Source organism: Salmo salar, chromosome ssa16 (genome assembly GCF_905237065.1).
Source record: "Salmo salar chromosome ssa16, Ssal_v3.1, whole genome shotgun sequence".
NCBI classification, from domain to species: domain Eukaryota; kingdom Metazoa; phylum Chordata; class Actinopteri; order Salmoniformes; family Salmonidae; genus Salmo; species Salmo salar.
Genome location: NC_059457.1, coordinates 47,087,174 through 47,231,352, shown reverse-complemented (window position 1 = coordinate 47,231,352; position 144,179 = coordinate 47,087,174). Strand labels below are relative to the sequence as shown.

At 43.6% G+C, this 144,179-nt stretch overlaps 5 protein-coding genes across 7 annotated transcripts; 1 reads left to right on the top strand and 4 right to left on the bottom strand.

The window, feature by feature from the left end:
- Nucleotides 1-54,386: 54,386 nt before the first annotated feature.
- Nucleotides 54,387-60,882, top strand: LOC106574030 (diencephalon/mesencephalon homeobox protein 1-B-like). Its single transcript, XM_014149541.1, has 5 exons — nt 54,387-54,629; nt 57,642-57,806; nt 58,061-58,239; nt 59,503-59,902; nt 60,130-60,882. The coding sequence occupies exons 2-5, from the start codon at nt 57,653-57,655 to the stop codon at nt 60,582-60,584; spliced, it is 1,188 nt and encodes a 395-aa protein (XP_014005016.1). The 5' UTR covers nt 54,387-54,629; nt 57,642-57,652; the 3' UTR covers nt 60,585-60,882.
- Nucleotides 60,883-74,543: 13,661 nt separating this feature from the next.
- On the bottom strand, nt 74,544-105,697 carry LOC106574031 (fatty-acid amide hydrolase 1). Its single transcript, XM_014149543.2, has 15 exons — nt 104,732-105,697; nt 104,221-104,334; nt 102,764-102,904; nt 101,296-101,429; nt 100,781-100,987; nt 100,151-100,191; nt 99,727-99,851; nt 81,787-81,912; nt 81,440-81,537; nt 80,838-80,937; nt 80,413-80,456; nt 80,270-80,309; nt 76,383-76,491; nt 75,683-75,828; nt 74,544-75,239 (listed from the first exon to the last, which is right to left on the bottom strand). Exons 1-15 carry the CDS (start codon nt 104,936-104,938, stop codon nt 75,117-75,119), a joined length of 1,755 nt encoding a protein of 584 aa, XP_014005018.1. The 5' UTR covers nt 104,939-105,697; the 3' UTR covers nt 74,544-75,116.
- Nucleotides 105,698-112,966: 7,269 nt separating this feature from the next.
- Nucleotides 112,967-120,242, bottom strand: LOC106574032 (cytochrome b-c1 complex subunit 6, mitochondrial). 2 transcript variants are annotated; one of them, XM_014149544.2, is made up of 5 exons: nt 119,891-120,242; nt 119,582-119,617; nt 119,157-119,318; nt 117,740-117,851; nt 112,967-113,169 (listed from the first exon to the last, which is right to left on the bottom strand). In XM_014149544.2, exons 1-5 carry the CDS (start codon nt 119,933-119,935, stop codon nt 113,087-113,089), a joined length of 438 nt encoding a protein of 145 aa, XP_014005019.1. In that variant the 5' UTR covers nt 119,936-120,242; the 3' UTR covers nt 112,967-113,086. The 2 variants fall into 2 exon arrangements, with proteins under 2 accessions (XP_014005019.1, XP_014005020.1); XM_014149545.1 differs by lacking the exon at nt 117,740-117,851 and having other exon boundaries at nt 119,891-120,241.
- A 4,694-nt stretch (nt 120,243-124,936) lies between these two features.
- Nucleotides 124,937-133,416, bottom strand: cyp2ae1 (cytochrome P450, family 2, subfamily AE, polypeptide 1). Of its 2 annotated transcripts, XM_014149546.2 has the most exons (10): nt 133,264-133,416; nt 132,775-133,014; nt 132,172-132,337; nt 131,069-131,218; nt 130,263-130,423; nt 129,931-130,107; nt 129,545-129,683; nt 129,058-129,245; nt 128,754-128,895; nt 124,937-125,804 (listed from the first exon to the last, which is right to left on the bottom strand). In XM_014149546.2, exons 1-10 carry the CDS (start codon nt 133,342-133,344, stop codon nt 125,629-125,631), a joined length of 1,620 nt encoding a protein of 539 aa, XP_014005021.2. In that variant the 5' UTR covers nt 133,345-133,416; the 3' UTR covers nt 124,937-125,628. The 2 variants fall into 2 exon arrangements, with proteins under 2 accessions (XP_014005021.2, XP_045553289.1); XM_045697333.1 differs by lacking the exon at nt 133,264-133,416 and having other exon boundaries at nt 132,775-133,257.
- A 400-nt stretch (nt 133,417-133,816) lies between these two features.
- Nucleotides 133,817-143,521, bottom strand: LOC106574034 (leukocyte elastase inhibitor). The gene is made up of 7 exons (XM_014149547.2): nt 143,271-143,521; nt 142,903-143,137; nt 142,487-142,624; nt 142,149-142,266; nt 141,887-142,029; nt 141,469-141,633; nt 133,817-134,724 (listed from the first exon to the last, which is right to left on the bottom strand). Exons 2-7 carry the CDS (start codon nt 143,128-143,130, stop codon nt 134,311-134,313), a joined length of 1,206 nt encoding a protein of 401 aa, XP_014005022.1. The 5' UTR covers nt 143,131-143,137; nt 143,271-143,521; the 3' UTR covers nt 133,817-134,310.
- Between the last annotated feature and the right edge of the window lie 658 nt (nt 143,522-144,179).

Sequence of the window (144,179 nt, the reverse complement as noted above, 5' to 3'; positions counted from 1 at the left end):
TGTTCTATTCTCCTCAGCGAATGAGCCCAGGGAAGAAACCTCTGTCACCCCTCTGACAGTATTATTTTAGAATGGGACTTAAGACTACATTTCAACAGGGAAAACAGGAGAGAAGGAGGGGTCAGTAATTCAGAATTTTATTCAGCCATTCATCCCTCTGTGGAATCGCCTTTATTGGAATTAAATGTTGTTGTGTGTGTGCATGCGTGAGTGTTTGTGTGTGGATGTATGTGTGAGTGAGGATGGTTGGAGGGGGGAACATTGGACCCCCTTTTATAAATTCCCTCGCCTCTCTTGCCTGCCTGATAGGCTCACGAATACATTCCTCTTGAGCCTGGAGCAGACTTAGAAACTTTTGTTATATAATCAAATGTGAAATACAAAGTAGTCTATGGTGAAAGGGGCCAGGAACTTTATTTGAGAAGGGGGGAAATAATTTACTTTTTCTCTCTTCCAGCAGCTCTAACCAGCCTCTTACTGCTTTCAAGTTGTTTAGATGAGGGGTTAATAAGGTAGAGCGTTGAAGGGATTATGATCCGGTTGGGCAACTCAAGGAGGGGTAAGAGGGGTGGGGTTTAATGCTTCTGAGAAAGGGTCAAAGGGTGAAAAAAGGGTGGTGTTGTGAGGTGCATAACACTAGGCCGGTGGGGTGTATAACACTAGTCTGGTGGGGTGTATAACACTAGCCTGGTGGGGTGTATAACACTAGTCTGGTGGGGTGTATAACACTAGGCCGAGGGGTGTATAACACTAGAATGGTTGGGCGTATAACACTAGGCCGGTGGGGTGTATTACACTAGGCCGGTGGGGCGTATAACACTAGGCCGAGGGGTGTTTAACACTAGCCTGGTGGGGTGTATAACACTAGCCTGGTGAGGTGTATAACATTAGCCTGGTGGGGTGTATAACACTAGCCTGGTGGGGTGTATAACACTAGCCTGGTGAGGTGTATAACACTAGCCTGGTGGGGTGTATAACACTAGCCTGGTGAGGTGTATAACATTAGCCTGGTGGGGTGTATAACACTAGCCTGGTGGGTGTATAACACTAGCCTGGTGGGGTGTATAACACTAGGCCGAGGGGTGTTTAACACTAGCCTGGTGGGGTGTATAACACTAGCCTGGTGGGGTGTATAACACTAGCCTGGTGGGGTGTATAACACTAGCCTGGTGGGGTGTATAACACTAGCCTGGTGGGGTGTATAACACTAGCCTGGTGGGGTGTATAACACTAGCCTGGTGGGGTGTATAACACTAGCCTGGTGGGGTGTATAACACTAGCCTGGTGGGGTGTATAACACTAGGCTAGTGGGGTGTATAACACTAGCCTGGTGGGGTGTATAACACTAGCCTGGTGGTGTGTATAACACTAGCCTGGTGGTGTGTATAACGCTAGCCTGGTGGGGTGTATAACACTAGCCTGGTGGGGTGTATAACACTAGCCTGGTGGGGTGTATAACGCTAGGCTGGTGGGGTGTATAACACTAGCCTGGTGAGGTGTATAACACTAGGCTGGTGGGGTGTATAACACTAGGCTGGTGAGGTGTACAGCATTGGGCTGGTGGGGTGTATAACACTAGCCTGGTGAGGTGTATAACAGTAGCCTGGTGGGGTGTATAACGCTAGCCTGGTGGGGTGTATAACGCTAGCCTGGTGAGGTGTATAACACTAGCCTGGTGAGGTGTATAACACTAGCCTGGTGGGGTGTATAACGCTAGCCTGGTGAGGTGTATAACGCTAGCCTGGTGAGGTGTATAACACTAGGCTGGTGAGGTGTATAACACTAGGCTGGTATGGTGTACAGCATTGGGCTGGTGGGGTGGTGGTGGAGCGAGGGTTATGGGGGTACGATGGATGTGCAGGAGGAGAGCGCATCCTCCTCACTGTCCCATTTAGTCAGACCTAAGCGCTACAGTAGTGCCTGAACTTCAAATCAAATATTTTTTGTCACCTTCGCCGAATACAACAGGTGTTGTAGCCCTAACCAACAACAAGGTTTAAAAAAATACAATTAAAAAATATAAGTAACAAATAATTAAAGAGCAGCAGTAAAATAACAATAGCAAGGCTATATACAGGGGGTATTGGTACTGGTACAGAGTCAATGTGAGGGGGCACCGGTTAGTCGAGGTAATTGAGGTAATATGGATATGTAGCTAGAGTTATTAAAGTGACTATGCATAGTTAGTAACAGAGGGTAGCAGCAGTGTAAAAGAGGCGGGGGAGGGGGGGGGGGCAATGCAAATTGTCTGGGTAGCCCTTTTATTAGATGTTCAGGAGTCTTATGGCTTGGGGGTAGAAGCTCTCCGGTACCGCTTGGCTCTCCGGTACCGCTTGCCATGCGATAGCAGAGAGAACAGTCTATGACTAGGGTGGGTGGAGTCTTTGGCAATTTTTAGGGTTTTCTTCTGACACCGCCTGGTATAGAGGTCCTGGATGGCAGGAAGCTTGGCCCCAGTGATGTACTGGGCCATACGCACTACCTTCTGTAGTATCTTGCGGTCGGAGGCCGAGCAGTTGCCATACCAGGCGGTGATGCAACCAGTCAGGATGCTCTCGATGGTGCAGCTGTAGAACCTTTTGAGGATCTGAGGACACATGCCAAATCTTTTCAGTCTACTGAGGGGAAATAGGTTTTGTTGTGCCCTCTTCACGACTGTCTTGGTGTGCTTGGACCATGTTAGTTAATTGGTGATGTGGACGCCAAGGTACTTGACGCTCTCAACCAGCTCTACTACAGCCCCATCGATGAGAACGGGGCGTGCTCAGTCCTCCTTTTCCTATAGTCCACAATCATCTCCTTTGTCTTGATCAAGTTGAGGGAGAGTTTGTTTTCCTGGCACCACACAGTCAGGTCTCTGACCTCCTTCCTATAGGCTGTCGTTGTCGGTGATCAGGCCTACCACCGTTGTGTCATTGGCAAACTTATCCTATTTAATCCCGTCAGTCACAATAGCGACCGGAAAAAAAACGTTTTCAGCTACAAGGCTCTAAAAATGTTCCGGAATTATGTATTAATGCATTTCCAGCAAATATTGAAATAATAAAGGGTCTCAATGAAAGATGTGCAGTGTCACATGTTTAGTGTAAATTGTCTCATGACCAGAGCTGTTCACTTCCTGGTTGCACCATGAGAAGAGGATGGCGGCATCAAAGCTCCCAAACAAGAGGTTAGTAAAGTATGTTAACATAAAGATAGGACAAAGATTTTTGGTACACACCATCTTTAAGGTGTCTATTATTGATATATACATTTGCAATTATTCAACTTTGTTCAGTGTGGTCATAGAATGAGTAAACATGTTGACGTCAACAATAGTGACCGACGGGATAACACAGTGCATCTAGGTATACACATACTGAAACACATACATAGTTCCTGTTCTTCCTAACTTTCTACTCTGTTCTTTCTTTTAGTTTCACTTTGAGTCAAATTCTGGAAATGTTCGATCTAGGTGACCGCCCAGACAAGGCATGCAACATTGCAGTTATCCCTCAAAATGATAAAGATGCTGTTCTCAGTGATTGTGATAGCGTTGGGTCAGATATGGCCTATGAGGGGGAGACAGGCCATTTGCCAGCCAGGCTGTTGAATGCATATGCTGAACCTATGCAAATAGATCATGACAGGGACAATGTTATCAGTGATGATGACCAAACCCCCCACCCCCCACCCCCCCACCCCCTCCCACTCACCACCCGCCTCCACTGTTGATAATGAAGAGCCAAGGGCCTCTACCTGCTAGAGGATCCAGTCAGAAGAGCCAAGGGAAAAGCTGCAGGTGGTCAAAAATAAAGATGGAGTGTTCAAACGATCGCAGAGGCTTGCCACTGCTGTGATTCCAAAACACATAGTGTACAGCCCAAATGCTGCAGAATGTGTAATACAAAGCTTCCCCAACCCAATGGATGTTTTCCTACTAATGTATCCACCCACCCTAAGAGAGGTCACCATTGAAATGTCCAACCTCTACTCCACCCAGACCAAGGACAAGCAACTGTATGACAGTAGGTCTGGCTGATCGTAGTTCAAAATAGTGATGCACAAACTAATCGTGCACTTGGTTCTGAAGCCCACCTCTATGATATGTTCAGTGTAGGCCTCAACTTCAATGCATATTTTACAGGCTACCTCTATCCTAAATGTTACCTTTCTGTTCAATGTGAATGAATCACATGACTACTATACAGTTGTTAGTGAATGTTGCACTAAAATGCCACAATGACAATGTTACAATGAATATTTGAATAAGTTCAAATGTTACAATATTATTAATGTTTCAATACAAGTTGCAATAAAGTAACAATGTTACAATGTATGTTACAATAAAGTAACAATGTTGAAATACGTTGATGGTTGTTTTTTTTTTTGTCTTTGATCTCAGTAATCCAGTGGTTCTTAACCTGGGTTCGATCGAACCCCAGGGGTTCGGTGAGTCAGTCTCAGGGGTTTGGCGGAGGTCAAGACACACACCCGACTCATATGATTCGTGATGACACGCCCCGCTTGGCCATCATTGACTGCAGGTGATCACGCAACATCGCTTGGCCTATCTGTGCTGCAGGGAATTTGGCGCGCTCAGTAGTCGAATTGTGACTGTCGTGATGGTACGTCGTGTGATTTCTTTCTTAATATTTTAATCCCTTCATACTAACTATGTCGAGCAAAAAAAGAAAGTGGTCGGACGAATATGTACAATATGGATTCACATGTATAACGGAACGTGATGAGAGTCAGCGTCCTAACTGCATGATTTGCAATGCCAAGTTGAGCAATTCTAGTCTAGCACCGGCAAAACTAAGAGAACACTTCCTTAAGCTGCATGGAGATGGACAATACAAGAACACAACGCTCGCTGAATTCAAGGTGAAGAGAGCCAGATTCGATGAAAAGGCTACTCTGCCTGTTCTCGGCTTTGTACCCATCAACAAACCGATCCTCACAGCATCGTACGAAGTTGCTTACCTGATCGCAAAGCAGGGCAAACCACACACCATTGGTGAAACACTCATAAAACCAGCTGTGTTGAAGATGGCGAATATCATGCTGGGAAAAGCGGCTGAAGTTAAGTTATCCCAAATTCCTCTTTCAAATGACACCATTAGCGACAGAATAGAGGACATGAGCAAAGACATCTTGGCTCAAGTAGTTGCAGATCTGATTTCAAGCCCGGCAAAATTCAGCCTTCAACTCGACGAGACCACAGACGTTTCCAATCTAAGCCAGCTTGCTGTATTTGTGCGCTATGTGAAAGACGACGTGATAAAGGAAGATTTTTTATTTTGTAAGCCTCTTACGACAACAACTAAGGCAGCCGATGTGAAGAAACTTGTGGATGACTTCTTCAAAGACAACAATCTTTCGTGGGATATGGTTTCTGCAGTTTGTTCGGACGGAGCTCCAGTCATGCTGGGAAGAAAGTCTGGTTTTGGTGCGCTAGTGAAAGCCGATGCACCACACATCATTGTTACGCATTGTATTCTGCACAGGCATGCGTTGGCAACAAAAACCTTGCCTCCAAAACTGGCAGAAGTATTAAAAATTGTAGTGGAATGCGTGAACTATGTGCGAAATAGTGCTCTGAGGCATCGCATCTTCAGTGAGCTGTGTAAAGAAATGGGCTCTGAATTCGAGGTACTTCTGTACCATTCTAACGTTCGGTGGTTATCCCGGGGACAGGTGCTGAATCGTGTTTTTGTCGTGCGTGTGGAATTAGCCCTGTTTTTGCAAGAGCACCAACATCGTCATGCAGATTGCTTAAAAAATTCTGAGTTCATTCTCATTTTAGCGTACATGGCTGATATCTTCGCAGCTCTCAATCATCTCAATCAACAGATGCAGGGTGGTGGAGTCAACATCATCGAAGCAGAAGAAAACCTGAAGGCTTTTCAAAAAAAGCTACCGTTATGGAAACGACGAACAGAGAACAATAACTTCGCAAACTTTCCCCTGCTGGACGACTGTGTAAGTAAGATCGAAGATGTATCTGGAATCGGAGACATTTCTGTACCCGCGGAACTGAAGCAAGCAATTGCCACGCACTTAGATGAGCTTGCAAAGTCTCTCGACGGATACTTCCCTACAAGAGAGTCATATCCAGCATGGGTGAGACAGCCGTTCACGTTTAGTGTTGAGACAACAGATGTCAATGATGAATACCTCGATGAAATCATTGAAATTCAGCAGAGCCAGGTTCAACAGCAACTCTTCAGAACAACAACGCTCTCAACGTTTTGGTGTCAACAAATGGTAACGTACCCTGTTATTGCTAAGAAAGCTCTGGAGATTTTCATACCGTTTGTTACAACATATCTTTGCGAGCAATCCTTTTCGAGGATGCTGGACATAAAAACGAAGAAAAGGAACAGACTTTGTTGCGAAAATGACACGAGAGTGGCACTTGCCAAGGTGAAGCCTCGCATTTCTGAACTGGTCTCTGAAAGGCAACAGCAGAAATCACACTGATTTGCAGTAAATATTCATTATTATGTTTTTGTTTTTGTGTGAAAATCATGTTTTAATGGTTTTGTTCTTTGAACACTGATGTTGATGCACGGTTCATTTTGTGCACCAGTAAAATATATACCTATGTTTTGAATTTTATTTTTCCAATTAAGAAGGGTTCGGTGAATGCGCATATGAAACTGGTGGGGGTCAGTACCTCCAACAAGGTTAAGAACCACTGCAGTAATCATTTCGGTGTTGTATAAAGGGTTTTTGATATGTAAAATAGTCACACTAGAATGTGATGGGGCATTCTAGTGGAAATGCTGGGGACTGCCAGTGACAGAGTTTTAAATGTGTTAATAATTGGGCTGGGATATATTAGAATTTTGATGACTGCATAGGAGAAATATGTTAATTCAGTGTGCATCACATTATCCCATAAAACATACTTTTTCACCTACTTTTCCATGAAAATGTAAAAAAAGAATGATTATTTCAAAGGGTTAATAATAACACATGATTTGGATATTTTCATGTCTGGGAAGAATTTGGGATTAAATGGGTTAATGATGGTGTTGGAGATTTGCCTGGCCGTGCAGTCATGAGTGAACAGGCAGTACAGGAGGGGACTGAGCACGCACCCCTGACGGGCCCCCGTGTTGAGGATCAGTGTGGCAGATGTGTTGTTATTTACCCTTACCACCTGGGGGGCGGCCCGTCAGGAAGCCCAGGATCCAGTTGCAGAGGGAGGTGTTTAGTCCCAGGGTCCTTAGCTTAGTGATGAGCTTTGAGGGCACTATGGTGTTGAATGCTGAGCTGTAGTTAATGAATATCATTGTCACATAGGTGTTTGTTTTGTCCAGGCGGGAAAGGGCAGTGTGGAGTGCAATAGAGATTGCATCATCTGTGGATCTGTTGGGACGGTATGCAAATTGGAGTGGCTCTAGGGTTTCTGGGATAATGGTGTTGATGTGAGCCATGACAAGCCTATCAAAGCACTTCATGGCTACAGACGTGAGTGCTACGGGTCGGTAGCCATTTCGGCAGGTTACCTTAGTGTTCTTGGGCACAGGGACTATGGTGGTCTGCTTGAAACATGTTGGTATTACAGACTCAGACAGGGAGAGGTTGCGGAGAACGTGATCACACAGTCGTCTGGAACAGCTGATGCTCCCATGCATGTTTCAGTGTTACTTGCCTCGAAGCGAGCATAGAAGTAATTTAGCTTGTGTGGTAGGTTCGTGTCTCTGGGCAGCTCTCGTCTGTGCTTCCCTTTGTAATCTGTAATGGTTTCAAGCCCTGCCACATCCGGTGAGTGTCGGAGCTGGTGCAGTACGATTCAATCTTAGTCCTGTTTTGGCACTTTGCCTGTTTGATGGTTCGTCGGAGGGCATAACGGGTTTTCTAATAAGCTTCCCTGGTTAAAGTCCCGCTCCTTGAAAGCGGCAGCTCTACCCTTTAGCTCAGTGCGGATGTTGCCTGTAATCCACGGCTTCTGGTTGGGGTATGTAGGTACAGTCACACCTCCAGTTATAGGAAATATCCAATATCTCCTCTCCTCCGTGTTTTGTGATGAAGACCCCCCCAAAAGGCAAATCTGTGCTACATATTGAGTGGTCTTGGCAGGGGAGTCCTCAGGGTTCGGGGTTTGGATTGGGATTTGCAGGGGGGAAAAGGGAGGAGGAATCTTTGGGCTCCAAATCTTCCACCCTGGCTCTGTAAATTATTCCGGGTCTCTGTGCTGGAAATCCAGAGACAAAGATTAAGAAATGTGAGGCTCCTGAAAACTTAGCATTGTTACACTTAATGACAATACATTGTAGTTTCACAGTGAAAAGTAAGTGAGATATCAAAGGCTTGATATGGAAAGAGGCTCTTACAGATATGTTTCACCAGAGACGACCTGTCACCATCCAGAGTCTCTCAGAGGTGTCAGAAAGTCACCTAGTATGTGGCTAAGGAAGAGGAAAGGGTTAAGTTAAAGCAAACTTCTCTCTGAAGCATCTTAATGTGAGAAAAACTGATTCTCAGTCACCACGGCTGGTTGCTCCAACACCTTCCTACTTCATGCGAGCCACTTCTATGCGAGAGCCTATTTTCCGTAAACTGCGTGGATCAGCTCCCTTTCACTCCTAGCTCTCTCTGTCAAGAACCAAGAAGACACAAGCCTCCTACTTTCTTTCTCTGTAACGATGTGCGCTGACAGTCTTGAAGCAAGTTCAGGGAGTGAGTGTATTAATAAATAAACACAACGTAATACAAAACAAGAAACACTAACAGCACACAGACATGAAACAGAAACAATGACTCCTGGGGAAGGAACCAAAGGGAGTGCCAGATATAGGGAAGGGATTCAGGGAGGTGATGGAATCCAGGTGAGTCTGATGACGCGCAGGTGCGCGTAACGATGGTGACAGGTGTCCGCCATAATGAGCAGCCTGGTGATCTAGAGGCCGGAGAGGGAGCACACGTAACAGACGCGTGACCCCAGCCGCCGGACACCGACCAATAAGACGATCCCGGGGATCAGTAGTGGATCGGTCACCTCTGCTGAGACGCGGGAAACCTGTCAGTCCGGCTGAGACGCGGGAGCATGGCAACCTAGAGAGCTGGAGAGAGAGCATACGTGACAGTACCCCCTCCCCGGCGCGTTCGGCTCCAGCCGCAGGACGCCAACCAAAGGGACGATCCCGGGGATCAGGAGCAGACCGGTCACCCCGGCTGATGCGCGGGAACCTGTTGCCGGCTGGGGAGCGGGAACCTGTCAGACCGGCTGAGGCAGGGGAGCCTGGCGATCCGGTGGAAGCAGGGAGCCTGGCAATCCGGTGAAGTCATGAAAGCCTGATGAACTGGCGGAGTGTCACGTCCTGACCATAGTAAGATGTTATTATCTATGGTAGAGTAGGTCAGGGTGTGACAGGGGGTGGTTTGGGTTTTTCTATTTTTTTCTATTTCTATGTTTAGTTCTAGTTTTTCTATTTCTATGTTGTTGTTTTTTGGGATGATCTCCAATTAGAGGAAGCTGGTTCTCGTTGTCTCTAATTGGAGATCATATTTAAGTAGGGTTTTTTTCCAACTGTTTTTGTGGGTAGTTGTATTCTGTTTAGTCTTCAGTACCTGACAGAACTGTGAGCTGATCGTTTTCGCTTTTGTTATTTTCTTTAGTGTTCTGTGTTAAAATAAAAAGTCATTATGAACACTGAACACACTGCACTTTGGTCCCCTTTCTACGACAGCCATGACAGAACTACCCACCACAAAAGGACCAAGCAGCGTGGAGAGAAATGGACCAGGGAAGAAATTCTGGATGGAAAAGGACCCTGGAGGCAGGCTGGGGAGTATCGCCGTCCGAGGGAGGAGATTGAGGCAGCTAAAGAGGAGCGGCGTTATTATGAGGCGCTGTACCAACCACGAGGCAAGTGCGAGAGACAGCCCCCAAACATTTTGGGGGGGCACACGCGGGGCACACGGGGAGCCCGTGCTTACCGTGGGGGGCGAGTGATCGAGCATGCACCATGTTATGCGGGGATGCGCACTGTGTCGCCAGTGCGCAGCTACAGCCCGGTGCGCTCGGTGCAAGCTCCCCACAGTTGCCGTGCTAGAGTTGGCATTCAGCCAGGAAGGAGTGTGCCTGCTCAACGTTCCTGGTCTCCGGTGCGTCTTTTCGGCCCAGGTTATCCTGTGCCAGCTCTACGCACGGTACCCCCAGTTCGCCAACACAAACCTGTGCGACCTGTCACAACGCCTCGCCGGGCTACGGGGGTTATCCAGCCAGGACGGGTTGTGCCAGCCATAAGCTCCAGACCTCCAGTGCGCCTCCACGGCCCAGTATACCCTGTGCCTGCTCTGCGCACCCGGCCTCCAGCGATGTTCCCTAGTCCAGAAGTCCCAGGGATGTTCCCTAGTCCGGTGAGACCTATTCCAGCTCCACCAAAGAAGCCTCCAGTGATCTATGGTCCAAAGCCTGTAGAGATGATCCATGGCACGAAGCCTCCAGTGATGATCCATGGCCCAGAGCCTGTAGGGATGCTCCATGGCACGAAGCCTCCAGAGATAGTCCATGGCCCGGAGCCTGTAGGGATAATCCATGGCAAGAAGCCTGTAGGGATGATCCATGGCCCGGAACCTGTAGGGATGATCCATGGCCCGGAACCTGTAGGGATGATCCATGGCCTGGAGCCTGTAGAGATGATCCATGGCACAAAGCCTCCAGTGATAACCCATGGCCCAGAGCCTCCAGCGATGATCCATGGCACAAAGCCTCCGTCCAGTGATGATCCATGGTGCAAAACCTGTAGTGATGATCCATGGAATGGAGCCTGCAGCGATGGTCCCCAGTCTGGAATCTACAGCGACGCTCCCTAGTCCGGAGTCTCCAGTGACACTTCCCAGTCCGGAGCCTCCAGCGATGCTCCCCAGTCTGGAGCCTCCAGCAACGCTCCCCAGTCCCGAGCCTCCAGCGACGCTCCCCAGTACAGAACCTCCTGAGTCGGCCTGCAGCCTAGAGTCTTCAGCGGCGGCCTGTAGCCCAGAGTCTTCAGCGGCGGCCTGCAGCCCAGAGTCTTCAGCGTCGGCCTGCAGCCCAGAGTCTTCAGCGGCGGCCTGCAGCCCAGAACCTCCAGCGGCGGCCTGCAGCCCAGAACCTTCAGCGGCGGCCTGCAGCCCAGAACCTCCAGCGGCGGCCTGCAGCCCAGAACCTCCAGCGGCGGCCTGCAGTCTAGAACCTCCAGCGATGATCTACAGTCTGGTTCCTTCGACGACGATGATCCACGGTCCGGTGGTACTAAAGCAGAGGGATCAGCGGGTGGAGCGGGGGTTACGCCCCGAACCGGAGCCGCCTCCGCTGCTGGAGGATAAGGTTATGTGGACTGCAATAGAGCCACCATAAACAGTAGTTACCCACCCTACCCTCCCTTTTTTGTTTTTGTTTAGTAGGAGCATTCGGAGTCTGCACCTTTGGGGGGGGGGTACTGTCACGTCCTGACCATATTTTCTATGGTAGAGTAGGTCAGGGCGTGACAGGGGGTGGTTTGGGCTTTCCATTTTTTCTTTTCTATGTTTAGTTCAAATTTTTCTATTTCTATGTTGTTCTTTGGGATGATCTCCAATTAGCTGGTTCTCGTTGTCTCTAATTGTAGATCATATTTAAGTAGGGGCTTTTTCCAACTGTTTTTGTGGGTAGTTGTATTCTGTTTAGTCTTCCGTACCTGACAGAACTGTGAGCTGATCCTTTTCGCTTTTGTTATTTTCTTTAGTGTTCTGTGTTAATATATAAAGTCATTATGAGCACTCAACATGCTGGGCTTTGGTCCCCTTTCTACGACAGCCGTGACACGGAGGCAGGGGAGCCTGGCGATCTGTCTGAGGCATGAGAGCCTGTAGTGGCTCCCGAACCCGACATCATTCCCACCGAAACAAAAAACACTCCCTGATGATTCCCTTAGGTGAGGCGTCATTCTGTAACGATGTGCGCTGAGAGTCGGGAAGCAAGTTCAGGAAGGGAGTGTTTTAATAAAGTAACACAACATAATACAAAAACAAGAAACACTAACAGCACACAGACATGAAACAGAAACAGAAACAATGACTCCTGGGGAAAGAACCAAAGGGAGTGACAGATATAGGGTAGGTAATCAGGGAGGTGAGGGAGTCCAGGTGAGTCTGATGACGCGCAGGTGCGCGTTACAATGGTGACAGGTGTGCGCCAAAACGAGCAGCCTGGAGACCTAGAGGCCGGAGAGGGAGCACAGTGACATTCTCTCTGTTCCACACCACTCCCCCCACAACCTCGCCAGCACTCCTCCTGACTCACAGTGCCGGGCACACAGCTCCTCCTCCTGACTCACAGTGCCGGGTACACAGCTCCTCCTCCTCCTCCTCCTGACTCACAGTGCCGGGCACACAGCTCCTCCTCCTGACTCACAGTGCCGGGTACACAGCTCCTCCTCCTCCTCCTCCTCCTCCTGACTCACAGTGCCGGGCACACAGCTCCTCCTCCTGACTCACAGTGCCGGGCACACAGCTCCTCCTCCTGACTCACAGTGCCGGGCACACAGCTCCTCCTCCTGACTCACAGTGCCGGGTACACAGCTCCTCCTCCTCCTCCTGACTCACAGTGCCGGGTACACAGCTCCTCCTCCTCCTCCTCCTGACTCACAGTGCCGGGTACACAGCTCCTCCTCCTCCTCCTGACTCACAGTGCCGGGTACACAGCTCCTCCTCCTGAATCACAGTGCCGGGTACACAGCTCCTCCTCCTCCTCCTCCTCCTCCTGACTCACAGTGCCGGGTACACAGCTCCTCCTCCTCCTCCTGACTCACAGTGCCGGGTACACAGCTCCTCCTCCTGACTCACAGTGCCGGGTACACAGCTCCTCCTCCTCCTCCTGACTCACAGTGCCGGGTACACAGCTCCTCCTCCTGACTCGCAGTGCCGGGTACACAGCTCCTCCTCCTCCTCCTGACTCATAGTGCCGGGTACACAGCTCCTCCTCCTCCTCCTGACTCACAGTGCCGGGTACACAGCTCCTCCTCCTCCTCCTGACTCACAGTGCCGGGTACACTCCTTCTCCTCCTTCTTAAACGCCTCTTTAATTTACACCACTTTGAAGTGACACTGCAGCAAATGCACTCAATCAATTATAAATGAAATAATCTCCTTAAGATATTAGAGATTTTGAAAAGTCTAAGAAATACCGGGAGACTAGGGATTCCAAATCAGTTTTAGCGGTATCTAAAGTGACAGCAGGAGAATCATTGGAAGGAGCGAATAGAAACTTAAAATGATTATGTAGATCTGTGTCACTGCCAAATGTTTCTGCAAATCCCTGCTGGATCTACCACGACGGAGGAACCAGATTATTCCCTGGCCTTATTTAAAAGGGCTGCATCGCTTAAATGCCTTTTCAAAAGGAAACATTTTTGTATATTTACAGCTATGACTACTCTCCCTCTCTTGACTATGGCTCCTACGACTTCTAGCATCCCTTAACTGTCATATTTTACCCCTTGGAGACATGAGCATTTATTGTACTGTGTTATAGAAATATTGTTATATTATGTAGCAGTGTGTCACGTTCGTCATAATAATGATCGGACCAAGGTGCAGCGTGAGTAGCGTTCCACATAATTTATTACAAAGTGAAACTTTAGAAAAATATAAAACAAATAAAGAACAAACGAACCGTGACTAACAATGCAACTACACAAACAATATCCCATAACCCCCAAGTGCAAAACAAGCTACTTAAGTATGATCCCCAATTAGAGACAACGATTACCAGATGCCTCTAATTGGGAATCATACAAATCACCAACATAGAAAATAAAACCTAGAACCCCACATAGACATAAATAAACTAGATCAACCCCCAGTCACGCCCTGACCTACTCTATCATAGAAAATAAGAGCTTTCTATGGTCAGGACATGACACAGTGCACCTTAATGAGACATAAAATCGAGTTAAAGTTCATGCCAAACAGGAAATATCACTTCATTTCAACAGGGTCTCATTAGAAGAATGTCAAAACTGTAGTTATAATGTATGTCACATAAACTGGCATATTAGTTCATTTAGGGTTATTTTTTAGGTAAGGATGTAACCAGGAAGTGACACGTCATCAAAAAGTTTGAATCAGCTGACAAGTCTGGACCAATGAAATTACTTTCAGAGGATCTTGGGGTCAAAGCGCAATGGTTACATGGCAACCAGGACAAGCCTCAACATAGGGAGAATCATTGGGAGAATCTGTTTTTGCTCAACTCCTGCATCCTCTCTTGGTTATTTTGAAAAAGGTCAAAAGTAATCGAGGAGAGGCAGTGAGGAGAGGGACCATGGACGAAAATGCGCTTGTATGAAATGAGACTCTCTTCCACTCGCGCATCTTCAGGAAAATTACGTTTACAGGGATGGAATCCCCAAATAAATGTGTGAAGGGATAAAAACCAAATGTATCTAGTTGTGGGAGACATTTTACAGATAAAAGGATAAGAAACATATCGTTTTTAAATGTTTAAATGCTTTTCTCTTTTGAGAAAAAAACAGCTGATTCCAAGGGGGTGTGGTGGACATTAAAACATTAAAACACATCGCTTTCCACCGCGAGGCTACTCCTGTGCTTCATCTGCCGAAGGAGGTATTGTAATGCTCAACCACTTTGACTTTTTTGTCAAAATGAGTCTCCCATACAATCCAGTACAGAAAGTTAAACTAGTCTCAGTCTTAGCTGAACGTATCCTCCACAACCATTACTCACAATGGTACAACATGTAATTATGTCCCTGTCATTTCTGTCATGCTGTGGTTCATTCATCTTTAATTACACTTTTCAGACAATAACATGGATTCAGCTCTGTGTTCCAAGACTATTCCACTCAGCAAAAGCCCCCGTTTCTCATTTCTGCTGTGTAGCCGTACATACTAAATCTTAAGTAAACTACGCTGACGGTCTTATGAGGATAAGGATGTCCTAAAATCTACACAGTACTAATCTCTTGAGTGACTTATTTTTGCATCTATCTACTATATCACACAATTTGCAGTACAGTTACTCTGTGTAGTACATGTTACTCCAGTTCCTCTAGTCAGTCTGAGAGTTGAACCCTTAGAATCACAGATCCTTCATCCTTCATGCCTTATAAACTTCATTCTTCCCTATGGATCACTGCTATAGTCTGAGGGGTTCTTTCATGCTGTGAGCCTAGGTTTAGATCCTTCAAATCAAATGAAAGTTTGGTCAAGTAAACAGTTCAGCAGGTGTTACAGCAGGTGCAGCGAAACGCGTATGTTGCTAGCTCCTAACAATGCAGTAACACATCAAACAATTAAAATGTTACAGGGAAATAAATACAGAAAATACAAGAAATCAAGAACGTTCGGACGAATCAAATTAACAATCCAAATACATAATAAACAGTGCCTTCGGAAAGTATTCAGACCACTTGACAATTTCTACATTTTGTTACATCACAGCCTAATTCTAACATTGATTAAATCGTTTTTTCCCCCCCTCGTCAATCTACCCCATAATGACAAAGCAAAAACTGTTTTTTTACATTTTTGCAAAGGTATTAAAAAATAAAAAACTGTAATATCACATTTACATAAGTATTCAGACTCTTTACTCAGTACTTTGTTGAACACCAATGTCTTCTTGTCTTCTTGGGTATGACGCTACAAGCTTGGCACACCTGTATTTGGGGAATTTCTCCCATTCTTCTCTGCAGATCCTCTCAAGCTCTGTCAGGTTGAATGGTCAGCGTCGCTGCACAGCTATTTTCAGGTCTCCCCAGAGAAGTTCGATCAGGTTCAAGTCCAGGCTCTGGCTGGGCCTCAAAGAAATTCAGAGACTTGTCCCGAAGCCACTCCTGCATTGCTTTGGCTGTGTGTGTAGGGTTGTTGTCCTGTTTGAAGGTGAACCTTAGCCCCAGTCTAAGGTTGTGTGCGCTCTGGAGCAGGTTTTCATCAAGGATCTCTCTGTACTTTGCTCCGTTGTTCTTTCCCTCGATCCTGACTAGTCTCACAGTACCTGCCGCTGAAAAACATCCCCAAAGCATGATACTGCCACCACCATGCTTCACTGTAGGGATGGTGCCAGTTTCCTCTAGATGAGATGCTTGGCATTCATGCCAAAGAGTTCAATCTTGGTTTCATCAGACCAGAGAATCTTGTTTCTCATGGTGTGAGAGTCTTTAGGTGCATTTTGGCATACTCCAAGCGGGCTGTCATGTGCCTTTTACTGAAGAGTGGCTTCCGTCTGGCCACTCTACCATAAAGGCCTGTTTGGTGGAGTGCTGCAGAGATGGTTGTCCTTCTGGAAGTGTCTCCCATTTCCACAGAGGAACTATAGAGCTCTGTCAGAGTGACCATAGGGTTATTGGTCACCTCCCTGACCAAGGCCCTTCTCCCCCGATTGCTCAGTTTGGTCGGGCGGCCAGCGCTAGGTAGAGTCTTGGTGGATCTAAACTTCTTCCATTTAAGAATGACGGAGGTTTCTATGTTCTTGGGGACCTTCAATGCTGCAGAAATGTTTTGGTACCCTTTCCCAGATCTGTGTCTCGACAGTCTAGGAGCTCTACGGACAATTCCTTCGACCTCATGGCTTGGTTTTTGCTCTGACATGCACTGTCGCCTGTGGGACTTTATATAGACAGGTGTGTGCCTTTCCAAATCATGTCCAATCAATTTAATTTACCACAGGTGAACTCCAATCAAGTTGTAGAAACAGCCCAAGGATGATCAATGGAAACAGGACAAACTTGAGCTCAATTTCAAGTCTCATAGCAAAGGGTCTGAATTCTTATGTAAATAAGGTATCTGTTTTTTGTAAAAAATAAAAACCATAAAATGTAATTGTTTTTGCTTTGTCATTATGGGGTATTGTGTGTTGTCACGTCCTGACCAGTAGAGGGTGTAGTTGGGTCAGGACGTGGCAGAAGGGAGTGAGTGTTTTATTGTTTCATTTAATTTGGCCGTGTGACTTCCAATCAAGCACAGCTGTAGAGGGTTGTGGTTGATTGGGAGTCACACATAAGTTGCCTACGTTTCCGTTGTGTGGTGGTGGGTAATTGTTCTTGTCACTGTTGTTGCACATGACAGGACTGTGTTGGCTGTCAGCTTTGTTGTTTTGTGAATTGTATGGTGTTCGTAACATTAAAAATGACGAACCCTAACTCCGCCGCATTTTGGTCCACTTCTTCCTCAGACAGTCGTTACATGTGTAGATTGCTGAGGATGTGTTTGTACTTAATCCATTTTAGAATAAGTGTAGAAAAAATGTAGAAAAACTCCAGGGGTCTGAAAACTTTCCGAAGGCACCATATACAAAAAGTATGTGGAAACCCCTTCAAATGCGTATGGCAACGTCAGTACAAGAACTGTTTGTCGGGAACTTCATGAAAGGGGTTTCCATGGTTTAGCAGCCGCACACAAGCCTAAGATCACCATGCGCAATGCCAAGTGTTGGCTGGAGTGATGTAAATTTGATGGATGCCAGGAGAATGCTACCTGTCCGAATGCATAGTGCCAACTGTAAAGTTTGGTGGAGGAGGAATAATGGTCTGGAGCTGTTTTCATGGTTCGGGCTAGGCTCCTTAGTTCCAAGTAAAGGTAAATCTTAATGCTACAGCATACAATGACATTCTAGATGATTCTATGCTTCCAACTTTGTGGCAACAGTTTTGGGGAAGGCCCTTTCCTGTTTCAGCATGACAATGCCCCCGTGCACAAAGTGAGGTCTATACAAAAATGGTTTGTCGAGATCAGTGTGGAAGAACTTGACTGGCCTGCACAGAGCCTTGACCTCAACCCCATCGAACACCTTTGGGATGAATTGGAACACCGACTGTGAGCCAGGCCGAATCGCCTTAACATCAGTGCCCGACCTCACTAATGCTCTTGTGGCTGAATGGAAGCAAGTCTGCGTAGCAATGTTCCAACATCGAGAGGAAAACCTTCCCAGAAGATTGGAGGCTGTTATAGCATCAAAGGGGGGACCAACTCCATATTAATGCCCATGATTTTTTTAATGAGATGTTCGAAGAGCAAGTTTCCACATACTTTTGGTCAAGTAGTGTAGCACTGTAGCAGTAATAAATGCAATCTAGACTTATGTACACCAGGAGAATTTACACAAGATCAGCTAAGAATGATATGTACAGCAGTAGACATATTAGTGTAAGCAATGTCAATAATCCAGTGTATAAATAAATATGCGGTGTGTATAAACAGTGTAACTAAAATACAATGTACAGTAGAAATATTATGATGAGCTACGTCGGGGATACAGTTTTTAAATACACAGTGTGAAACGGGAAGTGACCAGTGGTTCAATGTCTCTATAGCATGGGACAGCAGTGTTGGCTATATGTGTGTGTGTGTGTGTGTGTGTGTGTGTGAATGTGTACGTGAGTGTTTGTGTGAGTGGTCGGTGGCTAGTGATGGCTGTTCAACTGTCATGCCCTGACCTTAGAGAGACTTTTCATTTCTCTATTTGGTTAGGTCAGGGTGTGATTTGGGTGGGCATTCTAGTTTTTCTATTTCTTTGTTGGCCGGGTATGGTTCCCAATCAGAGGCAGCTGTCTATCGTTGTCTCCGATTGGGGATCATAGTTAGGCAGCATTTTTCCCCACCTTAGTTTGTGGGATCTTGTTTTTGGTACTGTGCTTATTGCCCTACTGAACGTTACGTTTTTGTTTGTATTTGTTTTGTTTTCGGTGTTCATTTTAATAAATTGAAATGTACGCCTACCACGCTGCACCTTGGTCCGATCCTTCCATCGACGAACGTAACATCAACAGTCCGATGGTCTGGTAATAGAAGCTGTTCAACAGTCTGATGGTCTGGTAATAGAAGCTGTTCATCAGTCTGATGGTCTGGTAATAGAAGCTGTTCAACAGTCTGATGGTCTGGTAATAGAAGTTGTTCAACAGTCTGATGGTCTGGTAATAGAAGCTGTTCATCAGTCTGATGGTCTGGTAATAGAAGCTGTTCATCAGTCTGATGGTCTGGTAATAGAAGTTGTTCAACAGTCTGATGGTCTGGTAATAGAAGCTGTTCAACAGTCTGATGATCTGGTAATAGAAGTTGTTCAACAGTCTGATGGTCTGGTAATAGAAGCTGTTCAACAGTCTGATGGTCTGGTAATAGAAGCTGTTCAACAGTCTGATGGTCTGGTAATAGAAGCTGTTCAACAGTCTGATGGTAATAGATGATGTACAACAGTCTGATGGTCTGGTAATAGAAGCTGTTCAACAGTCTGATGGTAATAGAAGCTGTTCAACAGTCTCATGGCCTGGTAATAGAAGCTGTTTTTTAGTCTCTCTGTCTGCACCTGTACTGTCTCCGTCTGTCGGACAGTAGCCAAGTGAACAATCCGTGGCTCGAGTGGCTGAGGTCCTTAATGATCTTGGCCTTCATTTGACACTGGGTGCTGTAGATGTCCTGGAGGGATGACAGTGTGCCCCTGGTGATGCATTGGGCTGCCCGCACCACCCTTTGGAGAGCCATACGGTTTGAGGGCGTAGCAGTTACAATACCAGGTAGTGATACAGCCCTACAGAATGCCCTCAATGGTGCATCTGTAGAAGTTTGTGAGGGTCATAGGGGCCAAGCCAAATTTCTTCAGCCTCCTAAGGTTGAAGAGGCGCTGTTGCACCTTCTTCACCATGCTGTTTGTGTGAAGGGACCATTTCAAGTTGTCAGTGATGTGCACGCCGAGGAACTTGAAGCTTTTGACCCTCTCCACTGCGGCCCCGTCGATGAGGATGGTGGGCGTGCTCTCTCTTCTGTCTCCTGTAGTCCACAATAAGCTCCTTCATTTTGTTGAGGGAGAGGCTATTGTCCTGGCACCACTCTGCCAGAGCTCTAACCTCCTCCCTGTAGACGGTCTCGTTGTTGTTAGTAATCGGACCTACCACTGTTGTGCCGTCAGCAAAGTTGATGATTGAGTTGGAGTCGTGCGTTGCCACGCGGTCATGGGTGAACAGGGAGTACAGGAGGGGAGGCTGAGCACACACCCCTGGGGGGCCCCGTTGTTGAGGTTCAGCGTGGCAGAATTGTTGTTGCCTACCCTCACCACCTGTGATCGGCCCATCAGGAAATCTAGGATCCAGTTGCACAGGGAGGAGTTCAGGCACAAGGCCCACAGCTTAGTGAAGAGGTTAGAGGGCACTATGGTGGTAAAAGCTGAGCTGTAGCCGATGAACAGCATTCTCACAGTGCAACGGTGCAGTCAAATGAAATTGTATTTGTCATCAAATTTTATTTGCCTCGTAAACATCAGGTATAGACTAATAGTGAAATGCTTACTTCCAACAATGCAGAGAGAAAGAAAATAGAAAAATAATAGAAAAGTAAAATACGTAAAAATTACACTAATAATATATACACAATGAGTAATAATAACTTGCTATAGCTTGTAGCTACATACACGGGGTAACAGTACTGAGTCGATATGTGCAGGGGTACGAGGTAGTTGAGCTAGATATGTACATATAACTTGGAATAAAGTGACAGATAATAAAACAGTAGCAGCGTATGTGATGAGTCGTAAAGGCTCAATGCAGATAGTTAATTAGTTAACCAAATACCTACCTGGACTAACTAATTAGCAGTCTTATGGCTTGGGTGTAGAAGCTGTTCAGGACATTTTTGGTCCCAGCAGAGAGAACAGTCTATGACTTGGGTGGCTGGAGTCTTTGACACTTTTGAGGGCCTTCCTCTGACACCGCCTGGTATAGAGGTCCTGGATGGCATGGAGCTTGGCCCCAGTTCGGTCAGTGATCAGGCCTACCACCGTAGTGTTGGCGGAAAACCTAATGATGGTGTTGAAGTCGTACACAGCCACACAGTCGTGGGTAAACAGGGAGTACAGGATGGGACTAAGCACCTACCCCTGAGTGTACCCGTGTTGAGGGCCAGCGTGGCGGATGTGTTGTTGCCTACCCTTACCACCTGGGGGCGGCCCATCAGGAAGTCCAGGATTCAGTTGCAGAGGGACGTGTTCAGTCACAGGGTCCTTAGCTTAGTGATGAGCTTTGAGGGCACTATGGTGTTGAAAGCTGAGCTGTAGTCAATGAACAGCATTTTCACGTAGGTGTTTGTTTTGTCCAGGTGGGTAAGGGCAGTGTGGAGTGCAATAGAGATTGCGTTATCTGTGGATCTGTTGGGGCGGTATGCAAATTGGTGTGGGTCCAGCGTGTCTGGAATGATAGTGTGGATGTGAGCTATGACCAGCCTTTCAAAGCATTTCATGGGCTACAGGTGTGAGTGCTATGGGGCAGTAGTCATTTAGACAGGTTACCTTGGCGTTCCTGAGCACAGGGACCATGGTGGTCTGCTTAAAACATGTAGGTATTACAGACGGTCAGGGAGAGGTTGAAAATGTCAGTGAAGAAACTTGCCAGCTGAATATGCGTCCTGGTAATCTGTCTGGCTCTGCGCCTTGTGAATGTTGACCTGTTAAAAGGTCTTATTCACATCGGCCACAGAGAGTGTGATCATACGGTCGTCTGGAACAGCTGGTGCTTTTGCGCATGGTTCAGTGTTGCTTGTCTCGAAGCAGGTGTAGAAGGCTTTTAGCTAGTGTGGTACACGGTCGTCTGGGATTTTTGCCCATTCTTCAAGACAAAACTGCTCCAGCCCCTTCAAGTTGGATGGATTCCGCTGTTGTACAGCAATCTTTAAGTCATACCACAGATTCTCAATTGGATTGAGGTCTGGGCTTTAACTAGGCCATTCCAAGACATTTAAATGTTTCCCCTTAAACCACTCGAGTGTTGCTTTAGCAGTATGCTTAGGGTCATTGTCCTGCTGGAAGGTGAACCTCCGTCCCAGTCTCAAATCTCTGGAAGACTGAAACAGGTTTCCCCCAAGAATTTCCCTGTATTTAGCGTCATCCATCATTCCTTCAATTCTGACCAGTTTTCCAGTCCCTGCCGATGAAAAACATACCCACAGCCTGATGCTGCCACCACCATGCTTCACTATGGGGATGGTGTTCTCGGGGTGATAAGAGGTGTTGGGTTTGTGCCAGATATACCGTTTTCCTTGATGGCCTAAAAGCTCAATTTTAGTCTCATCTAACCAGAGTACCTTCTTCCATATGTTTGGGGAGTCTCCCAAACGTGTTTGCTTATTTTTTTCTTTAAAGCAATGGCTTTTTTCTGGCCACTCTTCCGTAAAGCCCAGCTCTGTGGACTGTATGGCTTAAAGGCGTCCAATGGACAGATACTCCAATCTCCACTGTGGAGCTTTGCAGCTCCTTCAGGGTTATCTTTGGTCTCTTTGTTACCTCTCTGATTAATACCCTCCTTGCCTGGTCTGTGAGTTTTGGTGGGCGTCCCTCTCTTGGCAGGTTTGTTGTGGTGCCATATTCTTTCCATTTTTTACTAATGGATTTAATGGTGCTCCGTGGGATGTTCAAAGATTCTGATATTTTTTTATAACCCAACCCTGATCTGTACTTCTCCACAACTTTGTCCCTGACCTGTTTGTAGAGCTCCTTGGTCTTCATGGTGCCACTTGCTTGGTGGTGCCCCTTGCTTAGTGGTGTTGCAGACTCTGGGGCCTTTCGGAACAGGTGTATATATACTGAGATCATGTGACAGATCATGTGACATTTAGATTGCACACAGGTGGATTTTATTTAGCTACTTAAGTGACTTCTGAAGGTAATTGGTCGCACCAGATCTTATTTAGGGGCTTCATAGTAAAGGGGGTGAATACATATGCACGCACCACTTTTCTGTTAGTAATGTTTTGGAATTTTTGTTTTAGAATTTATTTTTATTTTTTAATTTCACTTCACCAATTTGGACTATTTTGTGTATGCCCATTACATGCAATCCAAATATAAATCCATTTAAATTACAGGTGGTAATGCAACAAAATAGGAAAAATGCCAAGGGGGTGAATAATTTTGCAAGGCACTGTACCTACCATGCTCTAGCTCTGTGGGAAGCTAATCAACTGATCATTAATTAATACATAAGTAAACAAAGATATCAATTATTCATTAGCTCTGCCTACCCCTACTAGACACCGTGTGTGTGTGTGTGTGTGTGTGTGTGTGTGTGTGTGTGTGTGTGTGTGTGTGTGTGTGTGTGTGTGTGTGTTGGAAGCACTATCTAAGGAGGGGGTCCCAGTGCAGTGATGATCTGACAGGCCAACACAGTCCCTTTACAAGGCCAGTTGGGCCCAGCAAGACTCCTTTCAGTCTCGAGCCAGGCAAAGTGTGGGTGTGGTTTAAGTGGTTCGATTGGGGGTGGAGAGCAGTTGGGTACAGCCAGAGATTGGTGCAATGGGGGTAGCTACAGTAGCTTTAGCTGAGCTGACAATATCAGCAAATGCCTAATGATCCTAGCTGCTATCTTATGCTGGACGAGGTTTATGCACAGAAGCATACATGATTGATAGAGTTTCCAGATTGTGGTGCTATAGAATTGCATATTGAAGAATTGTAGGATCTCTGTATACTGCAAACCTACACATACAGTAGAATCGTTCTTGCAATCAACTTGAATCCACACATTACAATGGATGTAGACTACATTTCCAAGGTTACATTTGTCCCTGTTTCTGGTGATCCATAACAATGAATGTAGAGTACATTTCCTAGGTTACGTTTGTCCTTGTTTCTGGTGATCCATAACAATGAATGTAGACTACATTCCCTAGGCTACCTTAGTCCCTGTTTCTGGTGATCCATTACAATGAATGTAGATTGCATTTCCTAGGTTACATTTGTACCTGTTTCTGGTGATCCAATTGAGCAGGTATCCAGGTTAAGTGTCTGGTCTAGAGGTCCCTGTGGAGAGACTGCTGCCATCAGGCTAACTCGGCTATTCCCCAGGGGTACGCACAATGCTGTCGGAGGTATGCTAAATAAAAATGTGATTGACATTTTTAAACAGTCCATTTAGATTTTCCAACGGGGCTGTACATTTGGGTGATGTTTTTTTCACACCTGAGTAGCCTCATTTCACTGCCAAAAATAAAATTAAACCATCTAGTGTTCAGCGAAATAACAACACAATGTCAAATACAGGTAGCCTAGTCAAATAATTAACATCCAATCACATTAACCGTTACTTTCTCGCGGGAATTCCACTAACGGTCTGTATGTAGCCAAACGTACAGTAGATGCTCATTCCGTTTGCTCGAAAATTGATAAATGGTTAAAAAAAAGTAAGGCCAGCGTCCATAGAGACACATACCAGCTCTGCTACTACCAGCAGTACTACACCTGCACCTGTTGACGTCACAAGTTGTTCTGCTTCCACGAGCACATCCAATGCTAGCATCAGTAATTCTACATTTGTTGCTATTTGATGCATGAGAAATGTGCTGAAGGCCATCTTTTACAGTCTAAATGTAATTTTAATGGAAAAATTCTTGAATGGAAAATTCTCTTAACATTAATGAATAACTTAAAATAAATATAACTTAATTATACATTAACCTCTTTAATTTTAAATAAATTAACATTATCATCTATAGATGATTTTACAAACAGAATAATAAAATCAGCAGCAGATTGTTGAACTAAGTATACATACCAACTAGAAAATAAGCAGCTGTAAAAGTGGAAATGGAAAATGGAAAACAAAATGGAAATGAAAAGGCCTGATTGTGACGCTAGAGGAAAGGTCAAGTGGTCACCAAATCAATAGATTTCCTCCACTTGGGGTCATGATTGTGCACAACAAATTGTATGGCAATCCAGGCATTACTTTGAGATATATATTTTTCTCAGTCTGTTCTCAGTCTTGTTCTTAGCCTGTGGGCATCATGTGTGTAGTGATCCAATATCCATAGCCATGCCATAAATATACGTAAAGCAATGCACACTTCTCCAGAAATGCTTTGCAGCTGCGTCTTACACATTTCATTCAGGAGACCAAGAGGGGACAAGTTAGGGGGGAAAGTGGCAGCAAATACAGTGTTCAGGTGTCTTACTTCATTATGAAACTCAGGTGTAAGATCTCTGGAATACTTCATGATCAGTGGTTGGCACCCAGAAGGGACTTTATCCTCACTAATCTGCCCAACTTTCAGAACAGCAGAACATTCTTCTACAATTTTTGCAGTGGTGTGGAACCTAGTGTCCAAGTCACTTATGATGTTGTCCATAGCAGTAAAAAACACTGTGTTCCGAATCCCCATTGCTGCACTGTCCTGAGCTGTCTCCTTTTGAAGGGTCTCATCATGGAATCTCTTCCTTTTCCTCTGGCGGCTGTGTTCCTTGCTAAATTAAGGTGCAACATCCACTACAGCCTGGGATTCAATCCCAGGCTGTGTCACAACTGGCCAAGACCAGGAGTCCCATATGGTGGCGCACAATTGGCCCAGCATCGTCCGGGTTAGGGGAGGGTTTGGCCGGGGAGAATTTACTTGGCTCATCAAAAAAACCCTTGTGGCGGGCCAGGTGTCTGCAGGCTGACTTCAGTCGTCAGTTGAACGGTGTTTCCTCCGACACATTGTTGCAGCTGGCTTCCCGGGTTCAGCAAGTGCGTGTTAAGAAACATGGCTTTGGCGGGTCATGTTTCGGGGGACTCGACCAGTGCCTCTCCTGAGCCCGTTGGGGAGTTGCAGCGATGAGACAACATCGTAATCACGAAATTAGAGAGAAAAAAGGGGTAACAATTACAACAACCCCCCCCAAAAAAATGTTTTAATAATAATATATCCCTTATGTTCCTTCCATAATACACTGTACAGTGAAGCTTATAGTGGTTTTGACAGCTTCAAATAGCTATGTTCTGTGGCTGATTGTAGGCAGTGTCGATTTTAACATGTACATTTTGGTGTGAAAAAAACTAAACAAGTGGGATGCATGTCAGCAAAACCACTACACAACACTAAACAATACATTAATTGCACTAAAACGGTGACTAACTGTGCCCACAAACGGTGCCTACAAACTGGGCCTACATAAAGCTGTCCCAACAGCAGTCCCAACATCTTACCACTGCTACACCTGGCTATCAGCGAAGCCTTGTCTGGCAGTGAAACAGTTCATTCAGCCTCATTTACTGCCTTTTCAGAAAACATAGCTGATATGGCTGATTTGCTTAAACAAATGTGGATTCTAATGACAATTAAGATGTACAAACTATGGCATAAGGGGACGAGAAGAGGATAAGAGGCAATCCGTAATTTCGATGAAGACTTTAATGAGCGAGCTGACGGTCGTAGTCAATATAACTATTTGTTGAGCACTTTTGAAATGTACAGTGACAGAATTCAGAACAAGAGCTGTTTTTTACAGTGTTCTCCCTGTACACCAAGTCAGAACCGTAGGATAAATAAAGGTGGCATATAAGCAGACAATGAAAGCTCTTACAATATTCGATGATTACATTTCTTTAAAACAGGTTAAAGGCTACATGTGCACCTCTAAGTCAGAACAGTAGGCGAAATTAAGAGGGGTAAATAGACCAAATTATTAGGGTGAGGCACATGGGCTACTAACATCTTACTACACAACATACAATTAATATTAATTTATTAGCTACAGTATACATATCTCCCTGGCATAATACATAATTTATGTAGCAGCATACAATACATTTTTGGACTCACCCTCTTGTGCTGTGCTCACTTGAACAGGAACGTGGCGCGGCGGTCCTTTGTGGGCAAATTTTGTCATCAAATTCTCTTATGGTGTTTTCAAAACAACTGTGAATCTTCAGGTCGTAGCTCTAGAAAGAGGCCGGATTTACAATTCCGAGTTGGATGATCGTTCAAAACTTATTTTCCCAGTCGGAGCTCGTTTATTCCTGACTTCCCACTTAACTTGACTTCAGTGAGTTCAAGATGTCACAGTTCCGAGATAACAGTTGTTTTGAGCGTGGCACAAATCATGCTTCATTGACAGCATGGCCAATGTTTAATATCTATCATTTTAAAATTGGAAAAGAGCCCCTTAATCCCAGATTTGGGACCACACAGCCACTGATTCCTTCCAAACCACTCATTGTTGAATTTGCGATTTCCAACTTGTTGTGTAATCTTTATGTCCAATGGCCGTTGAGCATCGATACCTTTTATCTATAATTTCTCTTCATTATTTATTTTCATGTGACAAGGATTGAAAAGGATTTGCCAGTAGATTGTTGACTTGATTCATGATGATGACTGCTAGCTAAGATTTTGAAAGTATGATGTAGACATGATCAGTCCAATCAAAGCTACTGTACCTACAGTATAACGTGATTTGACATCATTTTATCTGTGGCCAATGACCTTGAGGCTTCTTGGATGGACACTTCTAATGTAACTCTATGGCAGCACCCAAAGCGCAAACATTTTTGAGGTCTACCCTTAGACTTGACAGTGACATAGTCTCGCCTTACTCAATAAATAAAAAAAGAGACCATGTTTTTATGCTGCTTTATTAAGTCAATGATATGTACGATATTTTTTTACATTGTTTGCAAACTGATATGTGACACGTATTAATGCCAAAATAACATGCAAAACAGGGACTGTGAAGAGACCTCGGGTGGCATGTCTTGTGGCATGTCTGTGAAGAGACCTCGGGTGGCCAAGAAGTTGTGCCAGTAGTTCAAATAGACAGCTCAGTGCATTTAACATGTCAATACCTCTCAGAAATATAAGTAGTGATGAAGTCAATCTCTCCTCCACTTTGAGCCAGGAGAGATTGACATGCATAGCATTAATGTTAGCTCTCTGTGTACATCCAAGGGCCAGCCGTGCTGCCCTGTTCTGAGCCAATTTGTGGCACCTGACCACACGACTGAACAGTAGTCCAGGTGCAACAAAACTACGGTCTGTAGGACCTGCCTTGTTGAAAGTGCTGTTAAGATGGTGGAGTAACGCTTTATTATGGACAGACTTCTCCCCATCTTAGCTACTGTTGTATCAATATGTTTTGACCATGACAGTTTACAATCCAGGGTTACTCCAAGCAGTTTAGTCACCTCAATTTGCTCAATTTCCACATTGTTTATTACAATATTTAGTTGAGGTTTAGGGTTTAGTGAATGATTTGTCCCAAATATAATGCTTTTCGTTTTTGAAATATTTAGGACTAACTTATTCCTTGCCACCCATTCTGAAACTAACTGCAGCTCTTTGTTAAGTGTTGCAGCCATTTCAGTCTCTGTAGTCACTGACGTAGACACACTGGCTTTACTCAAAGCCATGTCGTTAGTAAAGATTGACAGAAGTAAGGGTCCTAGACAGCTGCCCTAGGGAATTCCTGATTCTACCTGGATTATGTTGGAGAGGCTTCTATTAAAGAACACCCTATGTGCTCTGTCATACAGGTAACTCTTTATCCACAATATAGCAGGGGGTGTAAAGCCTATAACACATACGTTTTTCCAGCAGCAGACTATGATCAATAATATCAAAAGCCGGACTGAAGTTGAACAAAACAGTCCACACAATTTTTTTATCCTCAATTTCTCTCAGCCAATCATTAGTAATTTGTGTAAGTGCTGTGCTTGTTGAATGTCCTTCCCCAGAAGCGTGTTGAAAGTCTGTAAAATAACATTGTATCAGGTCAAACACAATGTTTTCCAAAACCTTACTAAGGGTTGGTAACAGGCTGATTGGATGGCTATTTGAGTCAGTAAAGGGGGCTTTACTATTCTTAGGTAGTGGAAGGACTTTTGCTTCCCTCCAGGCCTGAGGGTATACACTTTCTAGTAGACTTAAATTGAAGGTGTAGCAATATCATCTGCTATTATCCGCAGTAATTTTCCATCCAAGTTGTCAGACCCCCATGTCTTGTCGTTGTTGATAGACAACAATGATTCTTTTGCCTCTTCCACACTCACTTCCACACTCACTTCACGGATTATAAATTACAACGCTTGTCTTTCATAATTTGGTCAGATATACTTGGATGTGTAGTGTCAGCGTTTGTTGCTGGCATGTCATGCCTAAATTTGCTAATCTTGCCAATGAAAAAAATCATTAAAGTAATTGGCAATATCAGTCGGTTTTGTGATGAATGAGCCATCTGATTCAATGAATGATGGAGCTGATGGAGCTGAGATGAGGTTCAATTCTCTTAAAATGTCTTGGGCAAGATGACCCACTGATGCTGTAAAGCACTTTTGATCAGATTTAGCAACAATAGACAGATTTTGAGGGCTGAGAGGTAGTTGGGTAGGGGGTATTATATTATTATCACACCGTCAGCTTTCTCCCATTCCTTCAATTTAGAAAATACTTTCCAAGTGCTCCTAAATCAGATAAAACAGTAGGAGAAAATCAACTTCTCCACGTAAATATTCTCAGCGTTATGACACTGACATGCTCCCAGAAAGGATAATGTCCTGGTGGCTTTGGAGAGACTTTGTGGGAGTTGGAGGTGTAAACTCACCCTTAACATTTTTGGAATAGTCTACTGCATAGTTAGCCTGATCCAACATCATGACCGGATGGCTGCGAAGTGAAAATGCAGTCCAATAGGTATAACCAATGTTCCCTCAAATTTTTTGGGGCACTGAGCAAATGTTTGGTCTTGTGAGCGGAAACTTGAACGTTGTGAGAATTTTGTGTAACTTCCGGTGCGCGTTTACAGTAAACACTGAGGTTGTACTCTTACAGTTTTAGACAGTAGCCAATAGGCTATTGTAGCTATTTGAACATAATCTAAGCCTACCAACAAAACCAATGGAGCAAATCCCATAACATTTTCACATGGAAATAGCTTTTCTATGATATAGCCTACAGTAGCCTATATGTAGTGTTCAGTGCAGGCCTACATTGCATGAGGCTTGACATCAATTCATAATTTTTTACTTGGTCTAACACCATGAGCCAAATTGGTGCCGTAAATTGCATTGTATTGTGTTGTATAATGCAAGAAACCACTTAACAAAATACAATTAATTATTATTACCATACAGAGAATTAGACAATGTAGGCTACCCCTCTGCCTATTGGCTTATTTGCATATTCAAGCCTGTCTTAAAATACAACACTTCCCCTTAAATTAAGACGTAAGCTTTTTACCTGACTGGTTTTTCAAAGACAGCTTGAAATGAAGCCTGTTGATGTAGATGGGAATGTGCTCTCTCTGCTGTCTCCTGTAGTCTATGATCAGCTCCTTCATTCTGTTGACATTGAGGGAGAGGTTGTTTTCCTGGCACCACTCCGCCAGGGCCCTCACCTCCTCCCTGTAGGCTGTCTCGTCATTGTTGATAATCAGGTCTTACAATGTTGTGTTGTCAGCAAACTTGATGATTGAGTTGGAGACGTGTGTGGCTACGCAGTCATGGGTTTATTTTGGCAATACCAAAATAAACGATCTATTGATTCTGTCTCTTCGCAACAAACTCTACAGAGCTGAGATTGTTGTATGCCACATATACAGTTGAAATCGGAAGTTTAAATACACTTAGGTTGGAGTCATTAAAACTCGTTTTTCAACCACTCAACAAATTTCTTGTTAACAAACTATAGTTTTGGCATGTCGCTTAGGACATCTACTTTGTGCATGACACAAGTAATTTTTCCAACAATTGTTTACAGACAGATTATTTCACTTATATTTCACTGTATCAAAATTCCAGTGGGTCAGAGGTTTACATACACTAAGTTGACTGTGCCTTTAAACAGCTTGGAAAATTCCAGAAATGATGTCATGGCTTTAGAAGCTGATAGGCTAATTGACATCATTTGAGTCAATTGGAGGTGTACCTGTGGATGTATTTCAAGGCCTACCTTCAAACGCAGTGCCTCTTTGCTTGACATCATGGGAAAATCAAAAGAAATCAGCCAAGACCTCAGAAAAAAAACTGTAGACCTCCACAAGTCTGGTTCATCCTTGGGAGCAATTTCCAAATGCCTGAAGGTACCACGTTCATCTATACAAACAACAGTACGCAAGTATAAACACCATGGGACCATGCAGCCGTCATACCGCTCAGAGATGAACATACTTTGGTGCGAAAAGTGCAAATCAAACCCAGAAAAACAGCAAAGGACTTTGTGAAAATGCTGGAGGATACAGGGACAAAAGTATCTATATCCACAGTAAAACGAGTCCTATATCGACATAACCTGAAAGGCCGCTCAGCAAGGAAGAAGCCACTGTTCCAAAACCGCCATAAAAAAGCCAGACTACGGTTTGCAACTGCACATGGGGACAAAGATCGTACTCTTTGGAGAAATGTCCTCTGGTCTGATGAAACAAAAATAGAACTGTTTGGCCATAATGACCATCTTTATATTTGGTGGAAAAAGGGGGAGGCTTGCAAGCCGAAGAACACCATCCGAACCGTGATGCATGGGGTGGCAGCATCATGTTGTGGGGGTGCTTGGCTGCAGGAGGGACTGGTGCACTTCACAAAATAGATGGCATCATGAGAATGTAAAAGTATGTGGATATATTGAAGCAACATCTCAAGACATCAGTCAGGAAGTTAAAGCTTGGTCGCAAATGGGTCTTCCAAATGAACAATGACTCCAAACATACTTCCAAAGTTGTGGCAAAATGGCTTAAGGACAACAAAGTCAAGGTATTGGAGTGGCCATCACAAAGCCCTGTCCTCAATCCTATAGAAAATGTGTGGGCAGAAATGAAAAAGCGTGTGCGAGCAAGGAGGCCTACAAACCTGACTCAGTTACACCAGCTCTGTCAGGAGGAATGGGCCAGAATTCACCCAATTTATTGTGGGAAGCTTGTGGAAGGCTACCCAAAATGTTTTACCCAAGTTAAACAATTTAAAGGCAATGCTACCAAATACTAATTGAGTGTATGTAAACTTCTGACGCACTGGGAATGTGATGAAAGAAATAAAATCTGAAATAAATCATTGTAATATACTCAGATTCCAGAAACCCTCCATAAATAATTCTCTCTACTATTATTCTGACATTTCACATTCTTAAAATAGAGTGGTGATCCTAACTGACCTAAGACAGAGAATTTTTACTAGGATTAAATGTCAGGAATTGTGAAAAACTGAGTTTAAATATGTTTGGCTAAGGTGTATGTACATTTCCGACTTCAACTGTATATGGCATTCTGGTGGTGGCAAGAATTTTACATAATAATTTAAGTTGAAAAACTCAAAGTGTTGAATCAAGTGTAGTTTTTTGTACCAGTTCATGAACCATGTGCCATGGAATTGGTACATCGAAAAACTCCTCCCGTTTATTTTGCAACCTGTATGGCGCAGCTGTCAATATTTGTGTCCTCAGATGAAACTGGTATATTTTTCTATTCATGCAAGTTCCTTTCAGACAATTTGTATCTTTAATATACAGCAGGCAAACAAGTTCCCTACCTTCTCCCTTTTCTACTTGCCTCCTTCATTTTTGTGGTGGTGCTGCAAGTTTGGATTGAGCAGATATTCCCTTATATTTTTGATAACTGCATATGTGACATAACTCCTCTGTTTCTATTTATAATATCATTAATAAATATAATACCATTTTAAAACATTTTTTACCATAAATAATGTTTTTTTATTAATCAGTATATTTGAGTTTAACCATAACATTTGTTGTAATAGTTGTTCTATCTTTTCTGGAGGATAAAACTGAAATTGTAGCCAGCTTTGTATGGCTTGTTTAAGAAAGTGCGGTACTTTAAATAAAATTACATTTTCAATTAGTCGGAAATGAGAACTTGTAATCTGAATGAAGGCAAAAAGGCAATTTTTTTAACAAAGGTTGAGCCTTTCTTAATAATCTACTGTAGCACCATTTTGGGTTTAAGTATAATTTATGTATGAGTGAAGCTTGTAGTGAGAGTTTTAAAGCTTTAATATTTAATAATTTTTGCCCCAAAACTCATATTCATTATATAAATAGACACGTTTAATTTTGTCTGGCTTAGCACTCCAAATAAAATGAAATATTGTTTGCTGATATGATTTTTTTTAAATGAGTCATCTGGAGTAGGCAGTGCCTAAGTAAGTAAACTGTGATAGGACCAAAAAGTTAATCAGTGTGATTTTCCATAAATAGACAAGTATTTACCTCTCCATGGTTGCAGAATCTATTTTTGCTAACTTTCTATTGAAATTAATTGTGGTAAATTCATTAATATTTTTTGAGATGTGAATACCAAGTATGTCTACTTTATCATCCGCCCATTTTATTGGTAAACTACAAGGTAGTGTAACACTGTATTTTTTAACAATCCAATATGTGATATGGTACACTTGTCATAATTAGGTTTTAATCCAGAGAGGCTAGAAAAGTGATCAAGATCTTCAATGAGACTATGCAGGAATCCAGATTGCAGGCTTAAGAAAAAACTAGAGTCATCGGCATACATTGACACTTTTGTTTTTATCCCCTGGATTTCTAACCCTTTGATATTTTTGTTGGATCTAATTTTAATAGCTAGCATTTCAATGGCCATAATAAATAGATATGGAGACAACAGACAGCCTTGTTTTAATCCTTTTAAAAGCTCAATACTTTCTGAGAAGTAACCATTATTTACTATTTTACATCTGGGGTTGCTGTACATAACTTTAACCCGTTGTATAAGAGATTCACCAAAATTAAAGTAATCCAGGCATTTATATATAATTCTAGTCGTACTTTATCAAATGCCTTTTCAAAATCTGCTATGAAGACCAGACCTGGTATCTTCGGTGTTTCGTAATGTTCAATTGTTTCAAGTAATTGTCGTATATTATATCCAATATATCGTCCATGTAAAAAACCTGTCTGATGAACAATATCTGGTAAAACCTTTTTATTCTATGTGCTATGCATTTCGCCAGGATTTTTACATCACAACAAGTGTTAGAGGCCTCCAGTTTTTTAAATGGACTGGATCTTTAAACTTACCACCTGGGTGCAATTTTAGTAGTAATGAAATCAGACCTTCTTGTTGAGTACCTAAAAGTCTACCATTTGTATAAGAGTAATTAAAACATCCTGATAATAGATCTTTGAGTACATAAAAAAAAGTCTGATATACCTCTACTGGTATACCGTCAAGCCCTGTTTTTTTTCCATCTTGAAAATATTTTATTGCCTCAAAAGGTTTGTCTTCTATAAGTTGGTCTTCACACTGGTCTTTCTGTAAATTTGTTCATTTTACATTATTATTATTATTAGGATAGAAATCCTTACAGTTTACATCATTCAGTGGAAATGGAGGAGACTGAAAAGAAAACATATGCTTCAAATCTCTTACAAAATATACTTTGGTGAATCATGGATAATTCCATTTGTAACAAGTTTCTGTAAATTATTTTTGGTAGAATTTCTATGTTCAAGATTCAAGAAAAATGTGGGGCATTTTTCACAATTTTCCATCCAATTCACTTTATTTTTGTAATATATTATACTTGATCGTTCTTGAATAAGTACCTCCATTTCTTTTTGTTTTTCCTCTAACCTATTTTGTTCCTCTATAGTACAGTTTCCATTACCATCTATCTGTGCTGTTACTTCCTCTATTTCCTTTATTAGCCTAATCTCTTTTGACCTAAACTGCTTTTGTTTTAATGATGAGTATTGTATTGAATGGCCTCTAAATGTACATTTGAAAGTGTCCCATTCAATAAGAGGATCTGCTGTACCTACGTTGTACAAAAAAAGTCAATTATGAATTATTTTGTCTTAGTTAAGAACAAATTGTCATCCAATAGGCTTTGATAAAATGTCCAATATCCCCATCCACGTGGAAATTCTGTAAGAGTTATATAGAGGCCAATTAGATGGTGGCCCGATCCCATTCTGTCTCCTATTAATATTTTTTTTTACTTTTGATGCCAGCAAGAACGAGACTAGGAAGTAGTCAAGACGGCTAGCTTGATTAAGCATGTATATCTCACTAGGTCAGGGTTTTTCAACCTCCATATATCCACTAGTTGTAATGTATCCATGATCTTTGTGATCTCCCTAAGTGCTTGAGGGTGATAGTTTGTAGATTGATTTCCTTTACGATCCATTGAGGTACTTTAAGCCGTATTATAATCTCCCACCATAATAATAGATTATTTCGTTGCTTGTGAGCTCAATAGATTATTATATATATATTTTCAAAAAAGTGTGGATCATCATTATTTGGCCCATATAGATTAATTAGCCAGATCTGTTTTTGGTCCAATAGTATCTTTAAAATAATCCATCTTCCTTGTGGATCTGTTTGCACAGTTTGCACAATCAGATCAAAATATGTATTAATTAGTATAATCACACCTTTTGAGTTTCTTTGCCCATGACAAAAATATATTTCTCCCTCCCAGTCCTTTTTCCACCCAACCTCATCTATATTTGTAGAATGAGTTTCCAGTAAACAATAGATATTATATTCTTTCTTTTTTAGCAATGTAAAAATGTATCTTTTATTATGATCTGCTAAGCCATTACAATTATAACTTGCTATACTTATTTCCCCACTTACCATAATGATACCCAAGTTTCAATTATACTTACCGCAACCAATGTTTGTAAACTTACCATTAAAAAGCACCATGATGATGAAGTGTCCATATAGCTGTACCATAAAATTTGCACTGTTAAGCATACTGTAGCTGCAACTTTGTAAACCTACAATTATCCTAATATTCCACACACTAAAACCTCCCCCCATATTTCACATTTACATGTACGTCATTTAGCAGACGCTCTTATGCAGAGCGACTTACAAATTGGTGCATTCACCTTATATCCAGTGGAACAACCACTTTACAATAGTACATCTATATCTTTTTTTTTGGGGGGGGGGGGTGGTTTAGAAGGATTACTATATCCTATCCCAGGTATTCCTTAAAGAGGTGGGGTTTCAGGTGTCTACGGAAGGTGGTGATTGACTCCGCTGTCCTGGCGTCGTGAGGGAGCTTGTTCCACCATTGGGGTGCCAGAGCAGCGAACAGTTTTGACTGGGCTGAGCGGGAACTGTGCTTCTGCAGAGGTAGGGAGGCGAGCAGGCCAGAGGTGGATGAACGCAGTGCCCTTCTTTGGGTGTAGGGCCTGATCAGAGCCTGACGGTACGGAGGTGCCGTTCCCCTCACTGCTCCGTAGGCAAGCACCATGGTCTTGTAGCAGATGTGAGCTTCAACTGGAAGCCAGTGGAGTGTGTGGAGGAGCGGGGTGACGTGAGAGAACGTGGGAAGGTTGAACACCATACGGGCTGCAGCGTTCTGGATGAGTTGTAGGGGTTTAATGGCACAGGCAGGGATCCCCGCCAACAGCGAGTTGCAGTAATCCAGACGGGAGATGACAAGTGCCTGGATTAGGACCTGCGCCGCTTCCTGTGTAACGCAGGGTCGTACTCTGCGAATGTTGTATAGCATGAACCTACAGGATCGGGTCACCGCCTTGATGTTAGCAGAGAACGACAGGGTGTTGTCCAGGGTCACGCCGAGGCTCTTAGCACTCTGGGAGGAGGACACAATGGAGTTGTCCACCATGATGGCGAGATCATGGAAAGGGCAGTCCTTCCCCGGGAGGAAGAGCAGGTCCGTCTTGCCGAGGTTCAGCTTGAGGTGGTGATCTGTCATCCACACTGATATGTCTGTTGTCACTAAGACCATCAGACCATCTCCCTGACTCATGATGCACCTTTGCGTCCTAAGGCAAACCCTTGGCCGCCAATTGTCGTTGGCCAGAGGGAAATATGGGCAGTCCCATGATAACATAAATATCTATGAGGATGCTTAAGAGAACTAACCAAATAACATGGAAAACAGTCAGAAAAAAATAAATAGTAACAATAATAGATAATATTAATAGAAATAATAACAGCACAATCTTATAAATGCCTGCTCATGTTTGAAAGTCCTAGCAAGGCTATAAGCATGTCAGCCCAGCGTGCTCAGTTCATTGGATTCAATTGTTCAAAAGAAATTTGAAAAAATGAAGAGAAAACAACCTAAATATATCGCAAGACCAGTCCTTTTTTTTTATGTCCATTACGTTTATGTAAGACATATTTAATGTAGTCCTCATTATGTCCTGTTGTATTCCGACAAAAAAAAGAAGAAGAAGAAAAAGGAACATAGATTCTAACGGCCACTGGGTACTGCAAGTAAAAATGTGTCTTAGGCATCACATTATATCCTGTTGTATTCATTTTGTACCGTGCCATGGTTGTGCCTATCTATCCACGGTTTTTGGTTTGGATAAGTTCTAGTATAGGTTTCCTTACCGTAAGCAGTCTAAGGACAAATTAATACAGGTAAGGAAACCATTATGTTGAATGTTGGGTGAATTTTCCTTTCAAAGAGGTGTACACTAATTATGATAAACACAGAGCCCAAATGACACACATAATCTGTTATGTCTAGCCTGACATAACATAATCTGTTGGTGGTCTGCCTATCCCTTTCCCCTCTTCCTCCTCCCTTTTCTGTGGTGACTGTGACTGACTCTTGGGTACAGCTAGTCTCTCTCACGTCTCTCTCCCCTGGTTGATAGTTTAATTACCCCAGATAAATCCATTGGCAATTTGTCATGCTGTGTCAGTGTCTCTTCCCTCCTTCTGCTCCCCCTCCCTGGTTCTAACTAAGCCCCTGTAATAAATCACTGATCACCCGGTCTATGAAGAGAATCTCCAGCACATTATCCCCTAATTACCCCACACTAGTAAAGGCTGATTCTGGCCAGCAGGGGGCACTCTGGGAAGTGGAGTCCTCACATAGTTGAAGTAAATCTAAACAAGTGTAGGCCAATTTTTGTTATATGTGTTCTGAATGTTTTTATGGGATAAAATGTTTGCTGCCTTGTCTGGCTATTTTTTCTGTCAGATGTTCAGTCCAATGGATCCAAAATGGAGAGGTAGTTTGAAAGCCTGCTGGCTGGGGCAAGGATCAAATAGAAGCTGTCTTGTTCTCCATCTCTACCTCCTGTTTGGCAGAGAAGCCATCTTGTTTTCCATCTCTTCCTCATGTTTGGCAGAGTAGGGTCTAAATGGTTCTCCTGTAGAGTGTTTGGGCCACGGCAGAAAATGGAGGCCTAACTCCCTATCTCACTCCCAGAGTAATTTGCAGATGCTATTCGGGGGCGTGTCACCGCGGACCAAAGATGAAAATTGGAATTGGCAGCCGACATGGAACAGGGTCAGGGGATTTGGTCTCGACACACACAGATTGTGTGATGGGGGCACATCTGGTTGACAAGGAGGTCTGTTAAAACAATGGAATTAGGGGTGTATAATAGTTGAGGAATGTGATTCCGGTCTTTGCAACATGATACAGAACTCTGCTAGATGTGTTAATGTTTTTAACATTTTTTGGAACATCTCCCTCCACTGATTTCACTCTGATATAGAATGAACTGATCCAAATATAAAGGTGGATTTGTGGGAGGGTTTAGTCACAGGTCAGAGTGTTTTGGGGATTCAGAGTGATGAAGCAGATTTACTAAACAGTGTGTGTGCTGGGACAGAAAAGTTCCCGTAGTGCTTGGTCTCAAACTGAGAAAAGAGCAATGAAAAGGGTCTCTAGATCTCACAGCATCGGCCATTTATAACATATGCCTAGATATCGCTTTCTCACAAATGTGCGAGATCTCATCACTTATTTATTAACCTTTTTAGTATAGCCTAAATAATGTTTTCTAGAATACCTTTTTAATGTTTAACCGACTTTATCTGTGGTACTAAATCTTATGCTTGAACAAAATCCTCTATGGTAGTTTTGGGATCCTGGTGTCCGTTTTTTGTCAGTGTGGAGGTGAAAGCCTGTCAGAAATGGTTAGCTTCTCCAGTGAAACTACTTCTTTGCATCTTAAAGCTCCAGGTCTTGCCCTGTGTCTGCACAATTTCTTTCTATCCTCTTGTTTCTCTCCTTTTGTTTAGATAAAGCAAAGGATTAGGGAAGATTTGCCCCCATAAAGTAGTGGTTTGATAGGCTTTTATCCCTCCATGTTGCTAAAGCTGCGTCTCCCCTGGATTAGGCTGCCACAATAGAAACCCTTGTGCTAGGCCGCAGCCCGAGGGTGGACAACCAAACACTGGCTTTGGGAGAAAGGGAGGAAACAAACCTGCCAACTTCGATATGTCAAGTTGGCCAGAGGAACCGTTCGCCAGAGTGGCTGCGGAGCATGTATGGTGGTGTGTAGGATATGTGATACGGGTGTATCTTGATCAGGGCTTCCCCATTCCAGTCCTGGAGGGCCGAAACACTTCTGGTTTTTATACTCTCCTTCTTATCAGGAATTAATTCAAACCTGGAACACCAGGTGGGTGTAATTAACTACCAGGTAGAAACAAAAACCAGAAGTGTTTCAGCCCTCCAGGCAGATCTAGATTCTACAGGGTCCATTGGAGTCAAACCCTTCAAGGGTGCTACTGACATAGAATATCCAATACTCATTACTAGTACCCAATATGACTTAAAATCAACGTATCCCTACCTTTCTGGTTACACTATACATTACAGAGCTAATAGGGGCATCAGGGTCCTATTTATGTCAGTTATTATGAGTATTAACACCAATGATTCTCAACCTACGCACCTGTTGAGATGAGTTGCTATGAGGTCTGTGGTTACCCTAAGAGTTGTGCTGCCCAGGAATCCTATGGCAAAATGATGCTTTATATCTTTCATATTTAAAATAATCAACAGGGCAACGTACGCTAGGAGCTAACCGAATCCCATTGTGATGCAGGGAGGGACAGTATTTGGTAGGCAGACACTATTTGTCATGAAAGGCCCATATTTAGAAAGTGCCTCAAGGAGTGCTGATCTAGGATCAGTTATATATTTTAGATCATGATGAATATGATTATTATAGACAGGGAGGACCTGATCCTAGATCAGCACTAGATCAGCACTGCTTGATAAACACATGCCCAGACTTTCTATGGTTTGACATCTTTTGTATGCAAGCATGCAGTGTCACGTGTCTCTTAAAGGTCAAATGCAGCCATTTTATCTCAATATTAAATCATTTCTGGGTAACAATTAAGTACATTACTGTGATTGTTTTCAATTAGAATCGTCAAACATAAACAAAAAAAGCTTCTTAGCAAAAAGCAATTTCTCTCAAGTAATAATTTTGCTAGAACTGTCTGGGAATGGTCTGAGTGGGGAGGGGGAAATGTTTTTGGCAGAGTAACCTGACGTAGCAGGCGTAAAATAAACTATATACCCTACATACTGGTCATGACGAAAATCAAAATAACTGTCAGGAGGTTCTCTTCTGCACTGTTCGACCAGTCCAAGACTCAGTGTCGCCTTGTTAAGATCCAAGAGTGGAAGTCGTGTCACAGGCTCTCTTTACATTTCCCCTGAAAACTGGAACATCCGGTTGTTGGGGACTCAGCTGAGGCTATTGGTAGAGAGATTTTAAACTCTTTCTTATTCGTCTATGAACTGATTTACCGCCTGTTGATGTCACCAGCAGAGGAGACTGGTGGGAGGAACTATAGGAGGACAGGCTCATTGTGATGGCTGGAATGGAATGAATGGAACGGAGTCAAACGTGATTTCCATACGGTTGATGTGTTTGATACCGTTTCCTCCCACCAGTCTCCTCTGGTCACGAGGCGGGCCAAAACTCCCTCCCACCAAAATAGGCAAACATTTCAAGCAGTCTTTTCTAACAGTTCTTACACCTAAAGGACTATATCATAATTTTCACATTTTCACATTATTATTCCAACCTCATAATGTGGAAATACACTGCTCAAAAAAATAAAGGGAATCAAATCAAATCAAATGTATTTATATAGCCCTTCTTAAATCAGCTGATATCACAAAGTGCTGTACAGAAACCCAGCCTAAAACCCCAAACAGCAAGCAATGTAGGTGTAGAAGCACGGTGGTTAGGAAAAACTCCCTAGAAAGGCCAAAACCTAGGAAGAAACCTAGAGAGGAACCAGGCTATGAGGGGTGGCCAGTCCTCTTCTGGCTGTGCCGGGTGGAGATGATAACAGCACATGGCCTAGATGTTCAAATGTTCATAAATGACCAGCATTGTCAAATAATAATAATCATAGTAGTTGTCGAGGGTGCAACAAGTCAGTAACACAAGAGTAAGTGTCAGTTGGCTTTTTCATAGCCGATCTTTGAGAGTATCTCTACCGCTCCTGCTGTCTCTAGAGAGTTGAAAACAGCAGTTCTGGGACAGGTAGCACGTCCGGTGAATAGGTCAGGGTTCCAGCAGGTCTGGGACAACAGGTCTGGGACAGGTAGAACGTCCAGTGAACAGGTCAGGGTTCCATAGCTGCAGGCAGAACAGTTGGAACTGGAGCAGCAGCACGGCCAGGTGAACTGGGGACAGCAAGGAGTCATCAAGCCAGGTAGTCCTGAGGCATGGTCCTAGGGCTCAGGTCCTCCGAGAGAGAGAAAGAAAGAAAGAGAAAGAGAGAATTAGAGAGAGCATATTTAAATTCACACAGGACACCGGAAAAGACAAAGAAATACTCCAGATGTGACAGACTGACACTAGCCCCCCGACACATAAACTACTGCAGCATAAATACTGGAGGCTGAGACAGGAGGGGTCAGGAGACACTGTGGCCCCATCCGATGAAACCACCGGACAGGGCCAAACAGGTAGGACATAACCCCACCCACTTTGCCAAAGCACAGCCTCCACACCACTGGAGGGATATCTCCAACCACCAACATACCATCCCGGGACAAGGCCGAGTATAGCCCACAAAGATCTCCGCCACTGCACAGCCCAAGGGGGGGAGCCAACCCAGACAGGAAGACCACGTCAGTGACTCAACCCACTCAAGTGACGCACCCCTCCCAGGGACGGCATGGAAGAACACCAGTAAGCCAGTGACTCAGCCCCCGTTATAGGGGTAGAGGCAGAGAATCCCAGTGGAAAGAGGGGAAACCGGCCAGGCAGAGACAGCAAGGGCGGTTCGTTGCTCCAGCCTTTCCGTTCACCTTCACACCCCTGGGCCAGACTACACTTAATCATAGGACCTACTGAAGAGATATGTCTTCAGTAAAGACTTAAAGGTTGAGACTGAGTCTGCGTCTCTCACATGGGTAGGCAGACTATTCCATAAAAATGGAGCTCTATAGGAGAAAGCCCTGCCTCCAGCTGTTTGCTTAGAAATTCTAGGAACAATTAGGAGGCCCGCGTCTTGTGACCGTAGCGTACGTGTAGGTATGTACGGCAGTACCAAATCGGAAAGATAGGTAGGAGCAAGCCCATGTAATGCTTTGTAGGTTAGCAGTAAAACCTTGAAATCAGCCCTTGCCTTAACAGGAAGCCAGTGTAGGGAGGCTAGCACTGGAGTAATATGATCAAATTTGTTGGTTCTAGTCAGGATTCTAGCAGCCGTATTTAGCACTAACTGAAGTTTATTTAGTGCTTTATCCGGGTAGCCGGAAAGTAGAGCATTGCAGTAGTCCAACCTAGAAGTAACAAAGGCATGGATTAATTTTTCTGCGTCATTTTTGGACAGAAAGTTTCTGATTTCTGCAATGTTACGTAGATGGAAAAAAAGCTGTCCTTGAAACAGTCTTGATATGTTCTTCAAAAGAGAGATCAGGGTCCAGAGTAACGCCGAGGTCCTTCACAGTTTTATTTGAGACGACTGTACAACCATCCAGATTAATTGTCAGATTCAACAGAAGATCTCTTTGTTTCTTGGGACCTAGAACAGGGAACACTAAAATAACACATCCTAGATCTGAATGAACGAATTAATCTTATTAAATACTTTTTTCTTTACATAGTTGAATGTGCTGACAACATAATCACACCAAAATAATCAATGGAAATCCAATTTATCAACCCATGGAGGTCTGGATTTGGAGTCACACTCAAAATTAAAGTGGAAAACCACACTACAGGCTGATCCAACTTTGATGTAATGTCATTAAAACAAGTCAAAATGAGGCTCAGTAGTGTGTGTGGCCTCCACGTGCCTGTATGACCTCCCTACAACGCCTGGGCATGCTCCTGATGAGGTGGCGGATGGTCTCCTGGGGGATCTCCTCCCAGACCTGGACTAAAGCATCCGCCAACTCCTGGACAGTCTGTGGTGCAACGTGGCGTTGGTGGAACGCGGGCCAGTCCATAGCATCAATGCCTTCCTCTTGCAGGAACTGCTGACACACTCCAGCCACATGAGGTCTAGCATTGTCTTGCATTAGGAGGAACCCAGGGCCAACCGCACCAGCATATGGTCTCACAAGGGGTCTGAGGATCTCATCTCGGTACCTAATGGCAGTCAGGCTACCTCTGGCGAGCACATGGAGGGCTGTGCGGCCCCCCAAAGAAATGCCACCCCACACCATGACTGACCCACCGCCAAACCGGTCATGCTGGAGGATGTTGCAGGCAGCAGAACATTCTCCACGGCGTCTCCAGACTCTGTCACGTCTGTCACATGTGCTCAGTGTGAACCTGCTTTCATCTGTGACGAGCACAGGGCGCCAGTGGCGAATTTGCCAATCTTGGTGTTCTCTGGCAAATGCCAAACGTCCTGCACGGTGTTGGGCTGTAAGCACAACCCCCACCTGTGGACGTCGGGCCCTCATACCACCCACATGGAGTCTGTTTCTGACCGTTTGAGCAGACACGTGCACATTTGTGGCCTGCTGGAGGTCATTTTGCAGGGCTCTGGCAGTGCTCCTCCTGCTCCTCCTTGCACAAAGGCGGAGGTAGCGGTCCTGCTGCTGGGTTGTTGCCCTCCTACGGCCTCCTCCACGTCTCCTGATGTACTGGCCTGTCTCCTGGTAGCGCCTCCATGCTCTGGACACTATGCTGACAGACACAGAAAACCTTCTTGCCACAGCTCGCATTGATGTGCCATCCTGGATGAGCTGCACTACCTGAGCCACTTGTGTGGGTTGTCATGCTACCACTAGAGTGAAAGCACCACCAGCATTCAAAAGTGACCAAAACATCAGCCAGGAAGCATAGGAACTGAGAAGTGGTCTGTGGTCCCCACCTATAGAACCACTCCTTTATTGGGGGTGTCTTGCTAATTGCCTATAATTTCCACCTGTTGTCTATTCCATTTGTACAACAGCATGTGAAATTTATTGTCAATCAGTGTTGCTTCCTAAGTGGACAGTTTGATTTCACAGAAGTGTGATTGACTTGGAGTTACATTGTGTTGTTTAAGTGTTCCCTTTATTTTTTGGAGCAGTGTATAACACAGAAAAATCACACTTTTGATTACATTGGGCCTTTAATATGTCTCACAGTAAGGATTCAGAAATACACTACATCTATTTTCATTCATTTCCCTCACCCTCTACAGTACTTTCCGATTCAACTTACAGATGACGTATCATTATCCACCGTTCTGATGGCTCAAATGGGGCCATAGAGCTCTGTTCAGAAGTGTAGGGAGTAGGGTGCCATTTGAGACAGAACCTCAGACTAAGACTGGATACCTTGTTAGAGGTTGTTGAAGACAGGACGGAACCTCAGACTAAGACTGGATACATTGTTAGAGGTTGTTGAGGTATAAGCTGTATAAGGAAATAAGCAAACAGGAAACCACTCACCCAGAGGCGGCGAACCTAGTGGCCGCAGACTTTAATGCAGGGAAACTTAAATCAGTTCTACCAAATTTCTATCAACATGTTAAATGTGCAACCAGAGGGAAAATAATTCTAGATCACCTGTACTCCAAACACAGAGACGCGTCCAAAGCTCTCCCTCGCTCTTCATTTGGTAAATCTGACCACAACTCTATCCTCCTGATTCCTGCTGACAAGCAAAAATTAAAGCAGGAAGCACCAGTGACTCGGTCTATAAAAAAGTGGTCAGATGAATCAGATGCTAAACTACAGGACTGTTTTGCTATCACAGACTGGAACATGTTCCGGGATTCTTCCGATGGCATTGAGCAGTACACCACATCAGTCACTGGCTTCATCAATACGTAAGTGCATCGAGGACGTCGTCCCCACAGTGACTGAACGTACATACCCCAACCAGAAGCCATGGATTACAGGCAACATTTGCACTGAGCTAAAGGGTAGAGCTAAAGTGTAGAGCTGCCGCTTTCAAGGTGTGGGACTCTAACCCAGAAGCTTACAAGAAATCCTGCTATGCCCTGAGACGAACCATCAAACAGGCAAAGCGTCAATACAGGGCAAAGATTGAATCATACCACACCAGCACCGATGCTCGTCCTACGTGGCAGGGCTTGCAAACTATTACAGACTACAAAGGGAAGCACAGCTGCGAGCTGCCCAGTGACACGAGCCTACCAGACGAGCTAAATCACTTCTATGCTCGCTTCGAGGCAAGCAACACTCAGGCATGCATGAGAGCCTCAGCTGTTCCGGACGACTGTGTGATCACGCTCTCCGTAGCCGACGTGAGTAAGACCTTTAAACAGGTCAACATACACAAGGCTGCGGAGCCAGACGGATTACCAGGACGTGTGCTCCGGGCATGTGTTGACCAACTGGCAGGTGTCTTCACTGACATTTTCAACATGTCCCTGATTGAGTCTGTAATACCAACATGTTTCAAGCAGACCACCATAGTCCCTGTGCCCAAGAACACAAAGGCAACTTGCCTTAATGACTACAGACCCGTAGCACCCACGTCTGTAGCCATGAAGTGCTTTGAAATGTTGGTAATGGCTCACATCAACACCATTATCCCAGAAACCCTAGACCCACTCCAATTTGCATACCACCAAAACAGATCCACAGATGATGCAATCTCTATTGCACTCCACACTGCCCTTTCCCACCTGGACAAAAGAAACACTTGTGACAATGCTATTCATTGACTACAGCTCAGCGTTCAACACCATAGTACCCTCAAAGCTCATCACTAAGCTAAGGATCCTGGGACTAAACACCTCCCTCTGCAACTGGATCCTGGACTTCCTGACGGGCCGCCCCCATGTGGTGAGGGTAGGCAGCAACACATCTGCCACGCTGATCCTCAACACTGGAGCTCCACAGGGGTGCGTGCTCAGAACCCTCCTGTACTCCCTGTTCACCCACAACTGCGTGGCCAGGCACGACTCAAACACCATCATTAAGTTTGCAGACAACACAACAGTGGTAGGCCTGATCACAGACAACGACAAGACAGCCTGTAGGGAAGAGGTCAGAGACCTGGCCGTATGGTGCCAGAATAACAACCTATCCCTCAACGTAGCCAAGACTAAAGAGATGATTGTGGACTACAGGAAAAAGAGGACCGAGTACGCCCCCATTCTCATCGACAGGGCTGTAGTGGAGCAGGTTGAGAGCTTCAAGTTCCTCGGTGTCCACATCGACAACAAACTAGAATGGTCCAAACACACCAAGACAGTCGTGAAGGGGGCACGACAAAGCCTATTCCCCCTCAGGAAACTAAAAAGATTTGGCATGGGTCCTGAGATCCTCAAAAGGTTCTACAGCTGCAACATCGAGAGCATCCTGACTGGTTGCCTCACTGCCTGGTACGGCAATTGCTCGGCCTCTGACCGCAAGGCACTACAGAGGGTAGTGCGTACGGCCCAATACATCACTTCTACACCTGCATTGCTTGCTGTTTGGGGTTTTAGGCTGGGTTTCTGTACAGCACTTTGATATATCAGCTGATGTAAGAAGGGCTATATAAATACATTTGATTTTGATTTGATCACTGGGGCTAAGCTGCCTGCCATCCAGGACCTCTACACCAGGTGGTGTCAGAGGAAGGCCCTAAAAATTGTTAGACCCCAGCCACCCCAGTCATAGACTGTTCTCTCTACTACTGCATGGCAAGCGATACCGGAGTGCCAAGTCTAGGACAAAAAAGGCTTCTCAACAGTTTTTACCCCCAAGCCATAAGACTCCTGAACAGGTAATCAAATGGCTACCCAGACTATTTGCATTGTGTGCCCCTCCCAACCCCCCCAAACCCTCTTTTTACGCTGCTGCTACTCTCTGTTTATCATATATGCATAGTCACTTTAACTATACATTCATGTACATACTACCTCAATTGGGCTGACCAATCAGTGCTCCCGCACATTGGCTAACCAGGCTATCTGCATTGTGTCCCACCACCCACCACCCGCCAACCCCTCTTTTACGCTACTGCTACTCTCTGTTCATCATATATGCATAGTCACTTTAACCATATCTACGTGTACATACTACCTCAATCAGCCTGACTAACTAGTGTCTGTATGTAGCCTCGCTACTTTTATAGCCTCGCTACTGTATATACCCTGTCGTTTTACTGTTGTTTTATATTTGTTAATGAGGAGTATAATGCTATCAGAAACCAAGGAATGTGAATGATTGCAAGCAACATGATATGAAACACGCAGAAACATGTGTGTGTGTTTCAAGCTTTCAAGTAAATGCTTACTTGCAGGTTCCTTCTCTTCATGTGTTAAGCTGTGGAATACCACAGGGCAGCTGCCTTGGGCCACTTCTTTATTTAATATATACCAACGACCTTCCCTATGCCTTAGCTGAAACTCAAGCTACTATATTTGCAGATGATACTACAATTTATGCAGCAAGACATTCCGTAAATACTAGGTATAGATTGTCCACCATCTATGCGTTATCCAGACAGAAAAGAGAAATAGGCAAAAGAACATTTCGATTTAGAGCAATAAAGAAATGGAATAAATTAACTGAGTAAACCAGAAACCTTTCAATATATAAATTGTATTTTAATGTTTGAGGACTCTTGGAAGATTAGTCCAAATGAGGACTAAAAGAGATCCAAATAAAATCAAATCAAAATCTCAACAATGCAACAAGAGTAAGAAATAGAAAAAGTTACGAATACGAACATAAAGTAAATGGATCAGTAGAATAGAATAAACATTTTAGCATAAGTATAATACAGGAAGGTACAATTTATAGTAGAGTATTTACAGGTGTTTTAAATGCGCAGTATTTCGCAATAATAATAATAAGAGTCTGCTAGCAGTAGTTGTGATGTGTGTGTAGCATGTATGCATGTATGTACCAGTCAAAAGTTTGGACACAACTACTCAATCAAAGGTTTTTCTTTATTTTTACTATTTTCTACATTGTAAAATAATAATAAAGACATCAAAACTATGAAATAACACATATGGAATCATGTAGTAACAAAAAAAGTGTTAAATCAAAATATATTTTATATTCTTCAAAGTAGCCACCCTTTGCCTTGATGACAGCTTTGCAAACTCTTGGCATTCTCTCAACCAGCTTCACCTGGAATGCTTTTCCAACGGTCTTGAAGGAGTTCCCACGTATGCTTATTACTTGTTGGCTGTTTTTCCTTCACTCTGCTGTCCAACTAATCCCAAACCATCTTAATTGGGTTGAGGTCGGATGATTGTGGAGGCCAGGTCATCTGATGTAGCACTCCATCCCTCTCCTTCTTGGTCAAATAGCCCTTACACAGGCTGGAGGTGTGTTTGGTCATTGTCCTGTTGAAAAACAAATGATAGTTCCACTCAGCACAAACCAGATGGGATAGCGTATCACTGCAAAATGCTGTGGTAGCCATGCTGGTTAAGTGTGCCTAGAATTCTAAATAAATCACTGACAGTGTCACCAGCAATGCATCTCCACACCATAACACATCCTCCTCCATGCTTTATGGTATGAAATACACATGCGGGGATCATCCATTCACCCACATCGCGTCTCACAAAGACACAGCAGTTGGAACCAAAAATCTCCAATTTAGACTCCAGACTAAAGGACAAATTTCCACCGGCCTAATGTCCATTGTTCACGTTTCTTGGCCCAAGCAATGAAGGCCTGATTCACACAGTCTCCTCTGAACAGTTGATGTTGAGACGTGTCTGTTACTTGAACTCTGTGAAGCATTTATTTGGGCTGCAATTTCTGAGGATGGTAACTCTAAAGAACTTATCCTCTGCAGCAGAGGTAACTGTGGGTCTTCCATTCCTGTGGCGGTCCTCGTGAGAGCCAGTTTCATCATAGCTCTTAAGGGTTTTTGAGACTGCACTTGAAGAAACTTTCAAAGTTCTTTACATTTTCCGGATTGACTGACCTTCATATCTTAAAGTAATGATCGACTGTCATTTCTCTTTGCTTATTTGAGCTGTTCTTGCCATAATATGGACTTGGTCTTTTATCAAATAGGGCTATCTTCTGTATACTCCTCCTACCTTGTCACAACACAACTTATTGGCTCAAACGCATTAAGTGTCACGCCCTGATCTGTTTCACCTGTCTTTGAGCTTGTCTCCACCCCCCTCCAGGTGTCCCCCATCTTCCCCATTATCCCATGTGTATTTATACCTGTGTTCTGTTTGTCTGTTGCCAGTTTGTTTTGTTTCGTCAAGCCTACCAGCGGTTTCCCCTCTGGTCCTGTCTCTCGATTTGTTCCTGTTTCCTAGTTTTCCCGGTGTTGACCATTCTGCCTGCCCTGACCATGAGCGTGCCTGCCATCCTGTACCTTTGCCCCACTACTCGGGATTACCAACCTCTGCTGACCTGACCCTGAGCCCACCTGCTGTTCCAGTGCCTTACACCCTCTCTGGATTATTGACCCCTGCCTGCCTTGACCTGTCGTTTGCCTGCCCCAATTGTAATAAACATTGTTACTTCGGCAGTCTGCATTTGGGTCTTACCTTAAACGTGATATTAAGAAGGAAATAATTTGCGGAATTTAACTTTTAAGAAAGCACAGCTGTTAATTGAAATGCATTCCAGGTGAATACCTCATGAAGCTGGTTGAGAGAATGCCTAGAGTGTGCAAAGCTGTCATCTAGGCAAAGGGTGACTATTTGAAGAATCTCAAATAAAATATATTTTGATTTGTTTAACACTTTTTTGGTTACTACATGATTCCATATGTGTTATTTCATAGTTTTGATGTATTCACTATTATTCTACAATGTAGAAAATAGTAAATATAAAGAAAAACCCTTGAATGAGTAGGTGTTCTAAAACTTTTGACCGGTAGTGTATATCTGTGTGTGTGTTTGTGCGTAAGTGGATGTGTTCTAAGGTGTGGCGAGTCAGTGCAGTTAGTCAGTCCAATTCAAGTGTTCAGCAGTCTGATGGCTTGTAGATAGAAACTGTCTCTGAGCCAGTTGGTATCAGACCTCATGCTCTTATACAGTCTTGACAGAAAGTGAGTGAACAGCTCACGGCTGAGGGGTGTTGGGCCCTTGATGAAGCTGCAGGCTTGCTCCCACCTGGATGGGTGGGAGCAAGGTCCCAGTGATGTATTGGGCTGTCTTCACCACCCGCTGGAGGGCCTTGCAGTCGTGGAGGGAGCAATTCCTGTAGCAGGCCATGATGAAACAAGTTGCAACCGCTCAGGATGCTCTCGGTGGTGCAGCAGAAGTAGAGACGCTGAGAAGTAGAAAAAAGTAGAGAAAGCCATGCAGTCCTGGCTCGTACCTGTGTTAAGGGTCAGTGTGGAGGAGCTGCGGTTTCCAATCTTCACAGCCTGTGCTCTGCCCTTCACGAAGTCCAGGATCCAGTTGCAGAGGGTGGTGTCCAGACCCAGGGCTCTGAGCTTGGTGTCATACTTGGAAGAAACAATAGTGTTGAATGCTGAACTGTAGTCAATGAACAACATTCTCACATAGGTGTTCCTCTTGTCCAGATGTTAGGGCCACATGAATAGCGATGGTAATGGCATCTTCCATGGATCTGTTGGAGCCGTAGGCAAATTGGACTGGGTCCAGCGTGCTTGGCATGCTTGCCTTGATCTGGACCATGACCAGCCTCTCGAAGTGCTTCATGATGACCGGGGTTAGTTCGAAGGGGCGATAGTCATTTGGGCATGTCACCTTTTTTTCTTGGGGCACTGGGAAGATTTACATTTTACATTTTAGTCATTTAGCAGACGCTCTTATCCAGAGCGACTTACATTTCATACATTTCATTTCATACATTTTTTTTCCCATACTGGCCCCCCGTGGGAATCAAACCCACAACCCTGGCGTTGCAAACACCATGCGTTGCAAACACCATGCTCTACCAACTGAGCTACAGGGAACATGGTGGTCTCCTTAAAGTAGGTGGAGACTACAGCCTGGGGCAGGGACAGGTTGAAGATGTCTGGGAAGATGGTGGTCTCCTTATAGTAGGTGGAGACTACAGCCTGGGGCAGGGACAGGTTGAAGATGTCTGGGAAGATGGTGGTCTCCTTATAGTAGGTGGAGACTACAGCCTGGGGCAGGGACAGGTTGAAGATGTCTGGGAAGATGGTGGTCTCCTTAAAGTAGGTGGAGACTACAGCCTGGGGCAGGGACAGGTTGAAGATGTCTGGGAAGATGGTGGTCTCCTTATAGTAGGTGGAGACTACAGCCTGGGGCAGGGACAGGTTGAAGATGTCTGGGAAGATGGTGGTCTCCTTATAGTAGGTGGAGACTACAGCCTGGGGCAGGGACAGGTTGAAGATGTCTGGGAAGATGGTGGTCTCCTTAAAGTAGGTGGAGACTACAGCCTGGGGCAGGGACAGGTTGAAGATGTCTGGGAAGATGCTTGCCAGCTGGTCAGCACACACTCAGAGGATGCGGTCAGTGATACCATCTGGGCCGGCGGCTTAGTGAGTATTCACAAAGTTTTCCTCCCGTCATCCTCGGAGACTGAAAGCACCTGGAGCAGCGAGAGTCTTCCTTGATGCCTCGCTTTTGTCTGCCTCAAAGTGAGCATAGAATGTGGGAGGAGGTGTAGGTGGGCACCACACAGCTGGACTTGCCTTTGCAGTGTGTGTGTGGCATATATAGTACTTTACAAAAATAAGATAAAACTGAGATTTCTATAAAAAGAAAGGGGATTTATCCCCTTAAAGCAGGTACCTAACATGGAGGGGGGGGGGGGGTCTTAAAGGCAAGTACCTGCTAATAACATGTCTAAAAGATTGCTCTTGGCCAGTTGCTTTATTACTCTTGTCACACAAGTCCCCAGGTAGCAGTCAATTCTCCCCCATACATCAAAATGATTAATTTAGCGTAAATGAGCACAGCCCTGAATAACCTTGAATGAGAGCAGGAGAGACGAAGAGTGGGAGGATTGGAAGAATAGAATAATGTATTCATTAAGTTGCGAAAACCTCATAATTACTCAATGCGCTTTGAGAGACTCAATTTTACACTCTATTAATGCAAAATATCAGTCTAAAATGTGTTCCATTTTTGAGCGTATGCGTAATAAACATGATTAAATTGTAATCGAAAGTCCTTTAGTTTCCATTTAGGGTTTTACCGCTCGAGTTTGTTTATTAAGGCATGTGCTGCCAAAGTCCTGATATGACTGGATAAAGTTTTACATCCTGAAAGCAGGCAGGCCTACGTCATTCAGAGATGATGAAGAGCAAAGACACGGATCAGTCGAGGCTTCAACATGATAAATTCTGAACTGAGCAGATGCCGGGTATGCAGAGAACAATGAGCCCTAGAGCAATAAAGCCCTTAAATTGAATTGTATTGAGAGAGAAATATCGCTGTAGGCCTAATATAAATGTGTCTTCGTCATGACCCTTGGCTTTAAACCCTTTCGAAGCTCTGGACATTAGCCCGCATTAAGTTCTGGAGAAAGATGATTTGAGGAAAAGCAGCTGAGGGGAATACCTTCTCGCTTTAGAAAGTGTTCCCACAAAGAGACACTGCCCAGATTTACCTCCCGTTTATGTTCTTATTTCCATCAGTTCACAAGTTAATCCGATTTCTCTCCCAGACCCAAATACTCCGTGATATATGTGCTGACAAAAGATGGTCGGCTTGAAGGAATAAACACTTTCCCAAAAATAAGAACAAACAATGGGAAACGAATGTGCATTTATACGAATTAACTACCAATTCAGCTTTATTGATGCATTGCCAAACGTGTTGTCGTTATTTTCATTAGGTCTATTAACCCTATAGTTAGTCTAATTGTCAGTTAATAGGCTTATTCGTTGAATATTGAAAATGACTATTAGGCCTAAATCATTGTCATCATTATAATAAGGGATTATCATGGCTATTAAGTCACCAAGACCCATCAAGACCCAAATCAGGAACAATTTTCTTCGACAATAAATCAAAGATTTAAAACAAGATAATACTTGCATGCCATCAAAACACCCATTCTGATGTTGAATAAACCTCTCATTAAAATGACTGGATCTGCCTAGATCATTGTTGTAGTAGATAGGCCTAACATGATAAAGTATCACAAATAAACATGGTTCATAGAGATATTGAACAGTCCATCTGTTGCGCGTAATGATCTCCAGGGCGCGCAGTAGGTCATGCCAACCTGCTCAATCTACCAGGCTATGCCAAAACGGCTTATTCATTCCACAACAATGTAATATCGTTACCACTATTTGCATCATAAGTTTCCCAATTGTCTCATGTAGTCAATCAAGATGTGAGAATTGCACGACCTACAAATAAAATACAACAACATATTCGCCTTGAGTGTATTTTTAAAAGAATTTCCCCGGCATAGTTGTTATTGGCAATTCACCTCTTGACTGGATTGTGACTTTGTCGCGAGTGCCTACACGTTTTCTTTCCGTGTAAAGTCGAAACTTCTATGTATGAATATGGCCAAAGATCAAATTGAGTTTAAGATTCCCTCCCTTCCCTCACTTTCTCTCCTCTCTTGGAGAAATTCAACAAAATATGCAAGCACTACATTAGAAGGCAACTTTTCGCTGCCTTTAATTCCAGCCTAAACGGGTTTTCTCCAGGAGAAGAAATATTTTCTAAAAACCTTGAAGAAGAGAAGGGCATTATTGTTTTAATCCTCTTAGTAGCAGTCATTTTAAGGCCGTTTTTTGGAGGCTGAAATGGCGTCTTGTCTCCGCAATCCTAACCTAAATCCCTTGGGGCCAGGAGAGTTTCTAAAGGCTAGCATCTATTAGCCATCTCTCCACCGCAGTCTCCTCTGCAAGTGGCTCGAAAAGTCGAAAAGCAAATACAATTAAAGCATGAGTAACTTAATAGCCCTTTAAACACCTCAAACCCTGCATGCAAACCATTGTAATGAAAGCGTCATTGAAGCCATTGGCACTTCTTGAATGAACAATCATAACTTCTTATTTACCACAGATTTGAATTAACCTATTATTAGTATTATTATTGCTATGATTATTTGTAGGCTATTATAATGTTACATGCGTTTGCAACATGACATGGAAGATTTTAGTCAATATTCCGTGTTCCATTTGAAAATAGACTGTATATTGACCAAATATATACACACAGTAGGCTACAAAGGGCCGACATGCAAAACAATTACCAAATGTATATTTGAATTAAGATAATGAGTCTCAAGGAAACACTTATATTTCGGTATATCAAAATATAGACTGAGCAACGTGCGGGTTTCCTTAATGCATGACCTCTACGTACAATTAAAAGTGTATGGCCTAAGAAAATGAAATTAAAATATGTTTGTGTAGGCCTATATGGCGAGAATAATAATATGGATATTTTGATAGGCTTAATGATACTATGATTATAACATTAATGTCCAGGAAATGATTAATAAATGAATAGTTTAAATCAGTAATGAGAAAGCCTGGAGTAGAAGAAAGCTCTTTTGGTTGACACAGCAAAGGTCCATTTGAAATCCTGCATGACCTCACCAGGCGCTCGAGCTCCTTAAAGCCCATACGTCGTGCGCGAGCCCGTTAGATGGCAGCTCTCCGTATTCTCGAACGACTGGAGAGTGAGAGCACCGCGCGCAGAAAACGGACTACAGTATTCCTGAGGAGTTTGGAGTTCAAAAATGAGTATACAGGACTAAACATCACGGAATTGAGAAGTAATATACAAGATGATACTTTGAATGCTAATATTTCATTTGAAAACAGCCGGACATAGGCTATAGGCCAAGACCCCACGGGCAGTGTACGTAAGAGGTAAGACCTTTTTGAAAGGCATGCATCTGTATAAAGAATCAGGTTGGACCTGTTATTAAAGTAAAATGATGTGTGTCTGTCATAATCCTAGTTTTATTGCATTTCCTTGCAACTTTAAACCTCTTCCATTTAAACCTTGGAGCAATATATTGACCGGGTCTTCTCATTATGCATGGTATACAAGCATTTCGCTACACTCACATTAACATCTTCTAATCATGTGTATGTGACCAATACAATTTGATTTGATTTGAAAGATCTAAACTGAAAATTAGACTTCAACATTATTTCATGACATTTTTTTAATCTCCGGAATAGTTTCTTAAATTATCCACGTCTACCGGCCTAATTTGGGGCAAAACTTGAATATCGGGTTAATGTAGAAGAAAGAGTGTGTCACCTGTACAGGCATATCGGCGGGCCGATATTTAGCCTCTATGGTGTCTGGGAGAGAACTAAATCCACGGCAATTAGCAGAACGAGTGTTAAATCAGCTCCCCAAGGCTATCTGACTTTGTCCACATCGAGAGATTCTTATTTTGAGTGATGAAAAGGATTTAAAGCCGCAATAAAGCAATTGTAAACAATATGTAGGCTACAGGCAATGACACTTATGAGGAACAGCCATATTCAAAAAAGGGCATTGTTAATACACACACACACACACACACACACACACACACACACACACACACACACACACACACACACACACACACACACACACACACACACACACACACACACACCTAGCAGTTGAAACCTATTTGCACCTACATTAGACGAGTAGCCAACAGGGGTTCCCTATGCATATATTTAACCTTACATCTACCACTGCAAGCCTCCGGGCAGTGGGGCGGGAGCCGCCATAGACCGGGAGAAACGGCTCCCATTCAACTCCAATACTCAGGGAGCTAAATAAATATTTTGTTAAGCACCTTCTGTCCCAGTCCCGGCCAAAGTAAAGTGTTCCCTAATGGACTATGGCATATTCGAGTTTATTGTAAATCATTCCATTGTAAAAAATATATATATATATATATATATATAAAATAAATGACAGTAAAAAGCAAGCCTATGATTTAAGCCTGTATTTTAGGCCTATGATAATCCCTGTAAATTTGTCGGAAATGACCCCCTTATTACACTACTGTATTATTGGCAAGGCAAAAAATGAGAGACAATTTATAATAGGTATGCTTCCATCATAAATTATAAATCAAGATTTGTATAGCATTCAAACATAGATCTTAGTAAATGTTCATGCTCCTGCATTTGGTGACAATAATAACGCGACTTGATATAAGGTATATCCAGGTTATGAGCGTTCGATTCTGATTATTATTATGATTATATTAAGCTTTTATTACCCATTTTTATAATGTCACTTCGAGCATTCTACATTTCTGCATGATCAATGAATTACACGCTGAAATGTTAAGGTCGTGATAGCGGTCTGATACTATCATTTTGGTACTGTATTTAGCTTGATTGTTGGGGTACAAATTCCCGTGTCACCCTTTGGGCTTTTCATTCCTAAGAGCATATAAAACACAATAATACCGTAGGCTGTATACTCTTTTCGACATACGTTTCAACTCGATGTAAGCCTACTAAATGAAGAAAATAAACACACCCAAAAGGGGCATATTTTAATCCACATTTTTGAGGGATTAAAAGGATATTCAAACAAATATTATTGTAGGCCTAGATACTTTTTTACAGAATTGTTCCAAAAAATGTAACGCAATATGAACGCTCATGAAGCTAGGCCAACTTGTCTTAAAATTAAATAAAACATGATTCGTTTTGACTTGTCTAATGCCCAAGATGCGGTTAAATTCATAACGCACTGACAGATTCTGATTTATGTGGTAGGTAGCCTTTTCAACTGTAGGCTTGGGTCATTTTTATCGTAAACTATAGGCTTAATCTGTGTAAATAAAAACGGTTAGTTATGCTATTATGCACGCTATTGTGCTACACATTATGGATAATGACAATAATTAGGCGATTTATAGGACTCAATTAAAACATGATTATATCATTTAATAAATGAGTCTGGTCACACCAATTTATTTTGTGTGCTTTTTCAGAGAAAAGTGCCTGATTAATTTCTGATCATTGTGTAGTTTTCTGTTGACGTTTTTAAATTCTGCTAGCGCTGTATGGGACATATATTTTGCCTATTTAGTAGGCCCACGTCGCTTAGCTATTCAGGCACAACGTCAAGTGCGACATTAAATGAATGAATATCATATCAGCATTAATGTTGAGATAACACAGGAGAGTAGGCTAATTATTTCACACAGCCCCTCGGGCTTTAGTGGGGGGAACTCTCATGGGAAGGACTGCGAGCTCTCCGTGGGAAAAGGGGTTTAAAGGTTTAGTGGCTGGCTAGGTTTCTCAATGCCGTCATATAATAATGTCACTTTCAGCTTGAATCTTCTTAAAGAAACATATTTACAGTTATAGACATATAATAACTGATCATGTTCAAATGCAGCTTCGCCTTTAGGTTATTTGAAATCATCTACTGACAGTTTTAATAAAATGGGCGACAGGTATCCTAGGTTAGAGTGTTGGGCCAGTAATGGAAGGTCGCTGGTTTGAATACCCGAGACGACAAGGTGAAAAATCTGTGTCTGTGCCCTTGAGCAAGGCACTTAACACTAATGTTCTCCAGGGGAGCAGTACTACTATGGCTGACCCTAAAAAACAACACATTTCACTGCACCTATCCGGTGTATGTGACAATAAAACACCTTAAAACATCTTAAATTAATGGAAATAAAAAACGAAGTTTAATATAAATACATAACCTACATAAATACAAGTGTAATACAAAAATGTTCGATAATAATTTAGGCCACTTGATGTTTGAGTCTAGGCCTACATCTGCAGCCCAAGACTTGCTTACAGGTACATAAATCAAACACTGATATTACTGGTTTTACTAATTCAACAATAACGAATTGTTTGAAACAACAATTTATCCCTCTGCATTTACAGGTGACGAAGCCATGCAGCACTACGGAGTGAACGGATATTCTCTCCACGCCATGAACTCACTAAATGCCATGTACAATCTTCACCAGCAGGCAGCGCAGCATGCCCAGCACGCGCCCGACTACCGGCCGTCCGTGCACGCGCTCACGCTGGCAGAGAGACTAGCTGGTAAGAACTGGTTGCACATTTACTCATTCGACTGCGTAAATCTGTCCATAAATCAGGAATATTTGCAATACAATCAGGCTATCATGCTGTGTGATGGACAAATATTATGTTGTCTTATGTTCAAAATGTATTCTTGAGTTCAATGCAATAAATGGTTACATTGTTTCAGAAAGGCTTATTGATAAGCACTATCTGACCTGTCCCTCAATTAAATTGGCCCAATCTCTTTTCCTTCAACGGCTGCACATTTCAAGACATAATCCTCGAGGCCCGGTATGGCTCCCAGCACAGGAAGCAGCGGCGCAGTCGCACAGCCTTCACTGCCCAGCAGCTGGAGGCCCTGGAGAAAACCTTCCAGAAGACCCACTACCCTGATGTGGTGATGCGCGAACGCCTGGCCATGTGTACCAACTTACCAGAGGCCCGTGTGCAGGTGAGGATACTACTTAGTCGAAATAAATAAACTATTTCACCTGCATCTTAACTTTCAGTATTGGTTGTGTAGAAGAGGGAGAGTGGGGGTGATGAAGAGAAATACTTACTTAACCGTCTTCGTTCCTGGTGGAACATAGGACCATGCTAAAGATCTCCAACATTGCTGGGGGAACATTGGACCATGCTAAAGATCTCCAACGTTCCTGGTGGAACATAGGACCATGCTAAAGATCTCCAACATTGCTGGGGGAACATTGGACCATGCTAAAGATCTCCAACATTGCTGGGGGAACATAGGACCATGCTAAAGATCTCCAACGTTGCTGGGGGAACATAGGACCATGCTAAAGATCTCCAACGTTGCTGGTGGAACATAGGACCATGCTAAAGATCTCCAACATTGCTGGGGGAACATAGGACCATGCTAAAGATCTCCAACATTGCTGGGGGAACATAGGACCATGCTAAAGATCTCCAATGTTGCTGGTGGAACATAGGACCATGCTAAAGATCTCCAATGTTGCTGGTGGAACATAGGACCATGCTAAAGATCTCCAATGTTGCTGGTGGAACATAGGACCATGCTAAAGATCTCCAACGTTGCTGGGGGAACATAGGACCATGCTAAAGATCTCCAACGTTGCTGGGGGGACATAGGACCATGCTAAAGATCTCCAACGTTGCTGGGGGAACATAGGACCATGCTAAAGATCTCCAACGTTGCTGGGGAGACATTGGACCATGCTAAAGATCTCCAACGTTGCTGGGGGAACATAGGACCATGCTAAAGATCTCCAACATTGCTGGGGGAACATAGGACCATGCTAAAGATCTCCAACGTTGCTGGGGGAATATAGGACCATGCTAAAGATCTCCAATGTTGCTGGTGGAACATAGGACCATGCTAAAGATCTCCAACGTTGCTGGGGGAACATAGGACCATGCTAAAGATCTCCAACGTTGCTGGGGGAACATAGGACCATACTAAAGATTTCCAACGTTGCTGGTCTCGGCTGCTTTTTTCTTCTGGCCATGAGAAGTGGATGTTTTTTAGTTCCGCTGTCAAGGAGTTCAAATGCAATTAGTTAAAATTATATTAGTCAGAATAAATAATTTACACGTTTGACACACCAAAGCCATGTAACAAATCACCAATATTGACATTATCAGAAGCCTTGGCTATTAGAGCATTATAGTTTATTAGAAAGTGATGAAATTGTGTTTTTTACTGTATAACAACTGAAATCCATCCTCTCACCAGGTGTGGTTCAAGAACCGCCGCGCTAAGTTCCGCAAGAAGCAGCGCAGCCTGCAGAAGGAGCAGCTCCAAAAACAGAAGGAGGCCAACAGAGAGGGAGGTGATGAGGAAGAGGTCAAGACCACCGACCCTTCCACCCAGACATCTCCATCTCCCTCCTCCCTCTCGGAGACCATGCGGCCCCAGCCTGCGGAGATGAGTGTGGAGGTGAACGTCACCTCCCCGGAGGCCTCGGACAGCGAGTCGGCTGCGGAGGACAACGGTGAGGGAGATGAGGAGCTGAAGTGGGAGAGGCTGCAGGATACTCAGCAGCATCAGCATCAGGGGGAGGTGCAGCAGGGGGGTGCAGGGCTGCAGCCGGGAGGAGGATCTCCATCCTACAAACGCTTCAGCCCCACACCAGGTGAGAAATCCCACAGACAATGGGCCATTAGACATATGTTTTTATTATACTGTAGATGCACCCTCAATTTCCTTAGGAGGCACATATGTCAATTTTTGTTAGTGTGCTTATCCCTTATCTGCAGGACTTCAGTGTATTCTATATTATTATGAATTAGTCTTGAAAGCGGAAAATACATCTTTCTCTCTAAAAGAATAAAAACTATAACTAAACTCTCTCTCTCTCAGACTCTCCCCTGGGCTCTCCCTCCCTCCCCTCTTCTAGCGGTGGCGTGGGCAGCAGTTGTGTGTCCCAAGGGTCCTATGCCTCGTCCCCCCTCAGCCTCTTCCGTCTGCAGGAGCAGTTCCGCCAGCACATGGCTGCCACCAACAACATGGTCCACTACCCCTCCTTCGACATGGGTACCCCCTCCTCTCTGCCCTACCTGGGCATGAACGTCAACATGCCCTCCCCCCTGGGCTCTCTGCCCTGCCAATCCTACTACCAGCCCCTGTCCCAGGCATCCATGTCCCAAGTGTCCATGTCCCAGGCCCAGCAGGTGTGGAACAGCCCCTTGACGGGTCTCCAGGCCGCTCCGAGCAGCCTACTCAGCCTCAACAGCAAGACCACCAGCATCGAGAACCTACGTCTGAGGGCCAAGCAGCACGCTGCCTCCCTGGGCCTGGACACACTACCCAACTGACCCCCAGACTGACCCCCCCGGGCAGGGCAGCTACCTGGGACACAGTCAGATGTTATGACCCTTTCTACTGACTGGACATTATAGACACTGCATCAGTTTTGTACACTGGGACTGCATGGGACTGGACATTAGATAAGAACCCTACCGGACTATACTTATTTGACACCCTTGCAGGTGAGATACATAGGCCCAGTGCAATCTCACTACTGAACAAAAAATATAAATGGAACATGTAAAGTGTTGGTCCCATGTTTCATGAGTTGAAATAAAATATTCCAGAAATTTTCCATACGCACAAAAAGCTAATTTCTCTCAAATGTTGTGCTCAAATTTGTTTGCATCCCTGTTAATGAGCATTTCTCCTTTGCCAAGATAATCCATCCACCTGATAGGTGTGGCATATCAAGAAGCTGATTAAACCGCAGGATCATTACATAGGTGCATCTTGTGCGCTGGACAATAAAAGGCCACTCTAAAATGTGCAGTTTTGTCACACAACACAATGCCACAGATGTCTCAAGTTGAGGGAGTGTGCAATTGGCATGCTGACTGCAAAAATGTCCACTAGAGCTGTTGTCATAGAATTGAATGTTAATTTCTCTACCATAAGCCGCCTCCCAACATTGTTTTAGAGAATTTGGCAGTACGTCCAACCGGCCTCACAACCGCAGACTACGTGTAACCACGCCAACCCAGGACCTCCACATCCAGCTTCTTCACCTGCAGGATCGTCTGAGACCAGCCACCTGGACAGCGGATGAAATTGAGGAGTATTTCTGTCTGTAATTAAAGCTCTTTTGTGGTGAAAAAGTAATTCTGATTGGTTAGGCCTGGCTCCCCAGTGGGTGGGCCTGACTCCCAAGTGGTTGGGCAATTGCCCTCCCAGGCCCACCCATGGCTGCGCCCATGCCCAGTCATGTGAAATTCATAGATTAGGGCCCAATGAATTGATTTCAATTGACTGATTTCCTTATATGACCTGTAACTGGGTAAAATTGTTGAAATTGATGCATGTTGGGTTTATATTTTTGTTCAGTATACTTCATACCAAACCAGTTGGATCAGAGACTTCAAATGCTACACTCCTAAATCACAAAGCCGTCATCTCATATGGGGCAAATGCATTATGATCGTCTACAGTATATCTGATGATCTCAACACTAGAGGTGGTGAGGGTGACCATAATATTAAAGATGAGCTTTGCATGCATCCTGAGACAGGGATTACAATGGCACAAAGATAGAAATGGTACAAAGATTGAATCAAGATTCCAGCCTCAGATGAAAACTCCCATTCAAACATTTACAACAGGACAGACTGGCCAGTTCAATAGCCTACAAATCCCACAATGCCCTGCACCTGGCAGATGGACAGTACTTCCTGTTTTAGAGCTACATCCAGAGAGGAAGAGGCAAAGCAAGATGGTTCACTCCGCCCAAAATCTGTCCACGAAAACAAAACTAGGGAGTCATTTTTGTATGGAGGTCAATGAGTGTTGAATTTGGTCAACAAAAAATGTAATTGCTAATTTGCTACAGGAGGCTTATTTGATTGAATAGAAGTTTCATAGTGGATAGGTTGTTATGAATGCACTGATATAAGTGGACGCACGTGGCATTTTGGAGAAAAAAAAGATATAGGATGTGCCTGTTGTTCACATGCGTATCTGCCCTCTCATTGGCAAAAATGGTCTAAACTGATCTTGCCTCCTCCCGTCTGCCTTCCAACCCTCGAGGATATGTATTTCCATTGTTAGAGCAGTCACTAGACTATCTAGTCAATATAATAGATCTTTGCTACATCCCACCTGCAAGAATTTATTCCACATTGTACTGTAAATACCCCTCCATGTTTGTTTCCATCCCATCTGCTTGGTTAGGGAGTATAAGTCGGTGTCTCCTTTTGTGTCGGAGGACTTAGAAGAAACATTCAACCTATTTTTGAATTGTTCCATTGTGGCTTAATGCAAAGGACCCACAGTAGAATGAGCCAATACCTGCTCGGTACAGATTATAGTCTATGGAATCCTACAGGGCGAACAGAGCGACGTTCAAATATGAAACTGTTCAACCTATGTTATGTTCGCCTGGGTGCCAGGCTGTTTCTGCGTTCAAGAGCGTTGGTACATCCTTAAAAAGACAGCAAGAAAAAGATGGTGTTGTTGACTAAAGCAGAAACGGACTGGCACCCAGACCACAGCTACAGTATATGTATTTTATCATTGTAGATCCCAGACGTGTATTTCTCAATTGTTTACTTAAATGTGAGTCATTTATCTGTTAAAATGCAAGGGAATAAACCTACATGTATGAAGACTGATTAGTTAATGAGATTATTATTTTAGAGGTTTATTAAAATTATGCAAATGACAATTTATGAATGGTTTTAACCAAACAATTTTGTGAACACATCACAGGCTACAGACGACAAAGCTGGTTTGAACTCTTGTATTGTACGGGGAAGACAGCTTTAAAACTACTGTATCTGCACAAGAGTGCACACACATGTAGGAACACACACACACACACACACACACACACACACACACACACACACACACACACACACACACACACACACACACACACACACACACACACACACACACACACACACACACACACACACACACACACACACAAAAACTTCCTAAAAGTTACAACTTTAGGATAGGAGAGACCATTCAGTATGAAATTAATACAATACAAATGACACTGAGCAAAAATATAAATGCAACATTGTTAAAGGATTTGGTTTTTCCATTTATGTTTTGGAGGTTGGACTTTAGCACCTATAGATCATTAGCACGTAGGGCACGCCGATCGGTGTCACCTCGTTAGTCAGTATGTGTTACACCTGTGCTGGCTGCCATACCGTTAGTGGGGAGGTGTTTCACCTGTGCTGGCTGCCATACCGTTAGTGGGGAGGTGTTACACCTGTGCTGGCTGCCATATCGTTAGTGGGGAGGTGTTTCACCTGTGCTGGCTGCCATACCGTTAGTGGGGAGGTGTTTCACCTGTGCTGGCTGCCATACCGTTAGTGGGGAGGTGTTTCACCTGTGCTGGCTGCCATACCGTTAGTGGGGAGGTGTTTCACCTGTGCTGGCTGCCATACCGTTAGTGGAGAGGTGTGCTGTCCCAGGTGCTATTTAAGAGTGGCTGGCCCAGTGTACCAGTTGTCTGGATAGATGCGGAGGATTAACACTTTTAGTTGGCGCTCTCTATTTTGAGTTATAAACAAACAATCCTGTTTTGCTCTACCTTTTTGGTTTGCTTCCTGTCTTTAAGTTTGGTGTGGGTTTTTCTTTCGTTTGCCTCTTCTTGGGCAGATTTCATTTAATGGGCGTTCATGGTGGTTGTCTTCTAGGTTCCAGGTGTTGTTGCTAGTCAACTTTCAGTGCACACCCCCCCATGTGTCTTTCAGAGCCCCTCCTAAAACCCCACTCGTTTTGTTTTGGTTGTTGGTCAGTGACTGTTAGTTCCCCCTTCTGTTTGAGCGACATTGTGGTCTTGCTCGGGAATGTAACAAAATGTAAAGGTGGTTTTCTGAGCCAAAATAAAATAATTGCAGAAATGTTCCATACACACAAAAAGCTAAATTCTCTCAATGTGCGCACAAATTAGTTCACATCCCTGTTAGTGAACATTTCTCCATTGCCAAGATAATCCATCCACCTGACAGGTGTGGCATATCAAGAAGCTGATTAAACAGCATTATCATTACAGGTGCACCTTGTGCTGGGGACAATAAAAGGCCACCCTAAAATGTGCAGTTTTGTCACAACACAATGCCACAGATGTCTCAAGTTGAGGGAGTGTGCAATTGGCATGCTGACTGCAGGAATGTCCACCAGAGCAGTTGCCAGAGAATTGAATGTTAATTTCTCTACCATAAGCCCCCTCCAATTTGGCAGTACGTCCAACCAGCCTCACAACCGCAGACCACGTGCAACCACGCCAACCAAGGACCTCCACATCCAGCTTCTACACCTGTGGAATCATCTGAGACCAGCCACTCAGACCGCTGATGAATTTCTGCACAAACTATCAGAATCAGTCTCAAGGAAGCGCATCTGTGTGTTCGTCGTCCTCACTGCGGTCTGACTGCAGTTTGGCGTTGTAACTGACTTCTGTGGGCAAACGCTCACCTTTGATGGCCTACTGGTACGCTGGAGAAGTGTACTCTGCATGGATAAATCCCGGTTTCAACTGTACTGGGCAGATAGTGTGTATGGCGTTGTGTGGGCAAGCTGTTAGCTGATGTCAACGTTGTGAACAGAGTGCCCCATGGTGGCGGCGGGGTTATGGCCTGTCCATACCATAACCCCACCGCCACCATGGGGCACTCTGTTCACAACGTTGAAATCAGCAAACCGCTTGCCCACACAACGCCATACACACAACCTGTATTCCCAGTCAGGGTAAGCTACGGACAACAAACACAATTGTATTTTATCGATGGCAATTTGAATGCACAGAGATACCGTGACGAGATCCTGAGGCTCATTGTCGTGCCATTCAACCGGCGCCATTACATTTACGTCACCCCATGTTTCAGAATGATGCACGGCCTCATGTTGCAAGGATCTGTACACAATTCCTGGAAGCTGAAAATGTCCCAGTTCTCACCAGACATGTCACGTATTAAGAATGTTTGGGATGTTCTGGACCGACGTGTACAACAGCGTATTCCAGTTCCCGCCAATATCCAGCAACTTCACACAGCCATTGAAGAGGAGTGGGACAACATATTTTACAGGTCACAATCAACAGCCTGATCAACTATGTGAAAGAGATGTCACGCTGCATGAGGCAAATGGTGGTCACACCAGATACTGACTGGTTTTCTGATCCGTGCCCCTACCTTTTTTTAAAGTATCTGTGACCAAACAGATGCATATCTGTATTCCCAGACATGTGAAATCCATAGATTAGGGCCTAATGAATTTATTTCAATTGATTGATTTCCTTATATGAACTGTAACTCAGTTACATCTTTGAAATTGTTGAATTTTGCATTTATATTTTTGTTCAGTGTAACTACGCATCCCTCCCAAATACATGATCACTGTTAACACAATACACAATGAACTTTCCATGTTACACCCAACACCCAATTATTTGGCGCAAACATGCACAGTGCTGAAGTCCCGGTTTCAGGACCCTCATCTCAAACAGAACACACACACACAGCCCATGCCACTTGTCCACCGAATGCAGAGTAACTAATCCTAAAGGAAATGACTGAAGCACAGTGTCAGGCTCTAAAGAGTCCCCAATCCCCCTCCTCCACTTCCCTTCTTGGCCCTGTCAGTCAAGGTTTGGCTGCACCGAAACAGAATGCTTTGCCATAAGAAGGATTACCTTGGGTTGGGATATCGATGGATTAAGTAAGAATAGAATAAGATGAAATAGAACTGAAAGGGTTCCTAGAGTCAGCAAAGTTTAGACACCTGTTTACCATGGTCCACCCTCTCACTCCCTCAACCCATCAAATCAGAAATCTCTCTGTCCCACTTATGTAACGGAAGGATATCAAGTTGCAGAGTACATAAAAACGATAAAAAGAAAAGAAAAAAAACTTCCTCGGTCATTATAAATCATTTGTTGATATTAAAAATCCTGCCAGAGAAATATTGTGCTGTTCAAGCCTGTGTGATTATGTGGTCATGTTACATTAATCAGTGGGGTTTGTGCATGGACACACATTTGTATATCGTGAGTTTGTGTGTGGACTGGTTAATGTGAATGCTGTGTGTGTGTGTGTGTGTGTGTGTGTGTGTGTGTGTGTGTGTGTGTGTGTGTGTGTGTGTGTGTGTGTGTGTGTGTACGACACTGCTAAGCCGCTGAAGGAAGGTTTCCATGAGCTCTTTGATGTGTATCTGGGTAATGTGCTATTAGGAGGGATTTTCCTCATTGACAGCTCAGAGAATGTGTGGAGGAATTGCGATGCCAGCGGTCTAAGAGAATGCTGGAAACAGGATTAGGATCATATTCTGGCAGCGCCTGTCACTTCATCAATGGGCTAAGGTTCCCTGGGTGACAGCCCTCCTTCTCTGCCCGGCTAAAACCTTTAGTGAGCCCAGAAAGGGAGTGAAAGAGGGTGAAAAAAACAATGATTAAATGAATGGTGCGCTATTATTTGGGTTGTGCTGGGACTGTGCAGGGATCAGGGGGGTATTGTGTTGGGAGGTCTAGGGGGCATGGATTTGGAGGGAGGGGTGGGGGGAGGAGGGAGTGCTGGGTGAATGACTGGAGTCTGGGAAGTTATGCTGCATTCATAACGTCTCGTAAATTGGTAAATATCAGCAAGCGACTAGGAAAAATCCACTTGAACACCCCTCAAACGGGTACATTCTATTGGGAAACGTATCCATCATCTCTGAGCGTTGACTTCTCCCACATGCTAAACTCTGACATGACATATTAAAAGCATTTTTGGCAGTTAAATGCAACCAAATATTATTTATAAAAACAATCAATTATGAATTTTTAACACTATAAATTGTTTACGAGCATGACACGTGTACTTTCAGTTCATGGTTGATGCAGCTTGTTTGCCATCAGCATTCAACGAGTTCAAGGCCTGTGAAGTCACAACACATTGGGCCCAGTTTACAAGCAGTATTTTCAGAGTTTCCCCGATGCCGCATTACACATGCATGCACGCACAAAAACACAGACCCAATCCATTGGCTGTTCATAAGGGAGGGTTGTTATACTGATGCTATCGGACAGGGAGGAGGCAGGCATGGCAGTGTCCCCATAAGGAGGAACAGCAGCAGGTGTATGGTGAAGAACAGTGTCCTGTGAACGTTGACTTCTAGTAGAACATTCCCTTGTATCCAACTGTATCAATCATGCATGTAATACATTTGTTGTTGAATGATGAATTGTTTCATACATGTAGTTGTCTGAGCTCTATAGCGGTCTGAATAATCCACTGATGTTTGGTCCACTCGGGAAAGTAAGTAGTGACCAATTAGATGGGTTAAGTATACAGATGTAAGATCTGAATTTGATCACCCTGTTGCAGGAGAACTTTCCTGCAATCCTTTTCAACGTGTAGGGTACTTGAAGTTTAAAAAAGGTTTCTGAAGTTCGTATTTTCCACTGATATTTCAGACTTGATTTTCCCTTATGAATGCATTAACCCCTACAAAAATGTCCATTAAATTATAAACCACATTTCCTGTTGCTGCAGGATTATTTTCCTGCTGTAGCAAACGAGCTCAAATTATGATCCTATATCTGTACTCAACTAGATGGTTTGTGTTGAATTTACTCAGAGTTTACTTGATGGGATGTGTTTCTGCATATGACTAGAGGAAAAAGAATAGCTCATAACAAACAATGAACAGACTATATAAAAAAAAAAAGATGTATTGTCACAAACACCGAATAGGTGCAGTGAAATGTGTTCTTCTACAGGGTCTGCCATAGTAGCACTGTTCCCCTGGAGCAAATTAGGATTAAGTGCCTTGCGGAAGGGCACATTGACATTTTTTATTTCAGGTTGTCGGCTCGGGAATTCGAACCAGCGTCCTTTCCGATATTGGTCCAACTCTCTAAGCGTTAGACTACCTGTCTTCATATGCATATGAATGCATTCACAGCCCTGACTGCAGGATTACTTCACCGACTTCTCCGCTGAGAATGAGAAAAGTCACCATGACAGGGGTCAAAGGTTAGCGATGCTCCATTCAGCACCACCCACTCTCCCCCCGCAAGGACCGGGTCCATATGTCTGGGGCTCTTTGCCAGTGAACTTCTCTCTACATAGCATTAGTGTTAAACAAGGAGAACTATCTGAATATACAACCACTTTTGTTATAAAGACACAATCCCACACATGACCACTTGTTTGCATTCAGCACAGGTCCTTAGAATTAGAACATCTTAGTTACTGAGGAGGATCGGATGCTGACTCTCAGCACAACTCACTCAAACTCCATTCATTTGTTTCCTGACTTAATTTATTAAAGAAAAGATTCAGATTTTGAACGTTATATGATGTAAAACTCGACATACCGGATGTATTTCTGCCTGCTTGAACAGCAATAGCTGAGATAAATATGAAAACAGGAAATGACCACAGGAATCGATAGAACATCGCTCAGCGATGCACAAAAACGATGACATTCAAAAAGGGTGAATCTTTCCATTAAGCAAGGTCACCCCAAAAAAAGTCTACAACCTCTCCTCACAACTTAACCTCACAAGCCTTGACTTAAAACCATGACTTCAAGGACAGAAGAACGTCAAAGGGTTATTAAGGTTAGGCCTGGTTAAGGTCAGGGTATGGGCTGCTACTACTTTCCTAGACCTGCTACTATTTTCCCTTTAAAGCAGGGGTCTAACTCAATTTCTGGAGGGCTGTACGTCTGCTGGTTTTAGTTACGTCCTTTCAATGTGTTCAATTAAGACCTAGACAACCAGGTGAGGGGAGTTCGTTACTAAGACCTAGGCAACCAGGTGAGGGGAGTTCCTTACTAAGATCTAGACAACCAGGTGAGAGGAGTTCCTTACTAAGACCTAGGCAACCAGGTGAGGGGAGTTCCTTACTAAGATCTAGACAACCAGGTGAGAGGAGTTCCTTACTGAGACCTAGACAACCAAGTGAGGGGAGTTCCTTACTAAGATCTAGACAACCAGGTGAGGGGAGTTCCTTACTAAGACCTAGACAACCAGGTGAGGGGAGTTCCTTACTGAGACCTTGACAACCAGGTGTGGGGAGTTCCTTACTGAGACCTTGACAACCAGGTGAGGGGAGTTCCTTACTGAGACCTTGACAACCAGGTGAGGGGAGTTCCTTACTGAGACCTAGACAACCAGGTGTGGGGAGTTCCTTACTGAGACCTTGACAACCAGGTGTGGGGAGTTCCTTACTAATCAGTGACCTTAATTCATCAATGAGTACAAAGGGAGGAGTGAAAACCCACAGAAACTCAGCCTTCCATGGAATGAGTTTGACACCTGTGCTATAGAGCAGGGATTCCCAAACTCTGTCCTGCCGAGCTAGAAATATATATTTTTTTAGCTCTGTTAAAATAGGTACTTCGTTTTGAATGGTTTTGGGCTACAGACAAGAGGTTTTTGGCATTGTAAAGGTGCAACCATTCAAAGACTCAATCAAGGACACTCAGTGACAGTTGTGGTTGCTTCGTGTAATGTATTGTTGTCTCTACCTTCTTGCCCTTTGTGCCCAATAATCTTTATACCATTTTTTGTGCTGCCAACATGTCATGTTGCTACCATGCTGTGTTTTCATGTGTTGCTGCCATGCTGTTGTTTTCTTAGGTCTCTCTTTATGTAGTGTTGATGTGTGTTTTGTCCTATATTTTAAATTGTATGTTTTATTTTTAATCCCAGCCCCCATCCCCGCAGGAGAGCTTTTGTCTTCTGGTAGGCTGTCATTGTAAATAATAATTTGTTCTTATCTGACTTGCCTAGTTAAATAAAAGTTAACAAAAAAAATACATACACACAAAGCCATGCTCCGTTTGTTTTATGACATAGGCTTTGGTACAGCTGTCTAATAAGAATTGCCTAGTTGCCTTGTCTGTTCTAACAATTCTCACAGGCGAAGTATAATGATTCAAGTGATTGCTTGTGATGCGCGCCCCTCAAACTATACAAATGTAACAGCCTGAGCGCACCAGACTTGAAACAACGATACAGATGTAGCTGTGCCATTCAATGTATTATATGAGCGGCACTGGTGTTCCCAAGTCAAAATTCCACAGGTCACGTTTATAAATCAATATCATTTTTGTTTGCTGCACACCTGAGAGTTCCTCAAGGCGCCACGGCACATCGGTTGAAAACCACTGCAATAGAGCATCACCAATACCAACTGATCCTAGACCTGCTACTGGGCCAACTTCTCCTACGGAAGAACCACCAAGACTCCCTCCACTAGCGGCGCATAGTAACTCCCAGGTCTGCTCACCCGTTTGAAACAATACTTTCACAATACGGCGTAAGGAGTTTGATTGTTGGCCGACAAGTTCTATAATTCCCGGAATTACAGACTAGCATGCAAAAGCTAAATCCTGCTCTGAAAAGTGGATGAGCCGGCCTGTATCTGCAGGCTTCACTAGCGGCTCCTCAGCTTTGTACGGCCGAGATGCTCTTCTTTCTCCCCCTGACTTGGGTGCTAATCCTGACACACACTGTCTGCATTTTTGACTGTATGCGTTTAAGCGCATTTGCAGAGCATTTATCTCCCTAATGTAAACCAATTTGGCTATAAGGGCTGCATGCCAAGCATGCCGCCAGAGGGAAGAAAGGAAAAACTCTCAAACCTAGCAGATTGTGCAAGAGGTGGAAGTGATGAGGTAGTGAGAAGAGAGGGAGGGGAGGACGAGAGGGGGGGTTGATGAATGCCTGAAAGCAGCAGAAAAAGGGAAGCGGAACAAACTTTAAAAAAATAAGTGTCCCTTGTCCAGAGGGGAAGCTTTTCAACGTTGAAATAGTGGCTCTTAAAACCGCTAGAACCTGGATCACGGAATTGTTGAGTCACAGAATCTTAGGAAATCATTCAGAACTCTCGGCTAATCCCGTCACAGAGATTTTCGGGCATATACTTTCAAGATATCCCAGCCCCTAAGCAGGAAGAAGCACAGTGCATTGAAAAAAGCTCCCTTATGCCACTTGTTCTACTCCATGTACACCTGTGTCAGCTGTCTGGTAATCTCCCCCAGTTCTCTCCTCCTCCCTCCACATGCTCCCTCTTCTGATTAGAGAGTAATGGTGGTTGAAACGGACCAAAGTCCTAAAAGCTGCCAATCTCACTCTGATGTCCCGTTGGAAGTGGCTTTCAGGTCTCAGAGGCAGAACTCAGCACTCTGATGTCCCGTTGGAAGTGGCTTTCAGGTCTCAGAGGCAGAACTCAGCACTTTGAACATGTAGGAGCCAGGAGTCATGTTGCAACAGACATGACCTGCGAGTCTACGGCACTAGAACGACCACAGGGCTCCTTCGTCCCTGAAATGGCATATCAAGACAGAATCATATTAGTTTAGTTGGGGCGATAGTGTTTTTTTTGTTTGCACCCAAGCGGGATGTGAATGGGTTGGTATGGCTTTTGAAGTACCTAATCTCATAGCCTGAGGTTTCTGTAAATGAGGTCTTTGGACCTCTAACCACTGAGCCATGACATGAGGACCCTGCTAGACGGTCTGATATGTTGTGGTGTTTGGACCTCTAACCACTGAGCCATGACATGAGGACCCTGCTAGACGGTCTGATATGTTGTGGTGTTTGGACCTCTAACCACTGAGCCATGACATGAGGACCCTGCTAGACGGTCTGATATGTTGTGGTGTTTGGACCTCTAACCACTGAGCCATGACATGAGGACCCTGCTAGACGGTCTGATATGTTGTGGTGTTTGGACCTCTAACCACTGAGCCATGACATGAGGACCCTGCTAGACGGTCTGATATGTTGTGGTGTTTGGACCTCTAACCACTGAGCCATGACATGAGGACCCTGCTAGACGGTCTGATATGTTGTGGTGTTTGGACCTCTAACCACTGAGCCATGACATGAGGACCCTGCTAGACGGTCTGATATGTTGTGGTGTTTGGACCTCTAACCACTGAGCCATGACATGAGGACCCTGCTAGACGGTCTGATATGTTGTGGTGTTTGGACCTCTAACCACTGAGCCATGACATGAGGACCCTGCTAGACGGTCTGATATGTTGCGGTGTTTGGACCTCTAACCACTGAGCCATGACATGAGGACCCTGCTAGACGGTCTGATATGTGGTGTTTTCTTGGTCTGGAGCCAGGTAAAGCCACCGTTGAATGTTGAGCTCTTAACTTTTCTCTAACTCTTGTTAGAAAACTCCCCAGTAGTACAGTGTCCATATCAGGACAGCCTTAGTCTCAGACCTGCTGAGAGAGACTGAATCCTGAGGTACGTTGTCTGAGTAAATGCCGTAAAGGTTTTAGTCCAACCATGCCCAGACCATAGGTTGATCATCAGTACCACGTTGTTATTAGCAGAATGTGTGGTAGCAGGTACTTCTACCTCTGTGAGCATGATAGTAGGGAGCCACTACAGGAGCTATATTAAAAACACACAAGTCATTAACTACAATCAGCTAACATTATTAAAACAATAATATCCTAATTACAGTTTGAAATCAAGCATTTAAGTAGAACAATTTGAATGTTATGAGAGAGAGATGGAGTGAGTGTGTCACTGTAGGTATTTGCGAACAATGTCAAGTTCTGAATACTCTCAATCTACTCTCTCCTAGCTTGTCTAATGTGTCGACGTCAGTCGATCATATTATTCCACATAGTAAAGAGAATAGGAGTTTGTTGTGGTCGAAAACAAAAATACACTGTCCCAATGGGCCCCCATCCTAGGAGTTTAAAACATGTACATGTGTGTAAAAACGAATATTTACAATACTTGGGGCTAACTCACAATAAGCGGCAGCCGTGGCGCTCTGGCTCTGCCCATGGAACCGCTGTCATTAGGTCCCCCCATCTATCCCTGCACTAAAGATACATCCTGTTATTGAGGCAAAGCAGTACATTTACATTTAAGTCATTTAGCAGACGCTCTTATCCAGAGCAACTTACAAATTGGTGGATTCACCTTATGATATCCAGTGGAACAACCACTTTACAATAGTGCATCTAAATCTTTTAAGGGGGGGGGGTTAGAAGGATTACTTTATCCTATCCTAGGTATTCCTTAAAGAGGTGGGGTTTCAGGTGTCTCCGGAAGGTGGTGATTGACTCCGCTGTCCTGGCGTCGTGAGGGAGCTTGTTCCACCATTGGGGTGCCAGAGCAGCGAACAGTTTTGACTGGGCTGAGCGGGAACTGTGCTTCCTCAGAGGTAGGGAGGCGAGCAGGCCAGAGGTGGATGAACGCAGTGCCCTTGTTTGGGTGTAGGGCCTGATCAGAGCCTGAAGGTACGGAGGTGCCGTTCCCCTCACAGCTCCGTAGGCAAGCACCATGGTCTTGTAGCGGATGCGAGCTTCAACAGGAAGCCAGTGGAGAGAGCGGAGGAGCGGGGTGACGTGAGAGATGGGTGCCACCAAGATGGAGAGAGGAGGGCAAAGATGAAGAGAGGAGAGACAAGGAGGGCAAAGATGAAGAGAGGAGAGACAAGGAGGGCAAAGATGGCAATTGGTAAAATGAGATAAGAATAAGAAGAGGTGATATAGGACAGAGGGGAAGGGGGAAGAGTACAGATAGCTGTGGTAGAGGGGGAAGCAAAGGTGGAAACGGGGAGGGAGAGATGGAAAGGTAGAAGTAGGAGAGCTATGGTAAAAAAGGGGCAACACTACAGCGTAAAGGGGAGAGGACAGCAGAAGATATGTGCTTGCACAAATACAGATGGGGAAAGATAGGAAGAGACATACTGTATACGCCACTTCATCATTAGAAATGTCCTATATGATGGCCTGTGAGTAACGGAGCCAGACTGCATCTTCATTTTCTATAGAGTGTCTGATGTTAGCGAGTCGCAAGCTAGTACCGCATATCTTAAATAACTGAGGGAGCACAATTTCTCCCCTTAATATTGCTGCGCCTGTTCATGCTACATAGGCTGAGATATTAGAGGATAGGAATGTTCGTGATTGACTGGGGAGGAGAGTGGCAGAGATTGTTACTAATATCCTGGGTTCAGTCTCACATCCCACTACTGAACAAGATGGTCAACCATTGATGGTATTGAATGAAAAAAATGACAGTCAACACATGATTTGAATAATTCTGTTTGATGCAAAAAAAAATGTAAGCGTCGTCTTTGATCGTATAAAAATTACAGCATTATTGAGATGTACATAAACGACAATATTATAACCCAGACATGCACTGCAATGTAATGCTTTTATGTGTCACGTTTGGAAGACACTTGACCTCAACATGATAAATGTGCTCATTCCTAAAGCATGCACACACGAACGGCATCACATAGAGGGCTATATTAAATAATTGTTTAATTTGAGATACAAAAAACAGACAATTACATTTTAGTCATTTAGCAGACACTTATCCAGAGCGACTTACAGTTAGTGCAATCATCTTAAGATAGCTAGGTGGGAAACCACATATCACAGGCATAGAAAGGACATTTTTCCTCAATAAAGTAGCTATTAGTAGAGTCATAGGTAGAAGTCAAACTCATTTTCCTATATAATGATAAATGCATATGTTGGGGGGGGGTTAATCTACTGAGGTAAAACAATTTTTCAATTTCCTTGAGCGTGTAAGAAAATATTTCTTCCCATGTAGTTAAATTACTGATGAATTCCTATTTAAAGGTCTGGTGCGCTGATAGCAGCCAAGAACAAGCCTTAGTGTTTCTCAGTGCACTTGGATCAGTCTTCACTCCAATCTGCTTTCTTAGACATTTAGGATTACCTCGCATCACAAGAACAATGTTATAGTGAATTTTTACTACTTCTAAAAACCAGTAACATTTATGTACATAAATGTTTTAACTGCTTGATCAAACATGTCCCCGTTACCATTCTCTCCCTCTCTGTCGACCTCTCATTTCTTATCCTCTCTGACCAGCATCTCAACCTCTCTCATGAATCGCAGACAGAGCTCATCCTGCCAGGGCAGGGCCACACACTGGACAGCCACAGGAAGCCCCTCTCCACCAGTGACTGCCTGTAGACACACAGCATCCCAAAAACGTTAGTCCCAACCAATGATGTGCAGATCAGGGCCTGTACTCAAATCATTACATCAGAGTAGGAGTGCTGATCTAGGAAGTTGCCCACAGTCCATCCCTAGTAATCTAAAAGGCAAAACTGATCCTATATCAGCACTTGTTCTCTGAGACGCTTTTTGAACATGGGCCCAGTGATCTGATCTCTGCAACACAACAACCAGGACCTCCATCTACTGGTTACATGTGGAACTGCAGCCTAAGATTCACAGGTCAGTAGCTACATGAAGACATACATTATTGTCTTGTATCATGTGCTTAGGATACAGGTTGTGCCATCTGCAATGGGTAGAATGGCCACTTCAAGTCAAGATGTAAATATGTTTGGAAAGGGCTAAATGTACTGTAAATATTTTAGGAGGAAGAGTTTGACTCCAACTACCTTTTTGTAGAGCTTGTCCCAGATGTCCCCATAGTTTCCCTTGTAGTGCCTGAGTTCTTCCTCATCCTCTGCTGTAACCGTGGAGACAGGAACCACCCCAGCAGGGAAGTTAAGGAGATTGTAGATAAAGGTGTAGGTGATTGTACCTGGAAAGAGAGATGGAGAGGAGAAACAACTTAATCACACCATCTTGTTACGCATTGGAAAACATGGCATGATTAAGTCAAAAGAAAAGTCTCAAACCCCCAAAGGTTAAGAAAATCTTTGAGTGACTCCTAAGTAAATTGTACAAGTGGCCTTGGACAACACAAAATCAACTCTAAGCAAAAACAGTTAACTTCCTATGCTATAAAAGACAAACCAAAACCCCATTTCATAAGGTGTTAATTTGCCACAGAGAGAGGAGAAATGGGTACATACTGGTGAGCTGGCCACAGAGAGAGGAGAGATGGGTACATACTGGTGAGCTGGCCACAGAGAGAGGAGAGATGGGTACATACTGGTAAGCTTGCCACAGAGAGAGGAGAGATGGGTACATACTGGTAAGCTTGCCACAGAGAGAGGAGAGATGGGTACATACTGGTAAGCTTGCCACAGAGAGAGGAGAGATGGGTACATACTGGTAAGCTTGCCACAGAGAGAGGAGAGATGGGTACATACTGGTGAGCTGGCCACAGAGAGAGGAGAGATGGGTACATACTGGTAAGCTGGGCAGGGTAGTTATGGATGTAGGCTGGACCAATCATGGGACACAGCAGCACATCCAGCTCACACCTCCTCCACTCTGCAATCACCTCGTGCATGTAGTCCTTAGAGAACAGATAGAGCCACATTTCCCTCAGAACATTGATGCTCACAGCCTTCTCACCAAAGCTAGATGTGTTATACAGAACAAAAATATAAAACGCAACAATTGCATATATTTTACTGAGTTACAGTTCATGAGGAAATCAGTCAATTGAAATAAATTCATTAGGCCCTAATATATGGATTTCACACGACTGGGAATACAGATATGCATCTGTTGGTCTCAGATACCTTAATAAAAAGGTAGGGGCGTGGATCAGAAAACCACCATTTGCCTCATGCAGCACGACACATCTCCTTCACATAGAGTTGATCAGGCTGTTGATTATGGCCTGTGGAATGTTGTCCAACTCCTCTGCAATGGCTGTGCGAAGATGCTGGATATTGGAACACGCTGTAGTACACATCGATCCAGAGCATCCCAAACACGCTCAACGGGTGACATGTCTGGTGAGTATGCAGGCCATGGAAGAACTGGGACATTTTCAGCTTCCAGGAATTGTGTACAGATCCTTGCGACATGGTGCCATGCATTATCATGCTGAAACATGAGGGGATGGCGGCGAATGAATGGCACGACAAGGGGCCTCAGGACTTCGTCACGGTATCACTAAGCATTCAAATTGCCATTGATAAAATGCAATTGTGTTCATCGTCTGTAGCTTATGCCTGCCCATACCATAACCCCACTGCCACCATGGAGCACTCTGTTCATGTCAGCAAACCACTCGCCCACACGACGCCATACACGTGGTCTGCAGTTGTGAGGCAGGTTGGAAATACTGCTAAATTCTCTTAAACATTGGAAGCAGCTTATGGTACAGAAATTAACATTATCTGGCAACAACTCTGGTGGACTTTTATTGTCCCCAGCACAAGGTGCACCTGTGTAATGATCCTGCGGTTTAATCAGCTTCTTGATATGTCACACCTGTCAGGTGGATGGATTATCTTGGCAAAAGAGAAATCCTCACTAATAGGGATGTAAACAAATTTGTGCACAAAGTACATTAGAGTGCCTAGTTTGAGAAACAGGCGCCTCACAAGTCCTCAACTGGCAGCTTCATCAAATAGTACCAGCAAAACACCAGTCAACGTCAACAGTGAAGAGGCAACTCCGGGATGCTGGCCTTCTAGGCAGAGTTCCTCTGTCCAGTGTCTGTGTTCTTTTGCCCATCTTTTCTTTTTATTGGCCAGTCTGAGATATGGCATTTTCTTTGCAACTCTGCCTAGAAGGCCATCATCTCGGAGTCGCCTCTTCACTGTTGACGTTGAGACTGGTGCTTTGCGGGTGCTATTTAATGAAGCTGCCAGTTGAGCACTTGTGATGCATCTGTTTCTCAAACTAGACACGCTAATGTAATTGTCCTCTTGCTCAGTTGTGCACCGGGGCCTTCCACTCTTTCTATTCTGGTTAGAGCCAGTTTGCACTGTTCTGTGAAGGGAGTAGTACACAGCGTTGTACGAGATCTTCAGTTTCTTGGCAATCTCTCACTTGGAATAGCCTTAATTTCCCAGAAAAAGAATAGACTGACGAGTTTCAGAAGAAAGGTCTTTGTTTCTGGCCATTTTGAGCCTGTAATCGAACACACAAATGCTGATACTCAAGATACTCAACTAGTCTAAAGGCCAGTTTTATTGCTTCTTTAATCAGAACAACAGTTTTCAGCTGTGCTAACATAATTGCAAAAGGGTTTTCTAATGATCAATTAGCTAATCCAAGTTTATAATTTTAAAAGGCTAACACAATGTGCCATTGGAACACAGGAGTGGTGGTTGCTGATAATGGGCCTCTGTACGCCTATGTAGATATTCCGTTAAAATATCCCAAAAAATCTGCCGTTTCCAGCTTCAATTTACATCATTAACAATGTCTACACTGTATTTCTGATCAATTTGATGTTATTTAATGGACAATATTTTTTTTGCTTTTCTTTCAAAAACAAGGAAATTTCTGTGTGACTTCAAACTTTTGAATGGTAGTGTACATACTACCTCAACTAACGTGTGCCCCCGCACCGGTACCCCCTGTATAAAGCCTCATTACTAACCGGTGCCCCCGCACATCGACTCTGTATCGGTACCCCCTGTATAAAGCCTTATTACTAACCGGTGCGCCCGCACATTGACTCTGTACCGGTACCCCCTGTATAAAGCCTCATTACTAACCGGTGCCCCCGCACATTGACTCTGTAGCGGTACCCCCTGTATAAAGCCTCATTACTAACCGGTGCCCCCGCAGATTGACTCTGTACCGGTACCCCCCCTGTATAGTCTCGCAATTGTTATTTTATAGCTGCTACTTGTTACTTTTATTTCTTATTCTTATCCGTATTTTTAAAACTGCATTGTTGGTTAGGGGCTCGTAAGTAAGCATTTCACTGTAAGGTCTACACCGGCTGTATTCGGCGCATGTGAATAATAAAATGTGATTTGAAGCACCTTTGGCAGCGCTTACAGCCTCGAGTCGTCTTGGGTTTGATGCTACAAGCTTGACACACCTGTATTTGTGGAGTATCTCCCATTCTTCTCTGCACAGCTATTTTCATGTCTCCACAGAAATGTTCGTTCGGGTTCAAGTCCTGGCTCTGGCTGGGCCACTCAGGGACATTGAGACTTGTGCCGAAGCCACTCCTGCGTTGTCTTGGCTGTGTGCTTAGGGTTGTTGTCCTGTTGGAAGGTGAACCTCACCCCAGTCTAAGGTCCTGAGCAAGTTTTCATCCAGGATCTCTGTACTGTGCTCTGTTCATCTTTCCCTCGATCCAGACTAGTCTCCCAGTCCCTGAAAAACATCCCCACAGCATGATGCTGCCACCATCATGCTTAACCGTAAGAATGGTGCCAGGTTTCCTCCAGATGTGACAATTCGCATTCAGGCCAAAGAGTTCAATCTTGGTTTCATCAGACCAGAGAATCTTGATTCTCCCTGACCAAGGCCCTTCTCCCCCGATTGCTCAGTTTGGCCGGGCGGCCAGCTCTAGGAAGTCTTGATGGTTCTAAACTTCTTCCGTTTAAGAAAGGAGGGCATTGTGTTCTTGGGGACCTTCAATTCTGCAGACATTGTTTGGTACCCTTCCCCAGATTTGTGCCTCAACACAATCCTATCTCGGAGCTCTATGGACAGTTCCTTCGACCTAATGGCTTAGTTTTTGCTTTGACATGCACTTTCAAATGTGGGACGTTATATACACGTGTGTGCCTTTCCACATCATGCCCAATCAATTGAATTAACCACAGGTGGACTCCAATCAAGTTGTACAAACTTCTCAAGGATGATCAATGGAAACAGGATGCACCTGAGCTCAATTTCAAAGGGTCTGAATACTTATGTAAATAAGTAGTTTTAAAAAATATAAATTAGCAAAAATGTTTAAAAACGTATTTTCGCTTTGTCATTATGGGGTGTTGTGTGTAGATTGAGGAAAAAAAGTATTATTTAAACCATTTTAGAATAAGGCTCTAACATAACAAAATGTGGAAAAAGTTGAGGGGTCTGAATACTTTCCTGAATTCACTGTATATACACAAACATAATATTGTCTGTGACTTGTTCAATGGAATGCAACACAGATCCTTTTTAATAGACAAAGATATCAAGGTGTGAAATAATATTAATATGGCCTACGCAATCAAAAACAAAATTGTGCACACGCATGAGTCGCCTACAAAAGACTTTGCTTCTGCTGCAGCTGTCACTGTAAAATATAATGCATATGGCAGTCACTTCGCTGACCTCTAGACTGATGTGTGAACCACACCGATTACCAAATGTTTACCTACTTCCACATCCGCGTGATGTCTCCACAGGTCTTGCACAGAGCTGGTGAAAAAGGAAATGGAGTAATTAATTATGGTTACTTCTGTATTTCATAAACACTGTTACTGATAGAAACCTGGAGAACAGGGCTGATCAGATAGCTCACCCAACTCCACGCAGGCTATCCAGAGAGGCAGCGATACGGGGAAACTGAGGGAGGAAAACATGTCAGAAGTACTCCCAGTCGACCAAATTCTCCAGCACTTTAGACCAAATGAAAACTACTCTTCCCCTGTTAACTCCTGAGGCCAGGTGCACGTCAATTTGGCGGATGTATGACCCCTATGTCTCTATACTGAATTTCCTTAAACCCCCAGAAAGTATTTGGAATTGAAAAATGCCTGTGGAATATAATCAAAACAAGTAATACAATAAAAGCATTGATGCTACAGTGTCATCAATTGAATATGAAGTAGAAAGATGCACTCCTTAACAGGAATTACAATGACGCATAACTGTGAAGGAGTCATTGGGCGGGGGAATGGTTTCTCCAGCTCCTACGTCACTGTTTTAACCTTCCCCTTCACTTACTATAGGCTTGAGGAGAACGGAGAGGATTTTCTTCACAGTGCGAGGCAGACTGTAGGGGATAATCTGAACCCTGAGACACGGGTCGACAGGACCCCCTTTCCTGAAATAACACACAAAACAGAGTTTCTTTCATTGACAACATATTTTTGTGACCTGGATAGTTCATTTCACTCCCAGGGACGTTCATTGGGGTAGTTTTGCTAAACTCGTTGGGATTACCAGGGTCATGTTCATTAGGCCCAAAATGGAAGTAAACAGGTTGAAACAGGGAACAACATTTTTATTTAACTAGGTAAGTCGGTTAAGAACAAATTCTTATTTACAATGACGGCCTACACCGGCCAAACCCAGACGATAATGGGCCAATTGTGCTCCGCCCTATGGGACTACCAATCACGGACGGTTGTGATACTCTGGTTTGAATCCAGGCTGTGTCTGTAGTGACGCCTCGAGCACTGCGACGCAGCGCCTTAGACTGCTGCGCTACTCGGGAGCCCACCAACATGGACTTGTCTAATGAGAAACACATTTTTGTTTTTCCGTTTCTAAATATTTTGCTACAGTGTGCCTTACTGAACACAACCCAGGGAAATTTGACTCACAGGTTGCTAAGCAAGGTAGTGCATCCGTCGCCTAAGAGACCCCTGATACCCAGCTCATGAATGGCATAGATCAGCCTTGGGGGACTGAAGGAAACCAACTAGATAGAGAGAGAGAGATGGGGGGTGGTGGAGGGAGAGCACGAAAGATGGAGGGGTGGAGGGAGAGAAAGGAATGCAATTTGCAATTACATATCAATACAGTCATCGATCAAATTATAAACTAATGATGCTTATTTTTATGTTTCTGTCATTCAGCAGTCCAAGTCAACACTGTCTGATAAGTGTTCAACCAAGCTCTGATCTGGATTATCACAAATAGATGAGACTGGGGCTGGGGGGGTACTCACCGTGTGCCCTGCTTTCTCCAGCAACGCCTTGGTCTCCCTCAGGGCTCGGCCCATGCTTGGAGAGGGCATGGCATAGCCGTCATTCTCATAGTAACCGATCCTCAGGGGCTTGGTGCTCTGGTATACCTGGAGGAGAACAGAGGAAGAACATAACAGATAGAAAGATTTTCCATCACAAAATATAATGGTAATATATACACTGAACAGAAATATAAAACGCAACATGTAAAGTGCTGGTCCCATGAGCTAAAATAAAAGATAACGGAAATGTTCCATCAGCACCAAACAAAAGTTGAACACAAATTAGTTTACATCCCTGTAATGAGCATTTCTCCTTTGCCAAGATATTCCATCCACATAACTGGTGTGGCAAATCAAGAAGCTGATTAAACAGCATGACCATTGCACAGGTGAACCTTGTGCTGGGAACAATAAAAGGCCACTAAAATGTGCAGTTGTCACAATATTTCGTCACCCGGTGATTGTCAAGCAAATAAGTGTCGGTCTCACTGTAATTGACGGTTAATTAGCAAACACATTTAACATCTCCTGGCTTCCACACATCCATCCATTATTTATTTTAGACAGGTCTAAAGAAGCATGATATGAAGAAAATGTAGTCTACTTCAGAACAGAATGGCATACAGTGGGTTGTCCTTATGTTTGGTCCTGATCTGACTGTGGGCTACACTAGTTCATTTAGCAGACAAGATTTGCTTAGTGGCATTATTTTATATAATGAAGAATACAAGTGAACAAAGCTGAATAAAATAGGATATTTTCTCAAAACGACGAGGGAGTGCGCCAAAGCGGTTAAGAAATAGGTACTCCTATGCGCTTAATTTAGGGTTTGTTCTACAAATGTTTGGCTATATGTTTTGATTTTTAATACATTGTAAGGCTGCATGATGCAACTCTAATGATGATGATTTGAAAAAAGTTTCTTAAAAAAGGCATGAGCTCTGCTTTGTTTTTTTTTGTGCAGGCTGTGCACACTTTGTCAGTCTCTCATTCACAATTTGAGAAGCACTTGATAATGCCTCGAATTTCCCAGTGGCAACTCCTTTGTGTGGCCATAATACACCCCTAAAAAAACTAACATTTTTCAGCCCTTCTCCCTAAATGCTGCCTGCTCCGAAGCACCTCTCATCTCACTCACACGATCAGGTCTTTCTCACAGGCTACATGTGCAGACACATCAGGGAGGCAATTGCACGCATCCTTATCCAATTCCAAGGTGCATATTGAAGATATTGGAAGAACTGCACACATTTACTTTTCGTCAGCCAACAAGATGAGTAGGCCTAATGAACAGCAAAAGCACTAGCCTATGTCAATCTACTATCCCCCATAGTACAAAAGTTGACCACAATAAATAAATATCTGTACAATAAATAAATATTCCAAACATAGTCTGGGACAGTTGTGTGATGCGATAGATCCCAAATTAATATAACCACTAGCATCAAAAGAACGTTAACATAATGTGGCTGACAACAGATGAGAACATTCAGCTTAAAAATGTTGCTAAACTATTAGGCTATTTTTTCACATCGTAAGTGTAGCAATGCGCACATGGTAGTAGACTATGAGCAAATGTTCCAAAAACACCATTATCAAAAAAGAAACGGACACTTTCCCTGTGGTTTATTTTCATGCCAGCCAGGATGGCTATAATCCTGTGTTAAATATAAGCAATGTGCTTAATATTAGTTAAGTTAAAAAAATAAATATAGTAGCCCTAGCCTATAGAAAGCTTATCCTCCTCTTTTCAGTAGAGGCCATAACTCTGTTTTCACACGCAATTGCATAGCCTATTGAAATGTTGCGCAACATGAGCTCATGGGCTCTCAAAGTGTTCGATTAGATTTTCAAATACATTTGCATTGATGTCAGCGTGATTAGAGGGACAATAGGGTGTCGAGTACCTGGCAGTTAGCAAGTTTGGTAGGTTACTAATAACCATCAGCAGCATCAGAGCTTGGAGAAGCCTAGTTACCGTAACTAAACAGTCAAGTGGAATTTGACTGCCTTCATGACTCGTGACCGCCGGTGTGGCGGCAATACGGTCACCGCAACAGCCCTAGTCACACAACACAATGCCACAGATGTCTGAAGTTGAGGGAGCGAGCAATTGGCGTGCTGACTGCAGAATGTCCTCCAGAGTTGTTGCCAGATAATTGAATGTTCATTTCTCTATCATAAGCCACCTCTGTCATTTTGGAGAATTTGGCAGTATGTCCAACCGGCCTCAACTCCAGACCACGTGTATGGCGTTGTGTGGGCAAGTGATTTGCTGATGTCAATGTTGTGAACAGAGTGCCCCATGGTGGTGGTGGGGTTATGGTATGGGCAGGCATAAGCTACGGACAATGAACACAATTGCATTTTATCAATGGCAATTTGAATGCATAGAGATACCGTGATGAGATCCTGAGGCCCTTTGTCGTGCCATTCATCCATCACAATCACCTCGAACAGCTACTGAAGAGGAGTGGGACAACATTCCACAAATCAACAGCCTGATCAACTCTACACGAAGGAGATGTGTCACGCTGAATGAGGCAAATGGTGGTCACACCAGATACTGACTGTTTTTTTTAAAGATATCTGTGACCAACAAATGCATATCTGGATTCACTGTCATGCAAAATCCATAGATTAGGGCCTAATGAATTGATTGAAATCGACTAATTTCCTTATATGAATTAATTTTTCCATTTATATTTTGTTCAGTATAATAATAAAAAAATATGGATCTACCATTATATTCTTAGGTTTCCATCCAACCTCTTTATACGAGTAAAGTACATTTTTGTGACAGGCCCGATGGGCACGGATAATTTGTCACTAAACTTTCCAAATGTCAACAAAGCAAAATATGCTAGACAAGGTGGGATCTTTGTGTCTTTAAAATGAATAATGCAAGAAATGTCGGTGTAAGCGCTTATTCTATAAATATTTGCACATAACCATCATATCGGCGTAAACTTGGAGCCAAGCGATGACGTGTGGTCCTCCCACTACGACTCATCAGGAAAGCATGCAGTTTATTAGACAACAGATGAAATAAGTTACGATGAACTTCACAGGGTGGTGAAAGTGCAAGGTGATGAGCTCGATGCTCCTTTCCAATAAATATCGAGGGACCTATTCTGGTGACATGATGATCGATGCGTGGCTGCCATTTGACAAATACAAATAATGTTGCTCTCTTGTCCATAATAATCTCATCATGTAGACTAAGAACACCTGCTCTCTCTAGGACATTGACTGACCAGATGAAAGCTATGATCCATTATTTATGTCACTTGTCCAACCAGTCGATTGCAATCGACTAGGCAATCGTAGTCGATCACCAAACATTTCCTATTTATTTTTTTCGTTTAGCGCTGTTGGAGTTAGGTGCACTTGATTCAGCAGCCCTCGCATCAGGAAGGCAACGTGTTCCCATTTTGACCCATTTCATGTGTCTGAGGTAGAACTCTGCATACGCGGCAGGCCCAGAGAGCAAATCAAGCGCACCTATAGGCCTACTGCTGGCCAATCAGATAGCTCAGTTCACGGTGTCTGCAGGTTCCTCGAGCCAGACTCTAAAAACAAGCCACGGGCGCACAGAAAAGTTGATACTGTGAGATTAAAAAAATAAAATAAAATTAAGCCATGACTAGAGAGACTCAATGAATAGTGTAAAGAGTTACTGTTTTTATAAGTGTTTAGGTTGTTATGCCACACTTTGTTCAACACTTTTATAAGCTATAAAAAGGTGTGTTGCGTTATATAGCGAGTGTACCCACTCTGGTATTGGCATGTGCAGGGTTTGATGGCTGGACCATTTTTTTGTTGTTGGGCAGACTGGTCAAAATGGACACTTCCACTCACACTACAACCAGCACTGCAGCTTCAATGAATGAGTACAGCAAAGTGTTTCGATAAGCTTGCATTGTTATTATCGGCTTTTGTCTTTTTTAAATCTAGGCATATTTAACTTTCTCTGGTCCTATGAGTAACAGGCAATAATAATGCAGTGCGACTTGAGTTTCGCCATCAGCTGGAAGGAAAACTTTCCCCTTTTATCAGCGGAGGGAGGGGGAGCGGAAGGGCAGTGTGAGATACTTGTCATTAGAAAGTGTCCTTTGGACTCTGGTGTCTTTCAGTTGCACGTTTCCCTTAGCTAGGGCTCAGTCACTTGGGGCCCAGAGAGGGGAGAGGTCAGACTTGTCTTCATGTGAATGTGTCTTTACCTATTCTTAAACCATGTGAAGGGATGGCGTGATTAATGGGGAACCAATGACTTGTCTCCACAATGTCTGTGAGCAAGTCACTCCCTCCTTTTCTTTATTGTGGGGAGGTTTATGGCAGTGTCTGGGAACATTGTATGTCCTCTCTTAGATCTCACACTTATCCTGTGATAGTATATGGCATAGAGGTTCACTCCCCCCAGTGAGCCTGTCCAGGAGTGGGGTCAAGAGGGGGTTTGCTTGAGATGGGAGTATCTAGAGTTGACAATTGATATATGCCATTGGATGAAATGGTGTTTTTGTTCTATGAAGTACCAGGGACGAGATTAGAACCTCGCCATTAGGGATCAAACTGAACGATAATTTATAGCGAATGCTATCTAGATACTCCTCTCTAAAGTAAACAGTCTTTCTTTGTGAACCGTTCCTAACTATCTGTGGTTTGTCATGCGTCCCACCTAGTCAACAGCCAGTGGAATCGCGTGGCGCGAAATACAAATACCTCATAAATGCTATAACTTCTATTTCTCAAACATATGACTATTTTACACCATTTTAAAGACAAGACTCTCGTTAATCAAACCATATTGTCCGATTTCAAAAAGGCTTTACAGCGAAAGCAAAACATTAGATTATGTCAGGAGAGTACCCTGCCAAAAATAATCACACAGCCATTTTCAAAGCAAGCATATATGTCACAAAAACCAAAACCACAGCTAAATGCAGCACTAACCTTTGATGATCTTCATCAGATGACACACCTAGGACATTATGTTATACAATACATGCATGTTTTGTTCAATCAAGTTCATATTTATATCAAAAAACAGCTTTTTACATTAGCATGTGATGTTCAGAACTAGCATACCCACCGCAAACTTCCGGTGAATTTACTAAATTACTCACGATTAACGTTCACAAAATACATAATTATTTTAAGAATTATAGATACAGAACTCCTTTATGCAATCGCGGTGTCAGATTTTAAAATAGCTTTTCGGCAAAAGCACATTCAGATTTATTATAAGAAAAATTGGATTACCTTTGCTGTTCTTCATCAGAATGCACTCCCAGGACTTCTACTTCAACAACAAATGTTGTTTTGGTTCCAAATAATCAATAGTTATATCCAAATACCGCCGTTTTGTTCATGCGTTCAGGTAACTATCCGAAGGGTGACGCGCGAGCGCATTTCGTGACAAAAAAATTCAAAATATTCCATTACCGTACTTCGAAGCATGTCAGACGCTGTTTAAAATCAATTTTTATGCGATTTTTCTCGTAAAATAGCGATAATATTCCAACCGGGCGACGTTGTATTCATTCAAAAGCTGAAAGAAAAAAATTGAGAATTCTCATGAATGCGCATCTCCAGTGTCACTATCCCCAGCCTGACCAGTAACAAACAGAGCTGCTGTACTTCGCCCAGAGACTGCAGACATCTCATTCCACTTTCTGGCGCCTTCTGAGAGCCAATGGAAGCCTTAGAAAATGTCACGTTACAGCAGAGATGCTCTATTTTCGATAGAGATGCAACAGAAGGATAACAAATTGTCAGACAGGGCACTTCCTGTATGGAATCTTCTCAGGTTTTGGCCTGCCATATGAGTTATGTTATAATCACAGACACAATTCAAACAGTTTTAGAAACTTTAGAGTGTTTTCTATCAAAATCTAATAATTATATGCATATTCTCGTTTCTGGGCAAAAGTAGTAACCAGTTTAAATCGGGTACGTTTTTTATCCGGCCGTGCAAATACTGCCCCCTAGCCCCAACAGGTTAAGTAAACTTTAATTTGTCTAAGATATTAAGAAACACTTCTGTGAAGAGGTGGTATGACTCTTGACCTCCATCATGGCGTTCCTTTGTGGTCTGATCAGCCTCATGGGAGGGCCATTTGGATGGTGAATAAGGTCATTTGAGATACTGATTTTAAGGGAATTTGTGTAATTGATAATTATGATGGAGTTAAGAGTTCTTAGACAAATTAGTAATTTAAGCACATGAGAAGGCAGTGTATTAAATTTAACACAACAAGGCTGTGAAATTGATATAGTATTATTATATTTTGTTGTTGAATAAGGTTATTAAGTAGCAAGAATAAGTTAATAATGGAAGACTTAGGTTAAGTATTTAGAATATGTCCTAAATCAACAGGACAGGGATATATGACATATGTGGTGATCCAGGATCATTGAGAGTATCAGATAAGTAAGTTTAACTATGCAATAATCTTGATATTACTACCATAGACATGTTGATTTTTCTAAAATCCAGGAGTGCAACCAGGGAGACAGTTAGACAGTTAGTCAATAGGTGGAAACAGAACCAATATTTGACATTGACTGTTATGAGAAAGAGTGACAGACAGATAGGAGGGCAGACGGAGAAGTCCTCCCCCGCACTGCTGGGACCTTGATGGTTTGGGAGTAGAAGGAAGAAAGGAAGGGGGCCAGGAGGAGGAGAAGATAGAAGTGACACGGAATGGTTAGATAACCTGCTGAATGTGGCTGTCACCCCCACAGAAAAGCCGAGGCCATAAAAGAGATGACTCCCACCTTTGAGGACTTGTTAGTGGGGGGTGTAATTAGAGAAAGAGATGCACAATGCAATTCTCCAATGTTTTGGTGGAGAAAGCAGCCCCGAGAAATGTTATAGACTCAGCTACTTTAAGGTGTGATTTAGAGTGGGGGGCAGTACGGGTAGTTGAGGATTCTGTTACAAGGGGAATGGTAACCACTTTTGGTAAACCTATTACACATGCCCAGTTGATTTTGAATTTATTAGATGCGGTACAGCTGCCAGAAAAGACAGCTATTTATAAGTATGAAGTGCACTCTAAGGGAACGGATAAAATTAGCAAGACCAACAGGAAGGCAGATGAGGAAGCAAAAAAGGCCGGTTTTGAACCAAAGCCATTTAAACAATAGTTGTTAAAAGAAGTAGTGAACATAGACAAAACGGTATTCAGAACTGTCAAACTAGAGCACCAGTTAAGGAGATTTCAAGATGGGAAAAGTTAGGAGCGGTCTATACAGATGGGATTTGGTACAGGGATAAATTACCCATACTACCGAAGTTATTGTTCAGATTAGAGGTCGACCGATTAATCGGAATGGCCGATTAATTAGGGCCGATATCAAGTTTATTACAATCGGAATTTTTGGCCACCGATTTGCCAAATGTTTTTTTTTTTTACACCTTTTATTTAACTATGCAAGTCAGATTAAGAACACATTCTTATTTTCAATGACGGCCTAGGAACGGGGGTTAACTGCCTTGTTTTGGGGGGATTCGGGGATTCGTTTTTGCAACCTTCCGGTTACTAATCCAATCCAATGCACGAGGAGCCTGCATGGCAGGCTGACTACCTGTTACGCGAGGGCAGCAAGAAGCAAAGGTAAGTTGCTAGCTAGCATTAAACTTATCTTGTAAAAAACTATCAATCTTAATCACTAGTTACACATGGTTGATGATATTACTAGTTTATCTAACGTGTCCTGCGTTGCATATAATCGATGCGGTGCCTGTTAATTTATCATTGAATCATAGCCCATTTCGCCACAAGGGTGTTGATTTACATTACATTTACATTTAAGTCATTTAGCAGACGCTCTTATCCAGAGCGACTTACAAATTGGTGGATTCACCTTATGATATCCAGTGGAACAACCACTTTACAATAGTGCATCTAAATCTTTAGGGGGGGGGGGGGGGGGTTAGAAGGATTACTTTATCCTATCCTAGGTATTCCTTAAAGAGGTGGGGTTTCAGGTGTCTCCGGAAGGTGGTGATTGACTCCGCTGTCCTGGCGTCGTGAGGGAGCTTGTTCCACCATTGGGGTGCCAGAGCAGCGAACAGTTTTGACTGGGCTGAGCGGGAACTGTGCTTCCTCAGAGGTAGGGAGGCGAGCAGGCCAGAGGTGGATGAACGCAGTGTCCTTGTTTGGGTGTAGGGCCTGATCAGAGCCTGAAGGTACGGAGGTGCCGTTCCCTTCACAGCTCCGTAGGCAAGCACCATGGTCTTATAGCGGATGCGAGCTTCAACAGGAAGCCAGTGGAGAGAGCGGAGGAGCGGGGTGACGTGAGAGAACTTGGGAAGGTTGAACACCAGACGGGCTGCGGCGTTCTGGATGAGTTGTAGGGGTTTAATGGCACAGGCAGGGAGCCCAGCCAACAGCGAGTTGCAGTAATCCAGACGGGAGATGACAAGTGCCTGGATTAGGACCTGCGCCGCTTCCTGTGTGAGGCAGGGTCGTACTCGGCGAATGTTGTAGAGCATGAACCTACAGGATCGGGTCACCGCCTTGATGTTAGTAGAGAACGACAGGGTGTTGTCCAGGGTCACTCCAAGGTTCTTAGCACTCTGGGAGGAGGACACAATGGAGTTGTCAACCGTGATGGCGAGATCATGGAATGGGCAGTCCTTCCCCGGGAGGAAGAGCAGCTCCGTCTTGCCGAGGTTCAGCTTGAGGTGGTGATCCGTCATCCACACTGATATGTCTGCCAGACATGCAGAGATGCGATTCGCCACCTGGTTATCAGAAGGGGGAAAGGAGAAGATTAATTGTGTGTCGTCTGCATAGCAATGGTAGGAGAGACCATGTGAGGATATGACAGAGCCAAGTGACTTGGTGTATAGCGAGAATAGGAGAGGGCCTAGAACAGAGCCCTGGGGGACACCAGTGGTGAGAGCACGTGGTGCGGAGACAGATTCTCGCCACGCCACCTGGTAGGAGCGACCTGTCAGGTAGGACGCAATCCAAGCGTGGGCCGCGCCGGAGATGCCCAACTCGGAGAGGGTGGAGAGGAGGATCTGATGGTTCACCGTATCAAAGGCAGCAGATAGGTCTAGGAGGATGAGAGCAGAGGAGAGAGAGTTAGCTTTAGCAGTGCGGAGAGCCTCCGTGACACAGAGAAGAGCAGTCTCAGTTGAATGACCAGTCTTGAAACCTGACTGATTTGGATCAAGAAGGTCATTCTGAGAGAGATAGCAGGAGAGCTGGCCAAGGACGGCACGTTCAAGAGTTTGAGAGAAAAGAAAGAAGGGATACTGGTCTGTAGTTGTTGACATCGGAGGGATCGAGTTTAGGTTTTTTCAGAAGGGGTGCAACTCTCGCTCTCTTGAAGACGGGAGGGACGTAGCCAGCGGTCAAGGATGAGTTGATGAACGAGGTGAGGTAAGGGAGAAGGTCTCCGGAAATGGTCTGGAGAAGAGAGGAGGGGATAGGGTCAAGCGGACAGGTTGTTGGGCGGCCGGCCGTCACAAGACGCGAGATTTCATCTGGAGAGAGAGGGGAGAAAGAGGTCAAAGCACAGGGTAGGGCAGTGTGAGCAGGACCAGCGGTGTCGTTTGACTTAGCAAACGAGGCTCGGATGTCGTCGACCTTCTTTTCAAAATGGTTGACGAAGTCATCCGCAGAGAGGGAGGAGGGGGGATTCAGGAGGGAGGAGAAGGTGGCAAAGAGCTTCCTAGGGTTAGAGGCAGATGCTTGGAATTTAGAGTGGTAGAAAGTGGCTTTAGCAGCAGAGACAAAAGAGGAAAATGTAGAGAGGAGGGAGTGAAAGGATGCCAGGTCCGCAGGGAGGCGAGTTTTCCTCCATTTCCGCTCGGCTGCCCGGAGCCCTGTTCTGTGAGCTCGCAATGAGTCGTCGAGCCACGGAGCAGGAGGGGAGGACCGAGCCGGCCTGGAGGATAGGGGACATAGAGAATCATAGGATGCAGAAAGGGAGGAGAGGAGGGTTGAGGAGGCAGAATCAGGGGATAGGTTGGAGAAGGTTTGAGCAGAGGGAAGAGATGATAGGATGGAAGAGGAGAGAGTAGCGGGAGAGAGAGAGTGAAGGTTGGGACGGCGCAATAACATCCGAGTAGGGGCAGAGTGAGAAGTGTTGGATGAGAGCGAGAGGGAAAAGGATACAAGGTAGTGGTCGGAGACTTGGAGGGGAATTGCAATGAGATTAGTGGAAGAACAGCATCTAGTAAAGATGAGGTCAAGCTTATTGCCTGCCTTGTGAGTAGGGGGGGAAGGTGAGAGGGTGAGGTCAAAAGAGGAGAGGAGTGGAAAGAAGGAGGAAGAGAGGAATGAGTCAAAGGTAGACGTGGGGAGGTTAAAGTCACCCAGAACTGTGAGAGGTGAGCCATCCTCAGGAAAGGAACTTATCAAGACGTCAAGCTCATTGATGAACTCTCCAAGGGAACCTGGAGGGCGATAAATGACAAGCGCATTTGCGAAAAAAGCACTGTCGCTGCACCAATGTACCTAACCATAAACATCAATGCCTTTCTTTAAAATCAATAAACAAGTATATATTTTTAAACCTGCATATTTAGTTAATATTGCCTGATAACATGAAATTGTGTCACATCTCTAGCGTTCATTGCACGCAGAGTCAGGGTATATGCAACAGTTTGGGCCGCCTGGCTCGTTGCGAACTAACTTGCCAGAATTTTACATAATTATGTCATAACATTGACATAACATAACTCGTAAGCATTCATTCAGACAGCACTTTTGTGTGTTTTGCCAGCAGCTCTTCGCTGTGTTTCAAGCTGTTTATGATTTCAAACCGGGTGGGTATAATTTGTGGAAAGTTCCAACAGGAATCTATTCCAAAAACTTTGTAAATAACAAGGTTTCCAAAAAACAACGCATAGAAAGTTGTATAGCGGCAGAATAAGATACCGGGTAGTGAGTGGTCTATTTCATTGCGTTTTTCACTCATCACGTTTATTCCGAAAAATGTCTGTCCTCACTCTGGTTGCCTATAGACAAACATTAAGAATAAGCTACGTGGTGAGTAGATGCCTATTCGCCAGCTAGTTAGCTAGGTTTGTATGCATTACTACTTTGTATGCGTTGTTGGTTGGCAACCTTTTACTTTACGTTTTTTGGAACAGATTCCTGTTGGAACGTTCCACAAATTATACCCACCCCTTCAAGCCTGTCAACTCCCGAGATTAGGCTGGTGTAACCGATGTGAAATGGCTAGCTAGTTGGCCGGGTGCGCGCTAATAGCGTTTCAAACGTCACTCGCTCTGAGACTTAGAGTAGTTGTTTCCCCTCCTCTACATGGGTAACGCTGCTTCGAGGGTGGCTGTTGTCAATGTGTTCCTGGTTTGAGCCCAGGTAGGAGCGAGGAGAGGGACGGAAGCTATACTGTTACACTGGCAATACTAAAGTGCCTATAAAGAACAAACAATAGTCAAAGGTATATGAAATACAAATCGTATAGAGAAATATTCCTATAATTCCTATAATAACTACAACCTAAAACATCTTACCTGGGAATATTGAATTCCCATGTTAAAAGGAACCACCAGCTTTCATATGTTCCCATGTTCTGAGCAAGGAACTTAAACCTTAGCTTTTTTACATGGCACATATTGCACTTTTACTTTCTTCTCCAACACTTTGTTTTGCATTATTTAAACATGTTTCATTATTTATTTGAGGCTAAATAGATTTTATTGATGTATTATATTAAGTTAAAATAAGTGTTAATTCAGGATTGTTGTAATTATCATTATTATAACTAAATGAATAAAAATATCGGCCGATTAATCGGTATCGGCTTCCCCCCGGCACTCCAATAATCGGTATTGGCGGTGAAAAATCATAATCGGTCGACCTCTAGTTCAGATATGCAGCAATATTGATACATGGGCAAAGCCATGTATCAACGGGGGGGAATGATGGAAATAATTAGGAAACACTTCGTAACATACGGAATTGCAAATTATAAAAAAGAACAAAAAAATTGTACAAGATCTGTTATTTGTGCATAGAATAATCATCAAGGTCGAGGAAGAGCACCACTGGGAGAATATCCCCCAGGTAGAATACCCATTCCAACAATTAGAAATGGACTTCATTGATATATGTTATAACCTATTCACGAAGTGAGGGAAAGAAATTGTATTTAGCAATAGTAGATAAGAGTTCTTGGCAGACACGATTATGGTTGCTAAAATATTAGGTCCAGATATTATCCCTAGAGTTGGTTTACTAGGATCTATTTCTTTAAGCAATGGATAACATTTCAGCTAATCAGGTAGACCATATAGAAATGCCAGAGTTAGAGAGACCAGAACAGGTAGACATAGAAGTGGAAGATATACTAGCAGAACACATGAGTAGACTGTTTGTTAACCAAACCCGTATGTCCAAGATTTTGTGTCCAACAGGTGAATTACAGGAGAAGGTGATTCACTCAATGCAATCAGGAGACTGGGTTTGGGTCCAATCACTAAAGAAAATGGACTTGAAGCAGCCACGGTGGGAGGGACTATACCAAGTGCTTCTGGTGACAGCCTTCGCCGTAAAGATAGCTGAAAGAGCTACCTGGGTTCATATCACACATTGCAGGAGGGTAAGACACACGGACACTGTCGACCAATCACAGAGTTAGGAGAAGAACCGAATACCAATAAGGTTCGGGGATTACCTCTCTAACGAAGATTCCCTAACCCGCCCGATCTTCACTGTGTGCGTTCATAGAAGTGAAAGTATGGGTTGACCTCTAGCCAATGATATGTTCTCCGGGAAGGGGTGGGGCTTTACAGGGGTACTGGTCAGTCTGAGCTGTCTGATTGTGGGAGCCATATTCCTAATACACCATGAACCACTCGAGAAGCCAGAAGGTGGTAACTTGACCCGTAAGGTAGAAGATGATGATTTTGTATTACTAAAGTACAAAAGGTCACTTAATCTGGATAAAAAGGAAGTGAGAGTAGAGTTAGGAAAGGATGTGTCGGTTGAGTTCTATGTAGACCAAATAGGGTCCCTGACCTCATGGCAATCTAGGATTCTGACTTCATGGGGAAGATATCTGTGTAGATCCCCGTGTAACTCATGGAAGCAGGTCATAGCTCACACAGAGAGAGAGGGCTATGTCAATCCACACACCCAAAATAAAAATAGATGGAGTATAGTGAAGGCGAGGATTTTTGACTGTAATCCGGAGCAAGGGAAGTATTGTTTAAAAGTACGAATTACCATTAAAGGTGTAAAGCAAGAGGATTTTGGGTTATGGTATGTGGAATTTGACCAGACCTTGGGTGACACTATAGTACCATTCAGGGTAGCAGAGGTCAAAATAGGAGATGGTTCTACGACTAGCCAGGATACAAGCAATACCCCTGATAAAATGGACGTCCCACGTGGAGTCATTCATAGTCAAGGACCGGTGAGGATAGTTCAAACTAAAGATCTTAACGAAGTTATAGAGGTAGAAACAGGGTTTGCGGATACTAATTTATGGATGGAGTTGATCCAATATAGAGCAAGGTCTATGGCTAAGGAAGAATGTTATGCCTGTGGAACAGCCAAACCTCAATTGACGACTACACCGTTCCCACTTGAGGGAACTAATTCACCTAGAGGTGTAGCGTGTATGGTAAAGCTTTCCTGAAAGCAGGAAAGCCTGACAATGATAGGGATACAGATAATGTAGATCAGTACAGCTATGTGCCTATAAGATCTAGGCTTCCCCCCTTCGTAGTGGCAGGAGGAGACTATTACGGTTTGGCCCTGTACAATACCCATGGGAAAGACATGGGGGAGGTGGGCAAGATGTAACAGGACTGAAAATGTTACTACTGGCGAGACTATGAGGGATCTGACAGGACGGTTGAGATCCAAGGACTTCAGTAAGATTGGGAAGCCAAGAGCTGATGTCTGGTGGTTGTGTGGGGGAGTGAAACTGTGGCCGAATTTACCTATGAATTGGACAGGTATTTGTGCATTGGTACAGTTAGGCATGCCTTTCACCCTTACTCAACACAAAGACCAAGAGCAAGGTAGAAGAGAGAGGAGGAGTGCTCTGTCAGGGTCCTTCGACGATAGAGTATACAGTGATAGTATTGGGGTTCCACGAGGGGTGCCAGATGAATTTAAAGCAAGAAACCAAATATTAGCAGGGTTAGAATCAAGCATTTTCTGGTGGTCCACCTTAAATAAGAATGTGGATTGGATAAATTAGATCTATTATAATCAACAGCGCTTCATCAACTATACTAGAGATGTGATAAAAGGTTTAGCCGAACAGATGGAGGCCACTAGTTTGATGGCTTGGCAGAATAGAATAGCATTGGATATGTTACTGGTGGAGAAGGGTGGTATGTGTGTGATATTGGGGTCAATGTGCTGTACTTTCATCCCAAATAACAAAGCTCCAGATGGATCAGTGACCAAGGCCCTGGCTGGTTTAACCACATTGGCAAATGAGTTAGCAGAAAACTCTGGGGTGGAGACTTCCCTGACAGGGTCGTTCGATTGTATGCTTGGGAAATGGAAAAATGTTGGAATCACTGTGTTATGGGCTGTTTTAACGTGTATGAGTGTGTTATTGTTGAGTGGTTGTTTGATTCCTTGTGTGAGAGGTTTGATTAAAACCTGTTTAGGATAGGGGGCAGTATTTGCACGGCCGGATGAAAAAACGTACCCGATTTAAACTGGTTACTACTCTTGCCCAGAAACGAGAATATGCATATTATTATTAGATTTGGATAGAAAACACTCTGAAGTTTCTAAAACTGTTTGAATGGTGTCTGTGAGTATAACAGAACTCATATGGCAGGCAAAAACCTGAGAAAATTCCAAGCAGGAAGTGGACTGTCTGAGAATTGTAGTTCTTTTGATTCTCTATTGAAACTACAGTATCTGTGGGGTTACGTTGCACTTTCTAAGGCTTCCATTGGCTGTCTAAAGCCTTCAGAAAGCGGATTGAGCCTCCTCCTGTCTCTGGGCAGAGTATAGTAGCTCAGTTTCTCAGTGGTCAGCCTGGGGACAAAGAGATTGGATATGTGTGTTCACACGAGCACGCCGTTTTTTTTTTTTTTCCTCCTTGAATGAATACACTATTGTCCGGTTGGAATATTATCGCTATTTTACGAGAAACATAACGTAAAAATTGATTTTAAACAGCGTTTGACATGCTTCTAAGTACGGTAATGGAACATTTTTATTTTTTTGTCTCGAAATGCGCTCACACGTTACCCTTTGGATAGTGACCTGAACGCACGAACAAAACGGAGGTATTTGGACATAACTATGGATTATTTCGAACAAAAACAACATTTCTTGTGGAAGTAGCAGTCCTGGGAGTGCATTCTGACGAAGATCAGCAAAGGTAATACAATATTTTTAATACTAATTCTGAGTTTAGTTTGCCCCGAACTTGGCGTGTGTCAAAATAGCGAGCCGTGATGGCTGAGCTATGTACTCAGAATATTGAAAAATGTGCTTTCGCCGAAAAGCTATTTTAAAATCTGACAAAGCGATTGCATAAAGGGGTTCTGTATCTATAATTCTCAAAATAATTATGTATTTTGTCAATGTTTATGATGAGTAATTTTGTAAATTCACCGGAAGATTTTGGTGGGAATACATGTTCTGAACATCACACGCCAATGTAAAAAGCTGTTTTTTGATATAAATATGAACTTGATTGAACAAAACATGCATGTATTGTATAACAATGTCCTAGGTGTGTCATCTGATGAAGATCATCAAAGGTTAGTGCTGCATTTAGCTGTCTTCTGGGTTTTTGTGACATTATATGCTAGCTTGAAAAATGGGTGTCTGATTATTTCTGGCTGGGTACTCTGCTGACATAATCTAATGTTTTGCTTTCGCTGTAAAGCCTTTTTGAAATTGGACAGTGTGGTTAGATAAAGGAGAGTCTTGTCTTTAAAATGCTGTGAAATAGTCACATAATCACAGCCGTGTATATCCCCCCCCAAGCAGACCCATCGATGGCCCTGAAAGAACTTCATTCGACGCTATGTAAACTGGAAACCACATATCCTGAGGCTGCATTTATTGTAGCCGGGGATTTTAACATGGCTAATCTGAAAACAAGGCTCCCCAAATTCTATCAGCATATCAGTTGTGCTACCAGGGCAAGTAAAACCCTGGATCATTGTTATTCTAACTTCCGCGATGCATATAAGGCCCCCGCTGATCCTCAACACTGGGTCCCCACAAGGGTGCGTTCTCAGCCCTCTCCTGTACTCCCTATTCACCCACGACTGCGTGGCCATGCACGCATCCAACTCAATCATCAGGTTTGCAGACGACACTACAGCGGTAGGCTTGATTACCAACAACGACCAGACGGCCCTCGGAGTGTGGTGTCAGGAAAATAACCTCGCACTCAATGTCAACAAAACAAAAGAGATGATCGTGGACTTCAGGAAACAGCAGAGGGAGCAGCCCCCTATCTACATTGACGGGACAGTAGTGGAGAGGGTGGAGAGTTAAGTTCCTCGGCGTACACATCACGGACAAACTGAAATGGTCCACCCACACAGACAGTGTGGTGAAGAAGGTGCAGCAGCGCCTCTTCAACCTCAGAAGGCTGAAGAAATTCGGCTTGTCACCAAAAATACACAAACTTTTACAGATGCACAATCGAGAGCATCCTGTCGGGCTGTATCACTGCCTGGTACGACAGCTGCTCCGCCCATAACCGGAAGGCTCTCCAGAGGGTAGTGAGGTCTGCATAACGCATCACCGGGTGCAAACTACCTGCCCTCCAGGACACCTACACCACTCGATGTCACAGGAAGGCGAAAAAGATCATCAAGGACAGCAACCACCCGAGCCACTGCCTGTTCACCCCGCTAACATCCAGAAGGCGAGGTCAGTACAGGTGCATCAAAGCTGGAACCGAGAGACTGAAAAACAGCTTCTTTCTCAAGGCCATCAGACTGTTAAACAGCCATCACTAACATCGAGTGGCTGCTGCCAACATACTGACTCAACTCAAGCCACTTTAAGAATGGGAAAATTGATGTAATCAATTTATCACTTGCCACTTTATATTATTTATATTAGATAATGTTTACATAACCTACATTATTCATCTCATATGTATATACTGTACGCCATACCATCTACTGCATCTTGCCATCCTGATGTAATGTATCACTAGCCACCTTAAACAATGCTGCTTTATATGTTTTCATACCCTACAATACTCATCTCATATGTATATACTGTACTCTATACCATCTATTACATCTTGCCTATGCCGTTCGGCCATCACTCATTTATATATTTTTATGTACATATTCGTATTCATTCCTTTACACTTGTGTGTACAAGGTAGTTGTTGTGGAATTGGTAGATTACTTGTTAGATATTACTGCATGGTCGGAACTAGAAGCACAAGCATTTCGCTACACTTGCATTAACGCCTGCTAACCATGTGTATGTGACCAATACATTTGATATACCCAGCCCCCGCAGGAGGCCTTTTGGTTGGCCGTCATTGTAAATAATATTCTTTTCTTAACTGACTTGCCTAGTTAAATAAAAGGTGAAATAAATAAATAAACTTTTTTTTTTTTTTTTTATTCGGTCCATGGGAATTTAACGGCAAAAGGTAGTTATGTGCACTACATCACCACACACAGCCTTTTATCCACAAGTCAATTTGATGTAAACAAATCTCTGGTGGGGAAAATGCACGTATTGTTTTTATACAGATTTTACACGATTCACATGAAAATCTGTCGCCAAGTGGATGGAAACCTAGCTAATGATACGTATTATATGATAAAAGAAACTTCACCCTGGAGCCTATGTACAGATCATCTCCCACTTTCTTAACCGTAAACATTCGTGGGGAAAATGCAAAACTGACCCAAGACCAGCATCTGGGGGCAACTTCTCCCTATGATAGAGAACCCACCTGTTGGTTGAATGGGATGGGTGGTACCGTGGGGTCCAGGATGAACATGTGGTCACAGAGCAGAGCATGCATACAGAGAGCCAGGCTGTCTACGTCTCTTGCCATGGGCCCAAGGGACGACAGCACTGGAACAAGCACAACACAAACAACTTGTGTCATCGTGACAGTGGAAAGTCAGTCACTGAAAGCTAACAATACCATTAGTTACCATGTCGTTACTATACCAGAGTTACTGTATATAATGCATTAAGCACCCTTTGGAAATAATTACTATATTTTCCGCCGTATCAAAGCAGCGCTCACTTTTCTTTAAAAAATTATTTTTTGTCGACCTTACGAAGGACTGACAGAGGGGTCAAGTAAAATGTTATCAATTTATTTACTATGCATGAGCAGGGATAAAAGTTACATGTTAGAGCCGTACCTGACTTTTGGCCCCGGATACAGGAGCTAGCACCTCGCAAACTAAAAAAAAAAAAAAAAAACGAACAGAGAAAGTCAGTCAACATCTAACCAAGCCCATCGGGTCAACATCTAACCAAGCCCATCGGGTCAACATCTAACCAAGCCCATCGGGTCAACATCTAACCAAGCCCATCGGGTCAACATCTAACCAAGCCCATCGGGTCAACATCTAACCAAGCCCATCGGGTCAACATCTAACCAAGCCCATCGGGTCAATATCTAACCAAGCCCATCGGGTCAACATCTAACCAAGCCCATCGGGTCAATATCTAACCAAGCCCATCGGGTCAATATCTAACCAAGCCCATCGGGTCAATATCTAACCAAGCCCATCGGGTCAATATCTAACCAAGCCCATCGGGTCAATATCTAACCAAGCCCATCGGGTCAATATCTAACCAAGCCTGGGAGTCTTGTGATGTACTCTTTCTCTGAACTGTGCTCAAGGTTATGAGCATTGTAAAAGATAACATGTTAGGCCAAGTCACAATGAGATACACCGATTCACTAACAGATACATTTGATAGAAACACTAAGGAACACTGACAGACATACTAAGAGTAACAGACCCAATAACACACCCACCCACCTCAGCCTGTTGGCCGTGGGCTTGAAGCCACAGATCCCACAGAAGGATGATGGGATGCGGATGCTGCCCCCGATGTCGGACCCTATGCCCAGAACCGAGCCCCCTCCTCCGATCAGCGCCCCTTCCCCGCCCGACGAGCCCCCTGACGTCTTCTGGGAGTTGTGGGGGTTCAGAGTCAGCCCATAGATAGGGTTACCACAGTCAAAGCTGGAAATGAGGACAATAAACTTATTTTTAGGACATATTTAAAGGACTGCTTGCTAACATGACACATGGTATGACCAACCAGCTTTACTCTGGGTGTGGACTAGCCTGGTCTTAGGGCTTCAACGAGGACCACATCCACACATTCCTCAAGTCAATGCTCTTGCACTAAATTACATGGCATACTGTGGTGCAACAGGCACGTCTCACCTACTACAGTATGTCAATGTAGTTCAAGTGTATGTGTTTGGTATCCAAATAATATTCTGAATCTCATTTGTTGCATTCACAAGTCTAAAATAACTATTTACCTTTGCAGGCCTTGGGGCACATTGGTCTTGACGAAGGGAATGGCGCCTTGTCTCTTCAGCACTTCAACTAGCACACTGTCCCCTGTGGCAGGCAGGTCCAATTTACAGATTACGCCACACGTAGAGTCATGACCCTAAACACAAAAACAGGAGGAAAAACTAAAACAAAAAAATCATTCATGTAAAAAAAAATACTATTTCAGTAGACGCAAACATCTCTGAACCATGTTACCAGTAGGGCTATTTTAATTTTTTTATTTTACCTTTATTTAACTAGGCAAGTCAGTTAAGAACAAATTCTTATTTTCAATGACGGCCTAAGAACAGTGGGTTAACTGCCTTGTTCAGATTTGTACCTTGTCAGCTCAGGGATTTGAATTTGCAACCTTTCGGTTACTAGTCCAACACTCTAACCACTAGGCTACGCTGTCACGAGAGATTCAACTATACTGAATAAAAATATTAAACGCAACATGAAACAATTTCAATGATTTTACTTTGATACAGTTCATAAGGAAATCAGTCAATTTAAATAAATTAGGCCGTAATCTATGGATTTCACATGACTGGGAAGGGGCGCAGCCATGGGTGGGCCTGGGAGGACATAGGCCCACCCAATGGGGAGCCAGGCACAGCTAATCAGAATTAGTTTTTCCCTACAAAAGGCTTTATTACGGACAGAAATACTACTCAGTTTCATCAGCTGTCCGGGTGGCTGGTCTCAGATGATCCCGCAGGTGAAGAAGCCGGATGTGGAGGTCCTGGGCTGGTGTGGTCTGCGGTTGTGAGGCCGGTTGGACATCCTGACAAATTCTCTAAAACGACGTTGGAGGCGGCTTATGGTAGAGAAATTAACATTAAATTCTCTGGAAACAACTCTGGTAGACATTCCAGCAGTCAGCATGCAAAATACACATTCCCTCAAAACATCTGTGGCATTGTGTTATGTGACAACTGCATATTTTAGAGTAGCCTTTTATTGTCCCCTGTGTAATGATCATGCTGTTAAATCAGCTTCTTGATAGGCCACACCTGTCAGGTGGATGGATTAACTTGGCATAAAATAAATGTTCACTAACAGGGATGTAAACAAATTTGTACATAAAATTTGAAATAAATTATCGTTTTGTGCATATGGAAAATGTATGCAATGTCTTATTTCAGCTCATGAAACATGGCACCAACACTTTAGATGTTGCATTTATATATTTTTTCCAGTATAGAAGCACAATCTCTGAACCCAGAACCATGTTACCGGTTGGGCTTATGTCATTAGAGAGTCAACTAGAAGCAAACAAACATATGTTACAGACAGGCCGACTGTGGAGCAGCTTCCTGGACACAGATTAAGCCTAGTTCTAAAAAGCATACTCTATCTCCATTTAAAAGTGTTTTAGTCCAGGACTAGGCCTAGGTACAGGGGAAAAGGGCAATGAAACACACTGAAATGACACCTAATCAACACTACCTTGTATCCAATATTTTCCTTGATACTGACAGGGACCCCATAAAGGAGACCATCCTTGTGAGAGTCAATATCCTCCAGCTGATCCCAACTTTCCAGCAGGACCTCAGTGCAACAGTTCAGCCTCCTATTCACCTCCAAGGTCTGTGGGGAAACAGCATGGGAGAAATCAATGGGACTGCTTTAGTAGATTGATAGGCCTAGTAGCATGGTCCCAGATCTGTTTGTGTTGTCAACTCCTATGGTCATGGTAACAAGAGCACAAACAGATCTGGGACCAGGCTAGATTGATTACCACACAATAAATGTTGCCTAATAGGTGATAGGCCTTCAATACAACAACATGCATTGTTTTATACAATACAGCTGCATTTGTTTTGTAAACACTGCAGAAATGATCCAGGCATGTCATCATAAACTGTGTACAAAACATTAGAAACACCTGCTCTTTCCATGACAGACTGACCAGGTGAAAGCTATGATCTCTTATTGATGTCCCTTGTTAAATCCACTTCAATCAGTGTAGATGAAGAGGAGGAGTGAGGTTAACGAAGGATTTTTAAGCATAGAGACAATTGAGACATGGATTGTGTATGTGTGCCATTCACAGGGTGAAGGGGCAAGACAAAAGATTCAAGTGCCTTTGAATGGGTATGGTAGTAGGTGCCAGGCAAACTGGTTTGTCTCAAGAACCGCAACGCTGCTGGGGCTTTCACGCTCAACAGTTTCCCATGTGTATCAAGTGTGACGACCCTCCCACTCTGTCTGCTGTATTCTCTCTCTTTGTTCTTGTTTCCTTATTAGGATGCCGGTGGGTGGAGTTGGAAGGGTCGTCAGCTAGATGGGAAACACCTGGGCTCGGGTGTGTCCCAGGATAAAGGCACCTCTTCCACATTCATTGGGGAGACCCTCTCCATGCAGACACCTTGTTTTTGGTTGTGGTATCTAATAAATATATATTTTTGATACTCCTTGTTTCCACGTTGTCTCCCTTTTGTTGCGAACTCTGAGCCGGTTCGTAACACAAGAAAGGTCCACCACCCAAAGGACATCCAGCCAACTTCCACACAACTGTGGGAAGCATTAGAGTCAACATGGGCCAGCATCCCTGTGGAACGCTTTTGACACCTTGTAGAGTCCATGCCCTGACAAAATGAGGCTGTTCCGAGGGAAAAAGGGGTGCAACTCGACATTAGGAAGGTGTTCCTAATGCTTTGTACACTCAATGTAAACAGACTTTCTCAAATACATTAAAGTCAGTTAATGGTTTGCAGAAAACATTGCAGGAGTAGGATATGACCCGTCAAAGATCACTGACTTAGGGAACAAAACTAGGTCACCAATGCCTGCAATGAAAACAAAACTATTTAAAAAATGAGGCATTCCACAACATGCACATTAGAAAAAGCCGGTATAAGCTATATGTGAATACTGGGGGTGTTGATTGGATTGTGCATTACCTTTTCCATGTATGAGTGGAACACAGCTTGTGGAGTTAGTGTTCCATCCTTCAGTTGTTTGGACAGCTCAGCCAGGGACAGTGAGAGGATGAGAGAGGTGTCTGTCTCAGGGTGCTAACATGGGATTCAAAGGAGTATGAACATTGGGTAGGCCTATACCACCAGATATCTATCTAGTTACCCTTTCTGAAAATCGAAATGTCATATTATCTCAGTCAGTGGGCTAGTCGTGTAGAGGGTCCTCTGAAAACCCCCTACTCTTTTCATTTGATGCATGCATGGCAAAGTGAAAACTGGTTTGAACTTGGAGTGAGTTTGACATGAAATAGATCAGTTGTGATATAGTACTAGAGTGGCTGACAGCACGTTCGCGTCACAGCTGTGTCTGACTAATCAGCCGTGTTGAATGTTCATTCACTGTTAGCTAGCTTTCGCTTAGCCTATTCATAGAGGCAGAATCCACCCTTGGGTTCTCGAGAGCAAATTTTCGCTAAACTAAATTCAAACTTACCGACTCGTTGAACTGACAGACAGCATGCTCTGCTCGTTGCAGCGACTTTTCTCTTCGCACTTTCGCCTTCTGAATTTTCATCCACGACTGTTGGTGTCCGAACCATTTCAGCAAAAGGACCAAGGCACTTGCACCGCATGCTGTGGCTGACAGAATCACTGTCCATTTCGGCTTTGCTCCAAAAACAAGTTGTTTATAGTTATCCATTCTGTCTATGACGCCTTTAAAGCTATCCACCTAGGACAACAGACTTTCTAAACTAATGTGATAATGCTGAATGGGGGGACGTTCCATGTATCATAAACGTATATAGTGTGTGATTGCGGCCCGCAATTCGGGGCGTTCCTTACATGTAGTTATTCATGCATCTACAGAAACGCCCCCTATCGAGCATCCCGTTGGTTCCGAGCACACCATCTTCACGCTTGTGTGATACTTGATATTCGGGATTTCCCCTGATTGTCTATGCGATTAAAATGTGTGTCAAAAGGGAAATAAAAGTATTATTTGAGTTTTTCAGGGGCGAAGGACATGGTCTACCAGAGTCCTAGCTAGCTAACAAGTTAGTAGTGTCCTTCGCTCCGGGCTGCCGATCACCTGCCCTCGTGGTTAACAGAACTGCAGGAAAGCAATGCCCGACAGGCGTGGGCGAAGTACACTGTCTACGGGTGTCCTAGGTATCGTTAGCTACCGAGGTAAAGTTGGTTGTCACAGAATCATCAAGCTAGATATGATGTATTCTATAAATGTCTAGCATACTTTTACAACCTTTGTTTTGAGTAGAAATTCCAGTTTTGACTTGATAGAAATACCTAAAATCTATAAAATGCCATTTAAAGCAGTATAAATTAATAACTAATTCACTGTTTGTCATAGAAACATCAAACGATGTATGATTTATTCTATAAATGTCTAGCATACTTTTACAACCTTTGTTTTGAGGAAAAATGCCAGTTTTGACGATAGAAATACATAAAATCTATAAAATGCCATTTTAAAGCGGTATAAATCAATAACTAATTCACTGTTTGTCACAGAAACATCAAACTAGGTATGATTTATTCTATAAATGTCTAGCATACCTTTACAACTTATTTTGAGGAAAAAATCCAGTTTTGATTTGATAGAGGGCATGTAGTACGTCTAGAGGGCGTGTGGTAAAAGTTCTAACGAGTCTGTTATACCCTATTAGAAGGGGCCTGGCAGAAAATTCTGCACCTTCAGTCATAATAAATTAGATTACAGGAAGAAACGAAGGGACGAAGGGGTCAGGCCTGACTAACAAAGAAGACCGGTGAATGGATCAAGAGGACCAAGATAACCAAGAGGATCAACATGGACATTCCACGGCGGAGATAAGGAAAACTACGAGTGAACCATAACATACATTTTTACTGTGTATATATATATATATAGCAGGGGATCAAGTATTTGATCCCCTGCTGATTTTGTACGTTTGCCCACTGACAAAGAAATGATCAGTCTATAATTTTAATGGTAGGTTTATTTGAACAGTGAGAGACAGAATAACAACAAAAAATTCCAGAAAAACACATGTCAAGAATGTTATAAGTTGATTTGCATTTTAATGAGAGAAATAAGTATTTGACCCCCTCTGCAAAACATGACTTAGTACTTGGTGGCAAAACCCTTGTTGGCAATCACAGAGGTCAGACGTTTCTTGTAGTTGGCCATCAGGTTTGCACACATCTCAGGAGGGATTTTGTCCCAATCCTCTTTGCAGATCTTCTCCAAGTCATTAAGGTTTCGATGCTGATGTTTGGCAACTCGAACCTTCAGCTCCCACCACAGATTTTCTATGGGATTAAGGTCTGGAGACTGGCTAGGCCACTCCAGGACCTTAATGTGCTTCTTCTTGAGCCACTCCTTTGTTGCCTTGACCGTGTGTTTTGGGTCATTGTCATGCTGGAATACCGATCCACGACCCATTTTCAATGCCCTGGCTGAGGGAAGGAGGTTCTCACCCAAGATTTGACGGTACATGGCCCCGTCCATCGTCCCTTTGATGCGGTGAAGTTGTCCTGTCCCCTTAGCAGAAAAACACCCCCATAGCATAATGTTTCCACCTCCATGTTTGACGGTGGGGGTGGTGTTCTTGGGGTCATAGGCAGCATTCCTCCTCCTCCAAACACGGCGAGTTGAGTTGATGCCAACGAGCTCCATTTTGGTCTCATCTGACCACAACACTTTCACCCAGTTGTCCTCTGAATCATTCAGATGTTCATTGGCAAACTTCAGACGGGCATGTATATGTGCTTTCTTGAGCAGGGGGACCTTGCGGGCGCTGCAGGATTTCAGTCCTTCACGGCGTAGTGTGTTACCAATTGTTTTCTTGGTGACTATGGTCCCAGCTGCCTTGAGATCATTGACAAGATCCTCCCGTGTAGTTCTGGGCTGATCCCTCACCGTTCTCATGATCATTGCAACTCCACGAGGTGAGATCTTGCATGGAGCCCCAGGCCGAGGGAGATTGACAGTTATTTTGTGTTTCTTCCATTTGCGAATAATCGCACCAACTGTTGTCACCTTCTCACCAAGCTTCTTGGCGATGGTCTTGTAGCCCATTCCAGCCTTGTGTAGGTCTACAATCTTGTCCCTGACATCCTTGGAGAGCTCTTTGGTCTTGGCCATGGTGGAGAGTTTGGAATCTGATTGATTGCTTCTGTAGACAGGTGTCTTTTATACAGGTAACAAGCTGAGATTAGGAGCACTCCCTTCAAGAGTGTGCTCCTAATCTCAGCTCGTTACCTGTATAAAAGACACCTGGGAGCCAGAAATATTTCAGATTGAGAGGGGGTCAAATACTTATTTCCCTCATTAAAATGCAAATCAATTTATAACATTTTTGACATGTGTTTTTCTGGATTTTCTTGTTGTTATTCTGTCTCTCACTGTTCAAATAAACCTACCATTAAAATTATGGACTGATCATTTCTTTGTCAGTGGGCAAATGTACAAAATCAGCAGGGGATCAAATACAGATATATATATATATATATATATATATATATATATATATATATTAGCATGGGTATTGAAAGATACCAGAGGGTGGATAACAAAAAAAAGCACTAATATAAGAGGTAGACGGTACATGTTTGGTTTTTGGGCTAAATGTATACATTATGATTTGTCTCTGAACTGTATGTTAACCCCTCTGCAATCTACTGGCACTAACCATTAAAACTAGGACTACAACCAGGCTCTACACTCAGTTGCCACTTTATTAGGTTCACCACCCTATTCACAAAAATAAATTGCTCCTACATACACCAAGTCCAGCGGTCTTGGCTTGCTAGGCACTAAAGCATGCAGAGAAGTATTCAGGTATTCTGTTACTGTTTGTTTGAACTTTAGAATGTGCAAAATGACAGCACAGTCTGTGATGGTCTACAAAACCATGTTTTAATAATTCCAACACTCAGCTTTTACTGACTGTAATAAACTCCAACTAGACTTAAGAACTTGAACAGTCTATCTCCTTTCCCAGTTTCATCAACAGTTTTGAATTCACGCTGTTCCATGGTGCAAAGGGGGGTTGTACCTAATAAAATGACCACTATCTATAGACTTTCAAGAATGTGTTCTGGGAATACCTGGGGTTATTAAACATTTGGCTGTAAGTGTTGAACAGTTGAATCCATTACCTCAGGGAAAAAGCCTTAAAAGGGAAATACTGATAATGGAAAATACATTTTGGGAGGTTTAATGTACGTTGATGTAGGTTTGATGTACCTACTGTAGTTATTGTAATTAATGTTACATATATTTCTAAATTCCACATGGTGATCTCATGGAACCTTGCTGTTTTTATGTCTTGGCCTCTAGGGGGAGGTGTTATTTTTTATTTTGGCCACTAGATGGCAGCAGTGTGTGTGCGATGTTTTAGACTGATCCAATGAACAATTGCATTTCTGTTCACATTTCTTATCAAGACTGCCCAAATATGCCTAATTGGTTAATTAATACATTTAAGTTCATAACTGTACACTCTCCTCAAACAATAGCATGGTATTATTTCACTGTAATAGCTACTGTAAATTGGACAGTGCAGTTAGATGAACAAATATTTAAGCTTTCTGCAAATATTGGATATGTCTATGTCCTGGGAAATGTTCTTGTTACTTACAACCTCATGCTATTCGCATTAGCCTACTTTAGCTCAATCGTCTCGTGGAGGACCCACCGATCCTGTAGAGGTTAAAATGTATTTTTCTTTTGGAAACCTTGATAAGTATGTAACTTCTCGAGCCTTGGTCGTGGCACTTCCCTGCAGTGCCTAGCTCTACTCCTATTCCCCAGGTGCTCTCATTTGTTGACTTCTGTAACTGTAAAAGCCTTGGTTTCATGCATGTTAACATTAGAAGCCTCCTCCCTAAGTTTGTTTTATTCACTGCTTTAGAACACTCTGCTAACCCGGATGTCCTAGCCCTGTCTGAATCCTGGATTACGAAGACCACCAAAAACCCTGAAATTTCCATCCCTAACTATAACATTTTCCGACAAGATAGAATTGCAAAAGGGGGCGGAGTTGCAATCTACTGCAGAAATAGCCTAGGAAAGCTAAGGCTAGCTTTTTCAAACAGAGATTTGCATCCTGTAGCACAAACTCAAAAAAGTTCTGGGACACTGTAAAGTCCATGGAGAATAAGAGCACCTCCTCCCAGCTGCCCACTGCACTGAGGCTAGGAAGCACTGAGGCTAGGAAACACTGTCACCACCGATAAATCCACTATAAGCATTTTTCTATGGCTGGCCATTCTTTCCACCTGGCTACCCCTAACCCAGTCAACTGCCCTGCACCCTCCACAGCAACTCGCCCAAGCCTCCCCCATTTCTCCTTCACCCAAATTCAGATAGCTGATGTTCTGAAAGAGCTGCAAAATCTGGACCCCTACAAATCAGCCAGGCTAGACAATCTGGACACTCTCTTCCTAAAATTATCTGCCTAAATTGTTGCCCCTATTAACCCCTATTACTAGCCTGTTCAACCTTTCGTATCGTCTGAGATTCCCAAAAATTGGAAAGCTGCCGCGATCATCCCCCTCTTCAAAGGGGGAGACACTCCATACCCAAAATGCTACAGACCTATATCTATCCTACCATGCCTTTCTAAGGTCTTCAAAAGCCAAGTTAACAAACAGATTACCGACCATTTCGAATCCCACCGTACCTTCTCCGCTATGCAATCTGGTTTCAGAGCTGGTCATGGGTGCACCTCAGCCACGCTCAAGGTCCTAAATGATATCATAACCGCCATCGACCTGGCTAAGGCTTTCGACTCTGTCAATCACCACATTCTTATCGGCAGACTCAACAGCCTTGGTTTCTCAAATGACTGCCTCGCCTGGTTCACCAACTACTTCTCTGATAGAGTTCAGTGTGTCAAATCGGAGGGCCTGTTGTCCGGACCTCTGGCAGTCTCTATGGGGGTGCCACAGGGTTCAATTCTCGGGCCAACTCTCTTCTCTGTATACATCAATGATGTCGCTAGACTGTAAACTCTCCTTCCAGACTCACATTAAACATCTCCAATCCAAAATTAAATCTAGAATCGGGCTTCCTATTTCGCAACAAAGAATCCTTCACTCATGCTGCCAAACATACCCTCGTAAAACTGACCATCCTACCAATCCTCGACTTCGGCAATGTCATTTACAAAATAGCCTCCAACACTCTACTCAACAAATTGGATGCAGTCTATCACAGTGGCATCCGTTTTGTCACCAAAGCCCCATATACTACCCACCACTGCGACCTGTACGCTCTTGTTGGCCGGCCCTCGCTTCATACTCGTCGCCAAACCCACTGGCTCCAGTTCATCTACAAGTCTTTGCTAGGTAAAGCCCTGCCTTATCTCAGCTCACTGGTCACCATAGCAGCACCGACCCGTAGCACGCACTCCAGCAGGTATATCTCACTGGTCACCCCCCAAAGCCAATTGACATTTTCTTTTTTTTAACGACCAAAAAACGCCTTGCTCTGGAGAACCCTTTGCTACAGGGTGTGGAAAGGGATCAAAGCACAGACAGTGAGAGAACAATGTAGTATGCAACTGTGAGGGACAGATTGTGTCTTTGAAGCACAACCTTTTAGAACTATGTGTTCCAGAAAATGTCTTTAAATGTGACAACAATGCAGAACAAATGTGGTCCTCTTTTTTTCCAGTCTTCAATGCGAAGCAAGACTTCTCAATGTGTGCTTTGCGTCATCCACAGAAAAATAATGACCATCTGGGTTTATTTTTGTGGAATTTTTATTCAAAGACTGACATTATTGTAATGTTTGATATTACATCATTGATGTGCGATACCTTTTTATCAACACATACGTTTTTTGCAAATGTATGCCTCTATTACTATATGATTTATATTGCCTGAATACTCAATGATGATTAACACCTCAATTATGTGTGCTTCTGTCAGGGTTGTGGTCAAATGCATGTCATTTAAAGTCAATTTAGCAATTGAACAAAAATCCAATTTAATTTGAAAATGTTCCTCATTACAAAAGCGTGTAACAGAATTTGGGTATTCCAGAACTGTAATTTACATGTAAATAAACATAATCCTGTTTTATGTTTTTTAATACTGCAGATAGAATGCTCTGTGTGCCAGAGATGGCACCATTCAGTTTGTCTTGGGATGACAAAGAAGAACTTCAACAAAGCCAAAATAGAAAATGATTGAAAGGGGCCTCTTTGCTGTTAAAGTAGAGACGTATAAATAAATGACTGGTGTGCCTTGTAACTACTTTAAAATGTGGAACTAAAAATGCAAACATTGATTTGCCATACAATTTAAGATTGTAAACATTGTACACATTTGTAAACATTGTCTAACTTCATATATAACAAGTTGAACTTGAAATTAACATTTCTTTAAAGTTTTGCAAATAAATGCATATTTTCACTTTTTTCTGCGACAATCACTGAATTAGTTAATAATTTTTTCATCTTTAAATGCAATATTTGAGATTATGTATTTCTATCAAATCAAAACTGGAAAAAGTATGCTAGACATGTATAGAATGAATCATACATCGTTTGATGTTTCTGTGACAAACAGTGAATTAAATGGCATTTTATAGATTTGATGTATTTCTATCAAGTCAAAACTGGAATTTCTACTCAAAACAAAGGTTCTAAAAGTATGGTTGACATTTATAGAATAAATCATAACTAGCTTGATGATTCTGTGACAAACGGTGAATTAGTTATTGATTTTTACATTTTTTAATGGCTTTTGGCGAATGTCTGTTGAATGTGTCAATATAAAACCAACTTCACCTCGATTCGTTAGCTAGCTACCGATCTCGTCTGCTGTGTACTGGGGTCCTAACTAGCTAGCAAAGTGTCCTTCGCTCCCGCTTGCTTGCTGTACACCTGTCCTCACCGTCGTTAATAACATAACTGGGGGCGAAGGAAGTGTCTATCTACCGTTGTCCTAACTGACTAGCTGCTGTTGTCGCCCTCCGCCTCTTATTCTGTGGGGTTTACTGTAATGTACTTGAGCGCTCCCGCCTGTGAACCGGAGTCCTATTTTAGAAATTGACCTATAGAAGTATGAAGAGGGGTTCCTGCATGTGCATGAACGCCCCGAATTGCGGGAGACCTTCCGGGCGGGCTCGAGACAAAATAAGGAAGTAGCTACTTGCAGAGGAAGCCGAAGGGAAGCCTAGTTTTGCCTGTGTACGGTAGAGGGCGCAGTTGGGGGGTCCAGTTCATAGATCCTATTAAGTTAGTATTCTAATTCCTAATTCTATGATCCAGTTTGCCTTCGGATGGTTGCCTGGCTACCCAGTCTCATTGCTCTGGCCAAACGCCATGCCACGGTCTTCTCTGCAATGAAGTAGCTATGTAGCGATCGGTAGAGGCACAGACATTCGGATGGGGAACCTGTGATACATATTTCATGGCACATTAGACTACTCTTGTGCCATATAGTATGATTGTATCTTATCAGGGACTGTTGATTGCATGAAGGCATGCAATACAAGAGATTTTCATTATGTGAAATTGTGTTTAAGCAAAACATAAAACACAATTGTAATGCTTTGCAATTATCCAGTTTAGACCAATGACCAAATTAATGTATGCTGCACTTGTCAAATTGATACATCATTCTCAGTCTCAATAGCTATACCGCCAGCTGGTAGACAAGATTAGACGCATCATCCAATATATTAAATCCAACCACAGAAAACAAACACTGATTCAACACTTCATTTATAATTTATTCACATGAACAGATACAGTGTGTATGAGGTTACAACTTAGACTCAGAGGAATCCTTTAAAACCAGGTACGTGTCACTTAAGTTAAATGGTAGTTGTCTATATCTGACAAGGAACTTCCACCAGTAGTGCAGGGAGCTGGAGGGACTTTACTTGACAGAATGAAAGACTTTGTGAGCCACCTGTAGGACAGAAATTAAAGGACAAGTTATTGCAAACTGTCTTGTACAAATGTATGCAAAGTGAGTGACACTTGTCCCCTAAAGTAGCTAGTTATCCCATCCAAAGTTGGGAGTATTTTCTATTCATTCCTCCTGTCTGACGATAGAAAGCACACAGCCTTATCACCAAATGAGGTTCGGTCCACTCATATGACCCTGTTTCTCCACAGCCTTCTCCTCCATCCTGCTATTCAACTACTGTTCTCAAATTCTAACATCTCCAATCATGAAGAACTTAATGAAGGAGGAGCATGCTAGAGTAAATCCACTGACTCCTGGATATAATCTTGCTTGTAGAAGTTCAAATGTTGAGTCATCTAATTTACCCATGCATCAGTTGTGGTGGTACACCTGGATGATTAGCCCAATGCTGACAGTAATACTAGGCTATTCTTTTCCCTAGAGATATAGGGAGGGAGTATACTACTACGCATCTCTCGAATACACTGACTGCATCTCAATAGTCTTAAGTCGCTTCCTCTACTCGTTTCCTCTCCATCATCTGCACTGACGTGAAGGAACTGGACAGGTGAAAGCAAACACCCAGTATGGTTTCAACCACAGTTCTGTCAACTGTTTTCAGAAAAGTACAGATGAAGGAGAGGAGACAAGGTGAGGAAACCACTATATACTATTAAGATGAACCCACTGATATCACTCTCCTGTCAGTCTGACAGCCAGCCTCAGTGTCATGTTCATTCTTGGCAGACAGAGAGATCTACCTCCAGCCTACATACAGTACCAAGTCTGTAATATCTATGTGTTTCAAGCAAACCACTTATAGTCCCTGTGCACAAGAACGCCAAGGTAGCCTGTCTAAATGACTTTCGCCCCATAGCACTCACATCTGTAGCCATGTAATGCTTTGAAAGGCTGGTCATGGCTCACATTGACACCATCATCCCAGACACCCGGGACCCACTCCAATTCACATACCGCCCCAACAGATCCACAGATGATGCAATCTCTATTGCACTCCACACTGCCCTTTCCCACATGGACAAGAGGAACGACTAAGTGAGAATGCTGTTCATTGACTACAGCTCAGTGTTCAACACCATAGTGCCCTCCAAGCTCATCACTAAGCTCAAGACCCTGGGACTAAACACTTCCCTCTGCAACTGATGGGCCACCCCCAGGTGGTGAGGGTAGGCAACAACACATCCACCACGCTGACCCTCAACACGGGGTCCCCTCCTGTACTCCCTGTTCGACTGCATGATTGCGCACAACTCCAACACCATCATTAAGTTTGCTGAAGACACTACAGTGATAGACCGGATCACCAACGATGATGAAACAGCCTACAGGGAGGTGGTCAGTGACCAGGCAGGTGTGTTGCCAGGACAACAACCTCTCCCTCGACATCAGTAAGACAAAGTAGCTGATCATGGACTAAAGGAAATGGATGGCCAAGCACGCCACCATCCACATCGACAGGCTGTAGTGGAGAGGGTCGAGAACTTCAAGTTCCTCGGTGTCCACATCACTAAGGAATTAACATGGTTCACACACACCAACACAGTCATGAAGAAGGCATGACAACACCTCGTCCCCCTCAGGAGGCTGAAAAGATTTGTCATGTGCCCTCAGATCCTCAAAAAGTTCTACAGCTGCACCATTGAAAGCATCTTGATTGGCTGCATCACCGCTTGGTATGGCAACTGCTTGGCATCCAACCACGAGGCGCTACAGAGGGTACTGCGTACGGCCCAGTACCTCACAGTGGCCGAGCTCCCTGCCATCCAGGACCTATAAGCGGTGTCAGATGAAGGCCCTAAAAATGGTCAAAGACTCCAGGCACCCAAATCACTGATTATTGTACTTTTAAATAGAGGTCGACCGATTAAATCGGAATGGCCGATTTAATTAGGGCCGATTTCAAGTTTTCATAACAATCGGTAAATCGGTATTTTTGGCCACCGATTTGCCCAATTTTTGAATATTTTTTTTTTTTACACCTTTATTTAACTAGGCAGGTCAGATTAAGAACACATTCTTATTTTCAATGACGGCCTAGGAACGGGGTTTAACTGCCTTGTTCAGGGGGATTTGTTTTTGCAACCTTCCGGTTACTAGTCCAAAATCTCTAACCACCTGCCTTACAATGCACTCCACGAGGAGCCTGCATGGCAGGCTGACTGCCTGTTATGCGAGGGCAGCAAGAAGCAAAGGTAAGTTGCTAGCTAGCATTAAACTTATCTTATAAAAAACTATCAATCTTAACATAATCACTAGTTAACTACACATGGTTGATGATATTACTAGTTTATCTAACGTGTCCTGCATGGCATATAATCGATGCGGTGCCTGTTAATTTCTCATCGAATCACAGCCTACTTCGACAAACAGGTAATGATTTAACAAGCGCATTTGCGAAAAAAGCACTGTCGTTGCACCAATGTACCTAACCATAAACATCAATGCCTTTCTTTAAAATCAATACACAAGTATATATTTTTAAACCTGCATATTTAGTTAATATTGCCTGCTAACATGAAATTGTGTCACTTCTCTTGCGTTCATTGCACGCAGAGTCAGGGTATATGCAACAGTTTGGGCCGCATAGCTCGTTGCATTACTAATTTGCCAGAATTTTACGTAATTATGACATAACACTGAAGGTTGTGCAATGTAACAGGAATATTTAGACTTAGGGATGCCACCTGTTAGATAAAATATGGAACGGTTCTGTATTTCACTGAAAGAAAAAATGTTTTGTTTTCGAGATGATAGTTTCCGGATTCGACCATATTAATGACCTAAGGCTCGTATTTCTGTGTGTTTATTATATTATCATTAAGTCTATGATTTGATAGAGCAGTCTGACTGAGCGGTGGTAGGCACCAGCAGGCTCGTAAGCATTCATTCAAACAGCACTTTCGTGCGTTTTGCCAGCAGCTGTTTATGACTTCAAGCCTATCAACTCCCAAGATTAGGCTGGTGTAACCGATGTGAAATGGCTAGCTAGTTAGCGCTAATAGTGTTTCAAACGTCACTCGCTCTGAGACTTGGAGTAGTTGTTCCCCTTGCTCTGCATGGGTAACGCTGCTTCGAGGGTGGCTGTTGTTGATGTGTTCCTGGTTCGAGCCCAGGTAGGAGCGAGGAGAGGGACGGAACCTATACTGTTACACTGGCAATACTAAAGTGCTTATAAGAATATCCAATAGTCAAAGGTATATGAAATACAAATCGTATATAGAGAAAAATAGTCCTTTAATAACTACAACCTAAAACTTCTTACCTGGGAATATTGAAGACTCATGTTAAAAGGAACCACCAGCTTTCATATGTTCCCATGTTCTCAGCAAGGCACTTAAACGTTAGCTTTCTTACATGGCACATATTGCACTTTTACTTTCTTGTCCAACACTTTGTTTTTGCATTATTTAAACCAAATTGAACATGTTTCATTATTTATTTGAGGCTAAATAGATTTTATTGATGTATTATATTAAGTTAAAATAAGTGTTCATTCAGTATTGTTGTAATTGTCATTATTCCAAATATATATATATATATATATATTTTTTTTTTTTAAATCGGCCAACTAATCGGTATCGGCTTTTTAAGGTCCTCCAATAATCGGTATCGGCGCTGAAAAATCATAATCGGTCGACCTCTAAATTTGAATTGAAAACATGGCTAAAATCTATCCAAACCTGTACACATGAGTGGTTCCTCATATGTAAGACGACAGTTGATGATAGTGTTGTTGTCGTTAGAATGATATATTATTGGATGTAATGTATTGGTATTTTGTATTGTTTTAGTGAGTTTTTGTATTGTGGCTGTGTAATTGTCCTTAGCTGCCCAGGGACTACGGATGCAAATTATCTTTTAGCTATCCCCGGCACATTTACATGGATGTGGCATTATTGATGTTGATTAATGTGCATTGTCCCCTATAAATAATTAAAACAATACATCAGACTGTTCTCTCTGCTACTGCACGGCAATTGGTACCGATGCACCAAGTGTGGAACCAACAGGACCCTGAACTGCTTCTACCCTCAAGCCATAAGACTACTAAATAGTTAACCATATAGCTACCTGGACTATCTGCATTGACCCTCTTTTGCAGTACATCTTGACTCATCACATACCCTGCTGCTGCTGCTACTACTACTTATTATCTATCCTGTTTCCTAGTCACTTTACCCCTACCTATATGTACAGTTGAAGTCAGAAGTTTACATACACTTAGGCTGGAGTCATTAAAACTCGTTGTTCAACCACTCCCCAAATGTCTTGTTAACAAACTATAGTTTTGGCAAGTCGGTTAGGACATCTACTTTGTGCATGACACAAGTCATTTTTCCAACAATTGTTTACAGACAGATTATTTTACTTATAATTCACTGTATCATAATTCCAGTGGGTCAGAAGCTCACAAACTAAGTTGACTGTGCCTTTAAACAGCTTGGAAAATTCCAGAAAATGATGTCATGGCTTGTGAAGCTTCTGATAGGCTAATTGACATCATTTGAGTCAATTGGAGGTGTACCTGTGGATGTATTTCAAGGCCTACCTTCAAACTCAGTGCCTCTTTGCTTGACATCATGGGAAAATCTAAAGAAATCAGCCAAGACCTGGTTCATCCTTGGGAGCAATTTCCAAACGTCTGAAGGTACCACGTTCATCTGTACAAACAATAGTACGCAAGTATAAACACCATGGGACCACGCAGCCGCCATACTGCTCAGGAAGGAGACGCGTTCTGTCTCCTACAGATGAAGGTACTTTGGTGCGAGAAGTGCAACTTAATCCCAGAACAACAGCAAAGGACCTTGTGAAGATGCTGGAGGAAACGGGTACAAAAGTATCTATATCCGCAGTAAAACGAGTCCTATATCGACATAACCTGGAAGTCCGCTTAGCAAGGAAGAAGCCACTGCTCCAAAACCGCCATAAAAAAGCCAGACTACGGTTTGCAACTTCACATGGGGACAAAGATCGTACTTTTTGGAGAAATGCCCTCTGGTCTGATGAAACAAAAATACAACTGTTTGGCCATAATGACCATCGTTATGTTTGGAGGAAAAAAGGGTTAGGCTTGCAAACCGAAGGACACCATCCGAACCGTGACACACAGGGGTAGCAGCATCATGTTGTGGGGTTGCTTTTCTGCAGGAGGGACTGGTGCACTTCACAAAATAGATGGCATATGAGGGAGGGAAATTATGTGGATATATTGAAGCAACATCTCAAGATATCAGTCAGGAAGTTAAATCTTAGTCGCAAATGGGTCTTTCAAATGGACAATGACCCCAAGCATACTTCCAAAGTTTTGGAAAAATGGCTTAAGGACAAAGTCAAGGTATTGGAGTGGCCATCACAAAGCCCTGACCTCAATCCTATAGAAAATTTGTGGGCACAACTGAAAAAGCGTGCGCGAGCAAGGAGGCCTACAAGTCTGACTCAATTTACACCAGCTCTGTCAGGAGGACGGGGCCAAAATTCACCCAACGTATTGTGGGAAGCTTATGGAAGGCTACCCAAAACATTTGACCCAAGTTCAACAATTTAAAGGCAATGCTAGGAATTGTGAAAAACTGAGTTAATGTAATTGGCTAAGGTGTATGTACACTTCCGACTTCAACTGTACATATCTATCTCAATTTGCTCGTACCCCTGCACATAAACTCGGTACTGGTACCCTGTTTATATAGCCAGGTTATCGTTACTCATTGTGTATTTATTCCTTGTGTTTATTCTATAATTTTTTTCTCTGCATTGTTGGGAAAGGCACGTAAGTAAGCATTTCACTGTTAGCCTGCAACTGTTGTTTACGAAGCATGTGACATAACATTTGATTTGAGTAGGCTCTATCAAGACCTGCAGGCATTATCAACGGAGTCACATGCACTCTCAAGCCTCCTTGTATGTATTCCCTTGCACCCCCCTTCTTCACTGTTGGTGAAAGTGTCTGGGTAGATCTCACATACACAGTGGTCCCGCGCATGGAGGAAGTCGAAAAGCTCCTCGGTGCAGTCCTCTCTGGTTTCGGACTTGGAGCCGACCCTGGATTCACAGTCCTCCAGTTTCGCCCTGGCGTGGACGCAGTGCTCTGCCTGCGCACACTTGTCCCGCACAACCTCAAGGGGGTCCTGGAACAGATTAACCAAGGTCAATAAGTACACAAACCATCTATTCCCCTAGACTGGTCTTAGATCTGTTTGTGCTATAGACAACATGTCTGGCATAACAAACGACCATAGACTTGGCTATAGCTCAAACAGATCTGGGACCAGGCTATCTATTCCCTCCAGTTGCATGACAACGAATTAGCTATGTTAGAACATTTTATGTGGGTTTTAGAACAAATGCATGGTGGGCAGATTATGCTGTATCAAACCAAATCGATTCATACCACCATATCTTCCTCCTCCTCTTCTTCCTCCTCTTCCTGAAAGAAAAACACATTTTAAACCACCCGAAACATTACACCGATGTTACACACTGGGAAATTTACCAAGGTTGTTAACTAAGCTAGCTAGCGCGTACTATTTATTGCCACTGGTTGATCGAAAGCAACCTAGCAGATTATTGGCTAACTAGCTAGCGAATTTGCTAACGAATCTTCTAGCCACGTTGGCTCTCTCAAATTTGGCCTTTAACAAATGAGCCCGTTCATTATTTAACGAGATATTGAATAAAACATGGTGCGTTCCCGTCTTACATCTTCAGGTTCCCCGTTCAGGATCATTTTCTCCTCGAAAACCATGACGTTTATGCTCTTGAACTGGTATGACCCACTGTTAGATGATGAATTTGATGTTGGAGGACGGAGCAGTCCAGGTCACTCACCGGATGTTATCATGGCGTCACATTACGTCGGTGTCCACTAGTTACCACAGCCACAAAGTCGAAATTGTACAAATCTCTTTTGTTCCCTTTTGGTCTTAATTTAAGGTTAGGCATAAGGTTAGCAGTGGGTTAGGTTTAAGATCACATTTTAAGAAGATAAATTGTAGAAATGGACGAGGTTTACCACTTTGTGGCTATGGTAACTAGTGACGACCCGCTACTTCTTCTATGTTTACTAATGGCACCTAGTTGAATCACTGTACGCTACTGCTGCGTTGTGCAACGGAGTAGTTACATACCGTTTAAAGGGATTCAGTCACGTACAGGACAACCATTTCACATCTAGAACAATTTCCCAAATTCGAAATCCCAATAAACAATTTCTAAATGAAACACCACAAATATTATCTAAACTAAGATTATATTTTACTACTCCAGTTTTATGTGTTTTCCCTGTAAATTAAGTTACCTAGTGACAGGGGCGAAAATCTGATATCAACTTTGGGGGGGACAATTACATTAAATTTTCTCAAGAGCAATTCCTGAGGGGGACACCAAAAGTAGTGCTGTAACACATAGCCTACATTGTAATATGGTAAATGTATATAGAGGAACCAAAGAAATAAGGTGTTTGCCGTACTCCTAACTGCCGGTACCCAAAACTACACAACTACTCACAACAGCAATACCATTGCCTTTAACAAATCTTAGTTCAGTCACCAGTTTAAGTTGAGAGTGGGGGTATCCATGGCATTTTCCAATTATGTTCCTATTTTACAAGCAAAAAAAATGGAGAACCTTTCATAATGTTGCCAAACAAAGACTCAACAAACTTACCTGAGACTCCCTGTCTCTGCCAGTCTGTCCCTGCATATCTGTCCCCAACTCTGCTGTCTGTGTGCCATCTGTTGCCTGCTCTGCCTAATAACATCATTGTGAAACATTTCCATTAGAATTTAATTTCTTTCTTATGAACATTTTATCAACTAGTCTTTGAGATATTAGGCTACTAGGGTTCTTACTTTGCGTTTTGGTGTGGCTGGCTACACACACACAGTGTGTAGGTTATTTACAGTAGGAGATGGGCTTCTATCATCTTATCTTTTATCATTCTATTTGGGCTTTGATCTAAAAGGTAGCTAGCAAATGTGAAACGGATTACAATGACAAGAGTTGACAGCTGTATGAGTTCACCATTTACACAACATATGCTGCAACCTTTTGTCATTTTAATAGTTTGTTTCATATTGGCTGGCTTCCAACAATAGCTGAATTTGCAAAGCTAGCGAGCACCAATTCAGTTTCAGTGGTGTTTGCTATAATCTTTGCTACCCGGGTTAAATAAAATAAATAAATAAAAGTTCCCTTGCGACAATTTAGCTTTTGCAACGAGACCATTAAATATATTTAAGACAATGGTAGAAGAGAGTGTAGTTCTGTTCAGTTTGGACTTCAGTTTATCGCTAACCTTATCACAGGGACTTTGAAGCACTAACTTACATCATCTGCATGCTGATCTCGGAATAAATTGACGATAGCAAAGATTCCATCTTTGACGAGGCCACATAAATGGAATAGGTACTAGCTAGCTTAATAGTTAATATTTGCGCGCTAGCTCTGCATATTCAGCTAGTGTGTGTGCGCGATTGACTGGATTAACCTCACGTCAGTTACGTTCATTGAGTGCCTTTCAGACAGTGGCTACAACCCCTCTGTTACCTTGCCAGTGGATCAAACCATTGTGAGGAAAAGGGTGGGGTGGTCGCAATCTTTTGAAACTTAAAAACGCGCTATTAAGTGTCTATAATCAGCACAATTGCTTTCATTGCGTATTATTAATATTATTTAAATTACATAGTTATGTTTCAGTGATATATTGGGGGGGACAAATCATATTTGATTGGCCCTTCAAGTGCCCATATTCAAATGATGTGAGGATCAGAGCAACAATATCTTTATTTTTTATTTCACCTTTATTTAACAAGGTAGGCCAGTTTAGAACAAGTTCTCATTTAAAACTGAGACCTGGCCAAGATAAAGCAAAGCAGTGCGACAAAAACAACAACACAGAGTTACACATAAACAAACGTACAGTCAATAACACAATAGAAACATCTATGTACAGTGTGTGCAAATGTAGAAGAGTAGGGAGGTTAGGCAATAAATAGGCCATAGAGGTGAAATAATTACAATTTAGCATAAACACTGGAGTGATAGATGTGCAGATGACGATGTGCAAGTAGAGATACTGGGGTGCAAAAGAGCAAGAGGATAAATAACAATATGGGGATGAGGTAGTTGGGTGAGCTATTTACAGATGGGCTGTGCACAGGTACAGTGATCAGTAAGCTGCTCTGACAGCTGATGCTTAAAGTTAGAGAGGGAGAAATGAGACTCCAGCTTCAGTGATTTTTGCAATTCGTTCCAGTCTTTGGCAGCAGAGAACTGGAAGGAAAGGCGGCCAAAGCAAGTGTTGTCTTTGGGGATGACCAGTGAAATATACCTGCTGGAGTGCGTGCTACGTCTACGGCTATGTTCACCAGTGAGCTGAGATATGGCGGGGCTTTACTTAGCAAAGACTTATAGATGACCTGGAGCTAGTGGGTTTGGCAACAAATATGTATTGAGGGCCAGCCAACGAGAGCATACAGGTCGCAGTGGTGGGTAGTATATGGGGCTTTGGTGACAAAACGGATGGCACTGTGATAGACTACATCCAGTTTGCTGAGTAGAGTGTTGGAGGCTATTTTGTAAATGACATCGCCGAAGTCAAGGATCAGTAGGATGGTCAGTTTTACTAGGGTATGTTTGGCAGCATGAGTGAAGGATGCTTTGTTGCTTTGAAGCCGATTCTAGATTTCATTTTGGATTGGAGATGCTTAATGTGAGTCTGGAAGGAGAGTTTTCAGTCTAACCAGACACCTAGGTATTTGTAGTTGTCCACATATACACAGGCAGTTAGGAAAGCAAAGGCTAGCTTTTTCAAACAGAAATTTGCATCCTGTAGCACTAATTCCAAAATTGATTGGTTCCTGACTTCCCTGAAAAGTTGCATGATCCAGTGTAACGGTTCAGAGCGGTAGGAATCCGGAGATGTGGTAGAGAAAAAGCAGTCCGATATGCTCTGGGTTGATATCGCGTTGTGCAGACTGGCAGGAATTGACCAGGCTGAGGCTGGCTGATGTCCAAGTTAATGGTGATGACTGCTAGCAGTGGCTAACTGACTAGTAGCTAGTAGCTAGTTAGCTGGCTAGCTTCTGATCGGGGTTCCGGGGTAAAAAGTGTAAAAAAAATTGCAGATCCGTACCACATTGGGTGAGGCGGGTTGCAGGAGAGTATGTTCAGTCCGTAGATGGAAATTGAGATAAAAAAATATATAACAAATATTTCAGAAATATATACAAAGAAAAATATATATACATGGGACGAGACGGGAAAAGACAAACAGACGTCCTACACCTGTTGTATTCGGCACGTGACAAATAACATTTGATTTACTAAAAAGCTCTGGTGAACACAGAGAATAGTGGAATTGGTGTCATAGACTACTGATAAGGGATAAGAGGTTAATAAGTTCAAAGCTCAGTTGCACTTCACCTACCAGCAGTAAATGATGCGCAAGCAGTAAATGAAAAAAGAGCGTTCGATATGTTATCACACGCCATCTTGGAACGAAGCGATAACATATCGAACGCTCTTTTTTCCGAATACAACAGGTGTAGACCTTACAGTGGAATGCTTACTTACAAGCCCTTAACCAACAATGCAGTTTTAAGAAAATACCCCCAAAAAAGTAAGAGATAAGAATAACAAATAATTCAAGAGCAGCAGTAAATAACAATACCGGGCTATATACAATGCAAATAGTCTGGGTAGCCATTTGATTAGCTGTTGTGGAGTCTTATGGCTTGGGGGTAGACGCTGTTTGAATGCTGATTGGCTGACAGATGTATACCACGGGTATGACAAAACATTTATTTTTACTGCTCTAATTATGTTGGTAACCAGTTTATAATAGCAATAAGGCTCCTCGGGGGGTTGTGGTATATGGCCAATATACCACGGCTAAGGGCTGTGTCCAAGCACTCCACGATGCGTTGTGCTTAACAACAGCCCTTAGCTGTGGTATATTGTCCATATACCACAAACGCCAGAGGAGCCTTATTGCTTAATTCTACCCTCCTGTCTCTCCTCCAGGTAAACTAATGCGTCTGGGAGAGAGCCTGGCCATGATGGAGCTATTCCTCTTCTTCACCTTCATGCAGAGGTTCTTGTTCTCCATGCCGCCCAGAGTGAAGCCCGTGATGGGACTACAACTTTGGCATCACCCTGTCACCCGTTCCCCATGACATCTGTGCCACCCCGCACCAATGAGAGGGCACGGATCCATTGAGATGGCATGGTTTCTCCACGCCTACAGTAACAGTTAACATAATTACATGAACAGTTTCACTCATCAATAAGCTCATAATAATCATACATCCTGTTTTGAATGGTCATGAGACAGTTATTTACATAGATGGTTTCACTCATCATCAGTAAGCCCATGTCTTGTTTTGAATTGTCAAATGACATAGACTAGGCAAGGAATAAATAGTTTGTACAGTGAGGTGTTGTGTGCTATATTTGGGTTATAGATTTTGATGCTGTACAGATATAATGACAATCCATGTCATTTACATTACATTTAAGTCATTTAGCAGACGCTCTTATCCAGAGCGACTTACAAATTGGTGCATTTACCTTATGATATCCAGTGGAACAACCACTTTACAATAGTGCATCTAAATCTTTTAAGGGGGGGGTTAGAAGGATTACTTTATCCTATCCTAGGTATTCCTTAAAGAGGTGGGGTTTCAGGTGTCTCCGGAAGGTGGTGATTGACTCCGCTGTCCTGGCGTCGTGAGGGAGCTATGTCTGAATGAATGGGATTATTTTTATTGTTATTGTTGATTTATGAAATGGAGAGACTGCTTTTCATTCATGTGTTCATTTGAGATATACAGTATTGCAGAAGATATGAAATAAGTATGATTAAGCTAAGTATAGATAAAAAGGACTTGCCTTGACTGACCTTTGAACTATATTCTGAACTCTGATTATATATCGTCGAGGTGCTATTTTGACTTTACCTGGCACCTTACAGGAGCAGAGTATGTTCAAGCAAAAAAAAATTGCTGTGTTTTGTTTTCAGGAAAGTAAATAAGTAAAGTAAACACATTTTGTGTACAATGTCTTCCAAAAATATCATTTCCAGTAAAAGAAAATTAAGAAAGAATTTGAATGCAATTCTAATACACCACTCTTACAATATCAACGTCATGATGCACCAGCTGTATGCTGGAATTCAGGTTTGACAAACAATGCTATTCACCTTCATCAACCAGTTCATGCAGGGCCTAGTCCTACACAAAGCACAAGGAATTCATATCAATCGTATTTCCTTGATTCCTCACATCCTCCCTCCTCGTCTCCTTCTCAAGGCACATTGGAGCAAAAGATCTGAGGTTCCTCCCCTCAGATCTTCTCCTCCAATGTATTTTGAGAAGGAGGCAAGGGGACAGAAGACAAGGAATCAACAAAATACAATAGAGATTCACCCAAGGTGTCTCATCGAGGCAAGGCACAGATTTTGAAGGGCTTTGGTCTACTGGTGATGCCCACCTGGCCCTCCAGGCCCAGCTCCCAGCCCTGTGGAGGTGTGAAGGTGAACCTCTGGAGCAGAAAGGTGAAGAACAGAAACAGCTCCATCCTGGCCAGCTGCTCCCCTGGACACATCCTCTTACCTGAGAGAGAGTAGAGTGCGCACACACACAAACACACACACACACCTTTAACATGAGGATGGCGTATGTATGTGTTTGTTCTCCACTCTTCCACCCTCTGTGTCTTGGCAGATTATATGGAAAATGAAAACCTGAACAATTCTGTTTACTGTATCCTCAAGACCCTGCAGTAGTACATTTCATTTTGAACAACTGTTTCTCTGGTAGGGAGGATTGAAGGAGGATAGTTTTGTGATACATGTTTGGGAGACAAATGAAGGGGTTTTGTTATGAATTAACAGTATTACACTAACATTTTACATTTTAAAGGGTAATGGAAACACTTTAGGAAGTACATCTAAGCAAAGAGATGTATTCAATCCACTAATACTAAACATGTACATTTAACATAAACACATCTCTACATTTAGTATTTTGATCCTCGTCAAGGTTTATTTGAGCTATGGTCAGCGCCATTTTAAATTGCCATAGTAACGACTGACGCCAGTGCGTCACTGGCAGGAATCATCAAGTTGTCTGTGGTGTTGAGGCTTCGATCACACCGACAGCATCATTGCATTTCGGTACACCAGAATTACATTCATTTCCAATGAAACGCTGTGTTTGCCTTGCAGCATTGTGTTACAGAGGCAGTTGCAGTGCGTTCGGTGTGGTGCAAACGTTGGATTTATTGAATGGCCTGACAAAAATGGTAGCAGAAGGTGAATGTTGAACTTTTGTTGCGTACATATTCAGATGATGCTGCATGCTATTTTGCGCAACGAAGCTGTCAGAGAGTGGCACTTCGAACACACCAACATTCACCTTCTGCTACCATTTCTGTCAAGCCATCTATGCATACAGTTTGACGCATACGTTCAATAAATCCAATGCACGCACTGCAACTGCCTCTGCAACACAATGCTGCAAGGCAAACACAGCGTTTCATTGGAAATGAATGTAATTCCATGTAGGCAGTTCGTTTTAGATAAAGGCTAAATGGCATATATTATTTAAGTCTGCTTTGACTATGTGTAACCGATGTGAAATGGCTAGCTAGATAGCGTTTCAATCGGTGACGTCACTCGCTCTGAGACCTTGAAGTAGTTGTTCCCCTTGCTCTGCAAGGGCCATGGCTTTTGTGGAGCGATGTGTAACTATGCTTCGTGGGAGGCAGTTGTTGATGTGTGCAGAGGGTCCCTGGTTCGAGCCCAGGTAGGGGCAAGGAGAGGGACGGAAGCTATACTGTTACATTGGTGCCGTGACCCGGATCACTGGTTGCTGCGGAAAAGGAGGAGGTCAAAAGGGGGGTGAGTGTAACCAATGTGAATTGGCTAGCTAGTTAGCGGAGTGCGCGCTAATTGTGTTTCAATTGGTGATGTCACTCACTCTGAGACCTTTTAGTAGTTGTTCCCCGTGGCTTTTGTGGAGCGATGGGTAATGATGCTTCGTGGGAGGCCCATTGTTGATGTGTGCAGAGGGTCCCTGGTTCGAGCCCAGGTAGGGGCGAGGAGAGGGATGGAAGTTATACTGTTACATATGCCAACTAGCTGCCCAGTGTAGTTACCATTCCTTTTCAATACATGACAGCCACAGCAATTGAAGTCACTACTCTAGCGACAGGGACATGGATTAGTGCGTGTTGAAAGTAAATTTATTTTAAAAGCAAGTTTCTGGTTACGCTTGAAACTGTTGTTATAGTGGACAAGCTAACTAATACTATTTTTACAAAAGGCGCAGGCACTATGTCTTGAAAAAAAAGGCTAGATTTACTAAATGAACTGGTTTTATTCAAACTCAAACCCTATGTAAATGCCTTTGCTTCTGGGTATGCGCGCCTTAAGGAAGAAACAACACGCGCCGTACACCTCGTCTAATTCTCCCTTGTGCCCATAGGGTGAACTGCCGATAAACTGCCAGCCTGTATGGTAAGCAAACAAAATGATTGAAGTTAGTCTGATACCGAAACTAAATCACAATGTATTTATGAGCACGCCCCATTATTGGTTAGAATGAGATTTCATCAATCATGACGCTGTCTGCGATTCCAACTCCGGCCGTCTAATCTAAAGGTAAATGTCTTACCATCGCGCCAAAAGGCGCTGGTGATACACATCGTTATAAGATACTGATTATATATATTGAGCACCTACCCACTACCGATATTAACCTTAAACAATTTATAATAAAGCAACATTTCACAAATTATTTAACTGGCATATCGGCTGCTGACTGGTCGAGTAACTTCATAAGGATTAGTGACACGTCCAAGAAATACATCGCCAGACAGACTGACAGGAACCTCTGACTGGATGTAATACAGTCACCATCCAGACAGACTGACAGGAACCTCTGACTGGATGTAATACAGTCACCATCCAGACACACTGACAGGAACCTCTGACTGGATGTAATACATCACCATCCAGACAGACTGACAGGAACCTCTGACTGGATGTAATACAGTCACCATCCAGACAGACTGACAGGAACCTCTGACTGGATGTAATACATCACCATCCAGACAGACTGACAGGAACCTCTGACTGGATGTAATACATCACCATCCACTGGGATTTTGTGCTGTATCTACACACACACACACTCATACTCTAGCCATTATCTGGCAGCATCCCTCTCACAACAGTTTGTGTTTGGCTACGCTGACCCACTAGCTGAGGTGTTTCAGACGGCATGTCTCTGCTGTTACTGCTACGAGAACAAACTCTTTGATCTGAGGCAACGATCGGCTCAAACATGAACGTCTTCAATAGGTTTATTGGCTCCCTGACTAACATTATTTCACTCTCTGTAATAAACTCGGTAAATTCAGCCATTTTTGGGAGTTCCAAAATTCTCTCCTGCTAGTGACGCAACAATGCTAATATAGCGATTTACAGTTACAGTTACCTGCCATTCTAAATCCTAGTGTTTCCATTCCCCTTTAAATGCATGTTAATAATATATTACCTATAGAAAATGGGATAAAATTGTCTTTTTTGACAAATTTTCCATTTTTATCCAGGAAATGTCCAGGATTGAACAGATCAGGGGTTGCATACTCATTTCTGTCCTGTAGGATTGGTTTTAACATTGGAAACACCATCATTCCCTGTGCAAAACAGAAGAGTCAATTTGTCAAACGTCATTGCCAGTAAAACCTTCAGTGTGAAGTCAACATGCACTATTGAACCAGCACGCATCAACTCAAACATTCAGTTGATCATGTACTCCAGCAGTAGAATCACAACATATCCATCGACCCTACACCCACCTTGGGCACTAGATACCCCGCCACGGTGGTGTCCTTATTGGCCACTCTGGGAGGCGTTAAGGGGACAATGTTCCCAAACCTCTGGATCTCATGGATCACAGCATAGGTATACGGCATGTTGGCTCGGTCGTCCATTGAGGGCTGGCGTGCCGAACCTATGACCTCATCGATCTCCGCTTGCACCTTCTCTACGGAGGGAGAATGAGGAAGTTAATGATTGGCTGGAGCAGATGGCTGCATAGCGCATACAGTATAATGGATTAACAAAGCCATAAAACAAGTAATTTTCCTGGTAAGCACTAGGCTATTATAACAGAGTACTGTTAGGGCCTGTTTATGCTTAGCGCCTATTTCCTGAACACAGATGAAGCCTAGTTCTGGACTAAAAAACATGCTCAATGAAAACGTTCTATTGTGTCTGGAAAACCAGCCATTTGACACCAATTTTTTTTTAATACTAATAGATGTGTTCCTGCCAGTGTCACACTTTGAATGTCGGGGTACTTGGCCATGTACAGCATTGCCCAGAGAAGGGTGTTGGACGTTGTTTCTGTCCCGGCCCCAAACAGATCCACCACGCAGTGCAGCAGGTTCTCCTCAGTGAAGCCAGCCGCCCCATCCTGATTCTGCAGGGGGAATGGTCATCAGGTGATGTCAAGATGAGGGCAAATCATCATGCATTGTCAGGCTGTGGGGAGTTTGCTGACAAAGTCATATTAAAACCAAAAATCTACAATTTTCTTGACGAAATTAGCCCAAAATATGACAAACTCTATTAACACGGCAATCGTAATTCTAAAGAGATGAGAGTAGATCACAGGGAGTAACTGTTAAAGATAGAAAAGAGCTGAAAAGGTCCGGCTGTGGCATTACCTTCTCTATCTCTTCCAGGTAACAGTCTATGTAGTCTCTGGGGTTGGATGGGTTCCTGTCCTCTTTATGTTTCTCTACTTCCTCTCTGATAAACTGCTTTATGGTACCAAGGTTGATGAAGGCTGATTGGTGCTTCCCAGGCAAATAGTGCAGCAGTGTGGGAAACTGATTATACATCTGTCGAAAGAACAGGAAATTAGCCTGAGAAGGTAGATTTCCTGGGGAGAATGTGTGTCCTTGCAGATGCTGTGCACTATAATTCACTTTGCCAAAGAGATACACTGATCACCCAACAGAGAATAGCAGACACGTCTGTGTCGTTGTAAACATACCCGTCCACAGAAGGTAGCAGGCAGCTGGAAAACGTCCTCGGAGCATTTCAGCATGTGGTGGAAGTGGTGGTCATTGTATTCAAACCTACAACCAAACACCAGGGTGCACAGGATGTTGGCCACTGCATTGTTGGTGACGTCTTCAGGGTTAAAGGGCAGGCCTGAAACAGTTCAGAGGTTGGGTCAAAGATGGTGGATAAATGAAGATGTCTTACTCAGACAGTTTAGACACAGATTCAACAATGAGCCAGATATTTCACCGGATGTATAAGTGTGAAGCATCTGGTTGACGTTTCCAATCAATAACAAATACGGTGATGAGAGGAAGTGGCCAGCAGTGAGAGATCATGGACCGAGATGGATTTTGGCCAACATTATGAAACATTTGATCTTAATACAGTTTTCTGTTCCAAAAACTAAAATATGTTATGAACAGATTGGACTCAGTTTTGTAAATTTTACCCTTTGCCATAGCAAAAAAAAAAAGTATTGTTTAGAACTAGTGCAAGGGCGAATTGAGTTATTACACACACGCACTTCACAGAGTAGGCGTTCCCTAATGTAAATATGCAAATAAGATGCTTGTTCATAGCATTCATTTACAAGTAGAGAGAGGATACCTTGATCAGAAACGGTTGGAAATGAAAGCTAAGAAACATCTGGACTTCACAATAGCAACGTTTTGGGTTTGAACGCAAGATAGCAATTAACCATACAACAACTAGCCATTCTGGATAAGAGTGCCAGTTAAACAACTGAGACTGTGGTTCATGCCCTGGTTTGGGCACCATAAACGCTGACTTCACCTCTCTCTGCCAAGTAGACATCACACAGGAAGTGGCTCTCCTGCAGGATGGAGGTCTCCAGGGTCTTCTTTCCCACTCCAAAGTATTTGAGCGTGGACACGGCAAAGCGCCTCTGCTGCCGCCACATGTGACCGTTAGAGGAGATCAGGCCTAGATAACCATCATCCGGTCAAGACATGGAGACAATGACAGAATTACTAAGATTAAATATGACTAAATAAGACCCAATATGACTGTGTGGTTCTGCCTGATGGGTCATTCTTGAATTGTGGTGGTAAATGCTTTCCTTTAACTTTGGTACCATTTTGTAAAAACACAAAAATGGCAAAAACGTGACAAATAATACATCTACTGCAGTTTTATTTAACTGTTATTTAATGTGAAAACCAATGTAAGTCCTTTATACTGAAAAACATATATTTTTATGTATTGTAGAAAATACCAGGGGCTAGCTAATTGGCTTGTCCCACTGGTGATATGTATAAGTGTAGTGAAATGCTTTGGGGATTTAGAGATATTATTGTGAATGCTAGACAGTGGGGGAAAAAGATATTCAAGATATTGTACAGATCAATAAAAACAAAGGCGGCTATTAAAACACCTTTTTTTTTTACTAGCAGATTGTGTTTCCTTCAGTGTTATGTCATTGTTGTTACCGCCTTGAAAATGACTGATTACAAAGATATACAAGGATCTTGAGCATTCTCTCCAGTGGCAAACTGTTATTAGGGGAGGGGTCTATATTAAAGAAAATGATGTCATAAATGTGAGGATTCTATTGATCATGTGGTGTGTCCAAATCCAAAGTGTCACTTGGTGTCAATTTAAATAAAGATAAATAACATTGTGAGCAAAATGATTAATCATATCACTTTAGTAAATGTTTTTTAAAAGATTGTGACCTCCATTTTAGAAAATGTACCAAAAATGTCTCATTGGTGTTATTACTCCTACTGGTGGCACAATGTCATAATGGTCAAAATTATTTCAATTAATTAAACCAAGGTTTCCCAAACTCGGTCCTGGGGCCCCTCCTAGGTGCACATTTTGGTTTGTGTACCCAGGAGTTTGGGACCCTGCATTAAGCTACCATATTAGCCTACCCAAGCCTCTGCTTATCCTGTCGTTCAGGGGGTAAGATGGCCTATCGGTGAAGGTGTCGGCCTGATCCACAAAGGCTTCCTTAAAGCCTCGGAGACCTGAGAGGAGCACACAGCGGTTCCCTCCACCCAGGTCTAGTGTAGTCACATCCCCGTAGCTCTCTACAAACTATAGAAAACACACTTTAGTGAGCATGTCACACTAAGCACACTAATTCCATCATCATTTATTAGATAGGCTATCTACAATAAAAACAGATGATTACAGAATGACTACATCCACTGGGTATAGCATTTTTTGTTCTCGTGGAAAAGCCTAAGGAGATGTGGGAAAAAAAATTGCTATCTAGAACCTAAAATGGTTCTTCGGCTGTCCCCATAGGATAACTCTTTAAAGAACCCTTTTTGGTTCCAGATAGAACCTTTTTGGGTTCCATGTACAACCCTTTCCCCAGAAGGTTCTACATGGAAAGCAAAAGGCTTCTAGCTGGAACCAAAAAAAGGGGTTCCTATGGTGGACAAACGAAGAATCCTTTTGTAACCTTTTTTTCTAAGAGTGTATAATTTGAGCAGTTACACATGACCTTATCTCTCACGTGTCCTTACCTTTTTAAAGGAGCCTATGTAGTCCTTGATGCTGATATTCAGCATATTCCCAACAAAAGGCAGGGGGAAGGGGCCTGGTGGGTAGTTCTTAGGAGGCAGATCATGGATGTACTTGGTCACCAACAGAACCAAGAGGAACAGGAGGACCCCCTTGGTATCGATCCACTGTCCCACCAGACAGACTAACGCCTCCAACATGGTGGAAACCCTCACTGAACTCTCTGGTAATGCGTACAGTAGCTGTAGAAACCCTGAGTATAAGTCTTTACTCTTAAGGCATGTATTAGAAGATCACATGCGGTCAGCGGACAAAACCGTACACTTTTCTCTAGAATAAACAAGTCTTATTCTGTAAGAGAACATAAATCCGTGGAGGACTGCAGTGATATAGAGCAGAGTTCAACAGCTTCTGGCTTTCACAAATGTAAACACATTCCTTGCCTTTCCGGCCAAACCAATGAGGAAAAGGCTTCCTAAAATGGTACTTACATTTGTAGTTTGGTGTGATGTCTCAGCCTGTTCAGACTGACTTTTACTGGGGCAAGAATTCAGTCCGGGATACTTGTACATTTGTTACGCAATAGCTGCACAATGAAGGTCTCTGTGATAGGCTAGTTTTGTAAATGGGATTATGTAAAATGCTTGTATAAGGTTACACAAGGGAGTATTTGCCTGCAATGTGCCAATACAGACTACTACATTCTATTTCCTAATATTTTTTACATGTGTAGACAATCTACATAGAGAAACTTTCACTTTATTATATCATTGATGATTTCCAATCATTAAATATCACAAACTATAAGCACTTGAGAGCTATATTACATAACAATACATAACAGCACTATCCACGTAGTAAAGGTCAAATACAGACTCGGTACACAAGATCAACAATAATCAACTAAACTGTGAAGGGCTCCCTTGCATTACTGTTACGTGAATTAAGTTATCAATGTTCTTAAACCGAACTTCAATTAAACTACTCAGTCTACCCCCCAGAGGGTGTAAGATTCTGGTTTAATGAAGCAGACGGAGACCCAGCTTACAATGGTCAGATTGTTTATTTACGAGAGCTCTGCCTAAAAATGAGGACACAGATCAGTAGAGAACTCCACCCCGCTTTAGGCGGCTGTATTTTTCCACAGTACACATACATTCTTTATCACACTTCTGCAACCTGTTTCCTAATCTTCTGCCCACCTAGCCGTTTTCGGGCAGTTGTTCCCCTCCATAACTCAGGGAGGCCCCTTTTCCTGTTACTTTCACAAGGTCGTCTTATCAACTCTGCCCTGCTCATTTTGAAATAGTAACAGTGTCTTACTCATAAACAGTCTACTCACACACAGTATTGGATTATAGTCTTTAACACATTATTATAGCCTTATAATTCTAATACATTTCACAAAGTTATATGGATTCAGAGTGGAATACTTTAGTCAAAACCTTAAACAGATCAATTATCTTATCAATTACATAACATGTTTTTCAAAATATTATTTTCCCTTCCTACAGAGATCTTCCCTCCCTGTCACCCTCCTAAGGTGAGGAGAACCTGCCCAGAAACAGAATGGATTGGGTCTGGTTGTGTCTAATGAAGAAAATAAAGGGGTGGTCTGCCGTGAAGTAATGCTTGTTACTGAAACCGTACATTATGCCCTCTGCCGCTGTGGACGCACCTGCCTCTGTGCCTCTCTCGTTCACTTCCACGAAGGCCTTGTGGGCTACAGTGGATAGGCAGACCCTATCTTCCATCGCTGCGTTCATCCCAGATAGGTCCGCTCTGTCCTGGTCGAACACATCCACCATGCCCAGCGAGGCCAGGAGTGTGTTTAGCTGGTAGTCCTCCTGCAGTTTAAACTTGGGGATTGAAACCTGGACTTTGGTCCTCGTGCCCATTTCCTGCCGTCTGGTCCACTTGTGGATCCTCTCCGGTGTCAGCGCTCTCCCCAGCTGTGTCAGACAGTGGAGAATGACAAACAGTGGATGATGTAACCACAGGAGGTTGGTGGCACCTTAATTGGGGAGGACGACCATGTGGTAATGGCTGGATCGGAATATGTGGAAAAGTATCAACAACATCAAACACATGGTTTCAATGTGTTTGATTCCATTCGCTCCGTTCCAGCCACTATTATGAGGCGTCCACCCCTCCACTGGATGTAAAACAGCACAGCTCTACATTGGCGGTATATGAACCTTGCTGCCAGTCTTACGTATGTTAACGCATTTAAAAGGTAAGAAGAGATATGTTTTTGTAGTCAGTTTGTGGAGAAATTTGCTTCGTGACATATTACTTTCCAAGCAATTAAATGACAGCAGAGGTTTTCACTATATCTACATATCAGTGGAGGCTGCTGAGAGGAGGACGGCTCATAATAATGGCTGGAACGGAGCAAATGGAAAGGCATCAACTATGTTTGATGTATTTGATACCATTCCACTGATTCCGCTCCAGCCATTACCACGAGCCCGTCCTCCCCAATTAAGGTGCCACCAACATCCTGTGCTTCATACTGGAAAAGTTGTGGATGTATGATCCACAGAGTATTGAACCATGGTCTTCCACGCAACACAAGACTAATAGTCCTCTGAGCTGTGGTGACTTGACTTTAACATTAATCTGAAGACTGTTATTTATCTAAATTACTGAAATATGTTTAATTGTTACCTAATTAAATTAATCATGTGACGAGTAACTCATTAGGATCTGGGGCACCACAAGAGCGGTTCTTTAAAGAGTTACCATCTCCCCAATTAAACTCTAAAAGGTCTTTACCTATCACATCTATAAACAGTCAACTTATTAATCATAACCTCGTATCATAACATTATTCTGAACAGTCGTAACCTCCTTGCATCTGCAAAAACCCGAACCTTACTTCAGTACTACACAAATTGGTTTATTTATTTACTAGCTAATTAAATGCTAACACAGGACAAACATACACAGTTAATATGTTAAAAAACAGGTCCCTAGCGGAATGACAACAACGTGGCTGCTTGTTACAAAAGAGATGGAGAGGGAGGGAGAGAGGGGGACAGAGACACTGAACATTGGTACTTTCAGAAACTACTCTCACTTACAGTAACCATATACTTTGCACACGAACCGCCGCCTGCTTTGAGTAAGAAATCATGAATGTATTTACGTGAAATGCCTTGGTTCGCCAGATATCTCTCTTGGAAAGGGAGTTGGGCCTTTTCGCGGCACGCTTGTAAGGCTCTGATTGTTCAAAAGAGTTCCAACAAGTCTTCTACCGTTGTTCTTCTCTGTAGTTGTCTGATATCCGGTGACTTGTCATGGAGTCCTGAACAGAACTACAGAGTTTATTTTCCTTCCATTAGCTCTTTGAAGATAGGCTAGCCAGCCGTATCGATGGTTCCCAGTGGGGTGATGAGAGTAGCGTAATACGATGGTTTGTAACGGCTGTCTTCTGTGGAAATGGACCAAGGCGCAGCAGGTATGTGAATACTCATCTTTAATAAAAATAAAGGAGTAGAGCATCCACTTAACAATACAAACAAAATATAAGACAGGAACAGTTTTGCAGGCACACAACACGCAGTGCAAAAACAACTACCCACAAAACCAAGTGACAAACATACTCCAACATATATGACTCCCAATCAGGAACAACGATCCCCAGCTGTTCCTGATCAGGAGTCACAAGACCAACACAGAACAATCACACACACAAGACTGCCACGTCCTGACCCCAAAACTACAACAACAGCTCCATCTGCTGGTCAGGACGTGACAGTACCCCCCCTCAAGGTGCAGACCCCGGAATGCACCTAACAACGAAAAAAACACCAACAAACAAAATCCCCAACAAAACCCATAAACAATAACCCCTAAACAATAAGGGAGGGAAGGGAGGGTGGCTGCCGTCAACGACGGCACTGTGCTACACCCTCCCTCCCCAACCCACCTATCCTGGAGGTGGCTCCGGTGCAGGACGTGGACCCTGCTCCACCCTCGGCGTCGCCCACTTCGGTGGAGCCGATAGCTGCGCCAGGCAGACGGACCCCTCGAGCCGGGCCGGAGGACAGGAGGGCCCCTCGGGCTGGGCCGGGGGCAGGAGGGCCCCTCGGGCTGGGCCGGGGGCAGGAGGGCCCCTCGGGCTGGGCCGGGGAGCAGGAGGGCCCCTCGGGCTGGGCCGGGAGCAGGAGGGCCCCTCGGGCTGGGCCGGGGGCAGGAGGGCCCCTCGGGCTGGGCCGGAAGGCATGCGGGCCACTCGGGCTGGGCCGGAAGGCATGCGGGCCACTCGGGCTGGGCCGGAAGGCATGCGGGCCACTCGGGCTGGGCCGGAAGGCATGCGGGCCACTCGGGCTGGGCCGGAAGGCATGCGGGCCACTCGGGCTGGGCCGGAAGGCATGCGGGCCACTCGGGCTGGGCCGGAAGGCATGCGGGCCACTCGGGCTGGGCCGGAGGGCAGGAGGACCACTCGGGCTGGACCGGAGGGCAGGAGGACCACTCGGGCTGGACCGGAGGGCAGGAGGACCACTCGGGCTGGAGGACCACTCGGGCTGGACCGGAGGGCAGGAGGACCACTCGGGCTGATCCTGACAGGCCGGGCACCCTGGCAGATCAGGGCAGGCGGGCACCTCTGGCAGAACCGGGCAGTCCGGCCACTCCGGCAGAACAGGGCAGTCCGGCCACTCCGGCAGAACAGGGCAGTCCGGCCACTCCGGCAGAACAGGGCAGTCCGGCCACTCCGGCAGAACAGGGCAGTCCGGCCACTCCGGCAGAACAGGGCAGTCCGGCCACTCTGGCAGAACAGGGCAGTCCGGCCACTCCGGCAGAACAGGGCAGTCCGGCCACTCCGGCAGTTCAGCGCAGTCCGGCCACTCCGGCAGTTCAGCGCAGTCCGGCCACTCCGGCAGTTCAGCGCAGTCCGGCCACTCCGGCAGTTCAGCGCAGTCCGGCCACTCCGGCAGTTCAGCGCAGTCCGGCCACTCCGGCAGTTCAGCGCAGTCCGGCCACTCCGGCAGTTCAGCGCAGTCCGGCCACTCCGGCAGTTCAGCGCAGTCCGGCCACTCCGGCAGTTCAGCGCAGTCCGGCCACTCCGGCAGTTCAGCGCAGTCCGGCCACTCCGGCAGTTCAGCGCAGTCCGACCACTCCGGCAGTTCAGCGCAGTCTGACCACTCCGGCAGTTCAGCGCAGTCTGACCACTCCGGCAGTTCAGCGCGAGTCTGACCACTCCGGCAGTTCAGCGCAGTCTGACCTCTCTGGCGACTGTTGACTGGCGGGCAGCTCTGACGACTGTTGACTGGCGGGCAGCTCTGACGATGACTGTTGACTGGCGGGCAGCTCTGACGATGACTGTTGACTGGCGGGCAGCTCTGACGATGACTGTTGACTGGCGGGCAGCTCTGACGATGACTGTTGACTGGCGAGCAGCTCTGACGATGACTGTTGACTGGCGGGCAGCTCTGACGATGACTGTTGACTGGCGGGCAGATCTGATGATGACTGTTGACTGGCGGGCAGCTCTGATGATGACTGTTGACTGGCGGGCAGCTCTGATGATGACTGTTGACTGGCGGGCAGCTCTGATGAAGACTGTTGACTGGCGAGCAGCTCTGGTGATGGTTGACTGGCGAGGCTGGGTTGACACACTAGACTCCTGATGCGCGGGGCTGGTATAGGACGTGCCAGCCCGGAGACACGCACCTCCATGCTAGTGCGTCTGGCGGGAAACACCGGACCGAAAGGGCGCACTGGTGGTCTTGAGCGCAGGGTTGGCATCACCCCTTCCGGCTCGATGCTTACTTCGCCCTGGCACATGCGGGGCGCTGGTACTGGGCGAAGTGGGCTGTGCGTCCGTATAGGCGAGATGGTGCGCACCTCAGCGTAACATGACGCCCTCCACCTCGTACGCACCTCCCTGTAGTCACGGGTAGCTGGCTTACGGCTCTTCCCTGGCCTGGCCAAACTACCCGTGTGCCCCCCCCAAAAAAATCTTGGGGCTGCCTCTCGGGTTCCCTTAGCTCCCTTAACTTGTCCGCCCAGAATTTTCTTTCGTCCTGCCAGGTCCATTCTTCCATTTTCTTCTCCTGTGGCTTCCTCCTCTTCTGCTGCTTGGTCCTTTGGTGGTGGGTAGTTCTGTAAGGGCTGTCTTCAGGAAATGGACCAAGGCGCAGCAGGTATGTGAATACTCATCTTTAATAAAAATAAAGGAGTAGAGCATCCACTTAACAATACAAACAAAATATAAGACAGGAACAGTTTTGCAGGCACACAACACGCAGTGCAAAAACAACTACCCACAAAACCAAGTGACAAACATACTCCAACATATATGACTCCCAATCAGGAACAACGATCCCCAGCTGTTCCTGATCAGGAGTCACAAGACCAACACAGAACAATCACACACACAAGACTGCCACGTCCTGACCCCAAAACTACAACAACAGCTCCATCTGCTGGTCAGGACGTGACATGGTTTGAGCAGAGTATTAGAATGGTCCTACTTAACCTGTTGGGGCTAGGGGGCAGTATTTTCACTGCCGGATAAAAAACGTACCCGATTTAAACTGGTTACTACTCTTGCCCAGAAACGAGAATATGCATATAATTAGTAGATATGGATAGAAAACACTCTAAAGTTTCTAAAACGGTTTGAATGGTGTCTGTGAGTATAACAGAACTCATATGGCAGGCAAAAACCTGAGAGGATTCCATGCAGGAAGTGGCCTGTCTGACAATTTGTAGTCCTTCTGTTGCATCTCTACCAAATTTACAGCATCTGTGCTGTTACGTGACACTTTCTAAGGCTTCCATTGGCTCTCTAAAGTGTTCAGAAAGCGGAATGACGTGTCTCCTGTCTCTGGGCAAAGTACAGCAGCAGAGTTTGTAAGTGGCCTGCCTGGGGACAGAGACGGTCACGAGACTTTGAACGTCTTTGAATGAATACAACGTTGTCCAGTTGGAATATTATCGCTATTTGATGAGAAAAATAGAATAAAAATTTATTTTAAACAGCGTTTGACATGCTTCTAAGTACGGTAATGGAATATTTTGATTTTTTTTGTCACGAAATGCGCTCGCACGTTACCCTTCGGATAGTGACCTGAACGCACAAACAAAACGGAGGTATTTGGATATAACTATGGATTATTTGGAACCAAAACAACATTTGTTGTTGAAGTAGAAGTCCTGGGAGTGCATTCTGACAAAGAACAGCAAAGGTAATCCAATTTTTCTAATAGTAATTCTGAGTTTAGGTTGCCCCAAACTTGGTGTGTGTCAAATTAGCTAGCCTGTGATGGCTGAGCTATGTACTCAGAATATTGCAAAATGTGCTCTCGCCAAAAAGCTATTTTAAAATCTGACATAGCATTTGCATAAAGGAGTTCTGTATCTATAATTCTTAAAATAATTGTTATGTATTTTGTCAACGTTTATCATGAGTAATTTTGTAAATTCACCGGAAGTTTTCGGTGGGTATGCTAGTTCTGAACATCACATGCTAATGTAAAAAGCTGGTTTTTGATATAAATATGAACTTGATTGAACAAAACATGCATGTATTGTATAACATAATGTCCTAGGAGTGTCATCTGATGAAGATCATCAAAGGTTAGTGCTGCATTTAGCTGTGGTTTTGTTTTTTGTGACATATATGCTTGCTTTGAAAATGGCTGTGTGATTATTTTTTGGCAGGGTACTCTCCTGACATAATCTAATGTTTTGCTTTCGCTGTAAAGCCTTTTTGAAATCGGACAACGTGGTTAGATTAACGAGAGTCTTATCTTTCAAATGGTGTAAAATAGTATTTTTGAGGTATTTGTATTTCGCGCCACGCGATTCCACTGCCTGTTGACTAGGGTGGGACGCAAACGTCCCACTGGCCCAGAGAGGTTAAATTCGCTTTCGAAGATACTTTACTTAGGACAGCCAATCAGCCATACCAATTGATTGTCCGGGAGGTGACTTTATCGTCTCTACCTCGTGTTGAGATTCACAGTTCAAACCACTTTAAACGTGCAGCTGCAGCTTTATGCTTTTCTGGTCTAGTATGTTAATTTCTTGACTCATCATTTATACAGTTTGTTTGAAAGGGGCGGTTCCGTCAGGCTGACACACTCTCTGACCTCACTCTCTGACCTCACTTGGGGGGTGTAACTTGTCACTTGACTTGTCAGTTTTATGTAAAACAATTATCTCTTATAGTTTCTCAAATCACATTCCTCTCTTAACAGAAACACTTTCATAATTTTTCATATTACATGCACAATGCATAGTATGGAAACTTTGTACATGTAGTGGGTATACTTTCCAAGTTACAGTATTTCCTTCATAACATTTTTAATGACATCACAAAATAACAAACACAATGACATTAGTGTTCTGTAGATCACCTCTGACCACTCCCCACTTTCTATGTTAGAAATATTGTTCCAGTATTTGCTTTTGAACATGTTAGAATTTCGTCAGGAAAGGTCTCTTGAAACAAAAGACATGCCTTTGGTGAATATTGGAGAGGGAGACCTCAATCTTCCCCCCTTGATTTACGACAGGACGTGAGTTGTTAATCACCACTAGCTCTTTCCTCCCCCCTCTGCGGGTGAGAGGGGGTCTGATTGAAGTTATTCATTGCAAACCTGATCTGACCTATTTAGATTCTCATGGACAGTCATGACAGAGCTAAAGGCTGGGTCAATAGTGGTTTTGGCTACACCTACCTTCAGTAACTGGTCAGGGTCATTGGAATCTGCAGGCAAAAGGAAGAACATGCTCAGCTCCTCCCCTTTATATGGAAGCTCCAGAATTTGGAGTTTGAACTGGGATATGTAGTTGTATGGTAACTTCTTGACTTGAACCATCATCTGCACCTGTCTTTTCTCATTCTGAAACCACACAGGGTCATACATCAATAATCACAGTACAAATGACACACACACACACACACACACACACACACACACACGCAATCCAGAACCATGTTTAGGACTGTATATCCACAAGTTTTATGGCTTGAACAATTGGGGGGGGCTGGTTGCAATTATGCAATTGTTGCAGACAATGGATTTTCCACACTGATTTCAGAAGTATGTTTTTATGACTCAAATGGAGTATTTTCAGACACTGTAATTCTCTCACCTCATTGACTTGAAAGGTTTGTTCCCTGGTATCAGCTTCATGGAACTCACTTATCCATTGTGCTTTAAAATAGACTGCATTCACAAGAACCAACCTGGTCATGCTGCTTAGAGCTCCAGGTTTCAACATCACTTTAATTTTATCTGTAGATAAAGAACACAAATAATGAACGGATTCAACTACTGTCGTTGGAGCAGACACATCCTTACATTAACGTACAATAGTTATATTTTACACTCCTGAGTTACACCAGTCATCTTACTGTCTGTTTTCTTTTCCACCCAGCTGTTGATTTGTGCTCTGGACTCCTCTGCAGCCCCTATAAAGTCCATAGCCTTCAGCTCTGCATGGTAGAACTTCTGTGTGGCTTCAATGAACTCCTAGAGGAACCCTAAAGAGTCACTCTAAACTAAAGCAGCCGAGCATAGTACCAAAGAGTCTAGAGTAGAATATTTCCAATGGTCATCAATTTATTTCCTATATTTACACAATTCTCAAATTAGGGGAAAGAGGAATGGCAACATTTGCAAACAAGGCAGATATATTCAGTAGAGCTACTGCCTGCTGCTAGATATTTGGGAAGGGGCTGGTCTAACTCACTGGGAAGAAGTTGAAGGTCTCTTCTCCATACAGGCAGTTGACCAGTTTCAATTGGTATGAAGCTGAGGGTTTGTTGATGTTTGAGCTGAGTTTTTGAAAATCAGAGTGGACATCAGTGGCAGTGTCGAGACACAGGGTCTAGGAATAGTAGAATGAGTGAGTAGTATCTCTTACACACACTTGCCAGGTTGAGTGCTGTGGCAAAGACAGACAGGGCTGGTAAATGATCATATACACTTAGAACAAAATTGGTTGCTGGTGTGTGTGTGTGTGTGTGTGTGTGTGTGTGTGTGTGTGTGTGTGTGTGTGTGTGTGTGTGTGTGTGTGTGTGTGTGTGTGTGTGTGTGTGTGTGTGTGTGTGTGTGTGTGTGTGTGTGTGTGTGTGTGTGTGTGTGTGAGTGTGTGTGTAGGGATACCTTTGCCATCTGTTCGGCGGTGTCTCCTTTGGCCCCCAGATAGACCATGGCCAGAGCTGAACTGATGCTCAGAGGGGAGAAAAATATGTTTCCATCTGCATGGTTTTCACTCAGTATACGGTAAAGGTCCAGAGCAAACGCTGTGTTGGAGTTCCGAACAGTGGCTGAAGGGTTGTTGGACCTATTTGGACTTTGTTGCCGAACGTAGCCGCTGAAACAAGATCCCATCTCAACTCTGCGAAGAGTTATGGATGAGAAAGGCTACTCATCCATAATTGTTATAATGACATCAATATAGATTATATTAAACAGATGTCTGTCTGTAAACAATGGCTATGAAAAAATAGAGATAAATATAGTCTACTTACATTGGTATTTGTCGTTGCTCTGAAACCCCTTTTCCTTCTACCGTTTATCAAGGACAGTTCTTTTACAAGTGGGAGTGGTTGCAGGAGAAGGAGATAAGGATGTGGTTTCCCTTTTCTCAGTGGTTCCCTCTCCCATCGACTCTGTGTCAGTATCATAACCCTGGCTTAGTTACCACTTTACAAGCTATAGAAATAGGCCTCATTGTAAATATACATGTATCTATGTGGGTCTTACATAGGCTGCGTTTACACAGGCACTAATTGGTATTTTGACCAATCATATCAGATCTTTCCACTTCAGATTTTTTTCAAAGCTGATCTGATTTTCTGTTCCCAAAACTAGATTATGAACAGAGTTGACTAAGTTTTGTAGGCTTTACCCTTTGTAAAAGTTGATTAAAACCGAGTTCTTTAGAGGAGTGCATATGGTAATAGAGTTTTTGCACACACGCACTTCAGAGTAGGCGTTCCCTAACGGAAATATGCAAATACATGCTAGAACGCGCCAATAGGATCTCGCTAGCTCGTGCTTGACTCTGCCCCCCTCCTTGCTTGTTTTGCCCACTATGACTCATTTGTTCCCATTGGAAACGACGGGTTGTGGTCTATCTTGGTTGAGCTATAAACATTTTTGGTGGGGCGTTGCCAAGGCGTTCACTCGTTTGAATTATTAAATGGCGACATCATGTGGCCAAGGCAGAAATACACGCAATGAAAGCAAGGTGGAAAGAGTTTATGAATGTATTTCTTTATTTTAAATCCCTAAGGTCGTTGTCCAATTAGCATAATACAAAAATCCCCATACAAATCCATCAGTTTAAACTAGAGCTATCTGTTTTTTGCATTGGATGCATCTCAATCCCCTCTGTGGAAAGATGAGACTCACGAACACGATGGTGTTTTGCTATA

What these genes read in the sequence shown, in the direction of transcription:
- LOC106574034 (XM_014149547.2), bottom strand. Translation starts at nt 143,130, where the DNA reads ATGGGATCTTGTTTCAGCGGCTACGTTCGGCAACAAAGTCCAAATAGG. An exon ending in AGACCTTCAACTTCTTCCCA is followed by an intron (nt 142,267 to 142,486) that starts GTGAGTTAGACC and finishes GGGTTCCTCTAG; the next exon opens with GAGTTCATTGAAGCCACACA. An exon ending in GGTGGAAAAGAAAACAGACA is followed by an intron (nt 142,030 to 142,148) that starts GTAAGATGACTG and finishes CTTTATCTACAG; the next exon opens with ATAAAATTAAAGTGATGTTG.
- cyp2ae1 (XM_014149546.2), bottom strand. Translation starts at nt 133,344, where the DNA reads ATGTACAAGTATCCCGGACTGAATTCTTGCCCCAGTAAAAGTCAGTCT. An exon ending in CATCACACCAAACTACAAAT is followed by an intron (nt 133,015 to 133,263) that starts GTAAGTACCATT and finishes GGGTTTCTACAG; the next exon opens with CTACTGTACGCATTACCAGA. An exon ending in ACATAGGCTCCTTTAAAAAG is followed by an intron (nt 132,338 to 132,774) that starts GTAAGGACACGT and finishes TGTTTTCTATAG; the next exon opens with TTTGTAGAGAGCTACGGGGA.
- LOC106574030 (XM_014149541.1), top strand. Translation starts at nt 57,653, where the DNA reads ATGCAGCACTACGGAGTGAACGGATATTCTCTCCACGCCATGAACTCA. An exon ending in TACCAGAGGCCCGTGTGCAG is followed by an intron (nt 58,240 to 59,502) that starts GTGAGGATACTA and finishes TCCTCTCACCAG; the next exon opens with GTGTGGTTCAAGAACCGCCG. An exon ending in ACGCTTCAGCCCCACACCAG is followed by an intron (nt 59,903 to 60,129) that starts GTGAGAAATCCC and finishes TCTCTCTCTCAG; the next exon opens with ACTCTCCCCTGGGCTCTCCC.
- LOC106574031 (XM_014149543.2), bottom strand. Translation starts at nt 104,938, where the DNA reads ATGGATAACTATAAACAACTTGTTTTTGGAGCAAAGCCGAAATGGACA. An exon ending in GATAGCCTGCGTGGAGTTGG is followed by an intron (nt 80,310 to 80,412) that starts GTGAGCTATCTG and finishes CTTTTTCACCAG; the next exon opens with CTCTGTGCAAGACCTGTGGA. An exon ending in GGGACAAGCTCTACAAAAAG is followed by an intron (nt 75,240 to 75,682) that starts GTAGTTGGAGTC and finishes GTGTGTCTACAG; the next exon opens with GCAGTCACTGGTGGAGAGGG.
- LOC106574032 (XM_014149544.2), bottom strand. Translation starts at nt 119,935, where the DNA reads ATGGTTTTCGAGGAGAAAATGATCCTGAACGGGGAACCTGAAGAT. An exon ending in TGAACGGGGAACCTGAAGAT is followed by an intron (nt 119,618 to 119,890) that starts GTAAGACGGGAA and finishes TTTTTCTTTCAG; the next exon opens with GAAGAGGAGGAAGAAGAGGA. An exon ending in AAGAGGCACTGAGTTTGAAG is followed by an intron (nt 113,170 to 117,739) that starts GTAGGCCTTGAA and finishes TCTGTCCTACAG; the next exon opens with GTGGCTCACAAAGTCTTTCA.